Source organism: Podarcis pityusensis (assembly GCF_964106645.2).
Source record: "Podarcis pityusensis genome assembly, chromosome: 14".
In the NCBI taxonomy this organism is placed as follows: domain Eukaryota; kingdom Metazoa; phylum Chordata; class Lepidosauria; order Squamata; family Lacertidae; genus Podarcis; species Podarcis pityusensis.
The window spans coordinates 24,576,435-24,701,111 of NC_138039.1; the positions used below are offsets into that span (position 1 = coordinate 24,576,435).

Below are 124,677 nucleotides of genomic sequence, written 5' to 3' on the forward strand. Positions count from 1 at the left end.
TCCTCATCTCCACTGATTAATCTCAACCAGTATCAGGGATTGTTGCTCAAACCAGGAACCCTGATGGCTCAGGCTGGACCCTCATCTAGTAGGACCTACCTGGGACTCAGAGCCCTGTTCTGGTACAGAAAATGAAAGGGGTGTACAACTGGGGGTCGTGGAACAGGTGAGCAATATGGAGCGACTGCCTGTCAGCTCCAACGCTTTGTACCCGCAAAGTACTTTAAGTCCTTGCTTGCAGATGGGTTGATCAGGCTTTTTCACAGGCACCTCTCCTTTTCCTCTGTGGTCATAAGATCTGGAAGCATGCATAGCCTGCATTGCTCCCTCAAGACAAAGTTTTCCTCATGTGAGTGCTTGAGCAAACACTGACGGCAATTCCTTTCTTGCAGAAGTATTTCACTGCACAAATTAATCTGGCATTGATGCACATTGAGGATATATATTTAGATATATTCCCTAAGTTCATATATGCACTAATGAGGTATGAACTGGCAGAGACTGACCAGGGGCCATGATGGATGAAACAGTCATCCCAGTTTGCAGCAGCTGTGAAAAAAAGGTGGATTCCATATTAGGCAACATTAGGAAATAAATTGAAAATAATACTGCCGACATCATAATGCCTTTTTATATGTGGTGTGACTGTGGAGTCCTAGTTGATGCACCTCAAGAGGGATATTGTAGACACAGAACGGTAGCCACTAAAATTATCAAGGGACTGGAGCAGCTCCCCTATGAGGAAAGATTACAACAATTCAGGCTTTTAAATTTAGATAAAAGGGGGGGGGGGCAACAGCCATGTGTCCAAGACAGTGGTCTTCAACTGATGGGTTAGGACTCACTAGTGGGTCATGGTCTGATCTAAGGTTGGTCTCAACAGCAGCACTACTGCCATACAAATATATGGTGAAAGATTAAGAAGTGGATCCTCAAATGCATTTTTGAGTTAAAAGTGGGTCTTGGGTCTGAAAAGGGTTCTGGATGTAGGATAATAATACACGGTGTGGGGAGAGTGGAAAGGGAGAAGTTCTCTAGAAAATTGGCTTCCAGGTGGAAAAATCAAAATTGGAAACAGAACTGTTAGAACCCAAAACCAAGATTTTGTCAAAGATGTATAACTTGCTGTTGAAATGGAATACTCAGGATGAAACGGTGAAATCTGCTATGATTAAATGGGCCCAAGATGTTGGACATAACATAATGATGGCTGACTGGGAACAGTTATGGACCACAGGTATGAAGTTTACGGCATGTAATGCCTTAAGAGAGAATATTATGAAAATGATATACAGGTGGTACATGACACCAGACAAGCTTGCAAAAATCTATCATTTGCCTGATAATAAATGTTGGAAATGTAAAGAAACTGAAGGCACATTCTTTCACCTTTGGTGGACATGCCCAAGGATTAAGGCTTTCTGGGAGATGATCTATAATGAAATGAAAAAGGTATTTAAATATACCTTTCGGAAGAAACCAGAGGCCTTTCTCCTGGGCATGGTCGGCCAATTGGTGCCAAAGAAGGATAGAACTTTCTTTATGTATGCTACAACAGCAGCAAGAATACTTATTGCAAAGTATTGGAAGACACAAGATCTACCCACCCTGGAAGAATGGCAGATGAAGGTGATGGACTATATGGAACTGGCGGAAATGACTGGCAGAATCCGAGACCAGGGAGAAGAGTTGGTGGAAGAAGATTGGAAGAAATTTAAAGACTATTTACAGAAATACTGTAAAATTAATGAATGTTTGAATGATGTCAGAATGAAGTTACGTGGTTTTAGCAGCAATATTCAAAGGAGTATGTAAAAATGGATTGTTAACAGATGAGAATCTAAAGTTACAATATATTAAGTTAAAAGATTAGGATAAAAACAAAGAGGGAAAGGATTTGCTGAATGAGCTAACTGAACTGGAATACAAAAAAGGGAGGTGTGAGGAGGTCAGGGAAACAAGTAAATGAAAGACAAGACATGGAAAGATTGATTTGTTTTTAAGTGCTTTTACTTTTCTGTATTTTGTATTTTTTCTTTTTTTCCCCCTTTCTTTTTCCTATTTTTGTAACCTTTTTTGAAACTTCAATAAATATCATTTTCAAAAAAAAAGAAAAAAAAGAAAGGGAGAAGTTCTCACGCTTCCTCTCTCTCACACCAACACCCATTAATGTCCCATTATTCAGGGCAGACGACAGAAAGTGCTCTTTCACACAGCACATAATTAAGCTATGGAATTAACTCACAGAATATGTAGTAATGGCTACCAATTCAGGTGGCTGTAAAAGAGGGTTTGGAAAATTCATAGAAGATAGGGCTACCAGCCATGATGCCCATGTACCACCTCCATTGTTGGAGGTGGTGTACCGCTGAGTCCCAGTTGCTGGAGAGATAGCAAGTAGGGAAGATAACAGTTGTGCCCAGGTCCTTCTGTTCCATGTTCAGGTCCTGATATCCCAGGTTCAGCTTGCAGGCTTCCCAGAGGTATCTGGTTGACCACTGTGAGAACAGGGTGCTGGATAGATGTGCCTTTGGTATGATCCAGCAGGGCAAGTTCTGATGCCAACCCTTTGTTGGAGAACATGCTCTCCAAGTCTAGAGTTGGATACAGTCACCCATAGCCCTGATCTCATCTGGAGAGCCAGACTTCCAGGGCTGGCCTGAGCCCCACAGAGAAATGAATCACCGTGTTAATCCCAATACAGCCAGAGGCTTTTTGGTGGCCTTTAACAAGGCTGTTTCTCGGCTTCACTGTCCTTGCTGTGAAATGGGAATGATGGTGCCCTTTAACTCACAAGGGTGTCACAAAGCCAAACAAGGAAAGTCTGGTTTCTGCTTTGCTGTCAAAGCAGAAACCATTCTGCATCCATGCCTATCTGTAATTTCCACAATGCATACCATGCCCAAGTAAATAATTTGCTTTCATATCACATACATGCAGGTTTAAAATAACCCTTTAATTCTAGAGCGGTTTTGGCAGAGATGCATTTTGAAAGGTTACGTGAGTCATAATCCAATCCAAACAGCAGCAAAAGGAAGCTTAAGAAATCTAACGACCATAAGAGCACATCCAGAAGGAAACTCGGCTGGAGAGATACCATCCATTAAATAGGGCAAGAGTCACAAAATGCCCCATTCAGGGCACCTGTGAATTCGGCTGTGTTTTTATGGTGTTTTTCCATGGTGTTACTTGAGCAAAAGACCAAATTGCAAGAGCTGGTTCCTAGGTAGAAGCAGACAGTTGTTAGTGAGCAAGAGCAATGCAATTACCTGTCTTGAAGACAATGTGGGAGCTAGAGGGGTAACAAGCACCTGAGAGAGAGGGTACCTGGGAGAGAGCAGGATAGGAAGGGGTGAAGCTGAGCAATGAGTATGCAGACTGAGCTTTTGCATTATGAAGACTAAGAGCCTCGGCCAAAGATGTCTTGCTTACATGCTTCCCATTGGGGTACCTGGTTGGCCACTGTGAGACGAAGATGCTGGACTAGATGTTCTTATGTTCATCATTCAGTGTAATCCTAAATTGGAAGACATAGATATACATTAAGACGGGGGGGAATGTTAAGGAGTGAGGTCAGAGGGCAACATAATGCCTAAAGAAAAGACAATGACAATTATATCCAAGCAAAATAGTCACAGTGGCCATAAACAAAATGCTGGTGGTGATGACACAAACATTCTAGCTGGCTAAACTAAATGACATGAACAGTGGAATAAAAACTGAAAATCTCCATTCAAGCCACAGGTGACAGAATTGAATTTCCTGTTAAACTGCAAATCAGTCCTTTCACACTGGAGTTTCCCTTTGATCTAACGTGGCTTTTTTAAGAGACGAATTGGACTGTTCTGTGAGATTGAAATATTTTCCCACTGGTTTCTGAATATTGTCTTTCTGATGTGATTTGTGCCCACTTATTGTTTTGCAGAAAGCCTGACTTGTTGGTCTTCTGTAATCTGCTTTGCTGGCAGATTATATTGCATATAATCTACCATATATTTTGGAAGATGAGCAGGTAAATGAACACTCTGATGTTGTGGGTGACATTGCCAGGTTCTATAACAGTGTTGCCAGGGTGGATATGTGGACAGAGCTGGAATCTGGGTCCATTGCAGGGCCTGGTTCCTGTCTTTGTGTGTCTGTTATGTGGCCTGTTGTTGCTGGTGAGTAGCTAGTTTAAGGTAGAGGTGGGGGAGACATCTGTAATAAATTAGAGGCTTACCTTCCCCAAAGGCCTATGAAAGGGAAGAATCATTATCCTAGATGGGCTGTAGATCCTTGATTGTGACATTATGAGCTTGGGGGGTCAGTCTGAATGATGCCCTAAGTCCCTTCCAGTTCTTGGGATCCTGTACCTAGTGAGGGTTAGAATCTAATGTAGGAGATTGCTGGACTGGTCAGACAAGTTTTGTTGTAAGACAATGACCTTAGCCAGCCACTTAAGTATCCTCATCAGCATCCCAAAATAATGAGCTAGGTTGCAAGTGGCTGTGCCTTCCAAGCTAATGGATGGGTCTTTCCTCCACACCACCTCTCCTAGCTGCTATGTAGGAGAACAATAGCCTGCATGGTCTGTGTGAACTGAGCTTGATAGCAGGCTGGAAGCGGGAGACACAGACATGCTTGCTCTGTGCTGGATCTAAAGCTGCAAATAATATAGAAGCATTATCTTTTCAGGGTGTTAGTGTTGTGAGCCCCTCCATCTTATGATCAGGTTGTGTATATATGTGTAAATAAAACAATATATCCTAAGGACAGCACAGTCTCTACTGACCTTTATTCCAAGGAACCCAAATTTGGGTAAGCACTGGAACCCCTGGAGTCTCTTGCCACTCAGAGACTGGGGTGGCATGTAACTATTCACTGGAGTGGTTTCAACAAAGCCAGTGGGTGACAGAGAGGTGTTCTGCCATTTTCCATTATGGGTCTGTGCTACAGTGGATTATTCCTAGCCACCTGCCTGCTCTTACTAAACTGCTTTTTCACATCAATGGGTGGAGATTGTAGCCTAAGAAATGACTGATGCAAATCCTTAAGCTGTGAGCCTCTCTTTGATGAGTCAGAGCAGATGCAGTTGTACTTTAGGGCTTTGTTGCACACAATGGATTTTGTAGCATGTTCTGGATGGGAGCTAGATGCATGTAGATACATGTCCTTAGTAGGGTTCTGATATAAAGTTGAGCTTATATATCCATTTTATGTCATTGCACAGTCATGTTCAGAAAGTGAGGCTGCCACCTGGATGGGTCTAGGTTCAGGTGGATGGTGAGGTGGAAGTTCTTGTGGAACAGCATAAGCACTGTGTCCAAATGATAAGGATGGGGGACAGGAACTGAGAAAGCAAATGGTAGTTCCAAGCTAGCCATGAAAAGGTTAGCAGACTGTGAAGCCATGTCAACCTCTAAGGTAGTGCCACAGATCTGGTGCTCCAGCATAACTAGCCATCAAACTCTGTCACTTTATACTTACCTATAATTACCTCAGTTTGGGGGAAAACAGGCATCTCCAACCTTGTATATGATCACCTTAACTATTTTGAATCCTTACAGGCTGTCTGGAGAGTCGATGTGGTGTGGTGGTTAGAATGTCAGACCAGGACCTGGGAGACCAGGGTTCAAATCTTCATTCGGCCATGAAGCTCACTAGGTGACTTTTGGTCGGAGGGGGAGAATCGTGTAGGCCACTTTGTGAGTTCCTTGTAGAAAAATGTGGGATGTAAGTGCAATAAATGAATACGCATTTCATTTTCCTGTGACATCACTTCGGTCCATCCATTCCCCTCTGGGGGGAAACTCTATATTTATCTATCTACAGTATATGCCTATTTAGGAGTACCTTCCACACATTAAATGAAGTGGACTCTAGTTCACAAAAGCTTATGTCGTAATAAGATCGTTGGTCTTTAAGATCTCACAGGGAAACAAAGGGCTCCAAGCAACTTTGCTAGTAAACTAGCACTTTGATTTTCCTTTAGTCAAAAGTAGTGAGATGGTACTCACATGATAGTACAGGAACACAGGAAGCTTCCTTATACCAGATGAAACCAGTAAGTATTTTCTACACTGACAGGCATCAGTTGTCTGAGGCTCCATACCATGTTCTCCTCTAGTCTTACCAGGAGATGCAGGGTTTTGAACCTGGGACCTTCTGCATGCAAAGCAGATGTGTTTCCACTGAGCTAGGAAACATGGGAAGGAACATAGGGAGCTGCCTTATACAACGTCAGCCCATTGGTCTATCTAGCTCTATATTACCTGCACTGATGGGCAGCAGCTCTGCAGCATTTTAGCTAGGGGTTTATCCCAGCCCTACCTGAAGATGCTGGTTGTTGAACCTGGAAACTATTGTATGCAAAGTAGTTGTTCTATCCCTGAGCTATAGTCCTTCCCCACAGCATCTTGATAAACCTGTGGGAAAGTTTTTGTGGGTGTTATAGGAGAGAAGTGTGTGTTTGTGTGCGTGCACATGCCTGCGTGTGCATACCTCGTGTGCCTTGCTTGTGTGCGTGAGGGGGGGGGAGGGAATTGAGTTCCCTGGAAAGCCAACCTCCCCGCCTCGAACTCGCATGTAATCAGCCACTTTTCTACCTTCTCCTCGGCTCGGTTCTTCCTTCCAGGCAGCTGTGCGATCTCTGCATCACTCGCTTACAGTATTTTGGGAGGGACATGGGCAGCTGGGACAAGCAGCTGCTCACCAGTCCGAGTGTCAAAGCTCAGCTGCAGGCGGCGGCGGCAGCAGCAGCAGCAGCAGGAGCAGCAGGGAAGCGCCTCGCCTGCTGATGGGAGCAGCCATCCTCCTCCTCCTCCACCTCCTTCACCAAAAAGTTCCAGCAGAATCCCTCCTGGAGAGCGCCGGAGGCGAGTGGGAGGCGCCTCCTTACATCACAGGGAGCCGGAGTCTAGAATCGCGGGAGCTGTCCACTTCAGCACCACCACACTCCAGGGCACGGGCAGGCGCGCGGGGAGCTGTCCGCTTCAGCACCGCGGCGCCCGAGCGGGCGGCGGCAGCAGCAGCGGGAAGGGAGCGGCCCTCTCCAGCCCAAGGAGCCCACCCACCCCGCTGCCTGGCTGGGAGGAATCCATCCCTCCAGCGCCGAGCTGGGGGCGGGCCTGCTCAGCACCACAGGGGACCCGGGAGTGACTTCCCTTTCCAGTCGCGGGCTCCGCACCTCTGGCAGTTTTCGCCGCCGCCGCCTTTGCTTGTCGCTTCAGAGACGGGGAGGGGGCTTGGAGCGATCTCCTCTTCTCTCCATCGCCAGTCGTGGGGGATATTTCCACCCAGCTGCTTTTAAAGCACCTATTTCTGTCTATTCCACCCGCATCCTCTCTCCCACCTCTTCCTCTCTCTAGCACACACACGCAGACACACACCGTGTTGATCTCGAGCTCTTTGGAATTTTTTATTTATTTATTTTTTGCTCTTGTGACAGGCGTCTGGATCTCCCAGGCTGAACGAAGGACAAGCCGCACGCTTCTGAGCCCGGCGTGCGGGGTCTGGATCGGGGATGAGCAGCAGGCGCCTGGCTGGATCTCAGCCTCATGCTCCATCCAAGAGGGGCAGGGAGGAGATCCCTCGAAACGCAGAAGACCAGCACCTGAGGAGCCCAAGGGGTCCCCCTCCTCTGGTGTGGAGAGCCCGGTTCGTGTAGAGAAAGGGCAGCCCTTCCCCTGCATGCCTCCGGCCCCCTAGCTCCAGGGGAGTGTGAGCGACACCTTTGCCTTCTTTCTCCCTCTGCCTTGCCTTCCCCTCCGGTTGGCTGCCCACGATACCATGCATCATTATGAGGATGTGTGACAGAGGTATCCAGATGCTGATCACCACCCTGGGAGCCTTTGCAGCGTTCAGCCTCATGACCATCGCGGTGGGCACAGACTATTGGCTGTATTCCAGGGGGGTGTGCAGGACTAAGTCCACAAACGACAATGACACCAGCAGGAAAAACGAAGAAGTCATGACCCACTCGGGCTTGTGGAGGACCTGCTGCTTGGAAGGTATTGAAACCCAACTCTTTGTTGCCAGCTCTGGGCTCTCCTAGTCTTTTGGAAGTGAGCTGGGATGGGGTGAAGGGAGGACTGCTGGGACTAATGTTGTAGCACAGTCAGGGGAAGTGGTGTTGCTTCCATGGGGAAAGTTTGGCTTTGCCTGAGAGATGCAGAGAGAACCCACAGCCCTAGAAACTTCCCTTTGGGCCCTTAGAGTCTCAAGCCTTTGCCTGGGTCTGCTTCTAGCTTTGGACTCTGCTCTGACTTCTTTTTGGCTAAACATTGCAGTGTGGGTCTCAGGACACAACACAGAGGTGGGAAAGGGCTGTTGCACACTTGTGGGCTTCAGACTGGGACATTTGGTTGACTACTGTGTGAGAACAAGATGTTAGAATAGGTGGATCCAGTTGCAGGGCTCTTGTGATGCTCTAACGGTGTCCTGCTCCATTATTACATGTCTATATGTTACAATCTATGCCAGGAAGACAGGCAAGCATTAGATGGTCAGGTAATGGCAAAGCCAAGCCCTGCCCATTGAGAGAGTAGGAAGGGTTGAGAGAGTAGGAAGAATATATTTTCATGCATGCTTTGACTCCTGCAAAGATGGGACTAGAATTTGTGCCGCAGGGTAGGCTGGGGTGACTGTTTTCTCTGACCAGGGCTCACTTGTTGCAGAGGTGTGTGTGTGTGTGCATTTAACAAAAGGTTCCTTGGGAAACTGATCATGAACCAAATGACCATTGAGGAAGTTGAGGGTTTTTTTGTTTTGTTTTTAGTGTTGTGGTGTTTTAGTTAACCCTCCTTGGCTGTGGAGATGGTGTGGGCATTCAAGGAGTGTTATCAGGCAATGACAAATACCAGCATCCGAAGGAGCACTTGGATTCTGGGTTTCTCCCTTTGTGTTATTGAATGTCACCTTCATTAAGATCATGGTGTGAATCTGGGGGGCTACAAAGGGACTTCTACAATATGACAAGAACACTTTATACTGTCCTCCCTCCCTCCCTCCCTCCCTCCCTCCCTTCCTTCCTTCCTTCCTTGGTCTCCCTCACACTCAGTTTCTCCTGTTGTCACAATAGTTATCTGTATGTTACAAGAGAAAGTGATTTAAGCCACATACATAAATAATCCCAGGAGGTGCATTATGTTCCCCACCACCACCATTCCCCACAAGCAAGACTAAGTAGACTAGCACAGCTGCAGGTTTTTAAAAATGAGCTAATCCCCACCCCCACCCCACCCTTCTCTCTGTTTCAAGCCACAGAGGTTTGGAGTCTTTCTCTGTCTTTACGCACTGTTGCAAGAGAATGCTGATGTGGTCCATTAGCCCGGTGGTCCTCAAACTTCCAGAGAGCTGGGCCAAAAAGGAAGCCAAATTTATCTCTCAAGCTGCCTGTTATCAGGAGCTTCAGTGAGTCATCAGGGAAGTGTTCCATGTCTCTGCCCACTAGTCTTTAACCGCTTCCCCCCCCCCCCCCCAGCTTGTGTAGGTGGATAAATGCAAAGATCCCACTCTTTGGCAACTGCTGCATGAAGCAATGTGGGGAGAGGGTGTTCTCACTGCCCACAGTCCCCTGTCAATGCCTCTTCCCTGTGTATCCCCCATCCAGAAAACCTACTCTAGCTTATATATAGTCTTGGCTCAGCCTTCCTCGTATCTTTCTGTAGAAGCTTCATTTCACCTTTTGCAGCTGATCATTGCTCCAGGTGGGCCATGTGAAGAGGTCCATTGAAGGGACAGGCTGTCTAATGTCTATGAGAAAGAGGCAGGCAGCTCAGTCCAAGGTCAATGGGTACTCAGGCTAAGGAAGGTCATGAGAGTGAGGGGGGAGGGGTGGTGGGGGTGGTGGGAGTTCAACCATCCTTCTCACCTCTATGCCAGAACATGAAACAAGACACACTCCTTTTTCCTGGAGCAACTGATGGTCATTCTGTAAGCCAAGGACTTAAGAGAGACAGAATTCTTCTGCAACCCAAAATGTCCAAAGGGGGGGGTAAATAAAAGAGGAAAGGATGGAGTCACAAACATTAGTTGGTCCAATATTTATTTATTTAGACAATTTGCCCCCTCCCCCCCAAAAAAACAACTAACTTTTTGTCTCAAAAAGACACACAAGGTGACTACATAATCTCAGTCTCAATTCCTTACACTGGACCAAGCTGAGCGCATTCACACGGCATCCAAATTGCTCTCAGGGGAGAGAAATTGAGACAACCCCCATGCTCATGACTCAAGAGTCCCAAATACCCGAGTCTTTGGCATCCACAGTACTCACCAGCAAGGCTAATTCTATTGCTCTTGATGCTAACTGCTGCTCCAAGATTTGGTTTTAGCAGTGGTACGTATCTAGGAGGTAGATATTTTCAGGACGCACCTTATTTCTGTTGTTGCGAGTTGTTTTAAACTGTTTTAACTGTTGCAACCAGCTTAGTGACTTTAGGGTGAAGGGAGGGTGGTGGTGATGACGTCCCATTTTCCTAGAGACAGAAAATTATGGGGAGGCATCACTTGGGCCTGCGTCACAATGTAAATGCCTTGGAGCTTAAGAGAGGCTCCAACAGGCATGTTGGGCAGTAACTTTCTTCTGATTGCAGCGATTGCTTCTGTTGCCATCAAATGCTGTGTCAATTTAACACCTGGCTGTGAATGGCTTTCTGGCTGCCCAGTGCTTCATTAGCCTCCTTGTTATGCATCTCTGGACTAGGAAATTATCTGGCTCCGTTGATCAATGGAAGGATCTGTCTGCTTCGAATGTGATGCTCAGAGATCTGAGTAGAAAGACTGAGAGGCAATTTCTCTTTCCCTTTTCCTCTCATGCTTATGTAGTTTGGAATATATGTGATTTACAGGAATGGGATACAGATGCCATCCCTATGTTGCAAATGGTACTGTGTGTGTGTAGGGGGCTTTATTTCGAATCTCAACTCAGGCAAGAGCTTGCTAGGTGTCATTAAGTCAGATGTTGACAGGCAGATTAGAGTGTTGGACTAGGGCCTGGGAGAGACCAGTGTTCGAAATCCCGCTAAGCCATGAAGCTCACTGGGTGACCTTGGGCCATTCACTGTTTCTCAGGCTCACCAACCTCACAGGGTTGTTGTGGGCATAAAATGGGGAGGAGGAAAACTACATTGAACTCCTTGGTGGAAAAGGTGGGATAGAAATGCAGTAAATAAATAAAAAAAGTAATGAAATGGTTTGAGCGACAACGCTCATCAGCCCTGACTATGGGCTGTGCTGCATGAGACTGGTGGGAATTATCCAAAACACAGAGGTGGATGGGAAACAAACCTGAGAGTGGCTGCCTTAGGCAACCCTCAACCTGCGCATTTTTGGTGCAATATAAGGATGATGATAATATCAGACTACCTTTCAGGGTAGTTGTAAGGATTGCTGAGCTGCTGTTTGTGGAGTGCTGTGAACACCTTCAATGTCTATGTAAATTAACAGTAAATATTATGATGATGATTTTACTTTATCTCCATGGGAGCAAGCAAAAGATATCCAAACTCAAACAGGTGCCGGGAAGCTCAAGGTCATTCCTGAAAGAGGTAGCTGCTCTTCCATGTTTAATTCCTACCTAAAATGGGAGACACTTTGAGGCTCAAGCTAGAGAGTGCGGATTAATATTTCTTCCAACATCTAAACAGAGTTGAATCAAATTTATCCTCCCTCCACCCCCCACTACAAAAGCACTGAGGCTTCAAACAATGCAATAGAGCTGCCAACTTTTGAAGCAGCCTCTGTAGCTCTGCCTGTAACGGATGTGAGCAGCCTCATCTGCCGACTCCTGCAGGTCCAGTGCCTGTTAAAGGCACAAGAGCAAGCCAGGCCTCCTTTTCTCCCTTGCCCTTACAATCCAATCAATGGCCACTTGTTGACAACCCAACATTGTTGAAGAAGACCGGCTTCTTGTCACGAGAAGGTGCAGGCACCCACTTGCCCTTTGCCTGGGAGTTTGCTTTGTGATCTGCTGGCTGGTGTGGTGCTCGAAGAGCCACAGTTTCCTCCAGCAAAATTTGAGCAGCAAAACTGTCCAAAGGGAGAGGGAGGGGACAATTTGCCCCCTCCTTTCCCAACTGAGCTTCCCATGAAAGGGTCAAGTACGTGGCTGGTGGGAGAGTCCATTGGGTCTGGTTCTTGAAGCCAAGGATACCTGAAGTACTGAGATGCTTCTGCTGAAGACGAGAAGCACATGGCAATCAGGGGCTTCTCTAAGAAATCATCTGGGTGTATTCTCAAGTATAAAATCCCAGTGCTAGCTAGCTCACTGTTCCAGATGGCCTTTAATAGTGTTTCAAAAGAGGTGCAGAGAACAGGGATGGTGAACCCTACAGCCCTCCAGGTGTTGCTGAACTCTCATCAGCACCAGCTGTGTGGCCAGTTGTCAGAGAGAATGGGATTTGTAGCTCTTGCCTGTGCTGCAGGCAGTAATGAGTTACGACGACTAAATGGAGCTTCCATGAACAGGAGGAGTCTACCTGTGAACCTCAGGTGCTGGAAACAAGCATTGTATCCATGTGTTACTTTCAGGTTTCTCAGACGCTTCTGCTTGGATGAATGTTGGACTAGATTGAACTTTGGTCTTTTTCATTCAATATTACTCCCACGTCAGGAACTCTTATCATCACGATTTCCCTGAGTACCATGAGCATTAATAACACTGAGAGAGGGAGAAAGGTACACACACACACAGAGAGAGAGACTTCCTTTGTTGAAGATGCCTGTGTCTGCAGTATCCACATTTCTGGATTTTAAAATGTGTTAAATGTGTCTGATTTCTAGTGCTCTAAATGTTGGCGCTCAAAGAGTCAGCACCCACCGATCTAGTAACCAATCCTATGAGAGGGGCATACTTATGCTTTTGAATTGAAAGAAAAGCACTCTGTACCTGCCCAAGCTCACTAATTATTTCACAAGCTCCCTGGCTGCTAGACGCAAAAAATAAAATAAATAAAATAAAATAAAATAAAATAAAATAAAATAAAATAAAAAAAATAAAAAAAAATAATAATAAAAAAAAAATAAAATAAATAAAATAAAATAAAATAAAATAAAATAAAATAAAATAAAATAAAATAAAATAAAAGCTCCATGTTGCTCCTCTATTCCCATCAACCGTTCAGATGAACATCACAAACGATTTGCATGTCCGGCAGAAAATTCACCTGCACTTAGAAACCAGCCAGAATGACCAGGAGAAGTTTCATCATGAGGAGCAAATGAGGCAATTGGGGGACATACGACCCCAAAACCATCCCAGTATGGAGGAGCCCTGTCATTGCAGGACCTGATGCAGTTTAATTAAGGGATTGAGGTGGAGGACTGAGTAGGAATAAGATGCATGTGAAAATGTTGTTACCACACACACCATGGTGGGACTACTGCTGTCAAGCCTGTGGTTAAGCTAGCATCACACACACACACACCGGGGGGGGGGGGGATTGCATGATCTAAAGTGCCTTCAATGGAAAGGAACATCGTTCAGTGGCAGAATATCTGATTGACATGCACTGTGTCCAACTTTCAATCCCTGATATTGCCAGTTGGATCTGGAAGAGACACCCTGAATGAAAGAGAACAGCACCCTGCCTGGAGAGACACTGCCAGTCAGTGTAGACAATACTGAGCTCAATGGACCAAATGGTCTGACTCAGGATAAGGCAACTTCCAATGTTCCTAATGCTTGGAAGATTCAGTACCAATAGACTGGTAGCTATTCTATTTTACTTATTCCCGTAATGTATTTTTCGCCCAGTCTTCCTCACAACTGATCTCAAGGTGGGTGAAAATTCCCTCGACGTACAGGGCAACGAAGGCATGTAAAGCCACCAGGATTCCTGACCAACCTACCTTGCATGCAGAAGAATCCAACGGCATCTCTAGGGCTGGGAGAGACCCCTGCCTGAAACCCCCTACCTGCTGCTGCCCATCACTGTCAACAGCACTGAGCTAGATGGGCCATAGGAATGCAGCTTCTTATAACCCCCAAGTTCTTACAGCTACAGATCCTTAAGAACAACAGATTATGATTCAGAACTCCAACAATAATATGGATTAAAATGGATGTCCCCAAATGCCTCAGCAAAGAAATGAGGTTTTGCCTGGAGCTGGAATAAAAAGAAAGAGTCCATGTCAGACATACGTCTGAGGGGAGGGCGTTCTACAAGCCAGGGACCATCACAGATAGGATCCTTATCAGGCTCAGAAAAAGGCTTAATTCTTCCACTGTGGGGTTTGAAAGAGCTTAACCCTGACTAGATCAGTGCTGTGCTCTTTTACTCTACTGCAGGGATATAGACTTCTATTGGTGTGTAGCAAGGGTGGTTTTTTTAAAACTGAACCAGTTTTTATATCATTGCAGAAAGACATTTTTTTGTATTTTTAAAAATAATTGAAAAATTACAACAGTTTATTCAGCTTTTTAACTCTATTATCAAGCACTGCAGTTTTGCGTTCATTGGGTCAAATAGTTCACTTATTCCGATTATTTCAATCAAACATTGAATATTATGATACTATTCATTATGAATTTATATAGCCACCTCATGGAAAGGCATCTGGATGCAAGAATTATCCTTGTCGTTCTCTGAAAAAACAATATAGTTCAAATTCTGTCCAAAATATATACAGTAGTATCTCTGGTTACGTACTTAATTCGTTCTGGAGGTCCTTTCTTAACCTGAAACCGTTCTTAACCAGAGGTACCATTTTAGCTAATGGGGCCTCCCACTGCCGCTGCACTGCCACCACCACCATGCAATTTCTGTTCTCATTCTGAGGTAAAGTTCTTAACCCGAGTTACTACTTTCGGGTTAGTGGAGTCTGTAACCCGAAGTGTTTGTAACCTGAGGTGTTTGTAACCCGAGGTACCACTGTAGGGGGGAAAGTAAATGCTGTGAGTTTTATTGAAACATGCTGTCTAAAATCTCTTCATGGAAAAATATTAGTGACTTTTAATTTGGGGGGGGGGTCACCACATATTTTGGCAATAGTACATTTTGAATTGTTTGCAGATCCAGTGTTATATATCAGTTTGAAGCTTCACATCAAGCTTCCTCAACCTCCATGATCCCTAGCTAGCAAGACCAGTGGTCAGGTATGATAGGAATTGTAGTCTCAAAACATCTGGAGGGCCGAGGTTGAGGAAGCCTGTTTCAGATGCACTCCTTCAGATCGCTTTTGATTCATTCTTTTGTCTAAATTACTGAGTGAGAGAGTAGGGAGGGATTTATATGAAAGCAAATCAAGGGGGGCGGGATGTGGCAACATCAAAAGGAATAGAATTTTCCAATATGTGATTTTTGGGAAGCTATTTGAATGCAATGGAGTTGGCAGCCTTCCCCAACTTGGTACCCTCCAGATCTTTTGGACTACAACTCCCATCTGGCATAGTCAGGTTGGTCTGTAGAATCCTGGGTCTGATGGGAGCATCACTCTCTGGCTGTGGCTGATGGGAGATTGATTTATGCATTGATTGATTGATTGATGCATTTGTATCCCACCTTTTCTTCCTCCGATGACCTTAAGGTGGCATACCTAGATCTCTCCTGCCTCATTTAATTTGCAGAACAATGCTATGAGGCAGGTTAAGCTGAGAGGCAGGGTTTGGCCCCCAAGATCACCCAGTGAGCTCCATGAATGAATTGGGGGGATTTGAACCCTGGACTCTCCAAGCTCTTAGTCCAGCACTCTAGCCACACCACCACACTAGCTCTCTTTTAGCTGTCAGCCTCATCTTAATAAACCCCCTCTTGCTCTGCAGATATACTAGGTGAGCACCATTTAGTAGTTATTAGATATTTAAGTGCTGGTCTCGCATTTCTTCCTAGACATTGGTTTTCATTTTATTTTAAAATCTAATAGAATTTGTAGAGGATCTAACTGCAAAGTGTATCCAGTTATAGTGTTTATATGAATTACAACCCCCCCCCAAAAAAAAGCCTACTAATTTTTCCCAGATGTAGCATGCAGACATTGCCCACACTTCCAACCTGTGACCTTGGCATTAAGATATATTTACTATTTTCCCCAGACGGCATATAGTCAGATACCAGCAATACAATATTCTGAATATAACATATATTGAAATAAATTTATTTCACATTGATTTCCCCCCCCCCCAATGGGACAGGGAGCTTTCAGCCATCCAGAGTTGTGGCTACATAATTCTAGACTTAATTGTCTTGCAGGAGGCCCCCTTTCTATGGGGTATGACTACATTACACACATTTTCCCCTTCCCCATCCCCTGCCACGTCATTCCATGTTTTTGCATTTTGTTTTACATTGCATGTTTTATGTAGTTTAGTATAATAATTATGCTTGGTTGGGGGAGGAAACTTCAAAGCAGTTTACAAAAAAGATAAAACAATAAAATTATCAATAAGAAAAAATTAGCAAAAATAATTAAAATTATGAAAAGTTTAAAAAACAAATTAAAACTCGCACCAGCTTTCTAAGCATCTGGGTAGGCTTGTCTAAACAAAAATGCTTTTAGCAGGCTCCAGAAAGAGTGCCTGCCTCATATCAATAGGCAGGGAGTTCCAAAGTGTAGTTGTGGCCACACTAACAGATCGATTGCCTTTAAATTCCTGATACATTAGAGAGAAGAGTTTGTCAACCCCAATATTTATAAAAGAAATACTCTGAGCATGTGCAGTTTCACATTCAATTTTATTTTTTAACTGTTTTTATGTCATTCTGCAATATATAATAAACAAGAATGGTGACATTTCCATCATAGCACCATCATAGCTGCAGTATTTCTGGCTACAGCCCTGCACATGGAGCCTGCCACACATCATCCACTGAAGTGAATGGAGAATTCTGCATATGCAGGCGTTTTGTGGCCACCCACAGAGGCTGGGAACCTCAAGACTCGAGGTGTAAATGCAGCCCCCCACGCCTCTCTATCTGGCCATCAGAACTCTCCCCAAGGCACAGCCTTCGCTGGCCACGAGTGGCTTGGCCTGGCTCTGATGTGTCCTTGAACTCTAATAGCACCTCTTCCTTGTCTGGATGGAAGATAGCGTGTGGTAGGTCAGTGTGTGTCGAAACTAGCCCATTGTACAAAGGCAAAATGCTCATTCATTGTTCTGCCCCCTTCCCCTTCTGGCTCCACCTACCACAGGCATCTGGCCATCAGAAAGTTGCTCAGAAGGCAATGCGGCCCTTGGCCTGAAGAGGGATCTCCGTCCCTGAAGGATACCACTGGTGCACATTCAGTTCTCTGGTTGGAGTGATGTGGGTCTATAGGAATGTGGTTGTCAGAGGTCCTTGCCATATATACCAGCCCTTCCATCGCTCAATTTTCCTCTGGCATCTCCCCAGCCCCAAGTTAAATTTCCAGGGGGAAAACCCTTTTGTTTGGGCTTCCGCCATGAAATTATTATCGCTTTTATTTTTGATTGATTTGCACAATAGCGTTCTAATCACACGCTCAAAATGTTGTACAGTAAAACCAAATCTTGAAAGCAGCAGGAAGGATCACCTGCCACCAGCGAAGCACTTAACCAGCCTCAGGCACCCCAGGAAAAGCCCTCGCAGAGGCCCAATATTATCCACTGTTTGGGCTATAATGAACCAGAACTTGACACGGATCCAGGCTTTGGGGGGGCATGGAAGGTGCCAGCGGGAATCCAGGCTCACTCCTTTGATTAAGGCGGCCTCCCACTGGGCTAAAGAACAGCTCCTGCCCGATAACTAGCGCCTTATCCCTTTGCTCATGTATATTGACAGAACTCAGCAATGGGTCAATAACAGGCTGCCAGTTCGGCGTCTGCTTGAAGACACACGATCTGAGATTTCTCTACAGCATTTTGAAAGATGGAGGAGAAGCGGAAGACACAGCAGACTGCCAGATTGCTCTGGCCTTTTCAGGCAGGCTGACAACTCCTGGAACATTTCTGATGACACTCCATCACCCTCGCTTCCTCTAATGAGTGCCAAAGAGTTTGGGAACAAAACGGGCCCACCACCCAAAAAGAGGAGGGCACCACAGGGCTCCTGTTCCAGGCTGACTCTTGGGAGGTGGGCATACACGGCAACATTTCATTTTCTCAAATGTTTAGAGTCTTCTTGTTTTAAATCCTCTCTCTCTCTCTCTCTCTCTCTCTCTCTCTCTCTCTCTCTTTCTTTCTTTCTTTCTCTTCCTTTTTCTTTCTTTCCCTATAAAATTTAAATGATAGCTAGAGGTATATACTCCAAGTTTTGCCTAATGGGCAGGGATTGGATCACTGCTAAGCCTCTCTGTAAGAGTCAAGCTGAACACCGTATCAATCTATGAGACCCAATTGTGCTAGAGGAAGATTTAAGGGAGTGCCATTGGTTGTCACACTCTTGGCACTGACTTAGAATGGAAGGCGAAATGCTGGGAGGGGGAAGAGAATTGGTGTTGCACAGGGCGCTACTGAAATTTGCAAGCCCAAAGTCCTCCACTGCTTGTGGATGATGACCCTCTCCCCCACTCATATGATGTCAAGACTGGTGGGGGAGGACTGGACAAATTCATGGAGAAGAAAGGGCTATTGAAGCCTACTATCCATTTTGGCTATGTTCTGCCTCCACAGTTGGAGGCAGAAATGCTTCTGAATACCAGTTACTGGGGATTGCGGGTGCAGAGAGTGCTCTTGTGCTTCTGTCCTGCTTACAGGCTTCACAGAAATGTATCTGGTTGGCCACTGTGAGAACAGGATGTTGGACTAGAGCCTGATCCAGCAGGCTCTTCTTATGTTCTTAAGGAGATGAGAGGGGCAGAGCTTGTGATTGCATAATGTGCCTGTAAAAGGGGTGGCATAAGTAAAGAGTATCCCTCAAAGTCAATGAAGGAAGAACCCTACTTGAATGGCTGTCCCCTGCCTGAAACTAGACTGGCCAGGCACATGAGAGAACAGGGCTGCTGACCCTTTAATTGCTTCTTTTACACAACTATTAAAGGCATGGGAGCCCTGGATTCTGTTGCATCAGGACATTCAAACCTTTCTAACCGCAAAGCCACAATGCAGAAAAGTCCCGTTCTGCAGCCAGTCACTATACAGAAGTGTTCATCAACCCTGGTGAGGAAACAGTTGACCAGAACATGGTTTGGAGAGATGCTCTTCTGCCCCATGTCTGGAAAACTAGGATTAAGTAAGTGGGTACTTTAGTGATGGGGCATTTGATGATAGGCAGCCCTGTTTAGGGAAGCTTTTAATGTTTAACAGACCACTGTGTTTTAATACTTTGTTGGAAGCTGCCCAGAGTGGCTGGGAAAACCCAGCCAGATGGGCAGGGTATAAATTATTATTATTATTATTATTATTATTATTATTATTATTATTACTATTATTATTAAAACTTTGCACAAGAAACAAAAATACCCAGGAGCCAAAGGAACTTTCCCCCAATAAGGATGGGGGAGAAAGGGTAGATAGATAACAGTTGTGTTCTCAGACCTTTTACAGGTGCTACGATTCCAGACTTCAAATATAAATACTCTCAAGAATCGGCAACTCCAAGGACAAGAGGACCACCACAGGTAAAAAGCAGAGCCTTTTGCATTCCTCCCATCTCTCCTCCTCCCCCCTGACCTCCGCATGTCTTCCCCAGCCCTCCCATGCAATGCAGACCAAGGCATTCTGACTTAAACAACCCCACACCCTGGCTCAGTAAGGTGCAGCAGCCTCTCCCACAAGTATGTCCCATGCACAAAAACAGGGGATCTGTTGACTGCCGGGCCCCAAATCTAGATCAGTTCTTTCACTATGCACTGGCACAAACAAAGGGGAGCCTGGTACCATTGTAGGTGAACCATCTGCTGGGTCCTGTTTTTCCTAGCAGGATCAGAGCCAGCGGACATGAACGCCAAGCTCCAGGGCCGCTCCTTGGTGCTTCTGGGTGAGGGCTGTTTCACTGGTGACAGCATCTCCCTCAAGAAGCATCTCTTTGGATGCAGACCCCAGGCCAGCTGCCAACAAAAAGAAATCATAGAACTGTAGAGGGACTTCCAAGGGTCATCTAGTCCAACCCCCTGTAATGCAGGAACCGAGGCTAAATGGATGGAACCTGGCAGATGACCATCCAACCTCTGTTGACTAGAAGCACTTGGGGGCAGGACCCCCCTCCTCTGCCACTTTCCCAGGAGTTGTCTGCTGCAGCCTCTTCTCATTGCTCATTACTACCACTAACTATCCCCATGTCTCTCCACAGGCAACCAGGCAGCCCTTTGCACTCACGGAGGAAAAAGTGTTCTCCACTCCCCAGTGCCATAGAGGACACAAGAGAGGCCTAGACCAGCAGCAGGTGACTCGTGAGATGCCAGATGCTCCTCTGTGGGGTCATTACTTTCCCTGCTCTCGCATGAGTCCTGTCCCTTTCTGGAATGCATGAGAGACAGGGTTGCAACCAGAGCAGCTGTACTCTATGACACTGCCAGAGCTCACTCTGCCATGGATGTTGTTCAATAAAAGACTTGATGATTTTAGTGTTGCCTTTGTTCTTAAGTGCATGATCTGGTGCCTCCAGCACTGTCCCCCTTCTTAGTCACCTCCCTGGTCTTCCCTATGGGACACAAGAGGAGGAGCAGGAGGTGTGCCATCACAGCAGAACTGGAGGTCTGCATGCTGGCTGTGGGTCTTGCTGCTGGAGTATTGTCAAAAACAATGGCCGATAGGGCTACATTCTGAATACAAGTTGCTGGAATCCTAAGGAAGGAAGAGTGCTCTTGTTTTGGGGAACTGCTTGGGGGTTCCCTTTGAGGCATCTGGTTGGCCACTGTGAGAACAGATGCTGGACTAGATGGGCCATTAGCCTGATCTAGCAGGCTCTTCTTAAAAGCATTTGTGTGTGTTTTAATAAAAAATAGGACAGACTCTAAGTCTTCCATTCTCCTCATGTGGTTGTTGCCAGTGTGATAAGCCAGCCGGCAGAGCTGTATCAGTCACCCTCTCTAGAAGGGCTTCTGGAGAGGATGCCCTGCAAATGCTGGCAATAACCTGAAGTTATCCTGAAATACAAGGGAGGTGCATCTAAAGTATTGGGCATCCCAGGATTGGCACTTGACAGGGGGAGGCCACTGGCCATTGCATCACTCACCCAGATTGCCTGTGTCGCACTGCATTCTCTTGCAGGAGCAAACTGAACACCTTTTGTGGGCTGAAGATGTGTTGTTCCAGCTGAGGTCCTTCTGTACTGAGCTGTGTGGCTAGATGATTCATGTGGAGCTGAGGAGAACAGGAGGAGGGCCACAGCTCAGCAGCAGAACATCTTGCTTTGCATGCAGATGCCCCAAGGATCAATCCCTGGAATCTCTCAGTAGGGCTGGGAAAGGCTGAAACCATGGAAAGCCTCTGCCAGTCAGTGTGAACAATATTGCTGTAGGTGGCTGACACAGAATAAGGCAACTTCCTGTTTTGTTCCTACATCATGGGCTAGACTAATTGCAAATCTTTCTGTTGTGCGGCTGTGTGGTGCTCCATTATTTAGCATATATTTGTTGTTTATTTGTAGTTATAGTCCACCTCTCGCCAAATGGTCCTGGGGTGGGATAGGAAAATGTCACAATTCCAGCAAGCACAATTTTCAATCAAAATACAACACACACAGACCCCCAAAAACAAGTACAGAGCAGCCAACGTTAGCAGCACAGCAGGGCACAGCAACGCAGGAGGAAGAAAGGCACTCACTCAACCCATCATCAAAAAGCATGCAGGGACCAAGTTGCACTTCAGAGGGGTGGTCATTCCACAACCTGGGAGCCCAATGGAAAATACCTTCTCATTCAATGAGGAGCACTGCATTCTAGTTCCGCTCTCGTTATTTTTCACCCAAAATCATTGTGTGCAAGACACTGAAAGGGAACTAGTGATGCAGTGGTGATAGTGTTTCTACTAGGAGCTGGGAGACCAGGGTTCAAGCCCCTACTCAGCTATGAAGCTCAGCGGGCGACCTGGGACCAGTCACTGCCTCTCAACCCCAACCTACCTCACAGGGTCGTTATGGGGGATTAAATGAGGTGTGGGGGAGAACCATGTCTGCCACCTTGAGCTCCTTGTAGGAAAGAAAGGTGGGATATAAATGCAATAAGTGAAACTCGTTCAAGGCTGGTACTCAGGTCCACTCCCTTTGATTCCCTGCATCCTTGCTATCCTTACACATTGCTCAAAGAGAGGAAATGTGTCGCTGAAAAAGGAGGGCACCTATTTGCATAAAATTTGCATGTGCTCATCTAGATGTATAACTGCAAGTTGAGGAATAAGTGCTATCATTTAAATAGAAATTATTTAAATCAATTCCACCATCATAGGAACAACGGAGGTCTGCGCCTGCTCATGGTGCCTGCCCGATTGATAATTGTTGATAAGCAACTTCAGGGCTCTCACCTGCTGCCCATCCTTAGCCTTCACTTTCTCTTTCTGCCGGACTTGCACATTTCGGCTGGAGTGTTCCATGCATGGTTAATGTGGGGGCAGCGCTGGTGCGTAATCTCATGATTGGTGGGTTGCCAGGTACACTGTGGGAGTGTCTGTCAGTCGTGTCTCTACAGCTATTTTTGCACTTCTTACTTTGCTCTCAGGAGCATGTAGGACTGCAACTACAGAATGCCAGTCGTTAGCTCTGGCGTGGCAGCCACAGGCAAGCTGGAGCCATGGGAAATGTTTAAGAATCAAGCTCCATCAGAATAAAAGAGGGGGGCTTTCTTCCAAATAAAGCAAGCCAATGCAGAGCGGTGGCAAAGAGTCCGAGAGTACAAGGTGCCCAGAGTTCAAATTCTATCTCAGCGCCTTTTTTCTTTTCTTTTTATGCAAACAAGTGTTTTGAGATTGGATTTGCTTTTTTATTATTATTGATACAACAAAAAAAGGAAAACACAGATACAGAATTACACACAAGAATAGCAATAAACACAACATTTCCCCTTACAAACAATAAAACATGTTGGTCTTAACACTATAGACCCAACCTCCCGTCTATTCCTTACTTCAATTTCATATTACTAATTGCCAATACACACTTTTTGTCATAATTTAACTTTTTCTTAATATATCTTAACTCTTATGTCTAACTTGCAACAATTACTGAAATTCCTCAAATGCTGCAACAGAGTTTAAACGACTTATTTCAAATATTCTTTGAAAACCTCCCATTTTGAAACAAATTCCTGTTTTGGTTTATTCTTCATTTTTTCTGATAGACCATCTAATTTGGCATATTCTCTCTGCTTTTGGATCCATTCATGTATAGAGAGAATTTCAATACTCTTCCATTTTGAGATTGCATTTGCAAGTGCAGAATTCTTGAAGCAGATGTTAGATGTGGAGGAGAGGGCTGTTGAGGCTACTAGCCATGATGGGTATGCTCTGCCTCCACAGTTGGAGGCAGCAATGCTTCTGAGTACCAGTCACTGGGGATCACTAGTGGGGAGTGATCCCTTGTGCCTGCGTCCTGCTTGTGGGCTTCCCTTTGAGGTATCTGCTTGGCCACTGTGGGAACAGGATGCTGGACTAGATGGGTCATTGGCCTGATCCACCAGGGTTTTCTTATGTTCTTATGACCACATTTTCTCCACATTCACCTAATACATTTCAAGCCCCATGATACCACTTTAAACAGCCATGCTTCCCCCAAAGGACTCTGGGAACTGTAGTTTGCTTAGAGTTGTTAGGAGACCTCCCCCCATTCCCCTCCCAAAGCTGCAGTTCCCAGAGTGGTTTAACAATCAATCCCTCTTCACAAAGAATTTTGGGAATTGTAACTCTATGAGGGGGATGAGGGGAATCGTCTAACAATTTTCAGCACCCTTAATAAATTAATAATAATAATAATAATAATAATAATAATTTATCATTTATACCCCACACATCTGGCTGGGTTTCTCCAGCCACTCTGGGCGGCTTCAACAAAAGATTAAAAATACATTAAAACATTAAAAACTTCCCTAAACAGGGCTATTTAAATAAATAAATAGCAGATCCCATTATACTGTGGGGGAAGCCATGGCTGTTTAAAGATGTATGGTACTCATAGAATCATACATTAAATGCATAGTGTGAATTTGGCCTTTGTGTGACTTGAGGGAGTGCTGCTAAGCGCTGGTGATCACTTGGGGATTCTAGAACAGCATTCCCCAACCTGGTGCCCTCCAGGTGGTTTGGACCACAACTCGACAAACCTGCTATACCTGGAACTGGGTTTGGAAAGTGCAGCTGAATGCAACAAAGCTGTGGGCAGCCTGAAGTAGCACCATCCACCTTGGACCTGCCATCCACCTGTCTAGAGTGAAAGACTAGGGTGATGCCTGCTGTTTCCAGGATCTCTTCTCATTGTGAGAATTTTGTGGGCAAGTTAAGGGTTTGTTTGGCCCCTGGTTGAGAACCTGGAGTCTGAAAGGGAAGGTGTGTCACGAGGGAGATGATATTGACTAATAACTTCGTATTAATGTAAGATTCTTTATATGTAACTGTGTATCTTTGTAATTGAGGGACGCGGGTGGTGCTGTGGGTTAAACCACAGAGCCTAGGACTTGCTGATCAGAAGGTCGGCGGTTCAAATCCCCGCGACAGGGTGAGCTCCCATTGCTCAGTCTCAGCTCCTGCCAACCTAGCAGTTTGAAAGCATGCAGTGCAAGTGGATAAATAGGTACCGTTCCAGCGGGAAGGTAAACGGCGTTTCCGTGCGCTGCTCTGGTTTTACCAGAAGCGGCTCAGTCATGCTGGCCACATGACCCGGAAGCTGTACGCCGGCTCCCTCGGCCAATAAAGCGAGATGAGCGCCGCAACCCCAGTCGGCCATGACTGGACCTAATGGTCAGGGGTCCCTTTACCTTTATCTTTGTAATATTTTGTTTAAGTTGTCTGTTGTTGCTTCAGTTCTTTGTACACTGCTTAGATATATTTTTTAATAACCAAATCAAACTCCCATCAGCCCCAGCCAGTGTGCTGTCTTAGAGCATGCTAAAAGTGTTTCATAGAAGCAAGGAATAGGGACCCCCCAGGGTCATCTAGTCCAACCCCCTACAATGCAGGAATCGCAGCTCAAGAATCCCTGAAAGATGGCCACCCAACCTCTGTTGGAAAAAAACCTTCAAAGAAGGAGGAGAGTCCACCAACATCTGAGGGAGTCTGTTACGCTATCGGACAGCTCTTACTGTCAGAAAGTGATTCCTAAGGTTTACTCAGAATCGCCTTTCTTGGTATTTGAATCCATTGGTTCGGGTCCTGCCCTTTGGAGCAGCACAAAACAAGCTGGCTCAATCATTTCTGATAGTTAGATGTTTCTTCAGTGAACAGTGACAGTTGGTGGCTACTGAGAACACCCCCACATGTATTTGAATAGAAGCTGAAGAAGCGGGGGTAGATATCTCCAAGTAGATCTGCTAGCTTTGGCAGAGATGTGTGTGTGTCTACGAAACTGATGTCACTTCCTAGCACTGTTAAGCTGGCTCCTTGTCTGAGGTCCTCCCAACCCAACACTCTTAGCTTTTGTTTTTTTCAGATTGACAGCTATCCTGAGAAAGCTGGAAATGCCTACAAGGCCCCACTCAAAGCGGACCCCCTGAAATTAAGGGATCATCTTTAGCCATGTCACTTCAATGGGTCTACTTGGAGTAGAACTAGCGCTGGAAGCAAAGCTTTGCTCTCTCCTCACAAGGAAACCAACCCTGTAGCAGCTGCATGTCCAAACTGGAAGGGGGATGGAGGGCATTCACCTGTACAGAATAGAAATGGATGCTGCCTCAGTTTGCCTTGCTATCTATTTATTCTATTGCATTTTATATCCTACCTTTTTCTCCAAGGAGCTCAAGGTGGCATACATGGTCCCCCCCCCTTCATTTAATCCTCACCACAACCCTGCAAGGTAGGTTAGGCTGAGAGGCAGTGATTGCCTCCTACCCAGTGAGCTCTATGGCTGAGTGGAATCCTAGTCTAAACACTAACCACTATACTACACTGTCTCCTTTGATGCATGCCATCAGCCTTCTCCACTAGTAGCCTGGATGCCTGGCTGACACCCCACGCCACGCCACCCCCCAAGGTGAAAAGATCATAGGCTCAGGCTGTAAGTAATACTAAAATTGCATTGCAGTGGTACCTCGGGTTACATACGCTTCAGGTTACAGACTCCACTACCCAGAAATAGTACCTCGGGTTAAGAACTTTGCTTCAGGATAAGAACAGAAATCATGCAGCGGCTGTGGGAGGCCCCATTAGCTAAAGTGGTGCTTCAGGTTAAGAACAGTTTCAGGTTAAGAACGGACCTCCAGAACAAATGAAGTTCTTAACCCAAGGTACCATTGTACTGTTTAGAATAAAATAAAATTTTAAAAAATTGTCTACAGGTGTGATTAGCAGCAACTAATTCCCCATCACCCAGAGCAGAAATCCTCTTGAAGCCCAAATTCTGAAATTTGGAATTTTGCTTATGGATTAGCCTCAGCCAGCTTGGAGGATCAGAATTCCAGGAAGGTCGTAGATGCATATGCAAATGGGCCGGCTGTGACATCACCAGCTGCATGCCACTTTGCTTGTTCCATCTCTCACCTCACATATATCGAAGCCCCTTTAGAAAGTTAATGATGTAAGAGATCGCCTTGTATTTGCACTGAGGGTGTATAGCAAACGCAGTGGCCTGGTGGCTGCCTTGAATTGGGGTGGAGAGAGGACCAGGGGTGTTGAAATACAAGAACGAGAAGCTGAAGTTTCCATATGCTCTCCCCACCACCAAAGAATCCTAGAATTGCAGGGTTGGAAGGGATCCAAAGGGACATCTAGTACAACACCCCCCCTCCTTTGCAATGCAGGAATCGCAGCTAAAGAACCCCTGACAGATGGCCGTTGGTCGCATACAAAAAAAAACAACAACCAGCGGAGATTCTGCCAGAACAGCTAGTTAGGGGCCAAAGGACTCACTGAATGGCAGGGAAAGGAAAGGAAAGAGAGGGCAGCCTGGTCTCCTGTGGAAGGGAATTCCACAATCTGGGAGCGGCCACTAAGAAGGCCCTGTCCAGTGTACTCACCAAGCGTGCCTGTGAAGTGCATGGGACCAAGAGAGAGGTCTCCCCAGAAGAGCTCAAAGCCCAGGCAGGCTCCAATATGCTCCTATACGGTCCTTCAGATAGCCGGGACCCAAGCCATATAGGGCTTTATATTGAATAGTGTGCAGAAACAATAGTATCATAGAACTGGGAGGGTACCCGAGAGTCATCTAGTCCAACCCCTGCAATGCAGGAATCAAAGCTAAAGAACCACCGACAGATGACCATCCAACCTCTGTCCAATGAAGGAGAGTCCATTACCTTTTGAGCAGTGGCGTAGCGTGGGTTGTCAGCACCCGGGGCAAGGCAAGTAATTTGCGCCCCCTAACCCATGGATTTGCGCCCCCTAACCTGTGGATTTGCGCCCCCTAACCCATGGATTTGCCCTAACCCCAGATGTTGCGCCCGGTGTGGCCGGCCCCCCCTGCACCCCCCATGCTACGCCACTGGGTTGGCCAGTTGGTGTTAAAAAAGATAGAACTTTTTTTATGTATGCTACAACAGCAGCAAGAATACTCATTGCAAAGTATTGGAAGACGCAAGATTTACCCACTCTGGAAGAATGGCAGATGAAGTTGATTGACTGCATGGGATTGGCAGAAATGACTGGCAGAATCCGCAACCAGGGAGAAGAGTCGGCAGAAGAAGATTGGAAGAAATTTAAGGACTATTTACAGAAATACTGCAATATTAAGGAATGTTGAATGATGTTGGATTGAAATTACGTTAAGTGGTTTCTAGCTGTAATGGTATAAAAGGTTATGAAAAAATGGTTTTTTAAAGTAAAAGTTTAAGTTTCAAGAACTTGGATAGAAAATAAGGTGTTATTTAGCGGTAATGCTATGAGATAAGGATTTGCTGAACAAATAATTTGAACTAGAAAACAAGAAGGGGAGGTATGAGGAGGTCAGGGAAATATGTTATTGAAAAATAAGTTGTGAATTTTATGTGTTTTTAATATATATTTTTTCTATTTTTTGCATTTTTCTCTTTGTATAAAATTGAAAACTTTAATAAATATCTTATTTTAAAAAAAGGAATTTATTAAATTTATTATTTGTGGAGCCCCCGCGGGCCGAGGCAGCCAAAGCCCCCTCCCCTTGGGCGCCCGACGGAGGAAGGAACCACGGCCCGCCGGGCGGCCAGCGGCCTCTCTCCCGGTGCTGGGGGCGCACGGCGGCGGCGGCAGCGGCAGCGGCGGCTTCTCCTCCTCCTCCTCCTCCTCCTCCTCCTCGGGACTCGCTTCTCCGGAGGCTGCCCCAAGGTGAGCCCAAGCCTTTCTCCCTGCTCCGCGTCTGGCTGCCTTGCTCTGCCGCGGGGGCGACAGGGTGTGTGTGTGTTGTGCGTTGCGTTCTGCCTCCCGGGGCGGGAGGGAGCATCCCGGAGCCGCCTCCCCCTCCTCCTCCTGCGCGGGGCATGTGCCAGAGGAGGCTCCCCGGGAAATGGCCCTGGGCGCTGGGGGGGTCTGGGCGGCATCCGCGGCGGCGGCGCTGAGCGAGGCGAGGAGGAGAAGCTGCCGGCGGGCGAGGGATGCGCGGGCTGAGCGAGGGGCGTTCCCCTTCCCTCTGGACTCGCGCCCCCCCCAGAAGTTGCGCCCGGTGCGGCCGGCACCCCTGGCACCCCCCACGCTACGCCACTGCTTTTGAGGCAGTTCTGCTAGATCCTTTTCGCATGTACTACTGGCAAACCAGGTGTCCCCCATCTGGTGCAACTGGTTGTTCCTGCCTAAGTCAGCTGTTGTTTCCTTGTGCCCTTTAAGCCACCCTCCTCTGCTGAGCTGCCGTGATGCCATGGAATGTTCAGAAACATTCAAATTGTTTGAGTGATGAGTTGGAATATTGGTAACTTCTGCAATGTACAAAAAGAAAAATGCCGTAAAAGTCCACGCAGCAGGAGGAACTGCATGCTGGTGCAGATGGCAGTTGTCGTCTGAAAACCTCTGGCAGGCACCTGGTTGGGGGAGGCTGCGTCTGAGCTTTGCTGTGACGGGCTTGTCTTTCCAGAGGGGTTGTTCTCCTTGCTAGGTGCTTTTTATTAAAAAAAAAATTCATGAGAACTGAACATTTGTGGTTGCATGACATTTGGGTCACATCCACACCATACACTGAAAGCACATTTAATGCATGTTTAAGGCACATGGCTTCTCCCAAACAATCCTGGGGGAACTGTTGTTTTAACCCCCCCCCCACAGGGCTTCAGTTCACAACACCCTGAACAAACTACAGCTCCCATTATTCTTTGGAAGGAAGGAATGCTGAATGTGCATTAAATGTATGATCAGGGTGTTACCTAGTGCACTGTGCACTGGACCTTATTTCCAGTTGGGTGAGGCAATACCAATCTGCTATTTGTCATAGAATCATAGAATTGTAGAGTTGGAAGGGACCCTGAGGATCATTATTCTAGACCAACCCCCTGCAATGCAAGAATATACAGCTGTCCCACACAGCAATCGAACCTGCAGCCCTGGCGTTATCAGCACCATGCTCTAGCCAACTGAGCTATTTCAGTTCTCGTTGTGTTTGTGCATTAAGCATCATTCATATTCTTTGTGTTTATAGCATGTTTGTTTGTTACTCGAGAGTTTTCCTTGCATTATTTAGTGTCAATATTGTTTACGGGCAAAACTATCCTCAAATCCTCTTGAATTGATATTTTTTGTGTGCTTGGACACTGTTCTGAGTGCTATTTTCTCGTGGGGAAAACAGCATAGAAATTAAAATATAATCTAAAACTGACCCAGTATTCCTCTGCAATAGGCAAAGATGGAGACACACAGCCCTCGCAGCAAAGGCACCCCACACAGGGCTAGTGCCAGGTTTGGGGGAGAGGCAGGTCAAACTGACCTCTGGTTAGCAGCAGAGAGAAAAATTCAAGTCGGTTTGCATTTAAAGGTAAACATGCCCAGTTCACACTTTTTGAAACAATACATGAACCAAAACACAAAACACCCTTCAAAATTCACACTTTGCCAAATTTTTCAGTGCCATTCAAGCAATATGTAGGAAAATGCATGCATTAGTAAAAGACACACAGAAATGCATTTTACTAGGGGGAAATGGCTTTGCAAAATTCGCATAAAATGTTTATGAATCTTCACTGAGATATTTTTCTTTTTAATAACAAACTGAAGTGAAAATGTGGAGAACTGAGTTTAAGATTGGACAAATGAAAAATGGAGAGAAACTGGAACTGATAAAATTCACCTCTCTGTCTCTTTGATCCCCACACCCACAAGCACCCACACACAAGGAAATGAAGAGAGCAGCAGCTGCAGCTGCCCAGCCCGGTCCTTCTCTGCTGAGCACCAGTGCTCACTGCTGCCCACAGCCAGTCACCCCATAAGCTAACCATGCCAGGCAGAGATGGCTAAAATAAAAAAGCAGGCAGAGAAGAGATTAGCAATGAGGCTGCAGCATCTGCCCTCATGATTGTCCTCTGGGCTCATTCTGAAATTGAGTCTGCCACATTTCACATCAGTTCATATATTTTTTAAGTCCTCAGGGAAAAAAATCACTGTGCATTTTGTATATACAATTTTGCCTAACGGACACAATTTTTGCAAGCACTTTCCCTGAGTATCCTGCCTTTTAATGTCCTTTTCGCTAATATACCACTTTCCCTTTATACGTGCATTTTGCAAACATGTTCAGGTTGAAGGACTGTATTGCAGAATCCAGTGCACCTCTTGAAGAGTGGCTCACTACTTTCCCAAAGTGGGAGTCATTAGAACATGAACCAGCCTGAATTTCTCCCACCACCACCACCACCACTGCACCCTCATAATATGGTCTCTCTTTCACTGGAGGTTTTAAAACAGAAGTTGAGTGGCCATCTACCAGGGATTCTTGAGCTATGATTCCTGCATTGAAGGGGGTTGAACTAGATGACCCTTGGGGTCCTTTCCAACTCTACAGTTCTGTGATTCTTTGGTCAATGAGATTCTGTGATCAATGAGGTCAATGAGAAGAAAGCCACATCGTTCTCTTCTACATTTCTCACCTTCAGGCTTCCAGGACAAAAAGCAGAGCTCTCTAGGCAGAACAATCTTCATTTTGAAATAAATTCCAAGCGCTGTTTTTTTCTGATCCTGCGACCCTTTCCAAGGTCATCGCGAGCCCTGGCCACAAAGGCATCTTTTCAACATCACCCCCTTTGCCGCCGGCATATCTCTGGTCAAAACCTCTCATGTGGAATTTAGACTCCCATCTCTGGCAAAGGCTTCTTTCTCTTCCCTGCTCATTCAAGAGCAACTATCTCGCGTAACCCACTGTCCTAGATTCCAGGGATGGGAAACTGTTGCCAAGTTTATTCTTATTTAATGGGAACAGCTCGGAGGTGAATGGGAAGTGGCATATTGTTCCAGTCCTGCGAGCGGGGAGTGGAGGGCAGAGATGGTGGGGGGCAGGGCTGCCGAGTGCACAATTATATTCCCTCGCATTTGTCAAGGTCCTCGAGGCACGCCTGAGCTATGAGCACTCGCTATGAGATGGTGCTGTTTGTGAGGCAGTAGCAAGACATGGCACTTGAGAGCAATGATTGAGTCAATGGGTCTTCTGGTTGATGCTTCTGTGCCCAAAATGGCATTTGCTGTGGCCCGGCTTGGGTGGTTTTTCCCCCTTCGATTGTGCATTTCTGCTTCAAATCACTATATAAAAACAAAATCTTGGAATCAAACATGGCTATTATTATATTGTTCCCCAAGTTGGGTGCCTCCCCCTCTCTCTGTCAAGCAGTAGCAAGAGTCCATGGGGGTCCAGGCACTCACCCGGGGTCTGTGTTCCTTTGGAGACACAACGGAGACTTTTGTAGCTTTAAGAAACATGGTTTAGTCACCTATTTAAACTTTCGGTCTGCGTGAAGGGAGTACAGATCTTAAGGCATGGTCATTTCAAGAGGGGGTTGTCCCCGACAGCAGGGTAGCCATGGAGTCCAAAGCAAATCTCCCAGCCAACCTTCAGCCATCCTGCCCAAGATGGATGCCACTCTTTCGTCTTCCTTCTTCTTGCCAGAACATCTTGCTTTAAAAAACCCTCTCTTTTCCTGTCACCCCACATCCAGTTACCCTGGCTACCTTCCAAACCCCCAGTCTCTGTTCACATCTCAGGGCAAGAGGGGAGGACAGTTCTCTTGCATTGCCAATGGCTCTCAATGGCCCTGTGTTGTTTCTTAATGGCCCCAACTTGGCCAGGTCATTTTGCGTAGGCTAGATCAGGAATTCCTCTGCAGCTTGTATTTCTCCCTTCACATCCCCAATAATTAAAATCCTACCTTTTATTAATTTCTAGGGTTTAGGGGAGGTCCTAGCAATAAATGTGGAGCAGATTGGAAGCCAGTTCTCCAGAGGGTCCCCTTGCCCAAATGCTACAATCTTCACTGGAGATTTTCCTAGAAGACTCACCACCTTCTCAGGGCCAAATTATACATTTCATGTTTCTTTAACAATAAAAAAGAAACAGCTGCTTGCATGTAAGAGGGGCTCTATTGGGGCCAAGCACAGAACAGAAAAAAGTGCAATTTTTGCAAGCTTGGCAGTGGGGGCCAGAGCAGAAAGAGGAAAGTCTTGTTTTATTCTGCAAAGAAAGTCTGACACGATGTTTGGAGTCTCTTGGACTCAAAGGCTGCAGCAATGGAAAGAACAGGACCCCCTTGGGATGTGAATGCTCTGCACTCTCTCCATCTAGATGCAGGTTGTATATATGTGTAAATAAACCATATATCATAAAAGGCACCACAGTCTCTGCTCTGCCTCATTGCCCAAAACGAAACACAGACTCTGCTAAGCACGCCTGGTACCCCTGGAATCTCGCACTGCTCAGAGATTGGGGTGACATGTAACAGCTGCTTCCAGCTGTGGAGACAGAGCATAACCCTCAGGACTGGTAGCCATCAATAACCATGAATCGGTCTAATCCTCTTTGCATTTATCTAATCTAGTTCCTTTTAAGTGAGAGGAACTAAGCTGAGGACCTTGGGCAACAAACAAAGGAGCTTACCCATCATCTTCCGTCAGCTCTTTCTTCTTCTATATTGTTTTTGGCTTTTCTAAACTACCTTGTGTAGGTTGTAATTATCCCACAGATTCCAGGATAGGAGCATGATTCATTGTTGCAATGTAGACTTTTCCATGTACGCACACACATGCGCACACACACACACTTTTTCATTTTTTAAAAGATCATGGTAGGAAGAGTTCCCTCTGAGTTTCCAAGGACTGCTTTAACTAGCCAGCTTCTATCACCTGCACCTTTTCTCTTTATGCACACATGCACACACAAAAAATCACACCCTCTCTCTCTCACACACACACACACCCCACACACCCCTCCATCCATTTGCACACACCAGCTGCATACTCCAGTCATTCAATTCACAGACAAGTGCCTTTAACATCGTGTATTATTATAAAGCTTTTTCGAGTAGAGGTTTGGAAGGGGGCATGAGGCTCTGTATCACCCAGCGATCCTGATGAAATCTAGTGGAAAAAATAATAAAAGTGGGGAAGGAAAATGGGGGAAGTCAGGTAACTTGACTGCATTCTTGGAGGGATGAGCAAAGTTTCATATTTTCAGATCCCGTGGTTTCTTTCGGTCTCTGGTTTTTCCAGTTTCAGTTCTCCACATTTCCACATCTGTTTTCAATTTGTCTTAAAAAGCCCTCATGAAAATTCACCAGCATTTTAGTGCACATTTCTCCTGACAGATACGTGTTTGAATGCAATCTTCCCTAATACACTGTTGCACGCCACCCAAATATCAGAAAGGTGAGAGATTGCAGGGGTTCCAGGCATTTACCCAGGGTTTGGTTTCCTTGGAATGAACGCCAGCAGAGACCGAAGTGTCTTTAGGATGTATAGTTTATTTACACATACAGTGGTACCTCAGGTTACATACACTTCAGGTTACATACGCTTCAGGTTACAGACTCCGCTAACCCAGAAATAGTGCTTCAGGTTAAGAACTTTGCTTCAGGATGAGAACAGAAATTGTGTGGCAGCGGCAGCAGCAGGAGGCCCCATTAGCTAAAGTGGTGCTTCAGGTTAAGAACAGTTTCAGGTTAAGTACAGACCTCCAGAATGAATTAAGTACTTAACCTGAGGTACCACTGTAACCTGAGCCTATGATGGAGGGGCTCACAGTGTTAGCACCCCAATAATGCTCTGCTTCTCCCATAGCCACAGTCTTGGCTTCCAGCGGAAATAAGGCATGGCTCTCACTCTCATGCTTTTCCCTGCAGCCTCCTTCTCTCTCACACAACTCTGGCTCTGGCTTTTGTCCTTCTAACTACCAGCCACGTGAGGGAGTGGGGACACTCATTTGTCCTCTGCCACAGAGCCACTTCCTTTGTTACCTTAATGACCCATACTTAGCAGAACATTACTAGGCTGGCCTGGCTATTCCAGCAATGGAATCCCTGCTTGATCCAGGAATTAGAAGGGGGGCTCAGGCCTACAGCCTAACACCCCCACCTCCCAAACTCACAACAATACACATTTTTGCAAAGCAGCTTTCCAAAACATAGGTATGTTGTTTTCACAAACATGTGCATTTTTGTACACATGATTTGCTTGGAGAACTGCATTGCAAAATTCAGAGAAGTGTGAATGTGTTTCAGTTTGCATATTGTATCAGAACATGTGGATTTGATAGTTTCTCCTGTAAACGCGAAGTGGATTAAATCTTGCCCCCATCCTTAGCTCTGGTGCAGCCCCAGCTGTGGTACCGTGGCCTGGACTGGAACCCAGAACCTCTGCCTCTGATGCCAGGAGTCCAGCTCATCAAGTTGACTGCTCCTGGCCTGGGGAAGAACCAAAGAATGGGGGCCATCATGATCACCTAGGCAAAACATATAGACAATCAAGGCTGAAAAGACCCTCTGCTGTAGCATTGGCTGCTGGTTGGTCAGAACTTTGAGAATCAGCTCTACCTTCAGACCAAGGCCTTTTGGGACATGATATATGATGAATTTTGTTTTTTTAAAAAGTAAGCTGACCTTTCCCAAAAGGCCAGAAGCCTTCCTGATGGGGATACTGAGCAGTGAAATCCCAAAGAACAATTCAATTGTATTTATGTATATAACCACAGCAGCAAGGAATCTTTATGCACAGAAGTGAAAAGATAAGAAAATACCCTCAAAGGAAGACTGGCTGGTGATAATGGTGGCAAAACTGAAAGCATTGATTCTTAGAATCTTTCAGTGAGGACTAGAAACCTTTTATAGCCCATTTAAAAGACTCTTCCCTACGTGAAGTCCACTGCAGGGTTTGACGTTTAAGGGGAGAAAAGCAGAATACAGTGGTGCCTCGGGTTATGTACTTAATTCATTCCAGAGGTCCGTTCTTAACCTGAAACCGTTCTTAACCTGAAGCACCACTTTAGCTAATGGGGCTTCCCGCTGCCACCACGCCGCAGTCGTGCAATTTCTGTTCTCATTCTGAAGCAAAGTTCTTAACCTGAGGTACTATTTCCGGGTTAGCGGAGTCTGTAACCTGAAGCGTCTGTAACCCGAGGTACCACTGTACACTAAGAAGTTGGTTAAAGAGGGTGCAATTGGACATGAGGGAATTTAAAAACACAATTGTCTGTAAGCTTGATTGTAAACATTGATGATGAGTGAGCAGGAAGTCATCAGTATTGTAGAATTGGAATACAACTGTTGAGTGACAAAATGCAGCTTTTAAGCCTGAAATAAAATAAAATAAAAGTAAAACGTTATATCAAGAGAGAGAGGTTGAGAATCAGCCCTCCTTTCAGGGAGAGCTCATGCTGCGCCCCTCAGAAGCAAATGAACATATGGAAAGGAGCATGTCTTCCCTCCCCCACCCAATGTTTCCCCCGGGCATGCTAGCGCATAGTTTGTATTCTGTCTCATGCCACTGGATGGGAATTCAGGGAATGCAGATGCTGGAGAAAACCCACTCGACTTTGACAACAACAAGGGCTTTCCGGGCTAGGAAAGAGGCAACATTCTGCAGCAATCCCAGAGCTCATATAGATTTGGAAATAAGATGCAAGGCAGCCCAGGTGGTCCAAAAGGAGGGATGGCTAACCTGTGACTCTCTAGCTGTTGCTAGTCTACATCATCCCTGACCATTGGTTCTGCTGATCGGGGCTGGTGGGAACTTGGAGGCCAAGACTGTTATCTGGAGGGTCACAGGTTAGCCAACCCCGGTGCTAAATGAAGTGGGCACTTGCCCAGGCACAGCCAAGAGTAGCCACCTTTTTCTTCCATTCCAGACTCCACCTCCTGCAAGTCTTTCTTTGGCTATATCAAAACCAACTGGCACCACATGGTCCAGGCTGAATGCATAGATTCAGATTCCAGGGTTGCACCCATGTTGTTGATGAAGTTACCCAAGGGCAACATGTAGAGACAAGAGAGCAGAGGGCTGAGAAGGGATCCCTGAGGGATCCCACTGAGGAAGCGCTTGATGAGTCTGGCAAGGATGAAGGTTTGGGCAGTGGCATAGCGTGGGTTGTCAGTGCCCGGGGCAAGGCAAGTATTGGACCCCCTAACCCATGGTTCCTGTCAGGGCTGGATGGTAGCAGTGGTGGTGGGGGGAAAGGTCTTCCCAGCAAGGACAGGGAATCTGGGGAGGCAACAGTATGACCATATATTTTATTATTATTTATTTAATGAATTTTTAACTGTGCTTGAGTTTTTTAAAAAAACACACACCCAGAAAACACTTTATTTTTCTTTAGCAATTTTGCACATACACCCCCAATTTCTGCACCCTCTACCCCCCCCCCAACACACACACACTATGCCATTGGATTTGGGTGATGCAGAGGAGATTCTTATCAAGAGGCAGGAGGAAGTGGGATCAAGGAAGATGGAACTGGTGTTAGGAAAAGGCAGCAAGGAAGTCAACTCACCAAGTGAGACAAGGGAGAGAAAAACAAAGGAGCATAGGATGCTGCCTTATACTGATTCAGAACTTTGGTCCATCTAGCTCAGCATTGTCTACATTGACAGACAGCAGCTCTCCAGGATTCCAGGAAGGAGTCTCTCCAGGCCCTACCTGGGGACACCAGGAATCGAACATGAGACCTTCTGCTTGCAAGTCAGACATTCTACCACTGTGCTATGGCCCTTCCAAAAAGGAAAAGGTCAAAATGTGATAGACAACTAGGAGAGTGGAGGGGAAAGAGGAAGCAAGAGCTGAGTGGATGGCTTTGATTTTTGCATTGTAGAAAGAGGCAAAGTCTTGGGCAGAGAGTGGGAAAGGCAGGAGAGGCAGAGAAGAGGTGCTGGTGTTAATGTGGATCAGAGAGATGCAGTCATATTGTTTGGCCAGAGACGCAGAGGATGAGGAGGAGAGTCTGACTAACACATTTGTTCTGCTGCAATGAGAGCATTTTACAGCCCTTGAACCCAGTGGACACTGGATTATCAGAAGAAAACCTCTTGGAGGAGGAATCCCGGTGGGGGGCAACTCAAAGGTCCAGCAGAAGCATTGAGATCCAAATGGGAAGGTAGAGGGTCTGAGCAGACTGTCCACTGATCAGGGAGTGAGGCTTCAATGCCCCAATTGGTTTCCTCCCTCCTCTCCACCAATATCAGAGGCAACAGATAGGTTCTGCAACCTGGGCTGTGGTCTGCACATTGGTTTAAAAATCACAGAATCCAGCTTCTCTTTGCACCAAGATTGTACGGTTTCAGGAGGTGACAGCATAAATTCTGATTTATTTATTTATTTATTTATTTATTTCTGCTACACAGGAGGTGCAGTTCTGCATATTGTGGGTCAAATAGAGCAATGTGGCAAGAAGGAGACTTCCCCAGCCTGGTACCCTCCAGATGTCATGGACTGCAACTCCCATCAGCCCCAGTCAGCATAGCCAACAGCAGCCCCTGCATCCTCTGCTCATGTTGGCAAGGTCTGATGGTAGCTGCACTCCAAATCATCTGGTTCTAAAGCTAACCACCCACTTAACTGGCCTCAATGATCCAGAATAGGCAATGGTGAAACAGAGAAAAGGCCTTTCCTATGTTCCTTAGCTGTGATTTCTGCATTGCAGGAGGTTGAACTAAATGGCCCTTTGATTACCACCCAGCTCTTCAATTCTATGTTTCTATGAATAAAATGAACTCATGGGGAGAATCTTGAGAACTGCAACCACTTCAGAAACGTAAAACTGGGTGACACAACCAGACCACTAAGAGGGTCAGCCAGGTGGGCCAGTGCTGCTCAGATAACAAGACCTCCCTCTCAGCCTCACTGATGTGGTCCAAAGAAACAAAGCAATACATTTGGCACCCAACTGCTTTAGGGGCTCCACTCTGGATTTGTGAAGGGTTTACTCCTTAGCCTTTTCTTCTCCTGCAAGGCAGCGGAGGTTTAAGACCAGTGCTTTCCTTCTCCTAGGTGGGCTACCTTCCCAGGTTGATCTACCCATCACTTCCCTCTACAGCACATGCAGAAACCCTCTTCTTGTCCATTGGACCCACTATTGCTCTCGTCTGCTGAATCCTCCAGAGCCTGCCTTTGCATGCAAGGGAAGTCCCTAACTCAATGAGGGTTTGAGACCCATCAGCTACCCTCACCTGGTTTAGCTGGCTAGTAAAAGCTGTTTTCCAGGTTGCAGCTGCTGTCACATGCTGACAGCTTCTAAGAACCACAGGTGAGAGCTGAGTGCAGGGTGGAGACCATAGGTGGACAAACTACCTCAGAAGGAGCATGACGTGTTTCCCACCCTCCCCTAACACCCCATACACCCATCAGTGGGTCTAATATGAGTAAAATTCAGTTGGCTACAATCCTTTATGTTTATGAACCCCCACCCTTAAATATAATTGCTCAGGCTACTCTCTCTAACCACACGCACAGTGCTCACACTCCAGTGCTCCTGGTATCGGCGTAAATCAAAACCTTCTCTGTTCCCTTCCTTGTCATTTTTCTAAATTTACATCTGTGTAAAAAAAAGAGCACATTTCCCTTGGATCTGCTTGTCAGTTGCTCTGCAGTGATTACAGCATCCCTTCCATGCATGTGTTGGCTTTTTGCAGTATAGTAACGCTGCAGAGAGCTTGCTGGGGAGACCATGCATTAAAAAGGGACTCAAAAATAACTTAAACAAGGTTTTAATTACAAAAACAAAAACTCCATTTACACTAAATACATCAACAAACCAGACCCAACCACCAACCCATCCCCCAGGGTAATGGGAGAGCTAGGTGCTGCTCCTTATATACTACACCCAATTGCCAACACAGCTTAATCAATACAACTCAGCAGCACCTGCTATGTTTCACAGCTGTAAAGCTGGGTCTCGTTATTTTGCTCTGGCCCTTGCTCTGGCCCCTTAAAGACATACACATCGGGTGGAACAGTGATGAACCTTTACATTTAAAGAAACCATTCAACAGCATGCTCATTTTTCATTGGCTTTCCCCCCCTCTCTTTACAAAATTGCTCCAAAAAAAGCACGGCTGCCTTCTGGGGTGCAATTCCCTAGAGCCTTTGGGGGCCAAGAAGATACATGGCAGAAAGCAGCAAAATGTGGGGCGTTCCATGGGTGGCAGTGGTCCCCTTCATCGTGGCAGGGGAGGAGAGGGAGAACCAGGGAGAGACAAGTGGCCATGGATGCGCCTGTCTTGTGGGGAGGGGGGCGTGAGCATCCCAGGCCCACCCACCCATCTGGTTGACCCTCTTAGTGGTCTGGTTGTGCCACCCAGTTTTATGTTTCTGAAGATGTCCCTGAGCAGCCCAGCCACACTGCCCAGGCTTGCACCTCAGAGAGGTCACTTCAGTGTTGCTAACACAGCAGTTTGCCTTTACCCCCCCCCCCCCAGAGGAGCACTCAATTGTCTCTCAAGACCGACGGATGCCAGCAGCACAGACCCACTGAAATAAATGGACCTAAATCTTTTATTTCAGTGGGTCTACCCTGAGTAGGCTACCCTTAGCACTGGCTACAACCCCACTTTTAAGAAACCTGCCTTTTAGTGTAGCAAAGCATACACTCTAGAACGCCTTGACAATTGCCTTCAGTGGACGCTTTTCCATACCTGCTTAAAAATTTTTTGCTTGGCAAGGTTATCCAGACACACAGATGTTAACGTGTTTTAATTCGTCTTTAGATTTCAGTCAATTTTAATCATCTTTTAATTACTTGTTTTTAACTGTTTTTATTCATAATTTTATTTTATTTTTTGTAAACTGCTGAGAGGTTTTATTGCAATCAAGCAGAGGTAGTTTCGGACACCAACTTGGATGGCTTTAAAAGAGGACTAAAATTAACATGAGAGAATAAGGATATCGGTGGCTACTAGCTGTGCTGACCATGCTTTGCCTCTGTGTTCAGAAGCAGTAATGTTTCTGAATACCAGTTGCTGGAAACCACAGGAGGTGGGGAAGACTCTTGAGCTCAGGTCTTGCTTACAGGCCTCCATTCCCTCCAACATGTTGAAAAAACAGGATGCACATCTTCTGGGGCTGCATTCCTGTATGAGTCATGTGACAAGCATGAAATCACAGCCCCAAAGGATGCACATTGTTCAGAGCTGTGTATTTGCAGTGCCCCAAAATGTGTGTTTTGGGGCTCCATGAGAGATCACAGTCCTGGGGGGGGAGAAGCTTTTTCAGGGTGAGATCGCGGTGCCAAAAAATGCATGTTTGAGGGTGCCATGTTCTCATGTGAAAAAATGGGATGTCCTGATTTTATTGGGACAGTTCAGGGATATGGGCACCAGGTTGGCCACTGGATCAGTGCCAGATTTATGTATAGGCTAAGTAGGCTGAAGCCAGGGCCTCTAAATCTAGGGGGCCTCGACAGTCCTCCCGCTCCCCAGGGGGCAGTCTCCCCTCTCCCAAAATTGCAAACCCAAGACTTCATGCAAGGGCAGGGCAACACAGGCCCAGCAACTATTAGACTCAGGGCTAGCCAGTGGGGCCCAATTTGAAGCAGTGGGGTGCAACTTGATATATATATATATATATATATATTTGGTAGGGCCCCAGTTCATAGCCAAAGTCTGCAAAATCTTAACGATATAAGATTTTGTGGGTCTAGATTGCCCTGGTGCAGGGGCCCCCTTAGGAGTGGCCCGCAGGGCCCAATTTGGCCCAGTTGCTCCAATTGCCTTAAGGTCAGCCCTGATGAGACTGTGCAGGGGTTGGACTGACAAGCCCTGCACCTTCTAGGTCCCTGATGTCACCATTCAGAGTACAGACTCAAGGACTTGTTATGGAAATAAAGGGGGGCACTTACTGGAAATCAGTTTTGTCATCTCTTCTATCCCAAACCCCAAGACAATGAGCCCAGCCACCTTTTATTCACAGTCACATAAGCACTACACCACAGCATGGCCATAAACTAGTACATTCAACTGCTGAAATATACACCCAATATGTAGCAATGGAGATTTATGTTACTGCTTTATGAATGAACACTGTGTTTTATGAATAGACTCTGTATTTTGTGAATTACCTAAGAGCCACCAATAGGAAGCTCTAGAATCTGACAACCAATTGGGTACTGCCAAACAGCGACCCCTATTGCTGAAAGCAGGTGACCAGCAGGGAATGCTTCAGCTCAGCCTTTGCACTGTTGACTGAACACCCCCTGCTGTGCAGATAATGGAGAAAGCTTGTAAATTGTATCCTTTCTGGCATCCAGGCCAACTCTATTACGCTGGTGTAAACCCTGGTGCACCAGAAGCACAGAATAGCAGCAAATAAAATCATACGTCAGCAACTGATAAGACTTGTCAACCAGTTCTTCCAAAGTCTTCCTAAATTATAAAGCTCCAAAATACAGGCCAAAAGAGAACAGGTCTGGGAAGAGCGAGGCATACAATGGGCACCACCAGTGAAAAAGCCCTGCTCCATGTAACTCCTGCTCTGTCATTTGATAGGGTGCCCACTTGCCCTCCTTCTTGACATGGGATGCTCTCTATTGGAGTCTCCAGGTCCAGTACAAAGACCATAAGAAGAGAGAACAGGGATCTTGAAGTTCCCAACAGCTGTTAAGCAAGCAAGCAAGCAAGCACACAGGTCACCTTTGTCACAATCAAGACGCCTATGTCCTGGCCAGGCCTGCACCCAATCTTGTTTGTCCTCAGTAACCAAAATTATATTATGTACATATACAAGCAAAAAAGTTGTTTTCCTTCATTTGCAAGGAATCGTACAAAACAAAGTGGCACTAATAAACAAAAGTTCCAGGGTGGCAACAAAAAGCAAACTAAAAATTCTTTTGCAGTTCGTCAAAACTATCCAGCAATATCAAGTTATAGGAAAACTGGTGCTATTAACAGTTATCCTTCTAGTTGTTTAATTGGTTCGGCAACTTCCATGCACATGATGTGTGATGCTAATTATTTCCCCCAAGAGCTAAATGATAACTAATCAGAGGCAGCTACAGGAGAGCTATGAGAGTCAGGTGAGGGTCAGATGCCTTGCCAATCCCCACAGGTATATAAGAGGACAACCTGGCCTGCCCAGATTCTGTTTGTGGACATCATCTGCTTGACTACTGTGAGAATAGGATGCTGGACTAAATGGGCCCCCTTTGACCTGATCCAGCAGGATGTTCTAATGTTCTTACACATTTTGTTAAATAAAATTAAACAGATAAGGCGAAAGCAGTGTCACACAGTTTGCCCTGTGCTAGATGATCATCTGTAATTTAGAGAAATTGATCCATAGAAACCACCTGCATGGAGGTGATAAGGCCAATGCTCAGAAACCAGCAAATGAGCCCATATGTTTCAACAGCCCTGGTTTTTGAGAAAGCATCATATGTGGTCATTTGGGGGATGTTTAAAAGGATGCATTTAAAAAAATATGTGCCAGTATGGACACTCATCCTTTAATGCAGCCTTCCATAACATGGTGGCCTCCAGACTACAACTCCCATCATCCCCAGCAAGCATGGCCATGGGAGGCTACAGCTGATGGGAGCCCAGTGACTGGGGATGATGGGGATTGTAGTCCAAAAGATTTGGAGGGCATCCAGGCTGGCTTATCTTGGGAACCTTCCTCTATACTTCAGTTCATGTTGCTCACTATGCATTTAGTGATTTGTTAGTGGGATTCCTTTCCAGTCTTTCTAAAAATGCAACTGAAGCAACTGAAACCAGTAATAAAGCAATATAGCCAGTAAGAAAAACCTAAAAGCAAAACCACACGATAGCAACAGTGGAAAGCAGCAAGAGTGGGAAATGCAGCAAGAGCTGGAGAAGGCCCAACAAAATAACAGCAATTTGCTGCCTGCCTGAAAGAGAGGAGCGAGTGGGGCCAGGCTGGCTTTTCAAGGAGGAGGGGGGCAAATCCAAATTCCGGGCACCACAACCAAAAACATCCTGTCTCTGGAGCCAGAAGCAAGGAGGCAAGGAAGTGGGTCCCTGAAGTGGGACCTTGAAGTGGGACCAAGTTCACAGGTCAGCTGCAAGGATGAGAGGCAAATTTGGATCTTTTTTTTCTTTTGCAAGCCCAGAGCCCCCAATCTGGTTTAGGACCACAACAGGGGCAAATGGTTAATGCCCCCTTAGTCCCGCCCTAGAGGATTGACACTGAACAGCCCCACCACCATCACCACCACCAGGTGTTCAAGGCTAGGGTGAGACAGATTAATAGTCCATTTCCATTTTGCTCAGCTTCTCGTTTTCTTGGGTTCTGCTTGTCGCACTTCTGTATCCCGATTTCCCTCCCCCCCCCAATATAAAGTGCCTAAGAAAATTCATCGGCATTTTAGTGTTCCGATCTACACATTTTTGTTTGCCGTTTTGCCTAACAGCAACTTTTGCAAGGAAATTCCCTTAATGTATGTATTTTATGCATTGCATGCCCATGCTTGTGTGTGTGGAGAACTGCATTGCAAAATTCAGGGAAGCGTCCATTTCAAGAGTCGGCCGTGTGTTTCAGTTCACATGCAACTTCAGAAAGTGCAAATTAGGTAATGTGCATTAAAATCTGAACTGAACCTAATTTTCTTGCCTCCTGCCTATCAACCTTTCTGGGTGGGATGCTAAGAAAGGTGTGAACGAATGTCTTTGCTTATGGGTTCTGGTCTTATGCTGAGGTCCTGTTTATGGGCTTCCAATAGGGGCATCTGGTAGGCAATGCGAGGACAGGATGCTGGCCTAGATTGGTCTTTGATCCAATGCAGTAGGGCTCTCCATATGGAGGTCTACTGTGAAAGAAGAACCTCCATGATCAGGGGCAGTCTAGCTCTGAATGCCAGTTGCTGGGAATCACAAGTGGGGAGAGTCCTACTTTTGAGCTCAGGTCTTGCTTGTGGACTTCCTATTGGACACTGATATACTAAGATCTTATGTTCTTACATTTACAATGGTACCTCTGGATGCGAATGGGATCCGTTCCGGAGCCCCGTTCACATCCTGAGCAGAACACAACCCGTGCCTGCACGCCTGCACATGCGTGGGTCATGATTCGCGGCTTCTGTGCATGCGCGTGATGTCATTTTGAGCATCTGCGCATGAGCAAGCGGCGAAACACAGAAGTAACCCGTTCCGTTACTTCCAGGTCACCTGAAAACGCTCAACCTGAAGCATATTTAACCCGAGGTATGACTGTAATGGGACGCGAGTGGCCCTGTGGGTTAACCACAGAGCCTAGGACTCGCCGATCAGAAGGTTGGCGGTTCGAATCCCCGCGACGGGGTGAGCTCCCGTTGCTTGGCTCCTGCCAACCTAGCAGTTCGAAAGCATGTCAAAGTGCAAGTAGATAAATAGGTACCGCTCTGGCGGGAAGGTAAACGGCGTTTTCATGCGCTGCTCTGGTTCGCTAGAAGCGGCTTAGTCATGCTGGCCACATGACCCAGAAGCTGTATGCTGGCTCCCTCGGCCAGTAAAACGAGATGAGTGCCGCAACCCCAGAGTCGGTCACGACTGGACCTAATGGTCAGGGGTCCCTTTACCTTTACCTTTATGACTGTAATTAGCTACAAATGACCTCTCTTTTTTTGGAGGGAGGTTTCCTAGTGGGACTGGGTCCTTTGGCATCTTGCGTCATGCAAGACCTTGCTGTGGGGCCTTCCAGTTAGGGCATGAAGTGTGTGAATGCACATCAAAATGCTTGTCCCCTTGGGCGCCATGCAGTACTGACCGAGAGCTGCACTCGAGTGCATATTCAGCCTCTGTTTCCCTCCACAGCTCGCTCAAGAGTCTGTGCTTCTATTTGCAACTACCAGTTCTTTGTGCACAGCTTCCCCCGCCCACCATGCAAAATCGGATCGGACATAAGGAAGATTTGGGATAATTGCATGCACCAGAGGAATGACAATATCTGTGTCAGAATTCAACAGGCCTTCCTGTTTCCCTGCTTCTCGCATTCCGGCGGAGCTCAGTCACCTTTCAAACTGCTTATTAAGTCTGCCTGCGCGCAAAGGAAGTGGATGGCAAAGGCTGGAGTGGAAGGAAGCTGTCAGAGGGTGGAGGGAGATGAGAGGCAGCTCAGGGCCCCTTAACAGGAGACTGTCAGGGATCCAGGAACAAGCGAGAGCTTTGCAGAAACTCCCAGCATTATTGCTCAAGCCAGCTCCTTGGTGGGGAGGGGGATGCACAATGACAGAAGGGGGCAGTTCCACCCACTTTTAGTGTGGTAATGCAGAGACCGGTGCAAATGTGGGAGGGGAAGGAAATTGGCTTGGCTACCCAATTTGCAGGTCTTGAAGCAATACATGAACCCAAGTTGAGCTCCGTTTTGTGATCCTCACTCTCTCAAATTTTGTGGGGCAATTTTCCAACCCCGAAAAATGCGTACCAAGAACCTGTGTGTATATGAGGTGGATGTGTCCATAAACATGCATATATTTGTGGGAAATAACATTATATTGTCTATTAGGCGGCATTGCCCATTGAAATGTGCACATTATAAGGAATGCACACTAAAATAATGATGGTGAAAAATTGCAAACTGGTGCAGAAAGGGGGGTGGGAACTGAACTGAAGGTTCTTAAAATAAAAAGCTGAGCAGAGAAATAAAAAGTGACCAATTTGTCCCTCCCTATGCTCATTAGAGTGACTGGGGACCCTTGCTCCTTGGGTTCAACCCTCTCTCCAGAAATCAGATTCTCTCCCCCAAATTAGAGGTCGCCACTGAGCATCCCTTGGAGTTACAACACTCACTTTACTAAGCCTTTAAGAGCAGACGCCAGACAGAAAAGAGCCTTGGGGAGTTTTCTCTCTCACTGTTTTGTCCTGCCAAGAAAACATTTGCCTGTGGGCACAAGATGTTGGACATAATATAATGATGGCTGACTGGGAACAGTTATGGACCACAGGTATGAAATTTACGGCATGTAATGCTCTAAGAGAAAACTTAATGAAAATGATTTATAGGTGGTACATGACACCAGTCAAGCTTGCAAAAATTTACCATTTGCCCGACAATAAATGTTGGAAATGTAATGAGACTGAAGGCACATTCTTTCACCTTTGGTGGACATGCCCAAGGATTAAGACATTCTGGGAGATGATTTATAATGAAATGAAAAAGGTATTTAAATATACCTTCCTGAAGAAACCAGAGGCCTTTCTCCTGGGCATGGTCGGCCAACTGGTGTTAAAGAAGGACAGAACTTTTTTTATGTATGCAACAACAGCAGCAAGAATACTCATCGCAAAGTATTGGAAGACACAAGATTTGCCCACCCGGGAAGAATGGCAGATGAAGTTGATGGACTACATGGAACTGGCGGAAATGACTGGCAGAATCAGAGACCAAGGAGAAGAGTCGATGGAAGAAGATTGGAAAAAGTTTAAAGACTATCTACAGAAATATTGTAAAATTAATGAATGTTAGAAAAATGTTGAAATGAAGTTATATGGCTTTAGTAGAAATAATATAAGGAATTAAGTACAGATAGGTTAATAGAGCATTAAAGGAAAAAATAAGGTTAGAATGAGTTAAGATAATTATAGGATAGAAAACAGAGGAAGATGGAAAGGAATTGCTGAAATAATTAACAGAAGTGGAATACAAAAAGGGAGGTGCGAGGAGGTCGTGGAAATAAGTGAATGAAAGATGGGATACTGAAATTGTTTGATTTATTTTATTGTCTTTGTCTTGTTTTGTTAATTTGATGTGTTATATTGTATTGTTTTTTTTTTCTTTTTAGTGTTTAAGTTTTTGGAAAAATAATAAATATTTTTTTTAAAAAAAAGAAAACATTTGCCTATGGATGTGCACACACCACATAGTTAAATCGCATCCCCGTCCCTATAGGAACTGTGGAACTCTCTTCCACAGGAGGCAGTGATAGCCTCCCGGCATGGGCAAGGGCATCAATGGCTACTAGCCACAATGGCTATGCTCTGTCTCCACCGTCAGAGGCAGCAATGCTTCCGAACACCACCAGTTGCTTGAAACTGTGGGAAGGAAGAGTGCTCTTGGGCTTGCAGGTTTCCCAGAAGAGGCAGGCATCTGGTTGGCTACTGTGATAACAGGGTGTTGGACTTGATGGGGCACTTATGGCCTGATCCAGCGGTGTTCATCTCTTCCTATGTTCTTAAGTGGCTGGGTTTCTGCATTCACACTGCCAGCTGTTCCTGTGTCCAGTGTACAGTCATACCTTGGGTTAAATATGCTTCAGACTGAGCGTTTTCAGGTTACGCTTCACGGCAACCCGGAAGTAAAGGAACGCGTTACTTCCGGGTTTCGCCACTCGCACATGCGCAGACACTCAAAATGACATCACGCGCATGCGCAGAAGCAGCGAAACGCGACCCACACAGATGCGCAGATGCGGGTTGCATTCGACTCAGGATGCGAACGGGGCTCCGGAACGGATCCTGTTCGAATCCAGAGGTACCACTGTACTTTCTGTTGGGACAAACCAGTGGGGCTCAGGAGCTGGTAATCCATCTTGTGCACCACTTCCGTCGTGGAGGAAAAGGCTATCAAAGCTACTAGCCAGAGTAATGCTTCTGAATGCTGAATGTTGGGAACCATAAGAGGGGAGAGAGTGCTCTGGTGCTCAGGTCCTGCATGCTTGGCCGCTGTGAGAACATGATACTGGACTAGATGGGTCATTGGCCTGATCCAGCAGGCTCTTCTGAGGTTCTTATGAATGAGGTGCTGTCTTCTCCCTAACAACCAATCAGGGCTGGCTTTGCCTATCGTTGGTTCTGACTCCGCCTACTCTTGATCTCCCTGCCTTCCAACCTACCTGTCCCCAAAGGGTCTCAGCTGCCACCTCACAGGTCAGCCAGAGGCAGGCAAGCCCATTTTTCCTCCACGATGGCCAGAAAAGGCCCTGCTCTCCACCAGCAGAGCCCCGTGGGAGGGTGGCGGAGTGTGGGCGCCACTTTCCAAGCAATCCATGATCCTTTTCTCTTTGCTTAAATATTATTTTTACGGTGTTTCCTCCGAAGTCTGAGAATATTTCTGGATGCCACATGACTAGGTGGTTGCCATGGGAACTATCTTAGGGTTTTAATGAATAGAGGGGAGGTTTTTTAAAAAAAAAAATCCAAGATAAATGTCAGAGGATAAAATAGACTGGCGCTGGCACGGAACCCAGCGATGGGCACGGCTAGGAGCCCCCTGCCCACACGGAGAGGATTAGATGCCAGCACCACGCAGGTGCTTGTGAAACTTTCTCCCCACATCCCTTCCGCCCTAACTCAATCCACCCGCCCACAAGCACACACCCCTTCCTCCATCCCCTCTCTCGCCTTTGAGGACCAGGTATCCAAGGGAGAATCAATGCATTGTTCCCCCTTCCCCAAAATGAAAGCCTCCTTGCAACGACATAGCTTTTCTTTCCAATGTATTATTATGTGCACCAGGTTTGATCTCTTTTTGGAATGAGGCCACAGGAGGCTTTTGGCATTTTTGTAACATTTGTGTTCATTTACACGTTGCAGCCGTTCAACCCCTCCAGCAGGCAGACTAAGTTCACTGCACCCATATCAGGTCTTGCCGAGAAACAGGCAGCTGCACCCCAAAGTACCTGTAACTTTTTCTCAGAATCCCTTCTGTGTCTGTCTCCAAAAAAAGAAAACACCTGCCAAGTCTGTCCTTTTGTTACCTGCTTCTCTCTGGCCATTTCCTCTGCCATTTTCGGAGCCAGCTAGTCTGAGCCACCAGCCTATAATTTCCCTAACAAAGGGGCTCTGCCTGGCTAAACTTGGCCAACCTTCTTTGACCCACATTTACAATCACAAGAATGGAAGGAATCGCAGGAGATCCGTTGAGTTTAGCCCCCACATCCTGCAACACTACATTACAAGTTCAGTGTCAGCCCCCTGATTTTACCTTTCTTCTTCCAACTGTTTGAATTTGAACTGTTTTATTTACTTTTTGCATTTCTATCCCTCTTTTTTATCCAAGGAGCTCAAAGTAGTTTCCCCCTGCCTCATTTTATCCTCACAGCAAGCCAATGGCCAAGTGGGGATTTGAACTCTGGTCTCCCAGGTCCTAGTCCAACAGTCTAACCACTACACCACACCGGCTCTTGTAACAAACTACAGGATACATCTCTATTTTAGATAATGTCATCTGAACATGGATTAAAAAACCCAGCCCTAGAAAAGCAGCTGAATGCCTGGAAGAGCATCTGCTGTGCCTGCAGAAGCTCCCAAGTTCAATCCCCAACAGCATCTCCAGGTAGGCTGGGAGAGTCATATATTTATATTCATACTGACATCCGTCATCTCAGACAATGGAAAAGTAAGCCGTCAGTGCTAAAGTCAAACCATTGGAGAGTTACAGTGCCTGCTATGGCTGTAGAGACTGATATGGGAGAGACATATTTAGTTGCAGCTGGGGCAGGTGCTGTTGGGATACTGCCGGCGAGACGGGGGCATCAGGCAGGCCCCCAGCAGGCTCCAGCCACCAGCCGGGAGCCGGACGATCACCGGTCTCCCTTGGAACAGCATCAATCAGCGACACGAGCCCCAGATACGTTTAGAGACCCGTGCACGCTCTATCAGCAGAGTGAATAAATCTTCTCGCAGCAGAAGAGGCGGACAGAGCCATGTGTAAGCAGTATATTACAGCATTTTATTCAGCAGCAGGAACAAAGGAAAAAACATGTCTGCTTCCCTTCGTGTCCAGCAAAAAACAGCAGCAATACAAAAGCTATATACAAACGGAAATTCCGAGCAAGCGCTGGAAGTAAACAGGCATGTGACACACAACAGTCATACTTGTACCCTTTTAAGGTGGAACGGAACTATATCCTAACAGGTGCACTATGGCATTTCTTCTCTCTGCGCTCCTTCCAGCAGTCATTCCTCCTTTGTCTAAATCCCTAGAGCACTGCTGCCAGTCAGTGGTAGACAAGACTGGCCTAAGTCTGACTTGACATAAGGCAATTTCCTATGTTCCTGTGAATCCTAAGACCCACTCTTGTCCGATACTCAGTAGCAGTTCACCGTAAGGAGCTCTGGGTTGGACACTTGCAATAGCTTTGTCCTGGGAGATGGCATGTCCATGGTCAATGAATGTCTTGGGCTCCCTCGACCACTAGGCTTGCAGTTTCTCCACCCAGCTCAGAGACCATAGCCCAGTGGAAGAGCATTGGCAGGGCATGCAGAACCTCTCTCTTCTGGTCTACTGCTCCCACAGGTGGCAGGGAGGGCCACCAACCTGGATGGCTTTAAAAGAGAATTGGGCAAATTTGTAAAAGAGAGAGCTACCAATGGGTACTTGCAGTTGGAACCAGCAATGCCAGTGTGGTGTAGTGGTTAAGAGTGGTAGTCTCGTAATCTGGTGAACCGGGTTCGCTTCCCGCTCCTCCACATGCAGCTGCTGGGTGACCTTGGGCCAGTCACACTTCTTTGAAGTCTCTCAGCCCCACTCACCTCACAGACTGTTTGTTGTGAGGGAGGAAGGGAAAAGATAATGTTAGCCGCTTTGAGACTCCTTAAAGGGAGTGAAAGGCGGGATATCAAATCCAAACTCTTCTTCTTCTTCTTATGCTTGGGTCCTGCTTGCTGGTTTCCACAGGCATCTGTTGACCCTTTGAGAACAGGGTGTTGGACAAGATGGGTCATTGGCTGGCTCCAGCAGCCTACTCTAAATTCTTAGGTTCTTATGATCAGTTGCATCTCCTGCTCAAGGTCTCTCAGGTTGCAAGGCTGGAGGAGGCTTTGTCCTGGGACCTGGGACCATTGCTGCCTGCTCCTTGGAGTAGGGAGTTCTCTGCTAGGTGGGGGTGGGGACTCAAGTCCTGGTGAAGAAACTGCAGGAGTTCTCTGCCGACTTTTCAAATGCAAACTCTGTGAAAATGGAACAGATGCCGTTATAAATTATAAGTTAGGCACAAGGTTTCATTTTGCAGGGAATCTCTAAATTTCCCTCTCTCCCTCCTGCTACTTTCTCATCTTAAAGAGCACCCACCACCCAGGTTTCTAAGCAACTCTACTGTGGGTGGGAGTGACTTGCCTAATTTCACTGTCTTCTCTTCTGAGTGTAGGAGGGCAAAGTGGGAGGGAGGGGGTTTGCATTGAAAAAGAGGCAACCCCCCCCCCCACTTACAGACACTCTCAAACCATCCCCAGGATGTCCTGATTCCACTGGGCATTGGGCAGGACTCCTGGGTTGGGTTCCTGCAGTCTAAGTTTCACGAGACAATATGAAGAATCCTGTCTGTGGGAGAGGAAAAGCTCTAACAAAGAGTCCTCTCTTACTTGGTACTGCAGCCAGCACTACCCTTTAAAAAAGCATTTCAAATTGGCCAAAAAAAAATATGTTTCTTTCTAATTTAATGCCCTTGTGGGAGAGTGTGAGCTGAGAGGCTGTGCTAAGGAGCTCAGATTGTCATTTCCAACTTCACAGAAAACCTGCCACTAAAGATCTGACTTCCCAGCTCTGATTAATTGGAGAGAGCCACCTCCACAAACTTCCTGCCTTTTGGGGTTCACTGTTCCAAGGGCTTGTCAGCCTCGGGCACCTCTGTAGGACCCTTCTGTCCCAAGGCCCAATATCAGGAGTGGAGGCCACATCACCCCAGTGGAAACCTGCTGGGGGCCACTTCCTGATTGTGGCTGATCTACACACGCATGATCATACACCCTGAATTGGCTGGGTTAGGCTGGTGCAAGGGGGACAAAGATTTGGGCTGGAACAGGAGGGCACACCCAAAAACTGTTATCTGCTATCTCCCTATTGTTCTTTGGGATTGCTGGGCTCTTCTGCAGTCATCTTATTTTTTTCAACTTCTAATTATTCTTGACAATTATTTGTTACGCCAGCTACACAGCCCGCTTTTGGGCTTGGTTCTGATGGTGGTGGAAGGAGACATGTTTTTTTGCCACTGCCTGGAGCACTGGGGTCTTGTAATGCCTGACCCGGACGTGGTGCCAGTGATTACTCTCTTTTGAATGCAATTACTTTGTGCTCTTACTCTGTGCTTCGTGGATCACTGGAGTACTACAAAACCCATTTTGCTGCACAGTCCTAAGCCGCAGCTAGTGGGGCACTGCCCCACCCACATCAACCTACCCTCACCTCCCACCCCATGTCTGCCTGTCTTCTTACTTATAATCAGTCCAGGGAGACCCTGGAGAAGGATGGGGGCAAAGCCAGAATTGGCTGGCTCTGCCTCCCATTGGCTCTAGCACCACCTACCACACCATCAGATCCAATGAGCACCAGCCACGACCGTATGGGATCACGAGACACTCCGGTTCCAGTGCCAGGTTTTCTTGCTACCCTTGCAGAATATGTTTAAAGGAGGAAGACCAAAGACACCTTTTCTCTGTCTGTGGTTTTAAATCACTGGAAGACAGAGAGGGTGGGGGGAAGGAGATTTTATACGCATTGCTCATCCAAATCTCCCACTATAGCAATGTGGGCATGGGAAGAAGATAAGCAGAAGTCAGCAATGAGGAGAGGGAGCCATACCTTGTGAGTTACTAAGGGAAGAGGTATTCTTTCACCACCCAAAAAAGTGGAATGCAAAATCTGACCTTCATGTTGATCGTGAACAAGTGTGGAGCTTGAATCAAATACTTCTCTGCCTTGGGCCCATCTTCTTCCAAGCCCTAAAGGTTTTTACCACCCTGTGTGGGTTTCTAAATGTGACTCTCAGCAACAAAGCATCTGCCCACAAGCACAAAAGAGAAAAACACAGGTGTTCTGTACCAATGTAGGATACAAGTGCATGAATGACAATGTTTTGTGGGCCCCAATAAGAGAATTTTCTGGAAATGCTCTGAGCGCAAGGTCTTCATACACACCCATTTTCTTTTATCGTTTTTATTATTATTTATTCTAAAGGGGTGGGCAGGGACAATAAAAAATATACCGTGAAGCAGTTAAAACAGCCTAAAATGCTAATACAGAAATCCATAACAACACAATATATCCCAGCGTTGTGTAGTGGTTAAGAGCAGTGGACTTGTAATCTGGTGAACCGGGTTCGCTTCCCCGCTCCTCCACATGCAGCTGCTGGGTGACCTTGGGCTAGTCACAGTTCTCTCTGAAGTCTCTCAGCCTCACTCACCTCACAGGGTTTGTTGTGGGGGAGGAAGGGAAAGGAGATTGTTAGCCACTTTGAGACTCCTTAAGAGGAGTAAAAGGCGAGGTATCAAATCCAAACTCCTCCTCTTCGTCGTCTTCTTCTTCTTCTTCTTCTTCTTCTTCTTCTTCTTCTTCTTCTGTAGTACAATATTCACTGGGGCTTGCCAATACAATTTTAATGGTCCAGAAATAGCTGTGTGAATAAATAAATTTAAAGCATCCAGGATATTTATATAGTTTATAGTATATAGTTTAGCTGTGATTCTTGCATTGCAGGGGTTGGACCCTTTGGCTCCCTTCCAAGTCTACAACTCCTTGGCACAAGCCTTATTTGTTGAGAGAAGGGAAGTCTCAGTTGAAAGCACAGTGTATGCCCGGGATACAAGCAAAAGTCAAACAGTGGGCCATGGGCCATGGTTCAGCTCAGTTACAAGCTAGTTTCAGTTTCAAACTGAAACACCAGGAATCACCACCCACTGTCCTGGTAAAAATACCTCTTTCCAGGGGCGTCAACTCGCCTGCATCTGCCACTACAACCCTTCCAAATTCCTGCTCCCTAGAATCTGAATAGCCCAGCAATTGGGCCACGCCTCCTTGTGCTTTTCCAGCACAGACCTGAGCATGTTATCATGGTGGAAGGTTCGGGTTCCATACCAATTTACAGAGCAGAATCAAACACAAGGAACAAATGAAACCAAAACATGAACATTCTGTAAATCACAGCAGCAAAGCCAGTTTGCAGTTGGTTTAGAACCAGAAATCACAAATGGAAAAGGCCTAGGAAAATAAATGGGGGGGGGAGGATTCCAGTAGAATGGGAAAAATAGGCTTGGCACCAGGCAAACTCCCCTGGGGAGAGTTCGGTGTTTGGGTGCCACCAGCGAAGAGGCTCTATATCCAGCCCCCACCTGCCAGACCCAGACATTGTGAGGGTGATGGGACTTTGATAAGGGCCCCCGGGGGTGCAAACTCTAAAAACACAACCAGCCTTGCATGGAAGGAGGCCCGCCCAGACTGGCATCCTAGGGTAGGGAGGCAGCCGGGGGGGGGGCTGAGCAGGACTTTGTTTCCCTTCCCAGTGGCAAGCAGAAATCAGGCCAAACCGTGCAACAGCTAAGCAAGCAGCGGCTAATTTGCTTAGCTCGCATGACTTATTACATGGGCTGAATTCCATATTTCCTGGCGCCTGGCACCGAATCTGGGTTGCTTTGGTGGACGAAATTTGCTGGCTTCTTTGATCGCTCCTCCCTCCCTAGGAAGGAGGCACGCTGCGGGTAGCCAGAGCTCTCCATGTCAGCTTCTCTCATTTTTCCAATCTTGAATTCAGTTCTTCACAACTCCACCTCAGTTTGTGGATATTATTATTATTATTATTATTATTATTATTATTTTCTCATGAAAATTTCAGTATGAATTTATCCTAATGGTCACAATTTTGCATACCTATATACATTTTTTAGAAAGCCATTTCCTCTCATATAATGCTTTTCCCCACTTTAATAAGTGCATTTTTATGCGCATTTAAACCCACTGTATGCAGTCTTGTAAATGTTGCTTGACTGGAGAACTGCATTGCAAAATTCAGAGAAGTGTGAATTTCAAAGGACAGCAATGTGTTTCAGTTTGCATCTTGTTCCAAAAAGTGTGAATCAGATGAGTTAGCCTTTAAATGTGAACTGAATCTAATTCCCCCCCCCTTTTGTCCTCTTGGTCCTTTGCTGGCTGCCATCAATCTCCAAGGAAGGCAACGATGTCTGTTCATTATTGCAATGATCCTCCTCTGCTTTGACAATGCCCTGCTCTTGCAACATGCCATCCTCTGACAGCTGGCAACAGTCTTTGCTTGCAAAGAACCCCAGGAGGGAGCCCACAAATGGAAGGCCCCATCCCGTATGCCAGGGGTACGTGTCAGAGTGCATCATCGTGCTGCCTGATCCGCTTGCTCTCGCCACGTCAGTCTTGAGGGGGGAAGAAGCACACCAAGCACAGTGACTAGAGAGCTCAGCTCAGTTCAAGGAGGCCTTGATTCAAGTCCCACCCAACAACGCCATGGAACCACTAGGGACAAACTCTGTAAGGTGGTCAACGTATCAGCATTCCAACAAGGCTCCTTTCCAGTTAATTTCAGTCCTCCTGAAATATGGTTTTCACAAGAGTCATTGGTGGATCAGGACCAGCCACAGACTCACACACCCATAACCAGGGAGAAAGCACAGCAGAAGAGAAGGGATCATCTGTGCTGTAGTCATTCACTTGGGGCCCGTTCAAATAGCAGGCCTCTTTGGATGGGGATGGGGACACCATCCAGACTGGGGTTGGGGACACCTCCCAGGCCACAGGAAGGTTAGGCTGGCCTCAACCAGAGCCAGGGCTTTTTCAGCCGTGGCCCTGATCTGGTGGAATGCTCTGTCACAAGAGACTAGGGCCCTGCAGGACTTGACATCTTTCCACAGGGCCTGCAAGACAGAGCTGTTCCACCAGGCCTTTGGCCAAGGCACAGTCTGACCCCCTCCTTCGGTAATCCACATAGAACTCTAGCCCAATGGTTGCCATTAATTTGATTTTGAATTGATTTTAGAATGAATTGATTTTAGAATGCATTTCAATTAATTGATTGTGATTTTATGCAAACTGTGTTACTTTTATTGTTGTTAGCTGCTCTGAGCCCGGCTTCGGCTGGGGAGGGCAGGATATGAATAAAAAATTATTATTATTATTATTATTATTATTATGGAAGTGAAGCTCGACTGGGGACAAAGAATGCAAGGAACTAGGGGCCATGTCTAGCGAGGACTCGGAAGGTGTGGTCTGATCTGGTTCCACTTCCAGAACCAAGAAGGGAGGACTCCTGTTCAAAGTCTTCCTACGAAGCTGCTTAGGCAGGGGCTGGCTCAATGCATTTTGCTATCTGACATGACTGTGCCCTTTCCCCAGGCGTGCAAACTCCTAGGGGCAGAAGCAGTCCCCCACCACAAAAAAGTATTCATATTCAGGGGGCATTTGGCTCCAACCCTGATGTCGCGCAGTGTCACACACATGACATCATGACATGCAGCGTCACACACAGGCCCCCTCAACCCCCTTAAGAAGATGGCACCTCAGCCCTTCCCCATTCATGCACAGAAGCTGACTAAACATTAATTCTTCCTACAAGGTGGTTAGCTTGCAAACATCCTACATTGGCTTCTGAGAGGTAGCAAGTGCAGCATAATGAGACACAGCCCTAACCTCCAACATCTGCCTGCACCTCATCTCTCTCTTTGCCTAATGGTTGAAATGGCCCTGCTTAGGCAGAAGGTTTCTCTACAGAGGAAGTGTATCTGTTTAGCTGGATAGCAGCAAACAGTTTTCAAGCAACAAATGTGACCTGAGGGGTGCTGCGTTCCAAAGCATCTGGGAGGCGACACGTTAGATATGACTGATCCGCTGCTGCCCTTCTGAGACTTGGGGATTCATTCTGGAACAAAAAGATATAAATCCAAATAAAGAAATTAGTGTAGCAGCAGTGGGAGGGGTGGGATGAAAGGGAATATCTGGAAGAAGTCCCAGCTAGGAAGAGCCAAATATGCCCATTTCAGTTTGTCTCACTTTTTCATTTCTCCATTCTTAAGTCCATATCTCCACATTTTCACATCAGTTAGCTGTTGTTGTTGTTGTTAAAGTCCCCACGAAAATTCACCAGCATTTTAGTATGATTTTTTCCAAATAACATTTACATCCTAATGGAGTTTTGTGTTATATTCATATTTTTGCGAGGCAATTTCCCTGAATGCATTTTAAAATGTTTACTAAAATATGTCTTTCTATGCACATTCTACCTTATTTTTATGCATATTAGAGAGAATTGCGTTGTGATTTTGAAGGCTGTCTGTGTTTCGGTTTATGTATAGTTTCAAAAAGTGTGAATTAAGTCATGTCTGCCTTTAAATACGAACTGAGTTGAATCTCCCTCTCCTTCCCTACTCCCAGCTAGGAATGGGAGATCCCCGACCTTCAGCTGGGGACTGCTGTGGAAGCGCAGCGAGGGTCTGAAAGAGCTGGGCTTGTGGGGTTGATTTTAATCTCCAGGGCATGCTTTTGTTGATGAGCTGCACTGTCTATTATGATTCCAGGCTCTGGCTGTAGTTTGGGGGAATTGTCTTGGGTGGTGAAGGGTCATCTGGGGAGTGTTCCATAGGACCGGTTTGCTTCCTGAGGTTGGGAGGGCAGGGCGAGAAAGAGTTAAAGCAGCTGCCGAGGAATCCAGGCCAGGAGACCGTTTCTGGAAATGAGTGAGCAATGTGAATTCGAGGGAACTGAGTTGGATTCAAACCGCTGCATGCTGAGCCAGCCTGGCCCTTAGGGGAAAGGGAGATGCTATGTGCAGATGAGAGACCGCGTCCTGCAGTGGTGCTGAGCGAGGCAGCCGATATATGGCCACACACCCAAAAGCACAAACAAATCCAGCAAGGTTTGCTCCTAAAAAGTATCATCTCCTATTTGTGCACCTCTTGTGACTTCCAGAACCATCTTACTTGCCCCCCACCCTTCCCCCTCTCACCAAGAAGCAACACTGAAAGGCAGGATGCGAGAACCAGCCCAGTTGCAGGAGTTACAAGGGATACAGCATATTTACTGATGTTCTTATTAATATTTTAATTTGTCTTATTGTAATTTTGTAGGCTACAATTTAGGTGAAACGTTAGGAAGAATTTCCTTACAATCAAAGTAAGTGATAGTGGCAAGATGAAATTGATATGTCTTACACAGACAGCCCTGGTCTTTTACATTTTGAGTGTGCAAGTCATGGGGCTGGAGAAGCCTAAGTCAGGGCTTTTGCTTCATATTCCTCTAATGAAAGCTTAGCTAACTGGTCTATTGATCCAGACTTGTTAGAAGTTGGTTTATATGCTCCCAGGCAACCTCAGCTTCATCCATATAATGACACCTCTGCTAGGCATAATAACAATCTTAGCACAACAGAGACTGAATCTCCTTCATCGGGGGAACTTTTATGTGACCGACGTCTCCTGATGCGTTGGAAAATGAAGTTTTGGGCCTGAATGCCATAATTGGTGTACCGGTCAGGAATTCTGAATGTAGCCCCGTGGATAAGACCTACCAGCAAAGAAACTGTAGTTAGTGATGGTTTGAAGGTAGACCTATACGAGGATAGGTGTGAGTTCCCTAAGTCCCTATCAGATTCAGTAACCAAACAATTAAATGGCATTGATCAAGGTTGGAACTTGAACTCAGAAATCTGCTTTTATACCAATATGAATGCTCCAGATGGACTTGGAGGAGTGGTTTCCCATTCTTAATCTCTTCAGATCCAAGGCTACTGATAGTTGATGGGTATGCTGATAACACACTTGCTACCGTCCAAGGAAATGATTGTGGCCCGTCAACTAATCTAATTTGTTCAAACCCCAATCTGGGATCTTTCGGAGGAAGTCTGAAGGCTTCAGGTCAGCACTCCACATTTCCTGTTCTACAGCTTAAGATGGGAGGAAAAGGCAGCGAACAGTGGATTAATAAACATACAGTGGTACCTTGGTTTACGAACTTACCGTATTTTTCACTCTATAGGACGCACTTTTTCCCCTCCAAAAATGAAGGTGAAATGTGTGTGCGTCCTATGGAGCGAATGGAGGCTTTCACTAAAGCCTGGAGAGCGAGAGGGGTCGGTGCACACTGACCCCTCTCGCTCTCCAGGCTTCAGGCAGCTATCCGCAAGCCTGCAGAGAGCTCTGAAGGTTTGCGGATAGCAGCCTGAAGCCCAGGGAGCGCAGCACCAACTCCCGCTGCGTTCCCCGGGCTTCAGGCAGCTATCCGCAAGCTCCGGGAGCGGCGGTGAGATTGCACGCAATCTTGCCGCCGCTCCTGGACCTGTTTTGGGGGCTGGGGTCGGGGGAAGCTTGGGCTTCCCCAGCCCTGCGGCTAAAAACGAAGCCAAGACAGCGAGCGGGATCCATCCTGCTCGGTGTCTTGGCTTCTGCCAAAGTCGCGCGCAGCCTCTCCCTGCTGGAGAGGTTGCGTGCGGCTAAAGAGAAAGCCAAGACAGCCAGCGGGATGGATCCCTCTCACTGTCTTGGCTTCTTTGCTCTTTGGGGCTGGGGGGGGGGAATAATTTTTTTTTCCTTTATTTCCCCCCCTAAAAGCTAGGTGCGCCCTATGGTCTGGTGCGCCCTATGGAGCGAAAAATACGGTAATCCGTTCTGGAAGTCCGTTCTTAAACTAAAGCTTTCTTAAACCAAGACATGCTTTCCCATAGCAGCGGGGAACTCAATTTACAAATGGAACACACTCAGCAGGAAGCGAAACATGTTCTTATTCCAAGGCAAAGTTCACAAACCAAAACACCTACTTCCGGGTTTGCAGCTTTCTTAATCCAAATTGTTCATAAACTAAGCTGTTCTTAAACCCAAGGTATCACTGTACTTGGAAAGATAGCAAATGAGGAGGGAAGTCCAGTTTCCAGTATTGGTTCTTCTAGAAAGAGGTCCTCAGATGTTCTACAGGTGGTTGTTCATAACTGGCCAGTGAAGAAACCCAGTGGAATGATGAAAACAGATTCTGAACTGCAAGAAGGAATTCAAGCCATTGTAGGGACTTCCCTGGATTTAGGAAATGGTTGATGGGATAAATTTTGATCTCTATATGTTTGCTGACAGAGAGCTGTTATTCAAACTAAAAGGTTTTCCAAATAACTCCCCGCACCCCAGTCTGGAAAAGGCCGTTTGAGAGGAAGGAACAAGAAGTTCTTAAGTCACAAGTGTCCTGCACTTGTCACCTAGCCTAATAATATCCAGATATGCTCGAATAGACAAGAAGGGAAGATTCATGATATTGGCCCAAATGCAGGTATTGGGAAAAATATGCCCAAAATAGAAATATGCCCCCAAACTACCCTGCTAGCAATGCATTTTCCAGGTATCAAAGGGATTATCCATTAACAAATGCTCATGATAAATCCAGGCCTAGGGGTAGTTACAGAAAAGCATATTATGATACCTTCAGCTCTCCTCTAAGATACCATAACCGATTAGAAAACATCCAGAAATGTCTTAATATTCTTTCATGGAACCTGACGGGTTGGGATAATAAGAAGGCAGATGAGCATATTTGTATGCTCCAGCAATTTGATATAATATGTTTGCAAGAGATTTGGTCGCACAAACTTAACCCTCCTCCCCACTTACAGGGTCATAACTCTTTTAACCAGTCAGCTGTTGAGAAATTTAAAAGGGACCAAGGAAGTGACCCCTTTATATTGTTATGAGTTGGGGGGGAATAGGCTGTACGCTTAAGTCCCGTTTCTGATTCCTGGATCCAGCAAAGATTCAATTGCAGGACTAGCCAGGCCAGCCTAGTAATGGTCCACTAAGTATGTGTCCTTAAAGAAAGTGGTTCTCCGCCAGAGGGCAAATGTGTGGACCTCGCTCCCTTAACTGTTTGTTAGAAAGACAAAAGGCCAGAGTGGAGAGTCAGGTTATGTGAGCTAGATGTTGGGTGCAAAGGCTAGGAAGGCAGAGAGAGAGAGCCATGCCTGATTTCTGAAGGAATTGAAGGCTGTGGCTGTGGAAGCAGTGGCGTTCCAAGGTGGGGGCAGGGGGCGGTCCGCCCCGGTGCCATTCCAAAGGAGGAGTGACAAAATGCCAACCCCCAATCGGCGGCACCTCCCAAGGCGTGCACCACGCCCCCTGGGATGTGCACCACTCTGGGTACCAGAGCAGGTTGCTCTGCCTCTGTATGTGGAAGAAGCAAAACTGTCATTGAGTGTTGATGCTGTGAACTCCTCCAGCATAGGCTCAGGCTGTATATATATGTAAATAAACCAGTTATCATAAAGACACTACCGTCTCCAAAATAAAAAACAACTCAACAATTTTGAGGTCTTCTTAAAAATAGCTCAGCAACTTTCAGGGTGTCCTGGTTTTTATTTTTTGAAATATGGCAGCCCTACCACTGCACCTCATTCGAAAGGAAACACGAACCCTGGGCAAGTGCCTGAAACCCTTGGAATCTCATATCGCTTGGAGTTTGGGGTGGCGTGTGATAATATCATTTGGCAGGGGAAGTTTTGATAGCAGATTTTGGAATTCAAAATAATTACTTGTTGTCAATTCAAAGCAAAACTGAATTAGGAATCTTTCTTTTCTGTATAAATTTCTCCCTTCTCTCTACTAATTGTCTGGCACCAACCACCAAGATTTGGGCAGATGTAAGATCCCGAAGCAGAGCAGATCAGTCATAAATTCCCCTCAGCATTTATACGTTTTTGTGGACTGGAGCAATTAGAGAGGATTTTTTGGTACCTTTAGGCTTGGGAAATATTTTCCTAACCTAATATTGTTATTTGTACAAGAAATATAATACACAGGCCTGAAAATGTTGGAATTTGTATTCCAACATAATTCCTATATTCCTCACGGGAGTCCTGTTGACATATCTAAGGGTCAATATACTTATTTGAGCAGACATGGTGGAAGTGCTATCGATCACATTATAGTCGCTCCTTCATTACTCACTGCTGAGAACACCTTTGAAGTATTAGAACAAACAGAAAGTGATTGCTTTCAAATATCAGTGACCCCATGTCCTTTCATAGAACACATACCAACCACCAAATCTGCAGGAGTGTGTGGAGAAATACACGGTGTGAAAAGACTGAAATGCTCTCACAGATTGATCAGCAATATTCAAGAGACACTATATAGTAACTATCTGATGAGTTTGCACCAACTTTTTATGAGCAAATCTCCAAATCATGTTGATGCCGGCGGGGGCATGTCATGCGTCCCAGGGATGTGCGTGCATCCCGGGGTCATGGTGTGCCGCCCGCGGGGTCATGGTGCCCAGCGCAGTGGGGGGTGGTGCGTGTCCAGGGGCAGCTGCAATGGTACCCCCCCTCCCCAATGGTGCCGGTGGTGATATGCTCCCCCTGCCCCCCGTTCCTCCGCCAGTGTATCTTCCACCAAATTGTCACAAAACTCAGGCCCTATGAGATAACTTCTACAATTAATAACTACACACAATCAACACACCTTGGCTGGTTTGATGGTCAATGCAAAATGGCTAGGAAAGTTTTGGCTAAGGCTATTAAGGATTTGCGTAAGAATCCATGGAAAATTTGGTCAAACATAGATTGGAATAAAAGAGTCTACTCAAAAACAAGAAAGTTGACTATACGAAAACCCACTGGCAGGGATTGGGACTAGCAGTGGTGGAGCAGAGGGAAGACAATTTCTGGGAACTGGTGGCCCAGGGTTTAAGTGAAGTGAGATCATCACAGGAAATATCAGTTCCTGCCTCTGACCAGGTGACATATTTCTCCAACGTATTTGGTGGTCAGTCTGGGCAATCACATGTACCAGCAGTGTATGAGAATTTCTCCAACCTACTTGAATGGCAGCCAGTCTCCTGTAATCATAGATTCATAGAATTGTAGAGTTGGAAGAGACCACAAGGATCATCTAGCCCCACCTCCTGCAATGCAGGAACCTTTCATGCAACGTGGGGCTCAAACCCACAGCCCTGAGATTAAGACTTTCATGCTCTACTGACTGAGAGAAAGGCCCTCATTTCTTGCCTAGAATCAAATAAAGCTCCTGGAAAAGATATGCTTCCACCTGAGCTCTCTAAGGGATATTTAGAATGGCAGATGTCTATCTCAGCTGGCTTGTTTACCACCATCAACAATATGAGCCAAATGCCCTCTGGATGGAAAATGAGTATCATTTTCCTGATATATAAGACAGGTGATAGGAAGGATCCACAAAACTATCAGCCAGTTAGCTTGTTAGACATCTCAAAGCTATATGCATTACATCTCCTTCAAAAATCATCAGACTGGGTTGCAAGATAACATTTTTCCTGAAGAACAAGCAGGATTCAGAAGACGATACAGAACCATTGATTAAAGTTTTACTCTGAACCGTATTGTAAGGAAATATACTAAGAACATTAAGGATAGTCTTTATGTGGCCTTTATTGATCTTTCTGCTGCATCCAGCTCTATTAATCAAAACAAACTGTGGGAGAAATTTCAAATTGCTAACATTGACTGCAGACTTCTGCTATTGATCCAAGAACTATACAGTAATACAGAAAAGAGGGTCAGAGTAGGTTTAAATGGTGGTATGACTGATGCTTTTAAAATGTCATAAGGAGTGAAACAAGGTTGCACTTTGGCTCCCACTCTTTTTAGCGTTTATATTAACAATTTGGTGCCATATTTAGCCAATTCAAACTCCCCCTCTCCAGTAATTAGGCACAGAAATATCTTAATATTGATGTATGCAGATGATTTAGTGCTCCTCTTTCTTTCCCAATTGCCCCCCCCCAAAAAATAATCTATTGGAGGTGTTCAGCACATACTGTTAACAGAAAAATTAAGACCAAGATTGTGATTTTTGGCACAGTCCTAGTTATAAATGGCGCTTAGATCAGCAAGTTATAGAACAAATTCACTCGTTTAGATACTTGGGTGTACCCTTTAGTGAAACCCTCTCCTGGAGGTGTCATATGAAGACAGTGAAAGTGAAAACACAGAAAGCCATAGGGACATTGATGGAGTTCCATTGCAATAAGGAAGGGCAGCTGATTGAAGCTAAAGATATTTGGTAGCAAAGCACTTGCTGTGATTTGAACTCCATTAAAATTTTGGAAACTGTGCAGAATATTATTCTTTTCAGAAGCTATACTCTCTACCATCAGGAATATCAGCAGCTCTTCTTCATACGGAATCCAAGAGGCCAACAATTAAGGCAAGAGCAGACTGTGCTCAGTTAACGTATATTTATTTTAAATTGCTACTACCATATGCCTATTGAGCATTTTCCTGTGCTATATGGAACTGGGTGATAACCAATTCTGGAAAGCAGCTTGTCCAGATGTTCTAGACTATCATTATTTTCCAGATCTGAGCTCTGCTTTGACCTTGAATACGTGTCAACTAAGGGATTGGCTCTTCTGGAAAGAATCCAGAAGGGACCTACAACTAATTAGAAACACCAGATTTCCCCCTTGATATCCACTCATGAGGACAGAGCATTTTAGAGCTGGTTCTCTGACCAAACTCTCACCAGTTTCCCTAAGAAATTCCTTTATTGAGCTGCATCTCCTTGTGATACCTACTGCCATCTTGGATGGTTGTTAAAACAAGCTCCTATACACAGGCAGACTTGGTATTTATGGTCCATCTCAGATGGAAGACATCTCTCATTCTCTATTAGCCTGCCCCTTATAATAGAGATACAAGAGATCACTTTCTGAAACCTTTCTTCACATAAGCAAGTAGCAACACCTTGGCAGAAATGGTTCAGTTTCTTTTGAGTGACAATAATAGCTGCGTAACACAGAGAGTGGCCCTCTATGCACTGTCTGCCAAAAAAGAAAGAAAGAAAGAAAAAGGAGTTAGATAAAATTGCTATAAATGGTTTTGGCTTGATTTGATTTGATTGTGTTGGTGTCTCTAGTAACTTCTGTCTCTTACAGCGTGGATGCTGGCAAATTGGATTTTAAAAAGGCAAAATAATATTAGAATTGGAGCTGTCAGAGGTACACAATGCTCAGGAACTTGGCAAAATCTTTTTTATATTATGGACTTTTATTTTATGGATGTATGTCCTGTGCTATATTATCAATAATGTTGACTAATACACGTTTGTCATGGCCTTTGGCTAAAAGAGCAGACTTATGAACCTGAACAATCAAAATTGTCTGGCAGGGGAACTGAACAGCTTGGAGAATGGTGGACTGTTCTTCACTAGAGGTTTTTAGATTCCAAATGGCAGCCTATCAGGGATGCTGTAGGTATTTTCTGCATCAGTGGGGGGTGGGTAAACCTTTGAGGTTGCCTTCCAACCCTATCATAGTAAAACTATGAAATCCACTTGGGATCTGATGATGGCCACCATCTTGGACAGTTTTAAGACAGACTGAGACAACTGAACAGAGGGCAAGAGGGTGGGGTTTTTTGTCAGCATTGCAGAGGGTTAGACTAGTCAACCCTTGGGATTCCTCCGGACTCTACAATTCTTTGTTTCTAGGATGCCTGTGTTGTACCTCCACTATTGGAGAGAGAGTGTGCTGGGGAGACCAAGGTACTGAACTGGCTGGGCCAGGGGTCTGATCCAGCAGAGCTCTTACGGTGTTCTTAAGCATATTTTCTCTTCTTTATTCCTTAGGGACGTTCAGAGGAATCTGTAAGCAAATCAATCATTTCCCAGAAGATGCTGACTATGAACAGGATGCGGCTGAATACCTCCTGCGTAAGGTTTACAACCTCCCGGGCAACTACAATTCTGTGTTTGTTGGGGGGGGGGGTCTAAACACAGAAGAGATGGGGCTCACCCCTGTAGGCAACCGAGTGGCCAGCAAAATCCAGCTGGAGATTTCCTTGTCAGAGTATGTGTGAATCCCACGTTCGATGGAGCTTTTTGAATTTTCCCTGAGCATCAAGGGTGGGTTGTGGGGTGTGTTTTTCAATGCAGTGCATTAACTAATCACTTTCCTTAATTCATTCATTTACAACAGCGTCCTTTTCTCCCTTGGACTGACATCATTAAAAGATCATATCTCTGAAAGGGATAGGCTAATGTCAATTTTGGTTCTCTCGTTTTTCCAATATTAAATTCAATTCGTATTTCTGCAGCAGTTTGAGGATTCTTTTTCTTCTTCTTCTTTTAATCCACATGAAACTTTGTCAGCTTTTCTGTGTGAATTTCTCCAGATAAACACATTTCTCTATGGCAGGAATATTTTTTGCACTGGGAAATCATGCCTCTGAAAGCCAGTTGCTGGGAATCACAAGCAGAGAGAGCTGCTGTTGTGCTCAGGTCTTACTTGAGGGCATCTGGTTGGCCATTGTAAGAACAGGAGGCTGGACTAGATGGACCAGTGGCTGGATCCAGCAGGCTCATCTTGTGTTTTCCTAATATAATGCATCGCGGAATGTCATTCTCATCAATTTTATGCATGTTTTCCCCTAGTATATGCATTTCTCTATTTCATTTCATTTCATTTCATTTCATTTCATTTCATTTCATTTCATTTCATTATTTTATTTTATTTTATTTTATTTTATTTTATTTTATTTTATTTTATTTATTTTATTTTTACTGGAGAGCTGCATTGTTAAATAAGTGCAAATTTCAAAGGATCCCTGTGTTTCAGTTCTTCAAGGGTGAATTAGGCAGTTTCTCATCCAAATGCAAACAAAGTTGAATTTCTCCCCATCCCTCATCACAAGTTATTATACTTGTTTCAAAATCCAGTCACTTGGGCAGGATGTGATGAGTGAAGGGATGGACAGATCGGCTTAAGCCCCATCCTTATCCGTTTCCCTCAGTCTGTTCTGCCCCCTATTTTTGAAGACTTTCCTAAAGAACCCATGAAAAATCCACATGTAAATTATGTGCGTTTTGTACACAACGTTTCCTGGAAAATACACATTTCCCAGTGCATTTCCTCCCCAAAATATGCATCTTGTATGCATTTTTATTGTAAAGATGCATATCTTTATGCAGACATTTTTGAACCAAACTGCATAGCCATGGGTGCCAACTCATGGGGGCCAAGCCCTTGCGGGCACCCTCCAATATTTTTGGTAGGGGGCTGTGCCACCCTAATGTCCGAAAAAATCAGGGGGTGGAAGAGGCTGAGCATGGAGCCAAGCATGGCATGGCTTCAGTGACTGGCTCCTTCTCCTTCTCCTCTTGCCATGGAGGAGAAAGAGGACTGAAGCAGCCCCCACCAGTGGCAATGGCAGGAGGAGGAGCTGCCAGTCATTGAAGCCGTACTGTCGCCACATTTGGTTCTGCCCCTGGCTCGTTCTGATGCCCTGACATCGTACACAATGTCACACGCACAATATTGCCTGTCCCCCCCCCCCTCCATATCACCCTTGGAAGCTGGTGCCTCTTTGCACAGCCCAGGTGATAGTTGCATTCTGATCCACAATAGAATTTGGAAACTCATCCCCCATCACTTGGCAGAGGATTTAGTCCTCCCCCAAAAAATGTACCCAGTAAATTAAAAGCTCCAGGGCTTACCTGATTATCAGGAGGAGAAATCTAGGCAGCTGCCTGGGCTGGCAAGATGTAGGAAATAGCAAAAATGCAAGAAATAATTATGTAGGTCTGGAGAACCGATCCCACGTTGAGATATTATTTGGCTTGTATGCAGCGGAACCAATATCGGAGCAGCGCCCTTCACAGACTCACTATCACAATGTGTCTCCATAGAGCAGTAGAGACTGGTGGGGCAGAAGGAAGGGAGGCCAACAGTAGGTGGCGCCAGAGCTAGCAACAGGCAGAGCCAACTAACTCTCGTTTTGTCTCCTCCTGCTCCTCATCCTTCTTCATCCTCATCATCATGAATGTGCAGGCGTCCCCCCACTTACATGCGATCGACATGCATATATGCATGGCACCGGGAAATAAATAACTAATTCGATTCAAACCTGGAAGTGGCTGGTGAGAGGTGGAGAGTCTTCCCCAGAGCCTGAAATGGATGTCAGTGAGGGCAGAGGAAGCCCTGAAATGACTGGAGGCACAGCAAGACTTTGTTTAGGCTGCTCAGCCTCCCTGCCTAACAGCTGGTGTGTGTGGTGCAGTAGCAATGCCAGCCACTTTTCAGCTCGTCCTCCAGCCTGCAGTCAACCCCAGAGCTTCAGTTCAAGTTGTGGATATTTTTGGATATGGTATTTTTGGTCTGGATTGGAGAGAGAGCGGCAGAGGGCAATTTAAGGATGCTTAGAGGGTGCTTCCCACTTCCCACTATTTCACTTCTGCGCGCGGAGGGCCCAGAATATAACACTTTGTAAGTGTTGGGTGGGGGCCACCCATTTTCATTGCCTTCTAAACCACCCTCTCAGGGCAATTCATGCACAAGTTAATTAAAAGCAGTTATAACGGAGATTTGGATTTAATGGAGAAATTGACGAGCAAAGTTCAGGAAAGAACACAGCATAAGAAATCCAATAACTTTAACAAAATGTGGTTTAGCTTTATTACATATGTTTCGTCAAAGGAACATGGTTATAAACCACCAAAAATGCATAAAAATCTGTGGAACAGCTTTTAATAGAGTGACTCTTAATAAATATGCTTTGAAACCTTGTGTTGGGGAAATTAAAGCGGGGAGGGGGCAACTTATTCTATTATTTACTTTAGTATGTAAAATCAAGAAAAACAAAAACAACAAATTCGTTTAAAACAAGACCAAAACCCTAACAAAGAGACACTTGTGGTAAAGACCCTGTTAGAACAAAAATGTCTTCAATTGCTTCCAGAAAGTGCTTGTCATATCTTGACAGGGAAGGCTCCAAGTCAGAGGAGTGGTGGTGGGACATGGAAGACAGGTCAGAGGATGAAGGTGCAGGGGGCAGAATGGTTGGATGCAGAACAAGCAACAGGCTCAAGTGAGAGAGAGGAGGAGGAGGCAGAAAGCACTGCAGACATAGGACAGGTTGCTGAGGAGGAGGTGGGGGGCTGAGGTTGCAACAGATTCACAGGAGCCAGCTGGTTCTACTGTATTCAGCTCCCCTCCTGTCTTGTCTCTAAGAGTTTTGCAGAGCAAAAAGCAGAGAGGGAGTTTAAGACTGCTTTACAGTGGTGCCTCGCAAGACGAAATTAATCCGTTCCACGAGTCTCTTCGTCTTGCAGTTTTTTCATCTTGTGAAGCACGGCTATTAGCGGTTTAGCGGCTTAGCGGCTATTAACGGCTTAGCGGCTTAGCGGCTTAGCGGCTATTAACGGCTTAGTGGCTTTAAGAAAAAGGAAACAAACTCGCAAGAACTCGCAAGACGTTTCGTCTTGCGAAGCAAGCCCATAGGGAAATTCGTCTTGCAGAACGACTCAAAAAACGGAAAACTCTTTCGTCTTGCGCGTTTTTCGTCTTGCGAGGCATTTGTCTTGCGAGGCACCACTGTACTGGGGCCAGTAGGTTGCCCATAGGTTTCTCTGTTTGTATTCTGTTTCCTTAAAACTTTACTGCTTGTCTCTGAGTTTCTGTGCTGACCTGCAACTAAACCAGCACTAACATAGACTGAGACTCCCTGCTCGGCCATGAAGCTCTCTGGGTGTGTCCTTGGCCCAATCACTGCCTCTCTCAGCCTCACCTACCTCTCAGGGTTGTTGTGAGGATAGAATGAGCAGGAGGAGAATCACACACACCACCTTGAGCCCCTTGGAGGAAAAGCTGGGATACAAATGTAATAAATATGTCATAATACCAGTCGCTTGAATGGACCAGCCTCCACTAGTACTTTAACTAACATGCTACAGTAATGATGTGAGGGATTGCTTAGTCTGTAGAGCATGAGGCTCTTAATCTCAGGGTCGAGGGTTTGAGCCCCATGTTGGGCAAAAGATTCCTTCATTGCAGGAGGTTGGTCTAGATGGTCCTTGTGGTGGCTTCCAACATTACAATTCTATGATTTCATCATTCTATGAGTGTAGACTGAGCAGGAATTGCCTCTTCCCCTTCTCCTTCGTCCTCCTCGTCCAGGTGCAGTGAGAGCATCCAGTATCTTCCCCATCTTGAGTGTGGGTCTGCTGTTCTTCGGAGGTCTCTGTGTGGCAGCCAGTGAGTTCTACAAGAGCAAACTCAACGTCATCTTGAGTGCAGGGATTTTTTTTGTATCGGCAGGTGAGTCCCAAGTCACTTCTCCACTGTCTATGCTACCTGGCATAAGATTAAAGCTCTGACCTTTGCTGCCAAGGCTGACTCCCAGCAATGGGGTGCCAACCAGATTTGAATACCATCCTCCCAGAAGGAAACACTTTTGCTCTCCACCCTTCTGCCTCCATATGGTCTCTTTCAACTTTGCATGCCTATGAATGGGATATCTGGGTATCTGTCCCAAAAGAGCCATAGAGCAGAACATCTGCCCTGAAAGCAGAGGGTTCCAGATTCATCCCCCGACATCTCCAGATTTGGATATGGGATGCAGTGATTCTGTGTGTAGATTGAGCTCTCCTCCTCCTTGCCCATTAACCCTTGCCAAGAACTGCTGCTTAGTTCAGGAAGGGCCAAAGCTTAGTAGGCACAGCCCCTGCTTGGCATGCAGAAGGTCCCAGGTCCGGTTCTCTGCATCTCCAGGTAGGTCTGGAATGTCCCCTACCTGACACCCCGGAGAGCTGCTGCCCATCAATGTCGGCAATGCTGAGCTGGAAGTGTCAAAGGTCTGACTCAGTATAAGGCAACTTCTTATGTCTCTGAGCTGCTGCAGCAGCAACAGCAGCTTCAAAGGGATTTGGAGCCCCAGAATCCCTCTCAGAGCAGTTTCTGTGTACTTTGATGTATTTTACAAAACTCAGAATTGGCGCTCAACAGCAGCATCTTAATTCTGAAGTTAAAGGTTGAGCTGATAAGCCCTGTGTGATGTCTTAGCTAAGCTGTCTCTCTCTCTCTCTCTCTCTCTCTCTCTCTCTCTCTCTCTCTTTCTCTCTCTCTCTGTGTGTGTGTGTGTGTCGGAAGATGCTGTGCTTTTCTGAGGATGCTCTGCATTTTCTGGAAAGCTAAGCCAACCTTTGTTTCTTGGCAGGATGCAATTGCCTTTAGGGAAACAGCCAGAGGAGTAAATAAGATAATTCAGGGCAGCACAGTAAAAGGGTAACCACTGAATAACAGAAATGTCTTGGGACCAAGGTAGCTAAAGGACTCCCTCCAGCCATACAATCCTGCCCAGATATTTAAGGCCAGGTTCTGAGGTCCCGCTTGTACGGCCACCAGGAAAATAAATGAAATTGGTAGTACAAGCACTCTCTGTGTGGTGGCTCCACAGTTCTGGAACTGCCAGCTGGATGGATTCTGTTCAGGCTTGCAAGCAAGCTTTCAAAATGTACCTGTTCCAGGCTGCCTTTTCTTGAGAGTCTCATGCTGCTGCCTTTCTGTGCCACCTTAAATGATCAAGTTCTTGCAAACGCAGAATAGGTATGTTGTGGTACCTGTAGTGCTGCAAATTCCACCGATCAAAGTAGTCAGCTTTGGGAGGCCACAGCCAGCTTGGTTCCATAGACTCATCCTAGTGCCCCGTACCTTACTATACCTTCCAACACCTTGAGTTCCCAAACCGGGGTCCATGTGCTCCCTCCCATGCTCCCAAGTCAGTCATGTGACCAGCGCAAGATCACTGAGCCCAAAAAACATCCTTTTTTCGGGGCCAAGCTCACAAGGCACCCAAAAATGCACCATGAGATTGCAGCCCTGGGGGAAAAAACTTTGGGGGATTGCTTTTTTCTGGTCGAGGTCTCGGTATGTTATCACTTGAGATCACAGCACCCCAAATGGCCGCTGTGCTCTCACACAAGAAAATGGGATGTCCCATTTTTCTGGGATACTTGGGTAAACCCTGCCCTGCCCTATAACAGGCCTGTACAGAGCTTATCTGAGATCCAAGGTGGGAGTCTTGTTAGAACAAAATTATAAACACAAACAAAAAAACAGGCAGCCTCTGGCAGGGTAGCCCAGCCAGCTTAGCCCTCTGAGGCCCAGGGCAAGTGTACCCAGCTGCCCCACCCCCTGCACAGGCCTGCCCTATAAAAAGCATTATTCAGAAGAGTGGTTTCCATTGCAAGGAGGTCAAACATGAGACCAATCCAGTTGCAGGGAGTTCCAAAGGTGGAACGGGTACTACAGGGGTATACTAGGCGTATACATCCATGACCCACTAAGGAAGATAGTCACACAATAAAATTTGAAACAGTAACAATTAATTGCACATTTATTCGAAATCCAATTAAAACTATGTGGTTTAATTAATTCAATGAAGTTGATGAACATGATCCCGTGATACCAGCTTTTCAAAGGCTGATAGTCATTTACACTTCTGGTGCCCCCTACCTCCCCCCCCCCCCGTGGCTCTTAGCAACCCCTCCCCAAGAATCCTAGTGACCCCCAGGAGGCAGTACCACCCACTTTGGGAAACACTGGTTTGGAAGAACCTGCTAAAACCAGGCCTCTCCCATTCCCAGGAGGCAGCTATGCCTTTGCACTGCCCTGGCCAGTTCAACACCTGGAGAGGAGCAGCCATCTGGAGAGGAATGCGAGCGAGTGGCAAATGGCTTCCTTCCTGACTGCTGTTGTGGGCTATTTCGTGACAGTATCTTTGTCTCCAGGAAATCTTTTGTCTTGGGCTCCCTCCGCAAACGCTCCACCCTAAAAAAAAGACAGAGAGCATTGTTCTCACTTCTTCAGCCGAGAGGAGTAGAGAAGCAAAGCAGCAAACAAAACGCTCTTGACTCATTAACGCAACACAAAGCTCCTCTGTGGCAAGGAAGCAAGGGGGGGCACCCCATGCATGTTAGCTGAAAGGGTGCCCCCCCCTCCAGTTTCACACAGAGCCCAGAAAATGCCCCTGGGGTGCTGGCTGGTGCTGGTGTCAGGCAGGAATGCTGGAAGTTCTCTGATACTGAGTCAACCTGATGGTGCATCTAGCTCAGTGTTGTTGCATTGGGTCTCCATCAGCTGTCAAGCAGTGGACACTCCCAGTCCTACCTGGAGATGTGGGGGATGAACCTGGAACCCTCTGCTTCCAGGGCAGATGTTCTGCTCTATGGCCCTTTTGGGACAGATACCCAGATATCCCATTCATAGGCATGCAAAGTTGGAAGAGACCATATGGAGGCAGAAGGGTGGAGAGCAAACGTGTTTCCTTCCAGGAGTTGAAATGAAAATAGCATGACTTCCCCAAACATGTTGGTGTTTGTGTGCCACCAGTTCATCCCTTGCATACTGCAGAGTCCCATTCATCTCCTCTGACTGGATGAGCAAAGTGTCAGGAACTGGCTGTATGGGGAAGAGTGGCAGAAGCCACCTGACCAGAGCCCCCGGGGGAAAGCACAGAGGGAGAGGGTTTGGATCCTGGCTCCTGGTGGTGGGAAATCAGCCACACCCCAGAGGAGGGGGAAAGCTGGGAAGTGCTGGAGGCTGGGAGCTTGGAGGAGGATGAAGAGGAGGAAACAGGCAGGTGCCCCAGCCCACAGGAATCAGACTTGACAGCTCCACCAGAGCCACCCTGACAATTTCTCTGCTGACAGCCTGCAAGCCTCTTCCCTTCCACTCCTAGAACAAGGCATCTACTGCATGTCACAGAGCAGAGAGCCAGGCAAAAACAGAGAGCGTTCTTTGGGTTAGAGAGTGAAGGCAGGGAGTTACAATCCAGTCCAGGCAACTGCTTCATCTAGACAGGAACAACCCTTAGAAGCCCCTGTGTGTTCTCTGCTCTGCTTCTTTAATAACGAAACTAACTGTAACAGGATAGTACGCACCCCGGAAATGATCTCTTTCAGCTTCTGCCTTCTTGAAGAAGGTATAGGGTTATAAAGACCAGGACTAGCCGCCTGAGAAACAGTTTCTACTCAAATTCAATTCTGGTTCTAAACGCAGCATAAGGAGTCTCTATAGTATATTGTATTTTAAAACAGGGTTTCGGAGTTTTTAGGGGGGGGGTTGAATGTTTTATGTAGTTTTTCAATTTCATTGTTCTGTATGGGACAATGACAATAAAGATATCGTATATCGTATATCATCGCATATCATAAGTTAACCAGCATGTCACTGTCTTTCTCTGTTCTGCAAATGACCTGTTCTCCCTGTTGGCTCCCGGACACAAAGTTACTTTAGTCCTCCTCTGATTCTTCCCTTCAGGGCTAAGCAACATCATCGGGATTATCGTTTACATCTCTGCCAATGCCGGGGACCCTGGGCAGAGCGACTCCAAGAAGAGTTACTCCTACGGCTGGTCCTTCTACTTCGGGGCCTTATCCTTCATCATTGCTGAGATGGTGGGGGTGATTGCCGTCCACATGTACATCGAGAAGCACCGCCAGATCCGAGCCAAAACCCATTCCGTGGCGCTGCTGAAGAAGTCCACCTTTGCCCGCTTGCCTACCTACCGGTACCGGTTCCGAAGGAGATCCAGCTCCCGCTCCACGGAGCCCAGGTCCAGGGACCTGTCCCCCATCGGCAAAGGCTTCAACACCATCCCGTCCACCGACATCTCCATGTTCACCCTCTCCAGGGATCCTTCCAAGCTGACTATTGGGACACTGCTCAACTCAGAGAGAGATCACGGGTTTTTACAGATTCACAACTCCCTCCCCAAAGAGTTCAAGGAGTCCTTACACAATAATCCAGGCAACAGACGAACCACACCAGTCTGAGGCCAGCCTCGCCCCTGGTTGGCTGAGAGTCCTGGCAGTCAGAGCTGCCCTGCTGGCTGCCATGTATAGAGGTGTATCGTTGAGACTGCATGACATGACCCGCCCCCTGTGATGGTGTAACCAGTGAAACTTTGTTTTTCAGAAGAAACCCTCGGCGGGGGTCCTGCCCCTCATGGGCAACCTGGGTTGAGGACTTCGTTTTTTCCGTTTCGTTTTTGAAATCCTCGAATCTCCACTTGCTAAGCCCAAGCGGTTGTGGCTTTGGTTTGACTGCCGCTGAGCCTCCCCAATTCCCAAAACTCTCATTCTTTGAGCAAGAACAGACATTGTAGCTTTGCCACATGCACAGCAAAAGGGGTTCCCATTGGACTGCCAGGAGGCCCCATCAGGAATGTAGGGAGTACCCCACGGCTATTGGTCCCCCCGCGGAAATCCCACTTGCGCGCTGTGGTCATCCTGAAATCACCTCTGTGGGAAATCTCCAAGCACGAAAAGGCGAACCTGAGTGTGTTTGAGAAGACTGTGACCATTGTCCCTTCTTCCATCTGGATTGTATTGAGTGATGCTGGGGGGGTTGGGGTGGGGGCTGTCTGTTTTTGTGTGCATGCATTAAATAGCTTGGAATCCCATTTCCTGCCATGTGGTTGGAAGAGATGGCCCGGAGCCATTTCTGTGGGTTTAGGGAGGGCTCTGTGTTTTTCTCGCATCTTCAACGCTCCCATCAAGGACTCCGGGTCAGGTGGGGAGAGGCAAATGCTCCCCCTCCTCCATCTCTCCCAAGGTGCTGGTCGTCATCTGCCATCTGTGGGTCAGCTTTTGACATTGCAGGTAGGATGAGCTCACTCTCCCATGCCCAGAGGTAGATCTCTGGACACCATGAAGATTATGTGTGGTTGAGTTTGCAATCTGCTTTTCCAGCTGCAGCACCAGTCTATGTCCTGTACAGATGGGCGGTCGATATCTGGAATGTTTGAAAGGTCCAAGGAAAGCAAATATATACCAATAAAACACATTCGGATCAGCATTTGTGGTTCAGAGGCCTTTTGTTGGTAAAGGAAGGCATGGGGAAGGGAGCAATATATGGAGGGAGGAACATGGGAGGGGTTTTTTGTTAATATTGCAAAATAACGAAGATCAGTCAGCAGCTTTCTTGAGGAATCAGCACAAATGCTACCACTGTCAACTTCAAGGAAGCCCTACCTGCGAATTGCAATTTACATGCAATATATTTTCCTGGAGCTGCCAAGAGCATCTGCTGTGTTCTGCCCCAAATATATCTCTCCACACACACACCTTGGCAGGTGGAACATGGAAAGGCAGTCAGCTTTGAAGACCTGGGGAAGAAAAGGGACAAGCAGTCTGCTGGTTTTCCTTAGCCTTCCTCTTGCACATGGTGACATAGGGATGCTGGTGGTGCTGTGGTCTAAACCACTGAGCCTCTTGGGCTTGCCAATCAGAAGGTCGGCAGTTCAAATCTCCATGACGGATTGAGCTCCCATTGCTCTGTCCCAGCTCCTGCCAACCTAGCAGTTCGAAAGCATGCCAGTGAAAGTAGATCAATAGGTACCGCTGTGGCAGGAAGGTAAATGGCATTTCCATGTGCTCTGGGTTCTGGCCCGGTGTTCCATTGCGCCAGAAGCAGTTAAGTCATGCTGGCCACATGACTCGAAAAGCAATCTGTGGACAAACGCTGGCTCCCTCGGCCTGAAAATGAGATGAGCGCCACAGCCCCATAGTCGCCTTTGACTGGGTTTAACCATCCAGGGGTCCTTTACCTTTACCTTTACCTTTACCTTTAAATGGTGACCTAACTTGCTGATGTTGAGCCCACCCCAATTTTCATCCTACTTTTGATCCGAGAATGCCCAAGGCACTCTGTCTCTGTTTGTTTAAGCTGGTTGGCATTTCCCTCTATGCCCACCCAACAGTTTCTCCAAAAGATACCAGCCAAGTGCCCTTTAATACAAGAGTCTTTTAATGGGTTGGGGGAAGTGCTGAATCAGGTAATTATTGGTGGGAAGTGGCCTCTAAGGGAGAGCTCTTTTCCCTAAATACAGGCTGTATTTCCCCCCACCCCTTATCTAGAAAGCTTTACATAGTGCTTAATCAGAAAAGGGGGGGGGGGGACAACAACCTCTAAGCAGTTTAGGTAAAAACAATAGAAAATAGTCAAAAGGAAAACACTGGTAAAATCAAACTTTAAAGACAAGTAGATGTACAAAATTGAATTAAAAAAAACAGGGGGGAAACAACAGTTTTTAAACAAATACACATATCGGAATTTTGTGTCTGGGTAGACTGGTCTGAACAAACAAGCCTTAAGCATTGGAAACAGTTCAGCAAAGGTGTCTGAAAAATAAGAACATTTTAAGAGCTGGGTCAGCACAGCATTCTTTCTTCACAGTGGCCAACCAGATGCCTGTGTGAAACCCACAAGCAAGATTTGAGCACAAGAGCCCTCTCCCCTCCTGTCGTTTCTGGCAAGTGGTATTCGGAAGCATTGCTGCCTCCAACTGTGGAAGCAGAGCAGAGCCCTTGTGGCTAGCAGTCATTGATACCCTCCTTGAATCGGTCCAATCCTCTTTGGAAGCAATCCAAGCTAGTGGTCATCCCTACCTACTGTGGGGATGAGTTCCATAGATTAATTCTGTGCTGCAGGAAGCACAGAATTTTTATCCTTCCCAAATCTTCCAACATTCAGTTTCATCGGTCGTCCACGAATTCTAGTGTCATGAGAGAAGGAGAAAAACTTTTCTCTTTCCACTTTCTCCGTGTCATACATTATTTTATAAACATCTACCATGTGCCCTCTTACCATAGCTGTCAACTTTTCCCCTTTTTAAGGGAAATTCCCTTATTCTGAATAGGATTCCTCACAAGAAAAGGGAAAAGTTGACAGCTATGCCTCTTGCCTTTTTTCTAAACTAAAAAGTCCCAAACAATGTAAGTTTTCATCATAGGGAAGTCGCTCCCTCCCCTTGATCATTCTGGTTTTCCTTTTCTGAACCTTTTTCAACTCTACAATATCCTTTTTGAGGTGAGGCAACCAGAACTGTATGCAGTATTCCAAATGCGGTGACACCATAGATTTGTATAATGGCAAGAACACCTATTATGTTTGCCTTGGTGTCCTGAAACTCAAACTGTGGCCAGTCTCTTTGGAGGAAAAACTGTTAAACAGTATTTAAAATAAAGAGCAACATAGCAGGAGGGCAAAGCTAAGCAGCATCCAAATGTTTTCTTTTACCCCCAAGTTCCCACTTGACTATTATTATTATTATTATTATTATTATTATTATTATTATTATCATTATTATAGTATACAACCCTTCATGTGTAGATCTTTGGTGGGCTTAGGGGAAACATCATGTTGAGACGGGTGGAGGACAAAAAATTGGAAATACTCAAATGGCTGAAGCTTCTTTTATAAACTCACTGAAGGAGAGAAAACTGCAAGCATATTCCTTCTGCTTGCAAACGTATTTTGAGAGCACCCTTCCTAGGACCTCTGTGTCCTTGAAAAATATTTAAAATGCAAAACTTATCAATATTAAATGCAGCTTTTTTGCTAGAGGCAGTGTTCCTGACTGTGAACCATAAAACAGACATAGACTTCCTGTATGGTCTGTTACAGGAAGGGTTGTGGGTAGAGGTGGAGAAGACTTTTGTTAGGCTGGGGTGTAATGGGAGGGGGGCTCCTTAAAGCAGTGGGAGACTTTGAGACACACATGCTCAGTGGTGGAGCCTCTGGTTTGCATGCAGAAAGTCCCAGGTTCAGTCCTCGGTTTTCTGTCTGAAAGCCTGGAGAGCTGCTGCTGGTCAGTGCAGACAGTACCGAGCTAGATGCAGCATTGATCTGACTCTGTATAAAGCATGTTCCAGTGTGTCACTTGAGCACCATCTTAAATACATGGTGACTTCCAAATGTTTCAGCCTACAACTCGCACCAGCCCCAGTCGGCATTTTGGAAATCACAGCTTAAACCTGCGACTGTAAGAGGAGGATCAAAGTTGTTGAGGGTGTTTGTTTTTGAGAGAGAGAGAGAGAATCTTGTCCTACCCCTGGAAGAAGATATTTTGAGAACGAAGAACTCGATTCCATTGAGTTAGATCCAAGAATGAGATATTTGTGGCAGCGATGGGTGACGTGGCCAACTGTGGGATGCTGACTCGCGATGCCAAGCACGGACCAGCTGCTTTGTGGAGGAGAGATGTGCCTGTGGATCAGCAGAGGGGGCGGATCCTGGTGCCAGCTCATAGCGGAACCCTCTGGAGGTATTTCTCTCCTGAGCGTAACACATGGAGCCGTGTGGGGTATTCGCTGCACTGAGTGGGAGGGGGCCACTCTGAAAGGAAGGTACAAAATGCCAACAGCAGGAAGGTGGCCTTCAAGCCCACCGGCAGTGGAGGTATGCAAGCTGGCGATCCCTGAAAGACATCATGGGTGGGGGGAGAGGAGGGTCCCAAGCAAATTCTTTTAACTTGGGTTCGCTTGGAAAAAATTCAGTTCCCTCTCATCCTTTTTAAAGCAAGAGTTATACCATCCATTGCAGAGACTCTCATGGAAAGCTCTAGTGCTTCTGTTGGAAAGCAAAGTGTGGGAAGAAGAACCATGCAGCTCACGGTTCAACTATGGAACTCCCTTCTGCAGGAGGCAGTGATGGCTTAGGCTGGTGCAAATTCATAGAGGAGAGGGCTAGTGATGGTTATTAGCCACAATGGCTATGCTCTACCTCCACAGCTAGAAACAGCAGTGCTTCTGAATCCCATTTACTGGAAACCCCAGGAGGGGAACGGTCTCTTGTCCTCTAATCCTGCTGGAAGGTTTTCCACTAGGGCATCTGTTTGGCCACTGTAATGACAGGCTGGTGGACTAGATGGGCCATTGGCCTGATCCAGCAGGCTCTTCATAAGAAGAGTCTGTCTGTATGAAGGTCCCCAAGCCATGCAGGTGTCAGGATGCTGTCAGCGGCTCCCAGCTGGTTGCCCGGGAAAGTATAAAGACAAGGAAAAGTTTCTCACCGTCCTTTTTTATTTCAATCTTTATAGAGAGAGGCTATAGAGCCCAGCCTCTTGGATAATGGTGTTGTCCCAAGTGAATCTCCACACAAACACACACCCACACAATCTCTCCCACTTCCCTCATTCATCACTTCTATGGGTGCTGCTACGTGCCCTCTGTCTTTGAGTTCTTTGCTCTCCTACTTTTAAGGCTCACTGGGTTCTGGGAGATGGAGGAATGCTTTCTAATAACAACGTGTCAGCCAGCTGCTGCTCTGGTTCCTCCTCTCCTAACTTTTCCCCAACATCTGCCTCTGAGCAGTAACCTCCCTCAAACCACTGTTATAAATCTATACTGTCTTCCTCTTCCTTCTCCCTGGAAGGGTCGGGATGGGGAGGCAGTCTCTACCATTCTTCCTCTGCCCAGTCCCTGACAGCAGGTGACTGTGCAGCATTGTGCTCTCTGATTGGCAGGCAACTTGAAGCCTCTGGATTGGCCAGGCCTTGTGCTGTAAATACAGTTGGTTGGAGAGCATAGGAAGATGCCCTATACCAAGTCAGAACATCAGTCCCTCTAGCTCAGTATTGTCTGCTCTGACTGGCAACACCTCTCCAGCATATTCACCTCTTGACAGAAGTGGAGTCAAACCTCATAAGGACTGAGCAACTGGAGCTCAATTGAGAGAGCAGTGGGGGAAGGGGGGGGCTGAAAGGCAAACCTCTGTGTCTCTTTTTCCACCATAGTTCTTGCCCAGGATCAGGGTATTGGCCAAGATAGGACCAGGTTGTGTGACCAAGATCAGGTGCATAAACTCCCTGTCTCTTTAACTGTGACCAGCAGGTTGCCTGCTGGACCTAAATCATCCTATTCATCGAGCTCTACATAGGTTCTGGAAACTAAACTGCTGCATTTAATTGAGTTATATAAAGATTCCAGGCAGGTTTCTTAGCACACACGTGCAGTCCAGACATTTCATTCTGCTGGAATGCAATCTTTGCAAGAAGGGGAAGGGGCAATACTTTGCTGGTAATGATCCTGTTCACACTGCCATTAGCAGATTTCATCATCCCTACCTGCAAAAGCACAATCCTGGATTAAGAATCACAGCTGGTTTATTGACTCATCAACTGATTCTGCAGGCAGGGCCTCAGTCTATTCCCTAGAAAAGTTTTCTCCGTATGAAAGCTGTAGGCAGACCCAAATCATGCAATCAGTCCTGCCTGCTCCTATAATATTTTCACCAGAGACCCACACTTCAACAAAAAAAATATTTTTTAATCCCTCTCTTTGAAGAGTTGAAGACTGCAGACAGGAACAGCAGGGAAGCAATTTGGGGTCCACATTACATAATCAACTTGTCATTCTACAACTCTGGAAGTATTGTGCTTGTCAGGACATGGCATACTCCAGAAACACCAGTCCTGCCAGACTGGAAGAAGATGGCCTGAAAATTGCATTAGAATCATAGAAATGAAAGTTGGAGGGTACCCCAAGGGTCATCTAGTCCAACCCCCTGCAAAGCAAAAAAATCGCAGCTGAACAACCCTTGGCAGATGGTCATCCAACCTCTGTTTGAAAACCTTCAAGGAAAGAGAGTCCACCACCTTCCAAAGGGATCCATGCCATTGTTGAACAGCTCTTACCGTCAGACAGCTCTTCCTAATGTTTATGCAAAATCTCAATTCTTGCCATTTGAATTCATTAGTTTGGGTCCTCTCCTCTGGAGCAGCAGAAAACAAACTTGCTCCATCTTCTGTGTGGCAGCCCTTCATATATTTGAAGATGTGGTGATGCTTCATGATATGCTGTCCCTCCCGGTGGGTACTGTAAGGATGAAGATGAGAAAAGATGACTGCCCCCATCAGTACATGGGAACAGTGTGTCTTCATGTGCCACAGAATCCAGGGACCTTTTCAGATGCTTTTCACACTGGTGTGGCGAGCTGTAGCCGCTCCAAGTGGCTATAGTATAGATGTTTTTACAAAAAAGGAAAAATAAAAGGAAGTCCTTGGGCCGCAATGTAAAATTATAAGTAGTTTTTGAAAACAGAGAGAGAGAGAGAGAAATTTGTGTGGATTTTTAAAAATCTGCTCATGCATCTGAAAATGGACCTTCACTCGGTCACATATGAAATACAGTGGTACCTCAGGTTACAGACGCTTCAGGTTACAGACTCCCCTAATCCAGAAATAGTACCTCGGGTTAAGAACTTTGCTTCAGGATGAGAACAGAAATCGCACAGCGGCAGCCCCATTAGCTAAAGTGGTGCTTCAGGTTAAGAACAGTTTCAGGTTAAGAACGGACCTCCGGAATGAATTAAGTACGTAATTGGCTCAGTGGTGAAGGGTCACAGCTGAGTGGCAGAGCATCTGCTTTGCATGCAGAAGGTCTAGCTTGAGTCCCCCTGGCATATCCTGGTAGGACTGGGAATGGCCCCTGCCTGTAACCCTCAAGAGCCACTGCTGCCATTCAGTGTGTGGGACAAGAGTGAACTAGGCAGACCAATGGTCTGATCTGGTATGTTCTTCCCTGATCCTGTTCATGCAAAACTGAGCTCTATCAGTTTCTTCAGTCTAGCCTCATTCTCAGCAAGGCTCCAAGTTTCAAAATCCAAGAGAGGTACATTCTTTGCACTGGTCTACATAAACTTCATTGTATTAGGTATTGTCTCTTGCACCACAGCTACAGAGGTTTGCTGTCTGAAGTGGGGCTCAAATCTCTGCTGGGGTGGAGGGAGAACACTTTTGAAAAATGTTACTCCGCCACTGAGCCTCCAGTTCCTGCCTTCATCTCTCCCGGACACACACAGGTGGTTTCTCAGCAGATCACCTCACCCATTCACAAGGCGGGATCAGCTTTGATTCAGGCTCCATACGGGCATTGCCAGGGCCAGACAAAGACGTTTTGCAGCCTGAAGCAAAATAGCCCATGTAAAAGTGCCCAAGGCTGGTCACGCTATTTTAGCACTTGAGAGAGGAAATCTCACCAACCATTCTCTCTGGGAATAAAAATGCAATACAGTGGTACCTTGGGTTACATACGCTTCAGGTTACATACGCTTCAGGTTACAGACTCTGCTAACCCAGAAATAGTGCTTCAGGTTAAGAACTTTGCTTCAGGATGAGAACAGAAATTGTGCTCCGGCGGCGCGGCAGCAGCATGAGGTCCCATTAGCTAAAGTGGTGCTTCAGGTTAAGAACGGACCTCCGGAACGAATTAAGTACTTAACCCGAGGTACCACTGTACATGGCATTCAATGTCAACTGCCTTGAAGGGTTCTTGGCAGCAGTGGCTGCTGTCCATTGAGAATGGCGAGGCAGAACCAGTCTTGGGTGTTGACAAGGTGGCAGGTCCAGCAATAACATATTTCTGCAGATTCCCAGGTGTGTGCACACACTCTGTTTCACAGTTGCAAGGACATGTCGAAGGGAGACCTGCCCTGTAAAACTCATGGATTACAATACAGGCAATGACCATTTTGCATGGGGGTTACATTACCGACCACCCCCACCCCACATGCACATTGACAGAGTGCACATAAGCCTGCTTGGCCCCACCCAATTATGCCCCCCACCCACTTTCCCAGCCACTTCTAGGTTGCGGCAATATGCACATGCGCGGTCACACAAATATTGGACAAGCATAAAATGGTTGTTGCCTTATGTAAAGCATTTTAGTGCCATAGTTTGCAATTTGACTGGAGACAAAGGATGTTTAGCACATTATACATATTAATTGGCTCACCAATGCCAAGGTGTTTGTCTCATCAAGAACTGTTTAGTGATTGTCCACTGTTTACATAATTATCCCTGTACTTTTATGAATTTCATTTCCAACCGACCTCACTGTTTACAATCCCTCCCCTCCAAAAAAAAACAACCCACATGTGAATATATGTATACCTGGTGGCCGAAGATCACACTCCCATGCATTTGGTGAAGTGGACTGTTGGTCATGGAAGTTTATGTCTTTTTGAGGTGCCACAGGACGTGGTTATTATCTGAAAAGGATTACCAGAAATAAGTTGAATCCATGCAGAAGAGAAGGAGGTGATTGCATAGCGAGCATCACTTACTTCCTTTAATATAAAATATTCATTTTTACTGCTCTTCCTAGACATGATGCTTTGAATTTCAGGCACTGCTGGCTGAAATCCTCTCTCACACACACTCGCTCTTCCCCTTGGCATCAGATTCCTCCTCATCAACTGGGCGAGGAAGGACTGTTGTTGCCTGCATTACACCCCATTGGTGTGCATCTCATTGCATCAAAAGCATCCAGGGCTGGGAGCTGAGCTCCAGCTGTGGCCAAACAGCTGGGCAGATGAACTCAACGGTTGTATGGCCTGCAGCTGATCAATCAGCTTGGGGTTAAAGCATCCCCTAAGCATCCAGCCAGTGACACACTTCTGGCTTGCCTCCCCAATTTCCACAAGAATACTTAGTTTCAACAGTGAAGGTCCTTGTGGTTATTTGATTCCCTTCCTTCCTTTCAGTAACTGACTGGTTTTTGAGATAGATTAATTGCTTTATGGTAATGCTCAGCACTGGAGCTCATTACTAGATTAGAGTATGGTGTGATTTGAGCCTGTTTCAGTCCAACCCTTTCGACTATTGATAAAACACAGATGGAACCCAAATGTTTTGGAGATGGCAGAGCAACTCAGCCCCAGCCCCTCTGATCTTAAACCCTATACCAGAATCTCTTGGCTCTTATTTTCAGTCCATTTTTAAATGTAGATAGTTAAATCATACACACCTTCCCTCATTGTCTAGAGAGGAACATTCAGTCATTTGTTCATGAGCATTTTAGTGTCCATGTGTGTCAGAGAGGAGCATAGCTACAAATAAAATGTGCACCTCCTCCACGGTTCCCCAAGTCCCCAAGTGAAGGGGCATTTCATGAGGTGGAGGTGTTGGGCCTAGTTTCCTTTTGAATGACACAGAGCAAGGGCATTTTTGTGGTATCTTTATATTTACTTTGCCTTGGTTCCATGGGTGAGCCCATAAGTGCAAGTAGCAAAACAGGTCGGATGTTACAGCACCATGGAGAGCTCAGAGGGAACCACTTGCTCCAAGGCAGCACCATGGACAGCTCCAAGGTAGCAAAGTAGATTGGTGTTGTAGCACCACAAAGCACTTAAAGTGGGCAACTGGCTTGGACAAGGACTAGGAATGCCTCCAGTCTACCTCTCTTACGGTGTCTTTTCCTCCAGGGCACAATTAAAGTTGTTGTTTTCCGCCCAAAATAAAATAAAATAAAAGCTAGCCTGATCCACTGGGGGACTGCAATGGGGAAAGGCATGAAGAAGAGCAAGTTGGTAAGTTTATTTTGATGAAATACAATAATTATCAGGCTTAGCAGCTGTTGCTATTTAAAACAAGCAAAAAAAAAAAGCAGGGCTCGCATTGAAAAATGTTTTGCAAACCAGTTGCACCAACAATCTGTTCCAGCCAAACCAGCCATTATGGAATCCGTATAATAGCAGCAGCTCATTACAGAAAAGTTAAATTGCAAATCATTTTTTTTCTCCCCTGCACAAAAGCAGGGAGATGAATGCACAATTTTGTCTCAAAGAGAGAGTCTCTTAATTTTTGATGTGGCTGCCAAAAGATACCTCACTTCATGCTGCAGCTGCTTCGCAGGGACTGATTGTCCGTTTCAATGACAGGAAGTTTCTGTTTCAAAAGAAGGATTTAAGAGCAATAAAAAATGCAAGTTAAAAAGCCAGAAGTTTACCAAACTGATCTCCATTTTTTTTAAAAAAAAAGAAAGAAAACCGGCTGTCCTGAGTGTTCAGGAGGATGTTTTAAAAGGCAAATTGCCACGTGTTTTTGTTTGCAACTTTAGGTGCCACTTCATCCATGACAAATTTAATAGGCACATGTTAACAGCCTCTCATAGTGCACCCACGGTGCTGTCCCACAATAGTGCTAAAAAATAAAGAAGCACCTCAAATATTATAGTCTTAGTGGATATACATACCTTTAATGCATTGGACTGTAGGAAGCTGCCATATACAGACTACTGGTCCATCTAGGTCAGAACTGTCCACACTGACTGACAGTGGCTCTCCAGGGTTCCAGGCAGGGAAGACTTTTCCCAGCCCTACACAGAGATACCGTGAATTGAACCTGGGACCTTCTGCATGCAAAGCAGAACCTCTATTCCACAAGGCCCTTCCCCCTAAAGATAACAAGTAATATTCTAGTCCTCATGGTTGTGAAGAAAGAGCTGATAGAATAGGAACACAGGAAACTGCCTCATTGGGGTCCACCTATCTCAGTAATGTCGACACTGACTGGCAGTGGTGCTCCAGGGTATCAGGCAGGGGATGGTCCCAGCCCATCCTAAAGATGCCCGTAGTGATTGAACCTGAGACCTTCTGCAAGCAAAGCAGATGCTCTACCACTGAGCTACTACAGCCCTTCACTACACTGACCTGTAGACCACTGACCTGTCTAGCGCAGTACCATCTACACTGATCAACAGCCATCTCTACAATTCTATAATTCTATCTAAAGTTAGAGATGGGTGGATTAGTCTATTTCCAGTCTGCAGTCAGTTTCATTTGCATTCATTCAGAACTCCATCTGTCCTGTTTTTTGCTTCTTCTTTTTAAGGTTGTGTCCATGTTCAGAAGAAATTGAAACACAGGCAAGGAGCATCTTATATTCTGTAGCATTAATTGTCCACTCCAGAAAGAGCTGAATAATCCAACAAACACCTTGGATTCTAGAAGCTGGAAGATTCCTGGAAGATCTTCTCAATATTGGGCGATATCCAATGTTAGTCCTATTCTGAGTGTGACTTAGTTGGATATCACCCACCATATATTCTTCTTCTCTCTAATACAAATAAAGAAACTGTAGCTAAATTCCTGTTCCTGTTGGGAGCAATGAAGGCATGAGAAAAAAATCTTATCCAAATATTTGCAATGTTGTTTTCCTAGCTGTTGAAGCAGATGTTTAGTAATCTGGCATCTCACTTGGTATGTAAATGGATGTGTAAGTTTTATTGTGAGGTCGGTTGATGGGATCGATGATGGATTGATTCTGCTTTTTTTTAATAATAAAAAAGGAAACTGCACAAAATTTTGCATTTAAATTGTACAGGGGTGGGGAGCTCTTTACAGTCTGCATTCATTTCTGGATAACCTTGGGCAGGGGGGCTAGTGGTACCAGTGGTGGGTGGGGCCAGAGGCAAGAGTGGGTACGGGAAGGAATGTCAATGCTACCTTTGTACACACCTGTCTCTATCCCCCATCCCAGTTGTTTTCTTTTTTTTTCCCCAAAAAATGTTATTCATTTTATAACACAATAAAAAAACACAAACAGAAAAGACAAACAATACAAACAAATTATTGTCATATCCTTATTTTTCTAAACATTGTTAAATGGGCTTCCCCAAGTCCCAACTATCTGATTTTCATTTTACTTCATCTTTAGCAGTTTAAATATATCATAATTTCTTACCATCTTTTTTTTCGCACTTACTTTAACCATAAAAAACTTCACATTTTATCACTTATAAAATACACTATCTTCTACTTCTAACCCTACCACCTATATCCACTTCCATCAGAATATCATTATACTTCAACCACGTATCCCATCCCAGTGGTTTTCAACCAGTGTGCCATGGCACCCTGGGGTGCTTTGAATGATGGTCAGGGGTGCTGCAGGCAACACTGGCCTCTGTCCCTCTTTCCTTCCCTCCCTGATTCCCTTTCACTTCTCTGCCTCCCAAAGGCTTGCACAGCTGTTTGTTGCAGCAGCCCTGGCTACAAGCTCCCCAGGTGAATGATGCCTCTGGGGCCGGCCAGAGGGTGCTTCTCAGTCCCCTGTGGGGCAGTGTGAACAGGCAGGGAGGGGGGCAGGGAGGGGAGCAGCTCAGAGACCAGAGGTAGCAGCTGTGGCTGCCCAGAGGACTCCCAAGGAGAGGGTAGAGGAGAGGAGGCTGGTGGAACACTCCACAAGGGATGGTGTGTGAAAAAGGAAGGGAGGCTGCCAGCTCTGCAAGTAAGGGGTGACATAACTGGGCACTTGAGGGCCACAGGGGTGCCGCAGAAAGAATGCAGTTGGTCAAGGAAGCCGTGGACTCAGAAAGGTTGAAAACCTCTGCTCCATCCGGTCAAGGAAGAGGCATCATCAGCGCTCATCCAGTCAAAAACACTCAAGAAGGGTGCAAAGCAGGGTCTGCGATGTGTGTGGCCTGGAAAGAATACGATGGGCCAGGTTGAGGGGCTGGAGGGCCACATTCAGCTTCCTGCAGAGGTGAGTTCCATAGTTTAATCATGTGCTGCATGAAGAGGGAGTTTATTTTATCTGCCCTGACTCTTCCAGCATTCAACTTCCTTGGATGTCCCCGAGTTCTAGTGTTAGGGAGAAAGGAGGAAAAGGTTTCTCTATCCATCAGCTCAGGATCTCCCTTCATTCATCTGATGACATGGACAGCAGCCCACAAAAATGCATCTGATAAAAATGTATTCCTTTATGCAACAGCAGCAGCCAGAATACTGATCGCAAAGCACTGGAAGGGGGAGAGAATACCATCATTATTAGAATGGCAAAGTAAACTCTGTGACTTTGTGGAAATGGTAAAATTGACAGCAACTATTAGTGACCATTCAAATCAGAGAATAATTAAAGAGTGGGAGGGAGTGAAGGAATATATGAAAAAATATGGTTCCGGAACTGGAACCGTAATTGATAACATGTAAAATGTGCAGCGGTCAGCAAGGAAATAATAAAAGAATCCACTGAACAATGATTAAATTATAATAACGCAACAAGACAGAAGAGAAAAAAATCACACATGGGTGAAGGGGACCGGAGTGGTATAGGGGAATTTGAAATATTATTTATAATATAAAAGCTTTAATATACAATTTCTAACTGTGTTACATTTGGATACAGCAAAGAGAAGTTTAGAGGAATTAGGTAAAGGTAAAGGGACCCCTGACCATTAGGTCCAGTCGTGACCGTCTCTGGGGTTGCGGCGCTCATCTCACTTTATTGGCCGAGGAAGCCGGCGTACAGCTTCCGGGTCATGTGGCCAACATGACTAAGCCGCTTCTGGCAAACTAGAGCAGCACACAGAAACGCTGTTTACCTTCCCGCCAGAGCGGTACCTATTTATCTACTTGTCACTTTGACGTGCTTTCAAACTGCTAGGTTGGCAAGAGCAGGGACCAAGCAACGGGAGCTCACCCCGTCGCAGGGATTCGAACCACCGACCTTCTGATTGGCAAGTCCTAGGCTCTGTGGTTTAACCCACAGCGCCACCCGCCTCCCCTTTAGAGTAATTAGGTATATTTTATATGTAATAATTAATTATGTAATAGGTTTATGTTAGAAAATGAATATGGATGTTGAATTTGATGTTTGTAATTTTTCCTTTTTTGGTTTTGGAAATATTTTTTTTAAAAAAATGCGTCTGATAAAGTGGGCTCCAAAAACAGGGGTTTGGGGTTTTGAGCCTCCGGTGAGCGGCAGCAGCTTTAAGCCTTTGCTGCATCGCACCATTAGTTTCCTAGGCCCCACCGCTGCTGCTGTGTTCTTTGAAACCTAAAAATATTCCTCTCCAGGACCGAGCACATAACTTATAAACACGAAAGCACTTATTATCGTTTAATCACCGGCTTTGTCCTCACCACCCTTAGCAGTCGCTCCATGCTCCCATCAAGATGAAAATTAATTTGTCATTTCAGCTGTATTTTTAGGAAGGGATTTCTCTCTCCCCCCCCCCTCCCACTTCAAAACAAGACACAGCGCTTGGAGATTGCTCCAGAAACACCCGTCTGCCCTCCTTGCGCCTTGACTGACCTCATGCCCTAGAACAGACTTCTCCAACCTGGTGCCTGCAAGATATTGGGAACGACAACTCCAGTCATAAAAATGTAAGAACGTAAGATGAGGCTGCGGCATCAGGCCAGTGGCCCATCTGGTCCAGCACCCTCTTGTCACAGTGGCCTTTGGGAAATGCGCAAGCAGGGTTCAAGCACAAGAGCCCTCTCCCCTCCTGTGGCTTCCAGCAACTGGTATTCAGAAGCATTGCTGCCTCCAGCTGTGGAGGCTGAGCACAGCCATCCTGGCTAGTAGCCACTGGTGAGCCTCTCTTCCATGAATTTGCCCAATCTCTTTTAAAGCCACCTGAGTTGGTGGCTATCCACTGCCTCATGGTGGGTGGGGGGTTCCCACAGTTTAGCAATGCACTGAATGAAAAGGATTGTTTTGTATCTGTTGTGAAATTCCAACATTCAGCTTCATTAGATGTCCACAAATTTCAGTGTTATGAGAGAGGGAGAAAAACTTTATTCACTTCCTCCATGCTGTACATAATTTTATAATCTTCTATTGTGTTGCCTCTTTCTCACCTTTTTCAAATCCAAAAGGCCCCAGATGCAGCTACCTGTCTTCATAGAGGAGTTGCTCCATCTCCTTGAATCATTTATTGAAGGTTGAAAAGGGAGTACAGTGGTACCTCAGGTTAAAAACTTAATTCGTTCTGGAGGTCCGTTCTTAACCTGAAACTGTTCTTAACCTGAAGCCCCACTTTAGCTAATGGGGCCTCCCGCAGCCGCTGCGCCACCGGAGCACGATTTCTGTTCTCATCCTGAAGCAAAGTTCTTAACCCGAGATACTATTTCTGGGTTAGCGGAGTCTGTAACCTGAAGCATCTGTACCCTGAAGCGTCTGTAACCTGAGGTACCACTGTAACAGCATTGCATTAACTGGATTTGGGGAATACCCTGTGAACTAACACAGATTCCTATGTCCTAACTCAGCCAGGATTCATAAAAACTGCATATACACTAAACACAGAGACCAAAGTTCGAATCTGTGAGGTGCTTTATCAACCTTCTATAGGAATGGTTCAATAGATGACAGCTGCTCAATGAGCAAGGAAGACAGACTTTGGTTTTTCTGCTGGGCTACCTGAAGGTGGCAGCTGAAGAATATTTGTGCTATTAAGTTCCACAGAGCTCTTCATTGCTTAGAGTGAAGGCATTTACACTGTTGACATCAGAAACTTGCCAAATATTTTGAAGAGTGACTGCTATCTGAAATGTAAATGCTTCTGGCCATTTGCAACATAAACTAACACACACAAAACCCAGTGCAAAGAGTGTTGAGCTTTGCAAATAGTTGAAAGCAATTATGCTGTCATGGTTTTTATGCTGCTGTAAGACACCTTAAAATCCTATAGGCAGAAGGGTGGTATGTAAACATTTTAAATAAATAAATGTAGTGTACTATAAGCCATCAAAATATCAATCTATTTTTCTGTTCTGGTTTAGGGACAACAGCTGCTTTGATAACTCTGTATTAAGTATTAATGTGTAAGTATTTTTTTATAGAGTTATATACATTGTTGTATGTGCTGGTTACCTTAGGAAACCTGGACCGTATAAGCATATAATGTGCACATGTTATTATAATGTAATGATGCATATAATATGCGATCATTGTTCACATTTTAAGTGGAATCAGTGGAAAGGAGGGGGGAATATCTGCTTCTTCTTGAGCTAAAGGAGCAAGATTGGAATTGGGGGGAAATCTGTGTGGATGTAAGGGCAGATCTACACCATACATTAAAAAGCACATCCAATGGCTCCCCCGATGAATTTTGGCAACTGTAGTAAAGGGCACTGAGAATGGTAGCTCTGTGAGGGGGATGCTACAGATCCCAGGATTCATCTGCAGAGCCATGTGCTTTAAATGTGTGTTGAATGTGTGGATCTGCCACCAGATTTTCAGAAAATGCCATGCACCCATGACATCCAGGCAGCACAATGGAGAGCTCCAAGTGACTCATAAGTTGCTCTGGCAGAAGCTGGAGGCGAACTGAGGCCATAGGAGCCTCTTCCCCCAGGTCACCTTTCCCCAACTCCACCTTCTTAGCCTGAAGACCAGGCATATTCCCGGTGCTGTTGGGCAGGTGTGGTAGTGCAGCAAGCACTTGGTTGCTCTTGGTTGCAAGTCAGGCTCAGGAAGGATCCCAAGAGGGGCTATGCAGAGCCCAGGCCGCCAGCCTCAGGTTTTCTGGGCTCCAAACCACCAGCATCAGGACCCTGGTCCAATTCCCCAGCGGGTGATGCAGCAGCTTCCTGATTCCACCCATAACTGTGGGATAAAGTTGCAGCCTCAAAGTTTTGTGCAGTTGTAATATCAGGGCTGATATTGAGTTCTATAAGGCACCCTCAGTTCAGTTAGCTCACACGTTGCTTAAGTAAGTGTTAAGTATTCATGGGAATAGCAAAAATGAGAGGTGAAGAATCTGAGATCAGCTGAGGCAAGCCAGGACTGAGCTAGCTGAGAAGTGAATAAATTACTCTTTCTTTTCTTTCTTTCTTTCTTCCTTCCTTCCTTCCTTCCTTCCTTCCTTCCTTCCTCCCTCCCTCCCTCCCTCCTTTCTTTCTTTCTTTCTTTCTTTCTTTCTTTTGCAAGTCCCTTTGGTGTTACCTCTGAAGGTTCAAGGACCTGTGAAATAAGAATGAAAGAAGGTGACTTATACTGAGTTCAAACCCTTACTGCATCAAATTCAGTATTTTCAACACTGAATGGCAGATGCTCTGCAGGTTTCCAACAGAGATCTGGGGTCTTAGTGGACCACAAGCTTAACATGAGTCAACAGTGCAATGCTGCAGCAAAAAAAGCTAATGCTATTCTAGGCTGCATAAACAGAAGTATAATGTCCAAATCAAGGGAAGTTAACAGTACCACTCTATTCTGCCTTGGTTAAGAGGGATATTGAGAAGCTGGAATATGTGTAGAGGAGGGCAACCAAGATGATCAAGGGTCTGGAAATCAAGCCTTATGAGGAACGGTTGAAGAAGCTGGGTAAGTTTAGCCTAGAAAAGAGGAGACTGAAAGGAGATATGATAGCCATCTTCAAATATTTCAAGGGTTGTCACATGGAAGAGGGAACAAGCTTGTTTTCTCCTGCTCTGGAGGGTATGACTCAAGCCAATGGCTTCAAGTTACAAGAAAGGAGATTCTGACTAAACAGCAGGAAAAACTTTCTGACGCTAGGAGCTGTTTGACAGTGGAATGGTCTCCCTCAGGAGGTTGTTGACTCTCCTTCCTTGGAGGTTTTTAGGCAGAGGTTGGATGGCCTTCTGTCATGGATGCTTTGGCTGAGATTCCTGCAAAGCAGGGGGTTGGACTAGATGACCCTTGGGTCCCTTCAAAACTCTACAATTCTATGATTCTATTATCTCTCCCAGCCCTACCTAGAGATACAGGGGGTTAAACTGTCGGAATCTCCGCTCGACAAAGCTCCTCCGAACTCCTCCGGAATCGCCCTCCGACGTGATTAACAACCTGAGCCTCTGATAAGGCTCCAGGCACATTCCCCATTCAGCAGAGTTTCCAGCACAGGGAAGAGACGAGAAGTTTGAGCTACATTGCTAGGTTTTATTACTAAGCTACGCAGACAGAAAAGAAATACATCCTCTCTCCGTGAGAGCAGAGAGCAACTGAACAAACAAAGAAGACAGGAAACCAGTAACGTCACATCCGTTTCCCGTGAGACTGCCAACAGTATGGAATCTCTGGAATGTAAACAGAGTCTTGTGACTCCAAGAACTGCACAGTGGCAACAAACAGAAACTAACATAAACCTGGGACCTTCTACGTGCAAAGGGGGTGGTCCTCCTCCAGATTGTGGTCTCTCAACTTCCTTAAAGCCCTGGAGAGCCACTACCAGTCAATGTAGACAAGTCTGAGCTAGGTGGACCATTGGCCTGACTTGGTATAAGGCAGCTTCTGATGTTCTTATGTTCTCCGCCAGGTCAGGCTCCTGGTCCATGTAACTGAAGTTTGTCTTCTTTTCCAGGCAGTGGCTGCTCAAGATTTCAGACAGGGAATCTTTCACAGTCCTGCCAGCAGATACCATCAGGGATTGAACCTGCAACCTTCTACGTGTAAAGCAGGTGGCTTTCCACTGAGCTTGACCTCCTTGTGCATCCTCTGCAAGGGGAGCAGGAGCTCTCTGTGAAGTGTGTGCAAACTGAAGCTGTGAGCTCTAAACAGTGTGGAGGAGGAACAAAAGGCTCAGGAGCGCAGGATTGGCCCTCTGGGGGCTCTGCAGAAAAACAGCATAGAAAACCATGTCTGTCTCCAAAGAGACACTGATGCCTTTCATCTTTATCAGCCAGAAAAGACAACAGAGGAGAAAGTGTTTCAAGTGTGTAATGGAAGCAAGACACCTCTACAGTCCAGGTGTGAAAATCACCTAGGCAGCTTCATGTGAAAGAGAGAAAGGAATCTGTCACATGGGTGAAGGGTCACAACATCTCCTACCAGTGTATAGGAATGTTCGGATTTTCAATGGCTGCAATGTAGCCAACAGTACAAATTTCAGCTACCCCTGAGGAAGGGACTCCTGATCTGTTCAGAGCTTAGGACTAGGAGTTGAAAATAGGTTAACCCTTGTATCTTTGCAATGCAGGAAATAATAAATAAAAGGAAGAAAGGAAATAGGTTCTGGGACTCTGCTCTGCTCGGTCGGCACTGCTGCTTGTTTCAGATGCAATTTGCAATAGCCTCCCCACCTCATTATCTCCCCTTTATTTAGTGAATTGATCTCCAGCCTGAGAACTCCATTGATACTGTGGAGGCTGCTCCATTAGGCTAAATGGTGAACGGCTTCGCCACTGTAATAGGAATTTTGAGGTCTTAGATATATGTTAAATGTTCATAAGTGTACCAAGAGCCTTCCCATTGTCTCAGGAATTGAGTAATCAGCATTTTAATGGGTGACAGACTATCAGGAAAGGCAATCAGATAATGGGTGACAAACTATCAGGAAAGACAATCAGGAAATGCTATCAGGAAAGGCAATCAGATAACCTGGCAGACAGGAAAAACAACAACACCTTTTCTGTGATGTAGATATGATGTTTGTGGGGGGTGGTCTTGGGTTACACCCCTTCTGTGATGTATGTATGATGTATGGAGGGGTGGTCTTGAGCTCCAGGGCAGGGAATTTAAAATGTCTACATAAGGCCTTGTGCGCCATTGTTCTGGGTTCCTCCTCCTTTCCTGCGTGTGAGGGGAGCACCGTGTTGAAACAGATCAATAAAGATCAAGCTCACTAGCTGCTTTGCTTCTCAATATTCTCTGGTTGGCCTCTGTTATTTTCTCCTACCAATAGGCAACCTATGTAAGGACTCTATATGGGCTCTTGGATACCCCATAAGGGAAAAAGGGCAGATTTGGTTTACAACACCACCCTACTACCTGCCTTCAGCCAGACCCCAACTACCTGGCTGCTTTCTCACAAGCTGGAGTACTGCCAGTCAGCTTCTTCTTCCTCTACCAGCTTGGTCTTGCCTTTGTTGAGCTCAGCTGAGAGGAGGATGTCCTCATGTCTGGCCCTGGCCTGGGGCTGGATGCTGAGTCCTGGGTGGTGGCGGCTGAAACCAGACACTCCCCAGACCAAGGATCTTGAGGAGCAGGCAGGAGCCCCAAATCCAATGCTGAAGATCCCCTTAAGGGGCCCTTTGGGTAGAGTCCTGGGACTCAGCTATGTTGGTCAAAAAACAGCAATTTGAATGTCTTATAAACGTGAAACACCAGATGGCAACGGAGAGCAGGAAATTTTAATACACCATTTTCTGTAGAGTTTCCCCCACTTTTATTATAACAATCTAATTTCTGACTTATTTATAGTGGGGTTTTCCTGTGTGTAGATCCACCCCTGGTGGAAAAAAAACCCTGGAACTGTCACTCATGGGTCTACTCATGAGTAAGCAGTCCCTGATACTGCTTCGCTGCCAGCAGCTGTGATTAGGGTTAGCTATGATTCCTACATTCCTTCCTCTTGCATAACAGTAAGACACAGTAGAGTCATCTAATGAAGCTGAAGAGTTAGAGATAAAGGGCAGACAAAAGCAAGGACCTCTTTAGACAATTTGGAATGAACATATTGAAATCCCTGCAGCAGGGTAATAGTAACAGCAGCAACAATGATACAGAACAGAAGGTGCGATGTGGGGAGGGTTCACTTTAGCATTGCACAGAGCACCACTGACACTTGAAAGTCCAAATTCCATCACTGTCATAATTGAGCTTTGTAGCGAACTGGGACTGTGCCCAGCCTTCCCCAGTCAGGGGCCAGTCAAATGTCTCAGATTGCAGCTCTCATCACCATCATGGCCATTTGATCCTGGGGCTGATGGGACTTGTAGTCCAAAATGGCTTTGCTGGCTGGGGGTGATGGGAGCTGCAGTCCAAAGCATCTGGAAGGCACCAGATTGTGGGACGCTGGTCTGTCCATTGCAGCTGGCTCTCTGTCCAGCAGAATCTCCACTGCAGGACATAACCGGTGAAGAAGAGGATTGTTGCAGCCACTAGGTTTGGTAGTTGAGGGGTTGGGGTGGGGTAAAACAGCCAGAGCTCTCTTCCTTTGACAATTATTTTAACGAGCTGCAATCTCCGGCAGCCTGACATCAGTGCAGTGCACTCTGCATTAAATGCACAAATAATGAATATATATTTGTTTCCATCTGATCAGCATCTTTGAGGTTCAGAAAGCTCTCATATCATCAGTGATACTCCAGCAGGGATGGTCACATTGTGCTTTGCTCTGCAGGAGCGAATCTGTCAATAACTTTTTAAAGCCCTATTAGGAAACATGAATTGACAGGAAGAGCCAGGAGGGAAAGTTTGCTATTCCGGCTCATGGCCAAGTCTTCATTATGCACAACAAGAAGAACTCTCCCCCATTTCTGTGCCACGGCAACTGAAAGCCAGTGTACTAAATACAAGATGTAAATTAAGCAAATAGGCAATTTTAAAAACAAAAAACCCCTATCATATTGCATTCTGTTTCTGCAAGCCATGGTGAGAAAGAAGGTGCTGCACTTTCCTCTCCTGATCAGTGGAAACTCCTGCTCAATCTCATCACTGGGTTCTGTGATTTCACTTGCTAATTTTCAAGCTTGTTTCCTACAGCCATGAAGACTAGAAACTTGCTTTTTTCTTACATTATTTACTTAACACCATCCATACAGAGATGGCTCCTTTTTAAAAAAAATGTTTTTATTTTTTTATCTATGTCATTTTAAATTGTTATTGATATTAATGTTATTTTTTTTAGTTTTAGACTTTGCGATTTATGTGGAAATTGTTTTCCATTTGGTTGTGTACCTTTTGATGTGCTTTATTATTGTTTATGACTTTTGTTATGTTGGTAATTATGTAAATCTTGTCACGTTGTAAGCCGCCTTGAGCATAGTTTCAACTATGGAAAGGCGACATACAAATAAAATGATGATGATGATGACGCTTTAGAAAGGATGAAAGGTCAAGTCCCTGATTCAGGGGGGCTTATAAACAAGAAAATGAAGGGGGGGTTGAGGAAGCCTAAGAGGTTCGGGGTGGGGAATGTGCACTTATTTTCATTGCCCGTGTTTAGGGTTAGCTGCAACTAGACATGAAAACTAATGGGTTTCCTGCTTCCTGTGGCTGGGAGCTCAGTAGCTCTCATTAGACTACCACAAGATTGACAGTTTCAGAGTGGAGTTGGCCTCTGGAAATGGAACACATATTGATGAATGGAGACAGCAGTGTGGGGTAGATTTGGTTAAATTCACATTTTAATGCAAACCCACCTAATCTGCACTTTCTGAAACAGCAGATGAACTGAAATGCAACCATCCTTTGAAACTGACACTTTTCTGAATTTTGCATCAGAATTCTTCAACTCAGAAATGTGTACAAAAAGGCATGTATGGGGGGGTTAATTTCATTTTATAACTTATATAAAACAGAGAGAACAATTATAACAGATGAAAATTAAAGGATGAAAAACAGGCACATAGAATGAATGCAGTTGCACATGGGTTAAAACAGCAAAGTCCAAGAACAGAGTATCAGCACTGTCAGACTATCAAGTTGGGGAGAGTCTTTATTAATATATATATTAGTGAAAAATGCAGAATGTCCAGGGAAATTATTTTCAAAAAAATGCATACAAGAGCAGAAGCACATGCTAAGATGCCGGTGAATTTTCATGAGGACCTTTTAAAAAAAAATATTGCAAACTGATGCGGAAATGTGGCAAATTAGAATGAGGCAAATAGGAAAGTGAGATGAGCAGGAATTGACAGGTGCATCCATCGCTACGTGAGAGGGAAGTTCTGTGCTGTGCTGACTGAACTGCCATTTGGGCTACTTTTAAGAAGCAGCCACATGGCTGGTGGGTTGTTTTCTTCTCACGCAAGACCTTTACACAATGCGCAGTGAGGCAAATTGGGGCAAAGAGAGCTGACCTTTGACAAAAGTGCAGGCCTCCTGTCCCCTTCTGGGAATAAGAATTACCTGTAATTTGGCGAGGACTTACACTACAAGGAGATTAAACAGGTGCAGGCAATGGCTCGGCTTGGAAGGTGGTTGGGGGGCAGGCAGGCAGTGTTTCGGAATAAATCAAGAGCCCACAACACCTTCCTGCCAACTGATAATCACCCGCCACCTTTTCTTGAGCACAGACGGACATTTCCTCCAACCCAAAAAACATAAGGGTTGCTCTTAGAGTGTCTCCCCACCCCACCCTCCAGGCATGTTTTAGAAAGTTCCCTTCTGTTTTTAGAAGCGGGTCTGGAAATGGAGATCAGAGTGTTAACGGAACTGTTAATGGAGAAATCTGAGGGCTCCCTTGGACAAAAAAACCAAGGACACCAGTCAGGAATACCAGAGCAAAACAGCAGCCAGTAAGTAGGCTTGGTCTTTATTGAAGCCTGTCGCGACAGGACTCCCACCTGCCACAAGGTGGAACAAGATGGAAGCCCCAAACAAAAGAGAACCCAAACTTTTATTAGCTGCTAATCCCCATGTTACACACACACCCCAAACTACATCACTAATACATCATGGTTACATCATGAAAGGGGAGGTCTGGTGGCAGTAATCTGAGCATCCTGGACCCTGCCCCATGGTTCTCCTTGCCCTCCACCAAACACCCATCAAGTGCAACAAAAGATATATTTACATTTCCCTGTTTCCCAGCCAAGTTAATCACTCCCTTTTGTCTTCATCTGGGTTTGTTTTTTTCTGGAATGGCTACCTGTCTGGCACTCAGGTATCAGGAAGCCAGGAATTATCACTCAAGCAGAGGGGCTGCTGAGTAGCTTAGCTCACATATCTATATGAATTTCTGAAGTTCTCCCAGTTGTGATACGAATTTTGAAGTCTTAGATATATGTTAAATGTTCATAAGTGTACCAACCAAGCACGTACATAGATCAGCACAAGAAGACCAACCTGGAACCATTTTGATTCCCAAAGTGGGCAAATGTTTTCTCTGCAAGGAGGGAGGGGGGTCAGGGAGCCTTCCCATTGTCTCAGGAATTGAGTAATCAGCATTTTAATGGGTGGCAGACTATCAGGAAAGGCAATCAGGAAAGGCTATCAGGAAAGGCAATCAGATAACCTGGCATACAGGAAAAACAACAACACCTTTCCTGTGATGTAGATATGATGTTTGTGGGGGGTGGTCTTGGGTTACACCCCTTCTGTGATGGATGGATGGATGGATGGATGGATGGATGGGTGGTCTTGAGCTCCAGGGCAGGGAATTTAAAATGTCTATATAAGGCCTTGTGTGCCATTGTTCTGGGTTCCTCCTCCTTTCCTACAGGTGAGGGGAGCAGCCTGTTGCAACAGATCAATAAAGATCAAGCTTACTAGCTGCTTTGCTTCTCCATATTCTCTGGTGGGCCTCTGTTATTTTCTCCTACCAATAGGGAACCTACGTAAGGACCCTATATGGGCTCTTGGATACCCCATAAGGGGAAAAGGGCAGATTTGGTTTACAACACAGTGAGCCAGTACACAGACACATTTATCAGTGAATTCTTACATTTGGTATCATGCAGCAAAGGCCCTTTGAATAGATAGGAAGAAACTGTGATGAAGTGTTTTGTGGGGACAAATCACAAAAGTCACAAAAGTGATTGTACTGATTTTGGTAGTGGGCTGCATGTGCATATCTTGCTGGAGGGGCAACCCCCCCCCCAACCTATACATAAATTCCTGCAACAAGAGGAAGTAGGGAAAGTAGCTACACAGTGAGGCAAACAAAATTCTGTTTTTAAATGCTGCACTTCCACTGCTGGCAATGCAAACATTTGTGTCCTTACAGAGAGATACATACATTAACCAACTTCTCAGAAGGTCAAAGCAGAAAGTCTACAGTTGTAAGACTATCAATGGCTACTAGCCATGATGGCTGTGCTCTGCCCCCACAGTCAGAGGCAGCGATGCTTCTGAATCCAAACGACTGAAAACCAAAGGGGAGAGTCGATGCTATTGTGCTCAGGCTTACTTTGCGGGGTTCCCATCTGGTTGGCTACTGTGAGAGGACAGGAGACTAAACTGGATGGGCCATTGGCCTGACCCAACAGGCTATTCTTACGTTCATTAAGTTGGTAGTAATGTTCTGAGCCAAAGAGATCACTCGGGCAATGGCCATGGTGGCTCTAGGAGCACTCCCAAACTATGGGCAAAACTGCAGCATACATTTAAAGCTCATCCAACACACATTTAAAGAACATGACTCCCCCCACCCCCGAACTCTGGGAACTGTGGTTGAAGGTGTGATAGGAATTTTGAGGTCTTAGATATATGGTCATGTTCATAACCAAGCGTACCAACCAAGCACGTACATAGATCAGCACAGGAAGACTGACCTGGAACCATTTTGACTCCTAAACTGAGCAAATGTTTTCTCTGCAAGGTCAAAGTGGGAAACCTCCCCATTGTCTCTTTCCTCACAAGTCCTGTCTTAAGGGCACATTTAAGATATGAATAGGGTGTGAGCCTGTGACCTGGCCCAGGAACTAAGTATTTATCACTACAAAAGATGGCCAGGCTCCCCAGGCAATCCAATCAAGTAACTTGCCAGACAGGAAATAAACAACGACAGGAGAAAAACAACGTTCAAATTTCTGTTTAGACCGCCTTTTCTGTGATGTAGGTATGATGTATCTGAGGGGTGGTCTTAGGTTACACCCCTTCTGTGATGTATCTATGATATTTCTGGGGGTGGTCTACAGGGTGGCAATTTCAAAAGTCTTTATAAGGTCTTGCGTGCCATTTTTCTGGGTTCCTCTTCCTCTCCTGTGGGTTGCAACAGTTCAATAAAGATCAAGCTTACTAGCTGCTTTGCTTCTCAATATTCTCTGGTTGGCCTCTGTTATCTTCTCCTACCAATAGGGAACCTATGTAAGGACTCTATATGGGCTCTTGGATACCCCATAAGGGAAAAGGGCAATTTTTGTTTACAACAAAGGGTGCTGAGAATTGTAGCTCTGTGGAGAAACTACAGTTCCCTGGGACAGCCGTGTGCTTTCAATACGCTGTGTGGATCTGCCCTACATACCTGCTTCTTCAGAGGGAGTGAAAACCCATCCATATAAAGACATGTCTTCAAGGGAAATGGCTATTCTTGCAATGCCCCCCCCCCAGTCACTCCTGCTTCTCTCCTAACACTGGACTGTGTTCTATGATCCTTTGACCGTCAAGGATCAGCTGCTCCTCCCTTCCTACTCAGTACCCTGGGCTCCTTCAAGAGGAAGGGGGTGATATATAAATTCAATAAATAAATACTTCGTCAGCCTACTTTTTGCATGCTGCACTTTTGCAGATTGATTCTTGACAGTGGTTGGGGTTTTTTATACATATATATAAATGTGTCTGTCAGCTGCTTTGAGAAGCTACAGATGTATGTTAAATGCTTGGAGAGGCCTGGCTTGAAAGGCAACATGCTAGCACTCTAAATAAAAGGGACACGGGTGGCGCTGTGGGTTAAACCACAGAGCCTAGGACTTGCTGATCAGAAGGTCGGCGGTTCGAATCCCCATAACGGGGTGAGCTCCCATTGCTCGGTCCCTGCTCCTGCCAACCTAGCAGTTCGAAAGCACGTCAAAGTGCAAGTAGATAAATAGGACCTAATGATCAGGGGTCCCTTTACCTTTAACCTAAAAGCCACCCAAGCCTGAATGATAGGGGTCAGGCCTCTCCAGTATCTTGCCTCTATTATCATTATCAAATCTACCAAGATGGCTTATTTGGGATCTTGGTCCTTCCAAGCCGTATAGCCTGTGGCTCCCTACATTTGGCTTCCCTTTCAGTTTCCCATTTTGTTATGTATTTATAGTGCTAAAGTAAAAGTAAAGGGGGCCCCTGACCATTAGGTCCAGTCGTGACCAACTCTGGGGTTGCGGCGCTCATCTTGCTTTATTGGCCGAGGGAGCTGGCGTACAGCATGACTACGCCGCTTCTGGCAAACCAGAGCAGCACACGGAAACGCCGTTTACCTTCCCGCCGGAGTGGTACCTATTTATCTACTTGCACTTTGACGTGCTTTCGAACTGCTAGGTTGGCAGGAGCAGGGACCGAGCAGCGGGAGCTCACCCCATCGCAGGGATTCGAACCGCCAACCTTCTGATCGGCAAGGCCTAGGCTCTGTGGTTTAACCCACAGCACCACCTGCGTCCCGGCTTTTAGGTTAGACTACTGTAATTCACTCGATGTGGGGCCGCCTTTGAAGACAGGAACTTTCCTTGGTACAGAATGACACTTCATTTTGAAGCAGGTTTTCTTTTCCTTTTTTTATAATATACATGGACTGGGAGGGAGAGAGAAAAAAACATATATTTACATTCCCACCAAGCACAATTAATTTTTGAAACGTCGACTTCCGGCTGAAGCCGCCCACACGGAAAGAAGCGTGAGGCAACTCTCCGGGGGGCCTCGAGCAGTACGGGGACTTTAGAGGTGCTACGAAGGCTACGTGGACCTCAAAACCTCAGGAGTAGGATCTTGGGGGACAGAGCACCCGGCAGTGCCTAATTGTGCTCTCCCAACCAGCGGGCTTTAACTAATAGGCTCGGGGAAGGGACGGAGCCGAGGCACAGAAGGGAAAGCAGCAGACCCCGTGCTGCGCAGCCTCAAGCTTCAAAGTGAACGCGGCCAGTTTTCAACGATTAAAAATCGAATTTGGATCATAATTAAGACAATTAATGTCAGAGGGTCTAAAATAAGAGAAATTTAGTAAAATTCGACATGCTGTGGGAGGAAAAAGGGAAGTCCTTTTCACCGGTAAGGAGAAAATGGCGTATGGCGGAAGGCTCGGGGAGGAGAGATCGTAAGAAAGTAACTGCCTGGTGAGTGAATCAGAAAGCCCTTGGACACAATGTTACAAGGCAGGGACTCAAGTGGAGACTATGGAGAATTATAAAAGGTGAATAGACTTTTTCGTTACATTCTGATGGGATTGCTTTTGTACCAGTGACGGGAAAGCGGATTACAAAGATTTACAAAGACTGCCAGTAAGATATCTAGCCTTTCGGCCGCTGCATTTAAGAAAGAACTTGGCAACTTCAGGAACTTTAAGAAACAGCAGCAGCAGTAAGAAAGGACCTTGACTGTTGCATCTTAGAAAATATTTTGTGACTTTGCATGGCAAAGGGAGACCAGGAGTCTCCCTGACTTTGTAGGAGCCTTGTCACTCCCTCCCCCTATCGTTGGAGAGAGAAGAAGGGGAAAAACAACAACTGATTTCTTCTAGCTACAGCCACCTCCTGAAGAAACGTTGGAGTTTAATTGTGATAAAAGGAAAGAAGAGGACTCTCTGAGGCTGAACAAAACATTTGGACCTACTTTTTCTGCTTATCTTTCTTTTATTATTTGTGGGGGGGGAGATAAGTTGGACTTAAGATTTTTTTTTTTTTCTCCTTCTTTCCTGGCTTTTGGGTTTTTTCTCTTTTTGTTTTTTCTCTTTGTCTTTCATTTGTTTTTGGGTTTTTTGCTTACATTTTTTGGTACTTCTGTACTGTTTGTTCTCTTTCTGTGTTTTTTGGGGGGTTCACCACTTCATACCTTTTTCCACTCCCCTGTTTTTTTGTCTGCCCCTTGGAAGTTATGGGTGGCTTATATACTTGGTTCTGTTTTTTGGACATGTGAAGGGGAGAGAATTTAAGGATTGCTGTGAACGATTCTTTTTTGACTTGGGTGAAGCCCTCCGCAATATCTTTTTTCTTTTGTTGATTTCTTTTTCTATTTTTCTTCTTACTTCTCGCTTTTTTTTGTTTTTCTTTGTTTTTTGTTTCTGTTTTCTTGTTTGCTTTTGTTTTCTTTTTGTCTCTCTCTTCTCGTATTTTTTCTTTCTATTACACTACTTTTATTTTATTTTTTATTTTTTATATTCTTATCTTTTCTTATTTAATGTGGTATGCTCTGCCCCACATTTGCTAGCAGCTTTGGGGGCTCCTTCCATACATTTTTTTTTCCTGTCTCCCCTCTATGAAAATTACATGCAGTTCCCATAATCCATGATTCTGTAAAGGAAGTGGGGAAAAAGAAAAACATTTTGATATAAGAAATGGTGATTATTAAAATTGATATTGAAGTGCGGGGGAAAAGGGAACTGCAACTGTACTAAAAAGTTGTGTGCTTAAACCGGCGACCCCTAGTGGTAGAAAATAGAACTGCTATAGCTATTGAAGCATTCGATTAAACAACTGTGTCAAAATGAAGAGAGGAGGGGGAGTGGGAATGCCAATGGAGAGAAGGCCATCTAGACAAGAGAATGGGAAAAACGGGAAGGAGATTAAGGATTATGATAGTTTGAAAGCAGAAATTAGGAAGGAATTTTAACAAAATGAGCAGAATATTGAGAAAAAACTGATGGAAGTTCAGGACACGTTGGATAGAAAGCTAGAAGGGATGGTGGGAGAATTGACGGGTAAAGTAAAAGAGTTGACTGTAAGATCTAAAGTTCTAGAAGATTCAATGAAAAAGGTCCAGAAAGAAGTGAAAGAAAATAAAAAAGAGTCAGACAGGACCAGGGAGAAGTGAAGGAGATAAGTAAAACGCAAGAAGAAATAATAGACAATATTGCGATGCTGGAGATGAGGCAAAAACAATTAAACCTGAAATTCAGGGGGATCCCTGAAGAGATAAATGAAAACATAAGAAACAAGTTAACTAAAGGATTAGCAGACTGGCTTGATATGAGAGAAGACGATGTAAGTTACTCAATTGCGAACGTATTTCGCATAAAAGTAAAATCTGCGAAAGCAAGAGGGAAGAAATTGCCAGGTGATGTGTTGGCCATGTTTAATTCTATGGATATGAGGAATGAAATCTTAAGACTAAACTACAACAAAAATTTGTGTATTGATGGGAAAGCAATTGTTATATTTAAGGAAATTCCATCCAGATTTCTTCGAAGAAGGGATATGTATAAGCAACTGGTGGGCCAGTTAAAGAAAAATAGAATTCAACACAGATGGGAATTTCCGGAAGGGATCTCATTTTACTATAAAGAAAAGAGATTTAAGTTATCCAGCTATCAAGACTTGGAGAAATTTGCTAGAAAATATGACAAGGAGTTGGGGAAGGTAGAGAAGAAAAGAGTAGAAGAGGAACGACAGGAAGAGGAGAAGGGAAGAGAGGAGGAGAGAGAGGAGGAGGAGGAAGAAGAGGAGGAAGTCGAGGGAGAGGAACAAGAAGGACAGGAAGAAGAGACCGGAAACAAAGAAATTCAGATTTGAATTAAACCTTTTATACGTTCCTAGATACAAAAGATGGCTTTAAAAATACTGTCTTGGAATGTTAACGGACTTAACAATAAAAATAAAAGAAACCAAATCGGCCACGTGTTGACTAAACGGAACCTTGACATAATTTGCTTGCAGGAGACCCATGTTGCAAAAAAACATAAAAGGATTTTAAGCAATAAAAAATTAGGGAAAGACTTCATTACTGCAGACAAGAGTAAAAAAAGAGGTGTGGTATTTTATATAAAAGAAAAACTTGAGCCAAAACTGTTATATGAAGATGAAGAGGGGAGAGTAATAATAACACAAATCACTTTCCAAGGGGAAAGTATAATTTTAGTTGGAGTGTATGCACCGAATGATAAAAAAGCTGACTTTTACTCAAATTTAGGTGAAAAGTTGCTAGACTACTTAGATTATCATTTGATACTGACTTCCGGGTTAGCGCCATCGGCGAATGGCGGAGTTCCTCTGACTGGAGGAACTAGCTCCGTGGAAACTGGGTCTTCCCGCCGCGGCGAAGGTGGGGACCCGCTAGAAATCCCAGGCGGAGGAAGCCTGGGAACGTGGGGTTCGGCAGGGCACCAGGAGCGCCCCTCCCTACTCACCGGGAACCCCATTTTGGGGCTCCGGAGTGAAGTGGGGTGAGCAGCGCGGTGCTGCGAACTGACTGCTACTTTCACGGAGTGAAGCCGCACAGCCATTGCCGGAGAGCGCTGACTTTTTCCTGTGGACAAGTGGATTTAAAACAAGTACCCATGAGTAGAAACGGAAAATTGGATCAAGAAATATCTTAATTTGGCACCGAAGCGGGAAGGTTCAAAACAGGAAGTCCGCCTTCCGCTTTTTGTACATAGACTGAAGCAAAAACCTTGTAAGCTAAAGCCTGGAAAATCGTTTAAAAAGTTTAAATTTCCTTCATTTATAATTACTGAAACCCCCTTGGAAGCAGGAGAAAAGGGGGGGGGACTTTGTTTAACGCCTGCAGGAGAGGGAGTGAAGAAAGATAAGTTTCCACCGTCTCTAACCTGGGAACGGGGTGTCAGAGACAGAAATTCTTGGAGAGGTTCATTGACTGTGAACGGAATACTTTGACAGATAGCTAAAGAAGAGAAATAAATTGATTCCAATGTTGCCTTTTGCATTCTAAAGAAACAAAATATCTGAAAAATGAAAGTAATTTTCCTTTGTTGGACTTGCCTTAAAAAAAATGGATACAAATAGAAATTGTCTCCTCTAGAGGGAGCTTGCTAAATTGTTGCTGCAGTCTACTTGAGGACTCTACAGCTGTCAGATTAAGATCGTGGGATCAGTCCTTTTTGACCTTGACTAAATATGAGCTGGGAGGAAGTTTTGGTGCTTGCTTTATGCAAGACAAGTGCCTTGTTGGAACAGATGCATGAGAAGATGGATTTGATGAATGAGAAAATGGATTTGACGACTGTTGTGATTAATAACTGTGGACAAACAGGGAATATTGATACAGAAACTATTCAGGGACCAACTCAGGAACCTGTACTGATTGGGCAAGTGCAGAAGATAATGGAGGAGGTTGCGATTGCACCTCAAATAATACAAATGGAGAGACCCGAGGCCCTACAGGAGCATAAGCTGCTGTCTTTGAAGATTGAAGTTGGAGTCGGCCGGGGGAGTCTGGAGCTGAGGAGGTTCTTAACTTGGGAAAGACCTCGAGATATGCTTTTAAATATTTTTTGGACTACATTGATGACTGTGGGGAGTGGGACTCTGGGGAATGGGCTGGTTTGATGAAGGGAGACGAAGATAATTTTGGGTTAGAATCCCCCAGAGACCTACTCCCCAATGAGAAAGGAAAGAAATTAAGAAAGAGACCAACAAAAGACAAGGAAAAGTGCAAGTATAAACAAGAAGAAGAAGATCTGCAGAAGGGACATGGAAGAGACTTAAGGGCCTCGGACATAAGATTATCAGGTTGATGGACTAGATGAAATGGACAGTAAGGACTGACACGACCCGAGACCAGGAAGAAGAGACGTTGGATGAAGATTGGAAGAAAATTTATAAAGAAATTTTTTTTCCTAGGGAATTAGCCTAAAATTAATGAACATTAGGGAAAGTGTTGGAATGAAACTATATGACTCTAGTAGAAATGACATCAGGAGTTATGTATAATCGAGTATTAAGCATTAAGCTCTAAAGTATTTTTTGGTAAGATAAGGTTAAATAACTTAAGGTAATTTGAATAACAGAATATGGGGAAAAGATGGAAAGGATTTGTTGAGTTAATTAATAGGTTAAATTGTTAAGATAAATTATTTAGTAAAAATCGAGAAAGATGGAAAGAATTTGCTGAAATAATCAATCAAACTAGAATACAAAAAGGGAGGTGTGAGGAGGTCAATGAAACAAGCAAATGGAAGTTAAAGATATGTAATATGGGATTTGTGTCTTTTTTCCCCTTCTTTTTTATCTTTTTGCTGTATTGTTGCATTGGTTTTCATGTCTTGTTTTTTTATTTTATTTTTCTATGTACTGTAGTGTTGTTTTTAATTTTTCTTTTTCTTTTCTGTAATTTTGAAATTATTAATAAATATTATTTTTTTAAAAATAGATTATCATTTGATACTGATGGGAGATCTAAATGGGGCAGTCATCCCGGACTTGGACAGATCAACAAAGAAAAGAAGCACAAATGAAGGTAAACTACCCAGATCCTTTTTTGACTTGGTGGACTCTATGGGTTTAATTGATGTCTGGAGACTCAAAAATCCCACAACAAAACAATACACCTTTTTCTCGAATCCAAATCAAAGCTGGGGCAGAATTGATTATATTTGGCCAACAAAGGGTTTGATACCGAGATCGGTTAAATCAGAAATTCTACCGCAGACCTTATCCGACCATAATCCAGTATATTTGGAGATGAGAGGAAGAGACCCTACATCATTTAGGTGGAGAATGAAAGAAAGCTTATTTAATAACCACAGGATAATAAAGCCAAAGAAACAATCGCAGAATACTTTAAATGGAATTTGAACAAAGAAACACCTATTGAGACAGTATGGGATGCAGGCAAGGCGGTTATGAGAGGCTTCTTAATCCAAAAAAACAGTCAACAAAAAAGGGGGAGAGAAAAGAGAAAAGAAGAAATCCTGACACATTTAATGGAGAATGAGAGACTCTCTATAATCAAACCAAGAGATGAAGTAATAAAACAAAACATTAAGATGCTTCAGGCCCAATTTGAGATGATAGTAAATCAGGAAATAGAATGGAAAATAAAAATGATGAGACAAAAACGTTTTGATTCATCTAACAAAATAGGAAAATACTTGGCATGGCAACTGAAAACAAGACAAAAACAAAATATAATATGCAAAATAAGAGAAGGAGAGAGGATAACGGAAGACCCCAGAGAGATTAGAAAAGCCTTTCAGAAATATTACAAAGATCTATATAAGAAAGAAAAGGAAGCTGGGAATAAAGTACAGGATTATTTACAAAAGCACCGATTACAACAACTTACAACAGAAGAAAGAGAATACTTAAATCAGACAATTTCAGAACAAGAAGTCAGAAATGCCATAAAGAAAATGAAGGTTGGGAAGGCTCCAGGACCAGATGGCATATCAGCCAAATATTATAAAACATTGAGCGATGAAATAACACCAGTCTTATGTGAAGTCATGAATAATGTCTTAAAAGAGGGGAAGATTCCAAGTACGTGGAAAGATGCGTACATCACTTTAATTCCAAAAAAAGACACTGGTGGATTGGAAATTAAAAACTATAGACCCATTTCATTATTGAATAATGACTACAAACTATTTGCAGATGTGTTGGCAGAGAGATTAAAGAAATTGTTAAATAAGATAATTCATAAAGATCAAGCTGGTTTTTTACCGGGAAGGCAACTGAAAGAGAATGTTAGAAACGTAGTAGATATAACTGAATACTTAGAAAGTAGACTTGACAAACAGGCTGCACTAATTTTTATTGATGCCAAAAAGGCATTTGATAATGTCTCCTGGAGATTCATGAAAGAGAACCTTAAAAAAATGGAAATGGGAGAAAGATTTATAAAGGGTATAGAATCCGTTTACCAACATCAAACAGCTAAACTTATCATAAATAATAATGTGTCAGAATCATTTGATATTTGTAAGGGGACTAGACAGGGGTGTCCCTTATCACCTCTCCTGTTTATAACTGTATTGGAAGTGCTTAATAAAATACTAAGAGAAGAACCAAAGGTAAAAGGAATCAAGGTTGGATATAAAGAATACAAAATAAAAGCATTTGCGGACGATATAGTGCTAACTCTAGAAGACCCAAAGGAAAGCATACAGGAAGCTTTACAGAAAATAGAAGAATTTGGAGAATTAGCAGGGTTCAAATTAAATAAAAACAAAACAAAGATGTTAGTCAAGAACATAGGCAAAGAAGAATCAGAAGAACTAAAACAAAAAACTGGCATTGCAGTTGTTAAAAAAGCCAAGTACTTAGGAATATGGTTGACAGCAAAAAACATAAATCTATATAAGGATAACTATGAGGAGGCTTCACTCTACCAGACATGAAGATATACTATGAAGCTGCTTGTTTAACCTGGGTGAGACATTGGATAAAGTTGGACAACCCAGATCTCCTAGACCTAGAAGGCCATGATAACAGGTACGGGTGGCACTCGTACCTGTGGTACGATAAAGTAAGAGTTCACAGAGGTTTTCTAAACCATGTATTTAGGGGACCATTGTATGAGGTATGGGAGAGAAATAAAAATCTACTAGAAAGAAAGACCCCCTGGTGGATATCTCCAATAGATGTATTAACCATCAAGAAAATTAACATGGAAGGAAACAGATCTACATATGAAGAATTGCTTAGGAAAACTAATCAAGGCCCAAAGTTAAAGCCATATGAAGAAGTGGGGCTGAGTGGATGGCTACAATATCATCAAATTAATGCAATATTAAAAGAAGATAAAAAGAGGATGGGATTTGAAGATAAAAAATCAAAATTTCACATAGATATTATAGAAAGCAAAAATAAAACAATGTCAAAAATATATGAGTTATTATTAAATTGGTATACCAAAGATGAAGAGGTGAAGGAGGTTATGATTAAATGGGCCATAGACTTTGGTTATAATATAGAATTAGAAGCCTGGCAAGAACTATGGAATGTGAACTAAAAATTTACGGCTTGTACGGCATTACAGGAAAATGTATGGAAAATGATATACAGGTGGTACCTCACACCGGTAAAACTGTCAAAGATGTACAGAATGAAAAATAAGAAATGTTGGAAATGTGGAGAGGTAGAAGGAGATCTTTTCCATATGTGGTGGAATTGCAGTAAAGTGAAAGGCTTCTGGGAATTAATTTACAATGAGCTTAAAAAAAGTTTAAGTATACCTTTTTTAACAAACCTGAAGCCTTTCTACTGGGACTAGTTGGAAAAGATGTTAAAAAGAAAGTGTGCAGGCGACCTTGGAACGGACAGCTCACGGAAGGACCCCGAACAAACCTAAGAGGAGGCGTGTAGTGGTGATAGGGGATTCCCTACTGAGGGGAACAGAAGCAGTGATCTGTGGGCCTGACAAGATGTCTCGGGAAGTGTGCTGTCTCCCTGGGGCTAAGATCCAAGATGTAACTGAACGACTGCAAGGAATCATAAAACCCACTGACAAATACCCCTTCCTCTTGGTTCATGTGGGAACCAATGACACTGCAAGCAATAGCCTCCAGAAGATCAAAAGAGACTACGAGGCTCTGGGCAGGAAATTGAAGCAATTAAATGCACAAATTGTCATCTCATCTGTCCTCCCAGTTGAACGACGTGGCCCAGGGAGAGAGGGAAAAATAGTGGAAGTGAACAGCTGGCTTCGCAAATGGTGTAAACAGGAACGGTTTGGATTCTTAGATCACGGACTGCAGTTTCTTGAAGATGGACTTCTGGCAAGCGATGGGCTGCACCTCACAACAGTTGGGAGAAATGTTTTTGCCAAAAATCTCAGAAACCTCATCAGGAGGGCTTTAAACTGACTAATGTGGGGGAGGGAGACAGTGCTCCTGAAGGTAGGAGTCTATCAATTGATGAAGATGATCATCCAAATGTCATAGACCAAATGGAGCAAACAGCACGCAGACCTAGTGGTAGGAGGAAAAAATCCTTAAATAAGAGACACGGGGGAATGATTAATGGACTTCAATGTCTGTACACTAATGCGCAAAGCATGGGAAATAAACAAGACGAGCTTGAGCTCTTGGTACAGCAAACTAAATATGATATAATAGGCATCACTGAAACCTGGTGGGATAAGTCCCACGATTGGAATGTAATAATGGAGGGATACAATCTATTTCAGAGAAACAGAACAGACAAGAAAGGAGGAGGAGTGGCATTATATGTCAGGGATGTGTATACCTGTGAAGAGATCCAGGATTTAGAACCTCAAAGCCAAAGTGAGAGCATTTGGGTCAAAATTAAGGGAGAGAAGAATAACAGTGACCTCATTGTGGGAGTTTACTATAGATCCCCAAGCCAAACGGAGGACATAGATGATGCCTTCCTGGAACAGATGGCCAAGAATGCAAAAAGAAGGGAGATAGTAGTAATGGGGGACTTCAATTACCCGGATATTTGTTGGATGTCAAACTCAGCCAAGAGCATAAGGTCAAACAGATTCCTCACTGGCCTTGCAGACAACTTCATTGTCCAGAAAGTGGGAGAAGCAACAAGAGGAACAGCCATTTTAGATCTGGTCCTAACCAATGTGGATGACCTGGTTAGTGGGGTAGAAGTGGAAGGATCATTAGGCGCGAGTGATCATGCTCTTCTGAAGTTTACTATACAGCGGAAAGGAGCAGCCAAGCATACTAGGACTCAATTTCTTGACTTTAAGAAAGCCGACTTCATAAAACTTAGGGAAGTGCTGGGTGAGATCCCATGGACAGTAATACTAAAAGGAAAGGGAGTTCATGATGGCTGGGAGTTTGTTAAGAGGGAGATACTAAAAGCACAACGTCAGGCAATACCAATGAGATGGAAACATGGAAGGTGCCTAAAGAAGCCAGGGTGGCTATCTAAAGAACTTTTAACTGAGTTAAGATTAAAAAAGGATGTGTACAAAAAATGGAAAAGGGGGGAAACCACCAAAGAGGAATTCAAACAAATAGCCAGCAAGTGTAGACACAAAGTCAGAAAAGCTAAAGCACAGAATGAACTCAGGCTTGCTAGAGAGGTTAAAAGCAACAAAAAAGGCTTTTATGGGTATGTTCGTAGCAAAAGGAAGAACAAAGAAACAGTGGGGTCACTCAGAGGAGAAGATGGTGAAATGCAAACAGGGGACACAGAAAGGGCTGAACTCCTCAATGCCTTCTTTGCCTCAGTCTTCTCCGATAAAGAAAACAATGCCCGACCTGAAGAATTTGGAGCAAATGATTCAGCAGAGGAAACACAGCCCAGAATAACTAAGGAGATAGTACAAGAATACTTGGCTAGTTTAGATGTATTCAAGTCTCCAGGGCCAGATGAACTGCATCCAAGAGTATTAAAAGAACTGGCAGATGTGATCTCAGAACCCCTGGCAGTCATCTTTGAGAATTCCTGGAGAACAGGCGAAGTCCCGGCAGACTGGAGGAGGGCAAATGTTGTCCCTATTTTCAAAAAGGGGGAAAGAGAGGACCCAAATAATTACCGCCCAGTCAGTCTGACATCAACACCAGGGAAGATTCTGGAGCAGATCATTAAGCAAACAGTCTGTGAGCACCTAGAAAGGAATGCTGTGATCACCAATAGTCAGCATGGATTTCTGAAAAATAAGTCATGTCAGACTAACCTGATCTCGTTTTTTGACAGAATTACAAGCCTGGTAGATGAAGGGAACGCAGTGGATGTAGCCTACCTTGATTTCAGCAAGGCATTTGACAAGGTGCCCCATGATATTCTTGTAAAGAAGCTGGTAAAATGCGGTCTTGACTATGCTACCACTCAATGGATTTCTAACTGGCTGACTGACCGAACCCAAAGGGTGCTCATCAATGGTTCCTCTTCATCCTGGAGAAGAGTGACTAGTGGGGTGCCACAGGGTTCTGTCTTGGGCCCGGTCTTATTCAACATCTTTATCAACGACTTGGATGATGGACTCAAGGGCATCCTGATCAAATTTGCAGATGACACCAAACTGGGAGGGGTGGCTAACACCTCAGAGGACAGGATCACACTTCAAAACGACCTTGACAGATTAGAGAACTGGGCCAAAACAAACAAGATGAATTTTAACAGGGAGAAATGTAAAGTATTGCACTTGGGCAAAAAAAATGAGAGGCACAAATACAAGATGGGGGACACCTGGCTTGAGAGCAGTACATGTGAAAAGGATCTAGGAGTCTTGGTTGACCACAAACTTGACATGAGCCAACAGTGTGACGCGGCAGCTAAAAAAGCCAATGCAATTCTGGGCTGCATCAATAGGAGTATAGCATCTAGATCAAGGGAAGCAATAGTGCCACTGTATTCTGCCCTGGTCAGACCTCACCTGGAGTACTGTGTCCAGTTCTGGGCACCACAGTTCAAGAAGGACACTGACAAACTGGAACGTGTCCAGAGGAGGGCAACCAAAATGGTCAAAGGCCTGGAAACGATGCCTTATGAGGAACGGCTAAGGGAGCTGGGCATGTTTAGCCTGGAGAAGAGGAGGTTAAGGGGTGATATGATAGCCATGTTCAAATATATAAAAGGATGTCACATAGAGGAGGGAGACAGGTTGTTTTCTGCTGCTCCAGAGAAGCGGACACGGAGCAATGGATCCAAACTACAAGAAAGAAGATTCCACCTAAACATTAGGAAGAACTTCCTGACAGTAAGAGCTGTTCGACAGTGGAATTTGCTGCCAAGGAGTGTGGTGGAGTCTCCTTCTTTGGAGGTCTTTAAGCAGAGGCTTGACAACCATATGTCAGGAGTGCTCTGATGGTGTTTCCTGCTTGGCAGGGGGTTGGACTCGATGGCCCTTGTGGTCTCTTCCAGCTCTATGATTCTATGATTCTATGAGAAAGATAAAAACCTATTCCTGTATGCCATGACAGCAGCAAGGACTATGTTAGCCCAGAAGTGGAAAACAGAAGTAATACCAACTATTACTGAATGGCAGGTCAAAATGATTAATTATGCGGAACTGGCTAGAATATCGGGGAGAATAAAAGATCAGGATAAACAAAAGTTTTATGAAAATTGGAGTAAATACTTGGATTATATAAGAGACAACTGTAAATCTTTAAAGACACTGGCAGGATTTAATTAACTTCAACAGCTTATGATCAAATAGATAAATGTATAAAATACGTGACATAATGAAAATATATGATACTTACCGAAGGGGAGGAAGGAAGTCCAAAGCTCAACAGAGCTAATGTTATGTATGAGATGTATTAATACAATGAATATATTGGAATGTATGTTTGATGAAAACTAATAAAAATTTAAGTTGGGAAAAAAATTAATTTTTGGAAACGTCTTGTCCGCATCGCCAGCAAATTGCCCCTGACAAATTATACATCTGCTGCTATTTATGTGCGGTCAAATACTATAAATAAAGTATTTAGTAATGAAATAAATTGAATTCTTTCACAGCTAGATCTAAAAAGTGTTTTGAAGTCTGGCGTTCAGAAGTTCTGCCTTGTTCGGAAACTGAAACAGCAGGCTTTCCAAGAGAGTTTTGCTCTGGCTTCCATCATGGGGGGGGGGGTTGGGGGGGGAGCAAGATTGGCTGCCCCTCACAGCAAGCCCCTTTTTGGTTAGAGCCATGGTAACTCTTTATTATTTATTTGAAAGCCTTTATACACTGCTTGATATTTTTTAAAAAATTTCTTTTTAAAACTATGACAGCATTCTCCTACACATAGAGACACTCACACAGCCCCTTCTCCCTGATCCATGCAGATCAGCTGAGAAAGAGTGTCTGGTTACCCCATTCATCACCTGATCAGTCTGAGGACCAGGGAGGAGGGACCTGCACCCCCTTCAGGCTGCTTGGGGCTCTTCCAGATGTCCCTTTTTATTGCACATTCGTGACTGAGTTGTGCTTATGATGTTACTGGGCTGGTCATATGCAATTCCACGTTCCGTACTGCTTGCCCACAAAGGGGGAGGGAAGTTCATGTGATGAAAGACCTATAATCCCCACATGCCTAGAAACTTGGAGTTCATGCTAGTGGCAGTTTAGGATCAATGTTGCAAGAACCATAGAAGCATATAATTGTAGCATCGGAAGGGACCCTGAGGATCATCTAGTCCAACCCTCTGCAATGCAGCAATATGCAGCTGTCGCATATGTTGTAAACCAAATCTGCCCTTTTCCCCTCATGGGGTATCCAAGAGCCCATATAGGGTCCTTACGTAGGTTCCCTGTTGGTAGGAGAAGATAACAGAGGCCAACCAGAGACTATTGAGAAGCAAAGCAGCTAGTGAGCTAGATCTTTATTGATCTGTTGCAACAGGGTGCTCCCCTCACCCGCAGGAAAGGAGGAGGAACCCAGAACAATGGCGGGCAAGGAAGGCCTTATGTAGACTTTTGAAATTTCCACCCTGTAGATCAAGATCACCCCCAGAAACATCATACATACATCACAGAAGGGGTGTAACCTAAGACCACCCCTCAGATACATCATACCTACATCACAGAAAAGGCGGTCTAAAACAGAAATTTGAATGTTGTTTTTCCTGTTTGCCAGGTTATCTGATTGCCTTTCCTGATAGTCTGTCACCCATTATCTGACTGCCTTTCCTGACAGTCTGTCACCCATTAAAATGCTGATTACTCAATTCCTGAGACAATGGGAAGGCTCCCTGACCCCCCCCCTTGCAGGGAAAACATTTGGTCAGTTTGGGAATCAAAATGGTTCCAGGTCGGTCTTCCTGTGCGTGCTTGGTTGGTACCCTTATGAACATTACCATATATCTAAGACCTCAAAATTCCTATCACACATAAGGAGATCGAACCTGCAACCTTGGCACCTTCATACACTTCTGAGATCTGGGAGGGACTTGGGGGATGTGGGCTGCCTTTACACTCTGAATAACTTATAAAGAAGCTGTCTGGGGAATGCAGGGTGCTTTGGTCTCAGAGTTCCTGGGTTTTAGGAAGTTTAGTAAGGTCTGCCAGGTAAACTAGCAAACAACTTTGTTCTTGGACTAGGACAAGGCAACACTTGAGTGCAAGTTGAGTGCAGGTTAGCAACTGCTTTGGTATATCCCAGGTCCCCTCCCATCTAGGCTGCTGGTGTAAGTGAGAGGGTGGCAGCAGCAACCATCTGAGAATAAGACCCAGTAGCAACACTCCAGGGCTGTTGTGTTGCAGCAGAACAAGGAGAGTGGTACGAGAGGCTCTCTTGGACATCCCTGCCCCCAGCCGCTTCATCGCAAGTCAATTGCCACTTTACCAGTCAGTGTACATCCTGTAACTTCGAGCTGAAATCCCATAACTTTCCATAACACAAACACTCTGAGATTTCTACACACACACACACTTTTCTTGTGCTTTGGCCCCCATCAGACAGCAACAAACAATTCATAAAGTGTAACAAATCAGAACTTCTCTTATTGTGTCAAGAACATGGTGCAGAATATCACCTACAATAAATCACCAATCTAGAGGGGCTCCCACGTGGGTGAACAGGTCTAATCTTACACCCACCACTGCAATGTGTTTACAGTGGTACCTCGGGTTAAGTACTTAATTCGTTCTGGAGGTCCGTACTTTACCTGAAATTGTTCTTAACCTGAAGCACGACTTTAGCTAATGGGGCCTCCTGCTGCCGCCGCGCAGCCGAAGTACAATTTCTGTTCTCATCCTGAAGCAAAGTTCTTAACCTGAAGCACTATTTCTGGGTTAGCGGAGTCTGTAACCTGAAGCGTATGTAACCTGAGGTACCACTGTATTTGGCTTTTTTTGCTGCCCTAACCCCAACATTCATGGGGTCTCAGGGAGCCAGAAAAACTGAGTCTTGATCAGATTCCCAGACTGGGAGTTCTATAAAATATGGTTGGGCTGTGTCTGCCAACTTCATTCCTGCTGGCTCCTACAGTTTCCTAGCAGCTATCAGACCACCTGTGTGCTCTGCCTCCTCAGGGCTGGAAAAATTCAAAAGGAGAAAGGGGTGCATTTGAATGGTAGGCTAGCAAGGGCTTGGATAGTCAAACACTGAAAGTCTGCTGGGCTCCGTGGCCTGCATCAAGAGATTGCAACATTTTCTGTTGCCTCCCAGTGCCCACTGCTGGCCAGTTGTGGGAAGGTGCCACAAGTCAGGATTGCATCCCACAAACTCTGTTTGAAATGCAGATGAAGCAGGAGTGCAAAGCCATTTTTCAAAGTCCTGGAAGCCAGCAACTCTCCTTACAGCTAAAGCGCTGAGGCCAAGACAGAAAGTGGGAGAATTCAGTGTTAACATTTTTAAGCTTGATGTTTACCAGCCTGTGCCTCTTGGAACAGAACAGCTGCAGAATTGGGGGGGGGGGGGGCTTGTTTCAAAATAAAGTTTTGGTTTGTTTCGTTTGTTTTAAAATCCCATGAAGCATGGGGTGCACTTGTAGACAACCTGGTTTCTGAGCATTCATCCTGACCTGTTTTCAGAAGAACAGACCGTGTTGGCTATTTAATAAGCATTCATTCTGATTTGTGAGCAGAGATGTTAGATGTGCAAATGCTATTATCCCACACTTCCCAGGGCATTTTCCTGTTGCAAAAAGTCTGATCCTTTGGAGAAGGATGTTTGTTGTACAACAGCTTCAAATCAACATGCATTGTGCAGCCTGCATTTGCTGGCACATAACAGCTCCTTTTTGCCATTTGAGCTCGCCTTGTATTTTTTAATTGCATTGTTGCCTGCCACTCTGTAATGCCACTTACAGATTCTAATGTAAGTAGCTATGAATTAGGGTCCTCTGTCAGAATGGATGCCAATATGCTCCAAAGTCACCAGAAAAGGTTCAGTGGGCACACTGACTCCTGCCACTCGCCCACCCTCCTTAAATAAGATTAAAATGAATATTCTGCTCCAGTGGGACATCACAACTCTTTCCTGGAGGCTGCTTTCTACCCATGTGTCTTGAGCAAAGAGTCTTCCCTCCTCTCCTCCCCTTCAAAGGATTCTTGCAGACCCCTCCTTCTATGCACTCCCCCACACAACTTTTGTCATTTACTCCTTTTTGTGTTTTTCCCTAGACAGTGTTCTCTCTCTCTCTCTCTCTCTCTCTCTCTCTCTCTCTGCCAAGCCTGTAAGAGAGCACAAAGTTGCTGTTGTTGTTGCTAATTTAATTTACACTGCATAATTGCCCAAGTGGCTTCTATGCAGTTTGAAGCACAGAGAGGAGCCCACTGATGCTTGACCAGGTGTGCTGGCACCTGTGTGACATCTGCTGAATTAACATCGGGCAAATCCTCCAGACAGCAAATTTCAGAGAGAGTGGCATTTCCCATCTCCAGCATGTAATGCCATTTCAAATGGACCCTTTCAGAGTTGGTGGAGGATGGTCTCCCTATAGATTTTACTTGTTCCTTCAGGTATAAAAACATCTAAGCCCAGCAACTTTTCTGAATTAAAAATTAACCAAGTATTGTTATGAGTTTGCGGGGAGGAAGTAGGATGTGAAACCCTTCTAACCCCTGAATCCAGCAAGGGTTAAAATATAACCCAGACTAGTTTCCTGTGTTTTGGCAATCACCTGGGTGACGGGGCTTTTTTCAGCCAGAACTCAGTGGAAATCAATTCCGGCACATCTCAGATGGGCGCCATGGCCATTATAATAGCACAAGGGAGTTGATGGTGAGTTCTCTTTTTCTAGAAAAATAGCACTGGTGTTGGGCCATTAAGAAACAAAGGAAAGGGGGCTCTGAGCAAGAAGGCAACTCAACTGAGAGACAGTTAGAAGGTCAAAGCCTGAGTTCAGAATTGAGAATTGGCAGTGATGTGACCTAGAGGTAAAGCAGCAAGTTGGAGAGAGTGTCAGAGCAATGCTTGATTTCTGTTTGAATCCGAGGCTGCAGCTTTGGGGGGGGTAACCTTATTGGGTGTTAATGCTATGAACCCCTGTGGCTCAGGTTGTACATACATGTAAATAAACACCATATATCATAAAGACACCGCAGTCTCCGCTGTGCCTCATTCTAAAAGGAAACAGGAACCCTGGGTAAGCTGAAATCTCCCCCCTGAAAAGCTGAAAATCCCCTGAAATCTCACACTGCTCAGAGAGTGGAGTAGTGTGCAACAGTATATTCATTGCAAAGATCTTGCTACTATGAGCCATTATGTCACATCCTTCTACAAAGCGCTTGCTCCATCCCTCTCTCTCCAGTGTTGCCAAATGCCTAGCACAGTGGTGAGGCTCCAGGGGCTGCAGTAGAGAAGGAGAGCCACAAGGGGGCATCCCGTGAACATCCACATTGGCTGTGTCTGCCTGATCAAATCCTGGTTTTGTAAGCCATGCAGGTGCTTTCTGCACCCATCCAAAGCTCTTTCACTCCTCCCTTTGCACAAGCAGGGTCTTAGCTGATCACAGAACAATAAAATAGAATCAGAATTATAGAGTTGGAAGGAACCCCAAGAGTCATCTAGTCTATGGATGTAGCAGGAAATGATGGTTAGCTGCATCTTCCTGGTTAAGTTTCCCTGCTTGTGGCAAGGCAGAAGTGAAGCATGAGCAGCAAAGGAGCTGGACTCCAGTGTGCAGCACCCACACATACTCTTAACATGCAATAAAACTTGCACACATTAAGCCAATAACTGATCGTGTGAACACAGACACTGAGTGTAAGGTTGTGGGTCAACTCAGAGGCAATAAATCCTTCTGTTCTGTTACAAACTAATATGCAAGCTTCTCTGTTCTCTAGAACTCTTAATCAGGCAAGGTGGGGGGGGACACAGGTAAGAGGGAGAGGGGGAAATGGTTGATATTGGAACCATCGATGGAGTCTGTGGCAATGTACACATTAACAGCTTGAATCACAGAAAAGTTGTCATCCTGTGCACCCCCCACTCTGTGTTTCAAGTTGCTCTTTAATGTTGCCATTCACACCAGAGATGGAGTTGGGATGTCTTTGCCTGATGCCCATTATCTGATTTGTTTCCCTCTGCCAAACTCCAGTTCACTGAAGAGGTCATCTGAGCATGTGCAATGGCTGCCTGAAATGTACACACCTCAGCTCAACCACGACTTTCTTTTTCTGGGAAGGGGAAACAGAGCTGCTGATTCCTCATTTCTGTGGATATAGAATCCAGATTGTTACGGTAAAATCTGGGTGCGGGGCTACTCTGCCACCCAGCTCGTCGGACTAGGTCCACGGGTCCCTGCGGAAGAAAATGAGCTCAGCCGGAGACAGGAGCAAACTGCAGAAGATCCAAGTTTATTGCGCAACAGGTTCAAGACGAGATTGAACAGCGAGAAAGGGGTGACATGAACTTTTGAAACTTCCCTCCATGTCCCAGAATACAGTGCAAAATACATCCTGGTTACATCATGAATACATTAAGAAGAGGTTGGGTTACACAGATTACATCATGAATACATTAAGAAGAGGTTGGGTTACACAGATTACATCATGAATACTTTAAGAAGAGGTTGGGTTACACAAGATTAACATATGGAGGAGGGAGGGGGGATTATGCAGAGCTGGAGATATGCGCAGATAAGCACATCCTGAGTACCTGATGAGAAGACAATGGTCCATGTACGCATGGTCTGCCACCTGGCATTGCCCGGAGGAAAGGCTTGGCAGAGTGATTTGACAGGATTAGGGTCTTGACACCTTGCTTGAGGGATTATGGAGGACAGGGGAGGTGTCATGGAGTCCTAGAGAAATTGAGCAAATTGGCACGTTGATTTTCTATGAATTTTATAGATATATTTTTTTAATGATATTTATTGAGATTTTTTTTTTTAAATTACACAGAAAAAGAAACAAGACCAAAAAAAAATAAAAATAAAAAATAAAACCATCATTCTCCAATTCTCCACTTTCAATACCTTCTTTCCTTGACCTTGACCTCCTCCTCCTCCTCCCTTTTCCTGTATCCTGATTTATAATAGTCACAGCAAATCCTTTCCATAATTCATAATATGCTGTCCTTACATTACCTTAGTCTATTTTCATCTTATCTTATATAGAAAAAAAGTTTAAAACTTAAATCTTAATTTTTACCAACTTCTCCTAACCATAACATTCTTACCTAATTCTTTAAACATTTTTATAAGAGCCAAATAATTTCATTTCAACATTTTCCTAACATTCATCAATTTTGTAAAACAGTCCTAATGATAGAAATAGAAACTTAAGCAATCCAATCTTCCTCCAGCGTCCCTTCCTCCTGGTCCCGGGTTTTGTCAGTCCTTTTGTCCTATTAATCTAGCATATTAACCTGGCAATCTTATATCCGAGGCCCTCAAGTCTCTTCCATGTCCCTTCCACAGCTCTTCTTCATATTTTCCTTTTATTCGTGGGAACTCCAGCTTGGTAAAGTTTTTGACCCTTTTCAACAAAACAGTCTCTTTTCCATAGTCCAGACTAGACTCGATGTAGTATTTAAAAACATGTTCCAGATTTCCTTCAAAGTTGAAAGCCCCCACTGCTCCAGACATCTGACGGCCCCCTTCCAGACTCGAAAAGTCCAAATCTCCCTGTATAGGGGGGTCTATCCACCCCCCCATTTCCAAACCAAACCAATTTTTTCCTTTCCAAGTCTGGTCTTTTCCAAGTTCATTTGTCAAATCCAAAAATTTATATTCCTGCTGGGCCGCAGCTCCTTCTGTCTCTGGAGCCCAAGATTCAGCAGAATCCTCATCTCTCAGCTGTTCTGTCATGGCACGCTCCTGTTTTAGTTCCTGGGTGGGCTCCATATAGTTTCCCACTACCTGTTCAAAGGTTCTGGCTGCATTCGTCATCAAATCCGTCTTCTGGCTTAACTGATCCAATAGGGCATTTATTTTGCAGAAAGCACCCAACAGTGCTTCTGCAGACATTGTCCTGCAAGGTCACAAACCCTTTCCCACGGTTATAATCAGTGACAGCTGCAAGCTCCCAGGGATTAGTTACAATTTCACAGTTCCCCTCTAGGGGGAAAAACTTCTGATTGTTCTTTCTCTTAAAAACAATAGCAACAAAGTTTCTTTTTTAAGATATTTTGTCCATATTTGTTCTTTTAAGATGCGAAAGGGAGCAATGGAGTCACTATGTTTCTCTTCTTTTAACTATCTGTCAAAGACATTTGTTTCTGGTCAGTGAGCTTCAAACGTCAATTCTGACACCCCGCTCCAGGATCAGGACGGTGGAAAATTACTTTACTTTAGATTCACTTCTGCAGGTTTAAACAGCTCGAAAAAAGCTCCCCCTTCTTCTCCTGCTACCGAAGGGGGGTTCAGCGATTTTAAATGATGAAAGTCAATCCTTTAAGAGTGATTTTTAAAGCTCTAGTTTGCGTTGTCTTTGCTTTGTTCTGGCTACAGGGAAACGGAAGGCTGACTTCCTGTTTAAACCTTTCCGTTTCAGTACCAAATTAGGGTAAATTTTTAAGTCCAAATTCCTTTCTATTTCACCAGTTCTTATTTAAAGTCCAGATATTCAATGTTCCAGTACTCACGGTTGGTTATTTTAGATGCCAAATTGTCCCAGGAAAAAGGCAGCGCTCTCCGGCAACGGCTATGCGGCTTCGCTCTGCAGGAAAAGCAATTGACTCACAGCACCGCACCACTTCCCCCTCTTCGCTTCGGAACCCGTTCGTGGGTTCCTTTGCGGGTTTGGGGGGCGCTAAGGGTGCCCGCCGAGTCCCACGGTCACAGGCTTCATCCGCCTGTAATTTCCAGAAGGGTCCCCGCTTCGCCGCAGCGGAAAAGACCCGTTTCATGCGGAGCTGGTCCCTCCAGTTCGGAGGGAGTCCGCCATTGCCGATGGCGCCACCCCGGAAGTCCGAATTTTATAGATTTTAGTCCCTTTTGACATTGAGAATTGGAAATAAATGGATATATTGTAGCGAAGAAGGAGGTGAAGAAGACATGCCCCCCCCCTTCTGTATCAAGATGTTGCTGACTCAGATATCTCTGTCCTTAGGCAAAACACACAGGTTACTTGGTTGGTAGAAAGCAGGAATATTAGTTTTAGTGATTCAGTATTTGTTTTTCAAATAAATATTTTTGGTCCCTATTCTATTATTAACGTGCAATTTTCATTTCATTTATACACCCCTTAATGTTTCAAAAATCTCTAAGTGGTGAACAGTCTAAGAAATACACAATAGATCATTAATACAAGAAACAAACTTAAAACCAAAAGAACAGTGTAAAAAACACATGAAAGCACATAAAAGTGAAAGAAACAGAAACTCAGAGGACTCAAAGTCCAATTTTATGCCAGGAAAAGGGGGGCAACTTTATAGTTCTATGAAATGGTCTCTATCGCAGGAGGGTGATTAATGAACAAGAGTTTGTTGAAAGTGTTAACAGAGAAATCTGAGAGCTCTCTTGGACAAAAAAAAACAAGGACACCAGACAGGAATACCAGAGCAAAAGAGCAGCCAGTAGGCTTGGTCTTTATTGAAGACTGTCGCGACAGGACTCCCACCTGCCACAAGGTGGAACAAGATGGAAGCCACAAACAAAAGAGCCCCCAAACTTTTATTAGCTGCTAATCCCCATGTTACACCCCCCCAAACTACATCACTAATACATCATGGTTACATCATGAAAGGGGAGGTCTGGTGGCAGTAATCTGAGCATCCTGGACCGTGCTCCATGGTTCCCCTTGCCCTCCACCAAACACCCATCAAGTGCAACAAAAGAGATATTTACATTTCCCTGTTTCCCAGCCAAGTTAATCACACTCTTTTGTCTTCATCTGGGTTTGTTATTTCTGGAATGGCTACCTCTCTGGCACTCAGGTATCAGGATGCCAGGAATTATCACTCAGGCAGAGGGTCTGCTGAGTAGCTGAGCTCACATGTCTATATGAATTTCTGAAGTTCTCCCAGTTGTGATAGGAATTTTGACGTCTTAGATATATATTAAATGTTCATAAGTGTACCAACCAAGCACGTACATAGATCAGCACAGGAAGACCAACCTGGAACCATTTTGATTCCCAAACTGGGCAAATGTTTTCTCTGCAAGGAGGGAGGGGGGTCAGGGAGCCTTCCCATTGTCTCAGGAATTGAGTAATCAGCATTTTAATGGGTGGCAGACTATCAGAAAAGGCAATCAGGAAAGGCAATCAGATAACCTGGCAGACAGGAAAAACAACAACACCTTTTCTGTGATGTAGATATGATGTTTGTGGGGGTAGTCTTGGGTTACACCCCTTCTGTGATGTATGTATGATGTATGGAGAGGTGGTCTTGAGCTGGAGGGCAGGGAATTTAAAATGTCTATATAAGGCCTTGTGCGCCATTGTTCTGGGTTCCTCCTCCTTTCCTGCGTGTGAGGGGAGCACCCTGTTGCAACGGATCAATAAAGATCAAGCTTACTAGCTGCTTTGCTTCTCAATATTCTCTGTTGGCTTC

At 45.2% G+C, this 124,677-nt stretch overlaps 1 protein-coding gene and 2 long non-coding RNA genes across 4 annotated transcripts; 2 read left to right on the forward strand and 1 right to left on the reverse strand.

Annotated features, from left to right (window-relative positions):
- Positions 1-6,253: 6,253 nt before the first annotated feature.
- On the forward strand, positions 6,254-75,607 carry CACNG3 (calcium voltage-gated channel auxiliary subunit gamma 3). Of its 2 annotated transcripts, none has more exons than XM_080981731.1 (4): positions 6,254-7,988; positions 65,602-65,685; positions 69,932-70,066; positions 74,069-75,607. In XM_080981731.1, exons 1-4 carry the CDS (start codon positions 7,778-7,780, stop codon positions 74,581-74,583), a joined length of 945 nt encoding a protein of 314 aa, XP_080837857.1. In that variant the 5' UTR covers positions 6,254-7,777; the 3' UTR covers positions 74,584-75,607. The 2 variants fall into 2 exon arrangements, with proteins under 2 accessions (XP_080837857.1, XP_080837856.1); XM_080981730.1 differs by having other exon boundaries at positions 6,260-7,988; positions 69,926-70,066.
- On the forward strand, positions 16,782-20,419 carry LOC308463405. Its single transcript, XR_013979574.1, has 3 exons — positions 16,782-18,008; positions 19,410-19,494; positions 20,166-20,419. It is a non-coding gene; the product is annotated as an uncharacterized lncRNA (long non-coding RNA).
- Positions 75,608-93,439: 17,832 nt separating the features above from the next.
- On the reverse strand, positions 93,440-94,940 carry LOC308463408. Its single transcript, XR_013979577.1, has 2 exons — positions 94,469-94,940; positions 93,440-93,675 (listed from the first exon to the last, which is right to left on the reverse strand). It is a non-coding gene; the product is annotated as an uncharacterized lncRNA (long non-coding RNA).
- Between the last annotated feature and the right edge of the window lie 29,737 nt (positions 94,941-124,677).

What these genes read in the sequence shown, in the direction of transcription:
- CACNG3 (XM_080981730.1), top strand. Translation starts at nt 7,778, where the DNA reads ATGAGGATGTGTGACAGAGGTATCCAGATGCTGATCACCACCCTGGGA. An exon ending in TGCGGCTGAATACCTCCTGC is followed by an intron (nt 65,686 to 69,925) that starts GTAAGGTTTACA and finishes CTCCTCGTCCAG; the next exon opens with GTGCAGTGAGAGCATCCAGT. An exon ending in GATTTTTTTTGTATCGGCAG is followed by an intron (nt 70,067 to 74,068) that starts GTGAGTCCCAAG and finishes TCTTCCCTTCAG; the next exon opens with GGCTAAGCAACATCATCGGG.